General features: G+C 40.4%; 1 protein-coding gene across 4 annotated transcripts; it reads left to right on the top strand.

Annotated features, from left to right (window-relative positions):
* The first annotated feature begins 10,069 nt into the window (after positions 1–10,069).
* TBC1D4 (TBC1 domain family member 4) lies at positions 10,070–112,798 on the top strand. Of its 4 annotated transcripts, XM_031048086.2 has the most exons (21): positions 10,070–10,690; positions 69,193–69,795; positions 71,128–71,217; positions 74,770–74,874; positions 77,234–77,366; positions 79,078–79,169; positions 79,960–80,070; positions 80,741–80,860; positions 84,498–84,572; positions 85,549–85,775; positions 87,572–87,721; positions 95,748–95,908; positions 96,827–97,033; positions 98,908–98,910; positions 100,564–100,722; positions 101,574–101,732; positions 102,181–102,425; positions 105,217–105,376; positions 107,585–107,754; positions 110,134–110,310; positions 110,587–112,798. In XM_031048086.2, exons 1-21 carry the CDS (start codon positions 10,202–10,204, stop codon positions 110,812–110,814), a joined length of 3,864 nt encoding a protein of 1,287 aa, XP_030903946.2. In that variant the 5' UTR covers positions 10,070–10,201; the 3' UTR covers positions 110,815–112,798. The 4 variants fall into 4 exon arrangements, with proteins under 4 accessions (XP_030903946.2, XP_030903948.2, XP_030903947.2 ...); XM_031048088.2 differs by lacking the exon at positions 87,572–87,721; XM_031048087.2 differs by lacking the exon at positions 98,908–98,910 and having other exon boundaries at positions 110,587–110,814.
* Positions 112,799–131,691: the final 18,893 nt, after the last annotated feature.

Here is a 131,691-nt window from a genome sequence, read left to right as displayed (position 1 = left end):
TAAAAAATATTTATTTTCAACAGTTACCTGGAACAGAGCAAGAGGAATGAAGGTGGAGGTGGGGTCTTGCACAGTAAACAAACCCAGGGGAGGGAATAATGAAGGAATCTCCTGGCAGTAGCAATCTGTCGTCTTCATCTCATGACCTTTTTTGTTCTGCCTTTTTTGCATTTGTTTCAACCATATTGGCCCATTTGCAGAAAGCTCATTTGTAGAAAAATTTATAAAAGTCCAGAGGAAGAGTGCAAAAAATGGCTGTAGTCACGTCTGTGTGCTAGTGTTTTACATATTTAGCTTCTGCATGCTTTGGCCTAGTCATGGCCACAGTATAAAAGTACGTCTCTTTTCCTGCTTCCACAAAATTGTACTGCCTTTCTTTAGCAACATTTAAAAGGTATATAACCTGCAAGCCTACTTTTATTTTTTTTACCCTCTTTTCAAACCTTTGCACTCAGTCTTAACTGTGGGTGTAATGAGAGGGTAATCGCAACTCCATTGCAGAGGCATGCAGGGTTCTTCTGCTTAGCCCTTGGGGTACTAAAACAACACACAAAGTGCAGAAGTCATTTAATCCACCTGCAGTAAAAACTGCCCTGGCTCTGAAGAACTTCTGCAACAGCAGGAGAGACTTCAAATTCAGTAGCCTATGGCCTATCCCATACCCTGTGGTCAGTCATCGTAGTGCTTGTTTCTGAGACAGATTTTCAGTAAGGCATTGGCTGGGCTGCTAGCTTACTGGGCATTCACTCAATTAGCAAGTTGAATCTGTGCAGGTCAGTACATGACATAACAAACGCCTGGACGTGGTTTGAGCTTGTATGGTATGCTGCTACATGCTTCCTAAGGCTTGGTCACCTCATAAATGACTGCTTTTGCTTGTCACTGGGCAACTTTAACCAAATGTTTCCTTTACATTTTGCTTCTACCATACAGCACTGTCCATACATACTTGTTCAGCTACACTTGGTGTTTGAGTTGCATGAAGAAGCGTGCATGTTAAAGGAATGGTGCCCAGCACTCCCAATACCTAGTCCTGGATGCTTTGAATGACTTTCTAACTCTTGTTTCCAAGGCTTTTCCGAGGGAAGGTGTTAAAGCACCTGCCATTTGAACTGAGTTACTGGGATATGTCTGTTAATTACTTATAAGATTGTGTCATTGAGAAACTAAAGAAGCTTAGATTCCTGATCTTCTCTGTGAAGGCTAATTTCAGTGTTCCCTCTGGGTTCCCTCTACTGCATTTTCCTCTCATGGCTAATGAACAGTCTAGCTGCCCTAGCTTAAGAACCATTTCTGTTCAGTATGTGTAGGTGCCATACTTTCCAAATACTCTGTTAGTGTTTACATTACAAATACTCTTAGATTTGTGAATTGGGAATTTCAGGGTCAGTTTCAGCATCAGAATGATAGACTCATAAAATGATTTGAATTGGAAGGGGCCTTAAAAATTATCTAGTTACAACTGCCTGCCATGGGCATGACACCTTCCACTCGACCAGATTGCGCAAAGCCCCATCCAGCCTGGCCTTGAACACTGCCAGGCATGGTGCATCCACAACTCTGGGCAACCTGTGTCAATACCTTATCATCCTCATCCAGAAGAACTTCTTAATATCTAATCTAAATTTCCCTCTTTCAGTTTCAAGTTATTCCCCCTTGTCCTATCACTACAGGTCCTTGAAAAAAGTCCATCTCCAGTTCTCTTGCCAGTCCCTTTAGGCACTGGAAGGCTGTTCTATGGTCTCCCCTGAGCCTTCTCTTCTACAGGCTGAACAAGCCCAAGTCTCTCAGCCTTGTCTTCTTAGGGGAGGAGCTCCAGCCCTCTGATCATCTTCACATACTGAGTTCTGGGACAGTAAGTTTTAGTATACATACTAAAAAAGAAGGCATTTTTTTTTATTTAATATATTAAATTCCTGCGCTATATAGCATTTGGAGAGAAATTTCTGATAGTTTCGGTCACCAGGTGGCACTGCTTCATACAGCCTTCATAAAGAGTGATCCTTTGAGAGTATGTCTGACAACAGAATAAGGACTTTCAGTTTTCTACCCTCGGTGGCTTGTATCTGCAACTGTACACATTCGTGCAGCCATAACTTACATCTCCTTACATTGTAGCGAAATACTGTAACTTGAAAAATCATGACAGTCAGGTGAAGTTCCCGATGACTGGAAAAAGAAGAAGAAAATGGATGACCCAGGGAGCTACAGACCAGTCAGTCTCACCTCTGTGCCTGGCAAAATTCTGGAGCAGATTCTCCTGGAAGGCATGCTAGGGCACATGAAAAACAACAGGGTGGCTGGTGACAGCCAGCATGGCTTCACTAAGGAGAAATCCTGCTTGACCAATTTGGTGGCCTTCTATGGTGGAGCTACAGAACTGATAGACAGGGGTAGAGCAGTTGATGTCATCTACCTGGACTTGTGCAAAGCGTTCAACACTGTCCCACAAGACATCCTTGCCTCTAAATTGAAGAAACATCAATTTGATAGGAGGACAACTTGGTGGATAAAGAACTGGCTGGATGGCCACACGCAAAGAGTTGTGGTCAGTGGCTCAATGTCCAGCTGAAGACCCTCAGGGATTGATGTTGGGACCGGTCTTGTTTAACATCTTTGTCAGTGACATGGACAGTGGGATTGAATGTGCCCTCAGCAAGTTTGCCAATGACACCAAGCTGTGTGGTTCTGTTGATACGCTGGAGGGAAGGAATGCCATCCAGAGGGACCTTGACACGCTTGTGAGGTGGGCTGATGCCAACCTCATGAAGTTTAACCATGCCAAGTGCAAGGTCCTACACCTGGGTCGGAGCAATCCCAGGCACAGCTACAGGTTGGGCAAAAAGGAAATTCATGGTAGTCCTGCGGAGAAGGACTTGTGGGTGTTAGTCAATGAGAAAATGAACATGAGCCAGCAGTGTGCACTCACAGCCCGGAAAGCCAACCGTATTCTGGGCTGCATCAGAAGCAGCATGACCAGCAGGTCACAGGAGGAGATCCTACCCCTCTACTCTGCTCTTGTGAGACCTCACTTGGAGTGTTGTGTGCAGTCCTGGTGTCCTCAACATAAAAAGGATATGGAACTGTTAGAACAAGTGCAGAGGAAGGCCACGAGGATGATCAGGGGACTGGAGCACCTCCCATATGAAGACAGGCTGAGAAAGTTGGGGCTGTTCAGCCTGGAGGAGCTGTGTGGAGATCTCATAGCAGCCTTCCAGTATCTGAAGGGGACTATAAAGATGCCAGGGAGGGACTCTTCTTTAATGACTGTAGTGATAGCACAAGGAGTAATGGATTCAGACTTAAACAGGGGAAGTTTAGATTGGATATAAGGAGGAAATTCTTTACTGTTAGAGTGGTGAGGTACTGGAATGGGCTGTCCAGGGAAGCTGTGAATGCTCTATCCCTGGAGGTGTTCAAGGCCAGGCTTGGCAGAGCCCTGGGTGGCATGGTTTAGTGTGAGGTGTCCTTGCTCATGGGGTTGGAACTTGATGATCTTAAGGTCCTTTCCAACCCTAACCATTCTATGATTCTAAGTTCTGGGTTAATTATTAAAAAGAGCATAAAGATTTCTTAGCATTCAGCATTTTAATGATAATATATATCATACACTGTATATTTACTGTATCTTAAAATAGTTACTTATACTAACATTTCTACATTATGACTTGCTGTTTAAATAGTGTCATGTTACAGTTCTGTTGGGGCCTATCCTTGATTTACTTTTTTTTTCCCATTTATATATCTCAAGTAGGTTTTTCTAGAGCTGTATCTTGTTCATAGAACAAGTATTTGAATTTCTCTAGCCAAGGTTTTAATGCAGTTTAACCACTCTAAAATCCTTGTTCCATGTTTTGTTTTGCAGCCTAGTTTTCAGTGGTTTTATGTCACACTTAGAAATACACTTGTCTGCCACTGAAAGTGGCCCAGTTGCTTAATTCCCCTGTGAAGTACTTCTGAATCTGAAAAATAATATTCCAGTGTTCTTGATACTACTAAGGTTGCATAGAATTATTCTGTTTCCCATGAATGTCATCTCTGCTGTGTCTTAGGCCATTTAGAGGTGTTTTAAAATAAGATATTAATCTAAGAGCATGGCCAAATGAAAGCAAGACAAGCTTCTTTCCCAGTGATGCTTCTGAACTGGCAAGTACTGGATGCTGCAAGCAGACATGAAGCTTGAGAAGGATGCTGAATTATATATTTAAAATGAGTAGAGGAATAGGAGTGTGGTGCACAAAACACGGGTGTGCTGTATGATGCTTCTCACAGATGGCAATGTTGGAAAACAAGAGATGCTCAGTAGTCAACAGAGTCAAGACAACAGATGTCGGTTTACCTAGGAAAGAGTCAAGGACAATGAGACAGAGGATTATGGGGTTCCCATCTGTTCTTTTTTTTCCTGGCAGCTACACTGGCACCATTCCTGGTACTGTGCTGGGACAAGCACCCTGTTGTTCATGGTAAGCTATACCTTCTACCAGACATACAATACTGAGTGGTGAAGTTGCAATACCATTTTAATAGTGATACACTGTTGAAGTCTAATAGTATTTTAGTGGGAGGTGTCCCTGCCCATGGCAGGGGGGTTGGAACTAGATGATCTTAAGGTCCTTTCCAACCATAACTATTCTATGATTCTGTTTTCCTATTCCTCTTGAGCAGATACAATTTGTTAACTTTGAAGTACTCTTGCTTTCCAAGTCATCTCTCTTCCATGTTACTTATGCACTCCACTACATTATCTGCTAACCTTTCTGGCCTGTGGTTCATACTTTGTAATAATATATTTGTGGAATAATATAAAGATGTTCCTTATAGCTTTGGCAGTGACCAAAATTTCTGTCATAATTTATAGTGCTGGAGGGTTGGAGGGGACCAGGATCCTTTCCAAATGACAAAATGAGGTAGGGATAGTGGGCACTGTCAGAGAGAGAAGTAGGCTCCAGCAGCTGCAGTACTCTTCTTTTTTTGGTGTGTTACTACAGTAGTCAGGGAATAGTAGGGAAGTAAATGTCTCCTTTATATAAAAGGAGAACTAATTGGAAATGTGGAAATTCTTGAGGAAGTTGTTTTATCTTCTGGAATAACTAGCTTTGCAACTGGCCTGAGCTGCTAACAGCCACCAAACCCTATTATCTCAGCAACGGGGATTTTAGTGAGCTGATCTGATGTCCTTCTTTTGGGGAGAAACCTTAAAAAAACAGGCCTGGAGATTACAACCTAGTTTTAAACAAAAAACATTGTTGTTCTTCACTGGATTCAAAGTCTGCTGTGCCAGAAAGTTTGAAAAGATGACTGTTACATGTCAAAATAGCAAAGAAGAATTTTTCCACAATCAAGTGATGCTTTGAAGAGAAATATAATGCATTTTTTCTCTTAATCAGTGCTACATTAAATTGAATAATGATATATTGAACAAAGATGTGAAATGTGGTAGTTTGCCTTAAGTTCTAGAGATGTTTATGAAATTTCTAGTCGGGGATTATTCTCTTAAAAACTTTGCTCACTCCAGTTCACCTAAATCTGTTTTGGAGTGGTTCTTGTTTGGCAGAACAAATTCTTATGTCATTATGATCAAAAAAGATTAGTGCTATTTGGGAAGAAAAAAAGCCTCAAACCACCCAGCCCCCATCAGATTAATTTTTCCTCATTTTTATTGTGAACAAATTGCAGTGAGTGTCTCCTGCTATTGGTGTGGCTCTACAAGACTGCTTATGTCTTACTCAAACCTTTGTCATCATATTTTAAACTATAATGATCTCTATACATCCTGCAAAAGATACAGTTTTCATTCTTTCTAGCAATGTTTTTACATACTTAATAGAGGAGGCACCAGAGTTTCTCTAGCAGCTAAACTTTAAAGCCTTGGTAATATGCCCAGTCTACTGAACTTCCTTTCTAATACTTCAATTATATTTCCAAAAGTTAATTCATTAGTCTTCAAATAAGACTGGTTTAATAAAATGTTTTCTAAAGTAAAAATGCCTGTATCTCAGACCTTACTAAAAGGCAATCTGAGAGTAAAATAAAAATTTACTAGGTAAATTTAATGCAAATACAGTAGTGGACCTTGAAATCCCAGAGCTGAGTGACAGCATTCTTAGAAAAGCAATAGGAAGAGAAGCAATTCCAGCTACAGGGCATATTACTGAAATAAAGTGCTCTAGTCCAACCTGATTAAAGTTATACCTAAATTATGGGATTGTAAAGTCAAGTCTACAGCTCCTCTAATAACTTAATATTTTTTTCTGCAATTAAAATTGTGGTTAGAAAGCTTAAGGGGATGGATAATTACCAGCCATTAACAGTCTGATCATGTGAGATGCTGAGGTCTCTCTGCTCCTTAAGAAATTACTGAGAAGTGTGGATTGCAGGTTTAAATCCTTTATCACTGAATGTGAACTGATGATCCAGATATGATACATGAAATGGCTGCTATGGTGCAGCATATATTATCAGTATACATCATCAAAGCATTCTCTTCATGAACAAAAAATACTTCCTTTAATAAACAGGAGGAAAAAAAAAATCTTTACATGTAGTACTCCACTGACAAACATATTGAATCCAAAATGTTCAGAGGCATTTACTTATATTTAGTTAATTATCACTTGGTCACTTCAATAATATACCTTATTTGAATTAGATTTTGCATCTAATGGCTGTTCAGTCAACAGAAATCAATGGCAGGTTATCAGCAACTCAAAAAAGCCTGACTGGGAACACGGTCAGTTTCATTTGATCAGCTGAGGATGTATTTGCTGCACATGGTATGGCAATTACTGAGCAGAGTACTTTATGTACTTCAGATCTTCCAATATAGTTTTCACTTTGAATTTTACAATTTGTTTTAAGAAGCTTGGCTAATAATTAAAAAAGGATTTTTAAAATAATTGTGTCCTCTCATCAGAAGCTTTGTCTGTCATACCTCTGCATGGGTGCTGCATTTATACTTCTGTTTGGGATGACCTGGAGAGAAACCACTCCTTCATCAAGAACTGACATGTATTTTCAAAGCTCTCTGGATAAGGACTATGGAAGGTTGCTTCCTTCTCTATCCCAAAGTTTCTGCTTCCCATTAACTGAGCTATTAGGATTATATAGTTCAGGTTAATTCCTAACTATACTGTGCAAAGAATTAGAGGATGATATTTTTGTTACCATTATAGTTTTCAACACCAGGGGAGAAATAGCATGAGGAGCATGTCAGAGGTCACAGGCAAAAGAATACTGTGCTCAATATGAGAGAAATTAGGAAGTTTTAACTTAAAGATGCATGACATCTTACAACTGAAATGAGAAAAGGGGACCAATCAAGCAGAAAAGTTCTCTAAAGGACTGAGTTTCTAATGAAGCAGTATTAATGAGATGGGGGGATAAAAGGTGGTAGGCAGATTAAAGGATAAGAAAGAAATGATGAAGTAAGTGGATAAAGATAATGGACAGCTAAGAAGGATTACTATGCAGAGTTGGTTCAGAGAGGCATAAAAAGCTGAAGCAAGAAGAGTAACTTTGGATTAACATCTGAGAATCTGATTTTGAAGGTGGTTAAAATATTACTGGTAGAGTTCATATGGATTAATTTTGTCTTACAAGAGATTTGTATAAAGAGTAATGAGATCAAAATAACCAGATCTCATACCATATTAAACAAATCACCCAACTGATGGAGAAACCAAACAGCTTTATGTAACTGGCCCAAGAGTGACAATGTAAGGATTTGTTCCTCACAGTTCTACCCACTAAAATAATTTCAAAAGTTGGAGTGCATCCTTAGCAGCTGAAAACAGAGCTCTGTAGCATCTTCAAGTGAAGGCTTCTTGTTCCATTTGAACAATGTGAGAACATCAGTGAGTCTGTGGTTGCTTAAAAGAATTAATGGGGCTTTTAGCAACCTGGCCTAGTGGAAGGTGTTCCTGCCCGTGGCAGGGGGTTTGAAACTGTATGATCTTTAAGGTCCCTTCCAACCCAAACCACTCAATGATTCTATGAGTTTCAGCCTCTTTTTGGTATTTTAAGAAAATATGTTCACATGAATGCCTTCACATTTCATTATTATTATTTATTATTTGTATTGCCACAGCACCTGAAAACGTAGGTAGTTGTCTGCAACCTGGGTTTGGTAGGTGGTATAAAACATAATAGAAAATGATCTAATAGTCTCTGAGAGGGCATTTGTAAGTAGCTGAAGCAATTCAGGATATTGCAGCCTCCCCCTTAGGCTGCTTCGTTAGAGCCATTTCATGATCAGCCTGTATAAAATCATCACGACAGAATGTCTGAGGGGTTTTTGCCGCTGCTTTAGTGCAAGCCCAGTGTTCAGTTCATTTCCCAGGTAGTTTACATCAGTCTTTGCATTCAAGTGACTGAATTTAAGCTTCACGCTCTGGATGAATCATCTAACCAACCGTTCCCAAAAGCAGTGAGCAGTCTCGCTGCCCTCTTCACCTGCTTCCTTCATGCCAGCAGCAGTATCTGTGAGTGCTGTCAGTTCAATGAGAGGCAGCTCACAGAACTGAACTGGCAGAAAACGAGCAGTCCATTGCAGCATTAAACTGGTGCCAGTGCTACAGTGCCTGGGCACAGAATGTCAAGTAATGTTCCCACCTAAAGGGTTAATGCGCACTGTGCAGACTGAGGGATGGGAAACTTTTAGATTTGTTATAAAAAAACCCCAACAAACTGGCCTTTATTATTTTGACTACCCCAGTTGTAAAATCTACTGTACAACTATGCAGTTCAGATGTTAAAAGTGGCTGAAAACAGCTCGGGAAAGCAACTGCATTCTGACTTTCACTTGTATGGTTGTAGCAAATATTAAAGCTGGTGTCCAGCCTACGTGAGACTTCCTGTGTTAGCTGCCCCATTCTAAGAACAGATCATCATAGGATGTTGTGGGAGGAGGTGTGTTTGAGGCTTTCCCAAGTCAGAACATGAAAAGATTACAACTGATAACCAAGATGCATAGATCAGATGATTGAATTGGGAAAAAGAAGAGCAAAACACTTTGCTCAGGAAATGAGGATAGTTTCTTGTTAACACTATTAAAATATTGATGACAGATTTTATGTCAGTTTAGACTACTGCAGGTTGGTACCTGCTGTGCTATATGATCCCTCCCTGCCCAAACCTAGCAAATAGCCTTGTTACACTGCATAGCTCCTCAGCGCAAACTGCAGACCTTTTTCTTCTTTCCCTATGCCAGGATAAATCAGGGTTGACATAATAGCATGTTACTGGGAATTACCACCTTTGTCGCTACAGATGTAAACACAAGGATAGTCACCAAACCAGACAATTGCAAAATGGATATGGATGCTGTATGAGTGGGAAAATCCTTGCCCAGCTACTTTCTCAGGTAGGGGAAACTAGTTACTAGCATCTACAGTAGGTGGCGGATTTTTCGTTGTCAAGAAATGTTATCGCGATAGCGAGGAAAGAAAAAACCCAACACAAACCGCAACTGAAAACTGAAGCAGGAAAAAGAAACCAGAAAAAAAAAATAAGAATCAGGCTTCATTAAACTCTGGTTTGATGGTGACTCGGCAGGAAGGCGCTGCTCTAACTGCATCCTTAGCAGTACCTCCACACGTTTGCTGCACTGCTGGTTCTCCCCCAGAGAAGCAGAAGAGAGGAGAGGTAGCGGCGGGATCAGAACCAGGCGGGGGCACCTCACCAAAATCAAAACCAACTCAGAAAACCCTGGGGAGCTGTTTCAAAGGGGCCGGGGGGCGGCTCTGGTGGCTTCTGCACCTCCTTCCCTCTGCCGCTCGGCGACCTTCCTTCTCCTCCTCCTCCGGTCACGTCGTGGGGTGCAAGGAGAGACCAGTCCCCTCGAGCCCCAGGAGCGGCGGGACCGGCAGCAGCTTGGGGAGCGCAGGCCACGCTGTATTTTTGTGTGGCTCCCGGAGCGGTGCCGTCCCCCTTCGGCTGGCGGTGGCCGGGCCGCGCAGCCCGCTCGGGGCGTAGCCTACCCGCTCCTCCCCGGGGCGTTGAGGAGGAGGAGGAGGAGGGTGACTCGTCCGTCCTTCCCCGCCCCTCGGGGTCGGTCGGTAGGGAGGCGGCGCGGCTCCGGGGACGCGCCAGCCGGGATGCACTTTTAGCGGCGGTCGCGGCCGAGCGCAGGCCGCGCTGGCTGCACCTGGCGCCGGGGGAAAGCGGCCGCAGAGCAGCGCGCTCTTCACCCCGGGAACCCACCATGGAGAAGCGAGGGGAGGGAGAGCCGCTCTCCCACCCGCTGGAGCCCGAACCCGATCCGCAGCCTGTGCTGCCAGGGGAGAAGCGCTTCAGGCTGTGGTACGTGGGCTCGTCGTGCCTGGACAGGCGGACCACGCAGCCCATGCTGCCCTGGCTGATGGCGGAGATCCGCCGCCGCGGGCAGCGGCAGGAGCCCGGCGGTGCGCTAGGCAGCGGGGTGCCGGCCCGCGAGGTGCTGCTGCTGCTGGGCTCCCCTACGCTGCGCTGCGTGCCCGCTGGACCCGCCAGTCCCGGCCGTCCCGCTGGCACCGGCTGCCCCGCCAGCCCCGCTCCCGCCGTCTTCATCTTCGAGCACAAGGCGCAGCACATCGTCCGCTTCATCCACAACAGCCACGACCTCACCTACTTCGCCTACCTGATCAAGGCGCAGCCCGACAATCCCGACTCCCCCATGACCTGCCACGTCTTCCGGGCCACCGACCCCAACCAGGCGAGTGGCGGCGGGGGCACGGGGAGGGGGCGCTGATCGGGGTTCGCCCGCTTTCCTTCTCTTGCCTTTCGCCTGCAGCCGCGAAGGGGTCGGAGTGCTCGGACGCGGCAGCGCAGCGCTTGCGGGCAGCTGCGGGACCGTATCCGCGGAGCAGGGGCAGCTCAGCTGTACCGGGACTGCCCCTACACTGTGCTGGGCTAGGCAGCTCGGACGGCAGCCGGAGGGCTGGAGCAAGGAGGAGGGGACACACCGCCCCAAGTTGCCTTGGGGTGCTGGGCCGACCCCTGCCAGGCCTGGGGAACCAGGCCCTGCGAAACGCGGGTGCATTGGGAGACGGAGTCCCGCTCTTTATCCCTGGTCGTTCCGCGGGGAGGTCTGAAATCTTGCAGCAGCTTCCGTAGCAAGCACTCAGTCTTGCTCAATGAACAGACTGCAGAATTCATAGTAAACCGCCTTTACGGTGGTGTTAAGTGTTGGGAAGAAACAGACTGGTGAGGAGGAGGCTTGTGCTTTCACGCACACCCTGATGGTGTGGAAACCATCAGGTTTGGCCAGTGGTCCGTGTCCTGCACATAGGTCATGCTAAGGACACCTGGTCCTGCTCGGGCTTACTTAGTAGTGCTACAAACAATCCTAGGTTTGGGTGGAGACATTGTTGATAAAGTGCCAACTGGAAAAAAAGACCTAAGACTGTATTTTCCCGACTGTCTAACAGGCTTTGGCTCATGCATCAGATGTGAGGCAGACTCCTTTCTCCTCTCAGTATAGAGTATGTGAGCGATGGCAGTTTGAAGAGTAGGTTTGATCATCGATTTAGCATGGTGACAGCAAGAAAAAGACCTTTTAGTAACAGTCGTTCCTTTGAGTAAGTTAAGACACCTTCCCCCCAGTTTTCACAGATGTATGGAGGAAAAACATGTCCTGTTACAAGTGCTGGAGTTTACTGAAACAACTTAGCTGACTTACTACATCTACTCCAGTTGTTTGTTTTCCTTAAGTGGACAGGGTAGGAAGTATTGGGAAAATGACTGGAAAGTTCTTAGTATGGTAATTTTTACTTGAGCCATCATACTGGCAGAGATTATAACACAGGAAGGGTTTAGATTGTGTACATAGCTGTGACTTGAGCCATCATCAAAGATAGAGCAGGCAGTATCCTGAGTGGAGGTAACTGCACTTAACTGGCTGGCAGCTGCTACCGCTATTGGGCTCTGCCAGGAGAGAGCATGCAGAAGGAGCGTGAAATGGAGGGGATCGTTTCTGGCAAGCTAAGAGCCAGAGTGTCCTTTCAGTTTGGCCATATGGACTGAAGTGAGCCAAGGATCCTGCTGTTGGCAGAAGATGCTGAATCAGATTTATTTCTGGGATAGGTCTGCTCTGTTACCATGAGTTTGTGAGACAAAGTCATGCTGTAAGATAGTGGGTCCCTATTGTGAATATGCAAAATCGTGTATACGTTTACACTGGGGAGGCTTTTTGTGACTGAACCTTTTCATTCCTTCTTTCCTCATGGAGGAAATGTCCTTGTGCGTATGGAATTAAACCATGCCAATACTATAGATAGAACTTTATTATGAAAGTGGTCAGTGTGGACAGGCTCCCTGTTTTAAATGCTGATCTTGTTCTGACAAGATAGTCTAAATTTTGTCTGTCAGGATTCTTTTTAACTTCATTATCGTTAATAAAGAGAGAGTCCCTTGCACAAGGGTTGCTCAGTACTTGATTTCCAGGGAAAAACATTTCAATAAGGGTAGTAGATGAACAGCTAGAGATGTGATTCACAAGTATCTGACTAACAGGTGTTTTAAGGTATCAAAAAGAAAAGAAGGTGGAATATTCTTATTCCCCTCCTGGATTTTGTTACCAGTTGTTGGCTAGGTCTGTGCAGGTCTGTAGTTGTTGATCTGTGCTTAAGTCTAGTTCTGAATGGATGAAATTCGGCTGCAGGTTGCTAGCTCTGGCAGTCTTCTGCAGCTTTTCACTGTTTATTGTAAAATAGCTGCTGTTGTTACACACTTTCAAGTTCTTCAAATATGTGCTTCTGTTCTCTGTTGGTTATGTGAGCTTTGTGCTGCATATTATTTTAGAAAGTATTTTTCACAGCTGTTATTTTAAGACAACCTAATTTTCCATCTTAGGCCATAGCCATTTCCAGCCAATGTCAGTTGGCACCACTACTGAGAGAAGTGATCCTGTTCTCTTCCAGCCTGGACCCCTCGCTCGTTCCTTCCTCTCAGCTTTGTCCTCGTGGCAGCACAACTGTTTGTGCAGCCACACAGAAAACAGGATCAGGGAATTGACTGGCGTTAAACTTGCTTTTCCCTCTCCTTTGCTGGATTAGTTCCAAGCCGCTTCCCTTGTTTGCTTTACTATGCAGCCCTAATACCATTTACACCAAGACAGGTAAGTTGGAGGCACAAGGTAACAATGAGTGGTGAAGAAAGGGAAGGGTCAGATAGCCATTCCAGAATTTATACTGATTTCAGACTAGCCAGAGATGACTGCAAAGCTGTGGTGTTACGGTGTTACTCCTCTTGGCAATATTGAGCTCAGCACCACACTAAGTCACTCTGGAATGAAGGAAGGGTGTGCGAGATGTCCTCTGGTCAAGTTGGAAGACAGCTAGCCATGATTTTAATAGAGGATGTAATTTATGAAAGTGAAAGGGTAATAATTGACTTCCAAGAGATTAATGCTAGTGCAGTAGCTCAAAAAACAATGTAGGTGAGAATGAGAATTTTGGCTTTGGGCCCGTTGCTTTGTTCAACCAGCAGCAATACACGTGCATTCACTGTGACCACAAAAGGGGCTGTTACTAGCAGAAAAAAGCAACACTTTTTGACAGTCCCTGCAAATTTCTTTAGCAGATGACCAATAAAACCCCATGCATTATGTGCTTTGATAACACCAGGTGGGAAGATAACATCTTTAAAAGTTATTTGTTGTGATTGAATGAAAAATGAGAATGTGAGGTGGTACAAAACACCTTTATTTGAAAGCCTGCAAATTGTAGGCAGAGCTGAAAAGTAGGAGCCAGTGGCTTTTCTTGTGTTCTGGAGCAGTACTTTGGCATGTTGTCAAACCCAGAGCTCAGCTGTCTGTATGGGGGTGGATGCTCAGATCCTTTTGTTGGGGGGGGGGTTTCTTTCTTTTGCCATTTAATTACAAGAGGAGAGAAAAACATCTGGAGCCATCTGACTGGTGAGGACAGGAGCAGAAGTTTCTGACTTTCCCCCCTGCTCCCCAGTTATTACTGTGTTTGCAGCTGCTTGTAACTTTTCATAGCAGCAGCCAGCTGAAGTGGATGAGGGTAGTTGACTGTTTAGTTCTGGCTAGTAGCTTCTGAATAAGAGCTAGAGATTTGCTAGTTTTTATTGCTGTCATTAGAGAATTATTTAGGATGCACGGAGTCTGTCTGTAGAAATTAGATGACCGTGTTGTCTTACTTTATATTTGGCAGATTTTCTTCACAACCCCAGGAACAGATTTATTTATTTAAACCAGAAGTTAGAGTTTATAAACATAGCAGGCATACCCTTCTCCCAGCCACCAAGAAATGCCCTTTCTACCATGAAATGCTGATTTTATTCTGTTAAGCAGATTTTAATTGTGTGAAACAAATCAATGCTTTTTGACAATTAACTTGAGTTGCCTGTTCTCTGGGGGTAGAGGCTTCTGGTCTGTTCTCTTTTTGTACTTTTTGTTTTATTTATTTTAATTATTATGCTAGTTCAGATTGTGAGTTTTCTTATTGAAATATGAATAAACCTGTTTTGGGGATTTATTATTTTTGGTTTTTGTTCTGCACTGGCATCCAAAATCTAATCATACTGTAATTGATTTGTATTAGTGAAGATAGTTGTCTTCTCTAGTTAAGCAAGAACTTGCTGCATTTTGTATTTCTTTTAGAAACCTGAGAAGCAATGATCCAAGTATATTGTTAGGGGGTTTCAAAACGAAGCCCAACTGGCTGTGAAAGAAAAGTGGTTTTGTGCTCAGACCTGAGTAGGGTTTAGCTCTTGTGTTTATACTCTCTAGCTGTGGCATTCTGCTACAGCCGTGTGTTGGGAGGACTAGGCTGTTTCAAGGCAAAGTAGAAATCCTATCGTAGAATCATAGAATGGTTTGGGTTGGAAGGGACCTTAAAGATCATCGAGTTCCAGCCCCCTGTCATGGATGGGGACACCTTCCACTAGACCAGGTTGCTTGAAGCCCTGTCCAACCTGACTTTAAATACTGCCAATGATGGGACATCCACAGCTTCTTTTGGCAACCTGTTCCAGTGTCTCACCACCCTCACAGTAAATAGTTTCTTCCTTATATCTAATTGCAAAACTAAATGCCTTATCAACTCTTTCCCCTTACGAAAATTTAGACCACCACAACCAAATAGAGGAGTATTTTGCAGACAACCGTAAAGCTGTGATAAGAGCTAGGGAAGCAGAGAACATCAGAGACAAGAGCCCTGGGGGCAGCCTTTTTGTAACCCAGATCCCTGCTCTGTCATTGCTGCAGGGGCTGAAAGTCAAAAATGTTTATTTATTCCAAGAGCGTGATAGCTGTCTCTTAAATAATGTATTTCAGTAAAGCAAGGCCATAAGTTTATTCTGAGAAACAAGGCATGGGTACAAAATGTTTCATTTTAGCTATTCAGAGGAGGCTTTTATACTGTAATAATAGCTTGTTCTGTAAGGCTTTTTATTGATGAATGTAAGTTAGAAATGTTTGAAGAGGAATATTTATGAACTTTACATTCGTATTTCTTCTGTGCTTTCATTTTTATGTGTCAGGAGCATGAGTTAAATGGCAGCAAAGTTTTGGCATGAGTAAATATATGTACAGCATCGTTTCAATTTGTGCTAAAATACTGCACAGGTTGAGTCATCTGATAGGCTGCATTTTGAATAGATACAACAGATGTGATAAAAAAGATGGGCTCTGGGTTTTGAAGTATTCTTCAGGAAGTGGGAGAATTTCACAGTTTGGTTGCTAGATAAGGCTTGAGTGCACACTGATGGCAGAGGAAGAGGTAACACTGTTTTCCATGAGAAGGGCAGGTTGTCCCAGATTTATCAAGAAAACAAGTCTTGGAGAGACCAGAAGAGAATTTGTTTGTGTGGGTCAAATTCATTCATGGACTGAGAAACAATGACTCAAAGAGTGGATGCTAAAGGCTTGCAATGAATGCAGAATTGTTTGCTGAGCAGCCTCATTATCTCCAGCCTACGTGGGCATGGGCTATACAGCCTCACATGAAGAGTCTTGCACTCTTTTTTTTCTCTTTAACAGTTTTTGACAGGTTTGGGAAATGAAACACAAAACTCATTTTAGTTTTATTTTCGTTTTCCTTAGTGATTGATTCAGCATTTCTTTTCTGAAAATGAGAGTGCATCATGTTTTAGGCTTGCAAAGCTATCCTGAAGTTCCAGTTTTGAACATCTTGTCCATAATAATTTTCTTTTATGTCCCAAACAGAAGAAATAATATAAATATTAAAATTAACTGTTTGTAGATGGTGATATGGATCCTGTTTGTCCCTGGTTAATGTTTAGGAGAGGAAAAGGAATAGTTTTAAATACTCTTATTTGCTGTTTTTGTAGAAAGACTTAATTAATTTCTCCTTTTTCAGTTCCTGAAAACCACCGCATTATTTGGGGTGTAGAAGACGCATTAGAGAGGACTGTATTTCCAGAAAGACAAAATAAAATATAGAATAAGTATATGAAATTATGTAAGCTCAAAGTGAGTGGCTGTAGGTAACACAGTGACCAGATAATAAGGCTATTTTATGGAAAGAAAGGAGCTTGTATGCATCTGTGAACACCAAATCAGGGTTCCTCTTCTGATTATGTGTTTCTATGGTTTTGTCCTATTTGTAAAATATAGAGGCAATTCCTTTTAAAAATAATTAGATAGAAAACTGACTTCCAAAAGGTTTGGCTAGCTTATGTATGTCTTGGTAACGGGGAGAGTCTGATTATTAGAGATGGTAAAAATGTTGGCCCAAAATGCTGGAAGGTAGTGTTTATTAAGATGAATACTAAAAAAGATTAATTTTCTAAGTAGCCACTGCAGAATAGTAGTGTGGCTGACTCCTACCAATCTCTGCTTTTGCTAGAGTTTGGTATAGCATTTGATGTGCACAGCTCGCCTTCCGTGCGTCTCTTCCATCCGTCTTCCCATTTACTTGGAACTCCCTGAGCATCTTTAGTGTCTCCAAGGTGAAGTCTCCAAGGTAAAATCCAGACACCTCAATGAATTTCACAGACCTGTCATGGAGTTTGCTGTCCAGGTCATGCAGAGTTTTCAGCAATGTTGGTATGGTTCCCTCGTGGCACCAGTTGTCCTCTGCCATCTGGTTTAGTTTCCTTTGTGGGTTCAGATACTATTTCAAGTTCAGAGACAAGAAAAAAAGAGAAAAGTTTATGTCTGTGTGGCTTTTATCATTTGTCCCATATGTGAACTGTGTCATCATCTACCTTTGCGTTCTGTATGTCTGAGGCACCTCTGGAGTGCTCAAGGAGATGGCTGGGTAAAAAGACAGACCCACTGTAAGTCTTGTATTAAATAATGTGGTGTTTGAGGGCAGCTGGAAAGCAAACTTAAAGCAAAAAGGCAAGTGACTTAATTCATATACAGGATTTGTGCTATTCTGTTCTCTACAGAATGTAATACAATATCTTACCACCTTAATGTTCTGACACAAATAGGTACACTAAGGCCATGCAAAACCATGGGTTCCAAAATAAAGCAGGACATTACTAATGAAAGATAGGGTATGATCATGTAATGAATAGCTATATCTGCCCCGAAGAGGTCTTCAAAGTGTAAAAAGACAGTACTGGATGTCACAGGGCAGGGTGAAAGCACGAAGTGTGGAAGTGCTTACCTCAGGGATGCATGAACTAAGTGATCTCCCTTTTTGTGATCTGTTTTATGTACCAGAGAACATGCATCCATTTTGGATATGTGTGTTTTCATCCATTAACCTAGTTTGTTGGTTTTGTTCTTTGTTTGGAGAGGTTATTTTTTGCCTCCCTCAGGTGTATTAATTAGGTGACAACTGGTAGATCAGTGAGGTGGGAAAATAAATCTTCTTGGCAATCTTGTAGATCTGAAAGCACTGTGGTAATTCAATCTTCCTCTTGAGCCTGGTCAGTGGTAAGCCTGTTTGTGCTGTAGAGGATTAGTTCTAGTAATATATTTAGGACTGCAGGGAAAAGGACACATTTCCCCCACCCAAGCAAACAGAAACATGTGCATTCACCCCAAAGGGCTCATTGTAGCTCATATTAGAGTCTTAATTTCTACATTTTTATGCAAGTTAGGTATATATCTTGCAAAATTCAGCTAGTCTTCATTCTGAGTGGAGTTGTGCTTCACCAGCACAAAACCTACCATTGTCTGAAGTTGTATTCTGTTGCCTCTTGCCTCTCCACTCTGCCATACCACTTGAAATGAACAGCCTTATGTCCTGCTGTTGGAAGTGAAGCCTGATTAAATCCATCCCTCTCAAGTTAAATTGGCTGCTTAGTCCTCCCAATCCCTGCTGCAGGGAATTAGGTCTTCCAATGAGAAGTTAATTAGTTGGTCTACTTCTAGAGGGGATGATGCTGCTGGGATTTCTGCTGCTCCCTGCGCAGGCAGTCTCTGGGCAAGGAGGATAAACCATGGCAGCAGCAGGGGCTTGGGGTGTCATTTCACCATCCCAAGGTGAAATTTTGAGTGTTGTCTTCAGCCACAGTGCTTAAACACGGCTTTTCTGTCTTTCCACGTGGTTTTAGTTACTTAAGTCAACTGAACAAAAGCCTCCAGCATGTTCTTCAGGGTCTGTCATGCCATGAAGACTGTTCAGATGGAGTAGATGGCATAAAGTAAGTTCACGTGTAGTATAGTAAGTTCATGTGTAGTATAATGCATCTTACATTTTTCAGTTCAGAGCCTCTGAAAGTTGTCATGAACCAATAAGCAGTTACCTAGATGTATTCCAGTTTGGTTTATTTGCAAGAAAGGCAAAATAGTTGAGGCACTGCTCTTGAGAAACTCTGTTCAGTGCTTAGGAGGAATTGTATCTGCTAAACCAGGTTTCCTCACTTTATAACTTGCTTGTAATAGTGAGTTGTCTTCATCTCCAGTCAAATTTGGTTGCTTTCTCATGGAATCCATAGAGTCCTTTATCGTTTTATCTCTTCAGAGTTAGATAGGTTTTTATGATCTTTTCTGGAAATTTGGAATTGCAGAATGGCAAGGTTTTTCTTGTTCTGCATCTCTGGAACCAGTGAAGATGGGTGGGCTTCTACAGTATTGGACACATGGCACTTTCCTGAAGGATTAAATTGATTTAAAATGCAAACACAAGAGAGATCCTTGTTCAAAGCCTGTGTGCAAGACTTGCAGAAGCTGTTAGATAAGATAAAACCAGTATTATAGAAATGTGGCTTTTTCCTAACTCAACCATCTATGGCTCTGTGGTTTTCCTCCTCCCGGTACAACTAACTTTGAGGTGTATTTCAGTCACAAAATTCATTTTTGCATGTGGATAAACCTTAACAAGCAACTTCTTTGTTAAAATGACTGGGGTTATGTTTTATTTCTTTACTCTTGGCAAGAACGTGTAGATCAGCACAGTGCTGTTTAGAGAGCCATGATGCATTGAAAAAACATACTGTGGAAAGTCAGAATATTATCCTCTGGGGCACAGCAGTGACTGCCCTCCACACTGTTCACAGTTTTGTTTTTTCTAGCAACATTAATAAATATTTATTTTTTTTTAGGATGCTGATGCTAAATATATTTCATGTACTGTCTGAGGCTGATATGGGTTTCCTGTTCTGTTCATTAAAAAAGAAAATAATAGAGAGAAAAAGACCAGTGTCCCAGGAACTTTGGGAGTGGTCTGGGCTCTTGAGTATTTCAGAACTAGGGTAAATATTCAGTAACAGAGCAGTGTATGATTAGGACATGCAATGCTAACTCGTTGAAATGTATTTTTATATGCCTTCTCATAGTTTGTATTTGCTTTGGCTTGATTATTCCTAACAACTTGATCTCAAGTTCCACTAGGATTTCTAAATAAAAATAGAAGTAGGGTAGTACATATTTAACAGAGCCCTATTTGCCAGAGGAGATCCAGTTGTTTTCTTTAGGACTGTTTGGCTGGAAGGGCAGAAACAAAGCAGCACATAAACTCCAGCTAAACACTGTGCCAAAAGCTGCTGTATGACCTTCAGGTTGATGTCCGCAGCAGGCTGCAGTACATGCACAGAGCTCTGTGATTCCTGCCTGCCCCAGCTCTGTCACAGTGTGCAAAATTACAGGTCGGTAGTCTAAGGTGAAAAAATGAATTCCTGCTAATGGGCAGATTAAAAAGAGAAGGGATTGCGTGTACAACCTGCAGCCATACTGAACACCAGACTGCCATCAGTGTCATGGTGCTTTTGTGTCAGTCTAAGCAGTTTAGGATACAAATTGCCAAACAAGCTATTGTAACTACATGTTAAAACAGAACCATAATTTAAGATGCTGAAATGTTGCTTTAATGTGCAAATCCCGTAGCATCTGTTAGGAGAGCTTTCTATGGAAAATACTGCTCTTCCCATAACGTTTGCTTTAGGCTTGTGTGCAACACTGTTTTTTATGGAGAAAGATTTTAAACAAGTATCCCTTTTGTAGAAAATTCTGGCCTGACTTTGTGGTTATACTCAATGAGAGTCTCCTAATTTTCTGTGCAGCAGGACTGCAAGCTTGAGTGGTACAGAGCAGTGTGTGTAGAGAGGATCCACTTTTCTTTGTAGACCAGCTACATTATATATAGAGGAAAGATGTTGGCTACTTTTCAGCAGCACTTTTTTGGGCAAACCTTGCCAAAAGAGAATATCAAGGGGCCTTTCAGTAGGAGCAGCACATTATACTGTTATCTGAATTATTCATGAAGAAATGTACCCAGATTATCCATGGCACATGTGTGCATGTATTCAGATTTAGCCTTGAGGAAATTCGCTGACCTAGACATGGGAGCAGAGTGGGAGCAAGGCAACAGGATTAAAGCCAGCTCAGAAGGAGTGGGTTTACATCTGGCACTGAGCCTTGGATTCCCTGTCTGCTTAGTGCTAGGGAGAACTAAAAATAATATCTGCAGTTTAGTGGGGTGGTGTGAAGTTTACAAAATGAATGTTTCTTCCATAGTGACCTTCTGTCTGCAAAATCATCACAGAAGAAGGCAATGTATAAAAATCATATAGAGCACATCAGAATGTTGGGGTTTATTGTGGCCTTCCCTTATGCTCGATATGGGTATGTCCTTAAAATGTACAGCATCACAGTTGGGAGTGTGAGAAATGTGGAGACCAGCCCAGACTCTGCTAGATTAATGGTCTTGATGTTTCTTTATGTAACCCAAGTATGTTGTTTCTGTATGTTCACTCACTGTGCTGCAGTTTTACTTAATATCGTATGCTTGCTAGTTGTTGTATAGGAATTCCAAAGGGAACTTTCTGAGTTTAGTGAAAATTAGAGGTTAAAACTTCAGCAATCCTTTTTAACGATACCAACGATAAGCTGAACAGAAGCTTAGTTGTAGTGCCATTTGATTTCTTATCTCAGTCTGAATCTTTTAGGGTTGACACCCTATTTGATACACTTCTATGAGTTTTCACATGACTACCATGAAAAGGTCAAACCTTGAGAAGACAATTAATAGTTGGATTTTTGCAGGACAACGGAGTGGGTGCTTCAGCTGAATTCTGTTACTTCTGGAGGTGTCAACCTCAGGCAAGCCAGGGATGTGTATGTATACTCTGGTGCATATTACCTATCAAGTAATAAATCATCAAGAATAACATAAATTGGAATGTCAGGAGCTTTTCTGTTAGGCTAAGCCTGAAGAAAAGTATCAGAATGAAACAGGGCAGTGCTAATTGAGTGTTTGCCAACGCAGCCTATAATATTGGAGTGTTTTTAGCTGTCCAACTCCTGCTGTTATGCTTTGCGATTGTACTATTAGATTTTCTATGCATAGTATCCCACCACCTGAAAAACTGCTGCAGAATTCCACTGGCTTGATGGTCACTTTGCAGATTTGAAAATTCTTGCTGTAGCTCTGTGGGAAGCCCAAAATACTCTGTGGAGTCTCACAGATTGTTCCATCCTTGTAGAACACAGCACCCAGCTCGTACAGGCCTACACAGCCATGTACATTGTGGTTAACAGCTAGTAAGATAAAAGCACACTGATAAAAAGCTCTATTCTGCCATGTATGTGGGACTTTTGCATAATTATTTGAAGCATGCTAGCATCTATGCCATGTTTTTGAGTGGGATTATTAATTTCAAGTAATAACAGGTAGAGCATAAGGTTTGACTTTAGGATCGCTTGAGTTTATAGGAACCTCTAGCTTTACTTCTGCGTGATACTCTTCTTTCCATCCGTTTTTAAGTATTTAAGTCTGTTACCTGTGTAACATACAGAAAATACTTTCAACCCTGTACTGGATCAGTTTGTCTTCATGGTGTCCTGTTACAGAGGTCAGTTAATTCACTTGGGCATGCTGCTGCCACGTGGGCTCCCTGCCATCTTACAGGGAGCAGCATACATAAATTGTAATGGATCACTTCTTGTGGAAGGGTGGCTGTTATGTACCCACAAGAGCCCTGTGTGAAACTATGGAGGGTCTGCTCCGTGCTTTTATTCTGGGCTTAATTGCTTTGGATCGGTTTCAGGGGACTCTTCAATCAACAACTTCAGACTCTCTCCAGAGAGCCCTGCTCTGCAGAACAGGAACCAAGTCACACAAGCTGTTCTGCCCAAATTGCACAGTGCTTTCCTGTAGGATCACCAGTTGCTACAAGATTGTACTGCTTTACTGGTCTGTTGGCACGTTTTGGTTTTTATGCTGCTTCAGGTATCATCCTATCAAATACAGCAGTCTTTAGCTATTACTGTGTCATAAAAATAATAGTCTCAAAGCTTCCTGTTTCTACTAGTACTGTTCATATTAAAATGTCAAAATACCTTTCAGCTCTATTGCATAAGCAGGTGGATAAGGATGTGACAGGTTTCTAATTCACACTCAGTACCTGGTGCTGCTGTCATTTGGCGTCCTGCAGACACCAAGGGAACTCTCATGATTCTTTTTGGCACGTAGGTTTTGTGGTTTCATTTGTTGAACGCACTGGGAGAGTTCATCCAGGAGAGCACATTTCTCAAAGGGATGTGTTCTCTAGTTGATGCCTGTGAATGACCACGATGAAGTTAGGGTTGGAGCTGCCACATGAAAGCAGTGGGGAATCTGGTACAGAAATCTTTACACAGAGCAGTAAGGAACAGAGATAACTAAAAGGTCTCTTACTGCTTGTCAACAGATGCATTGGTTTTCAAACATGCAGGAGGCTTTTCCAGTCTTTTTACCATATGTGCATACAAGTCTGCTGCTTATTATTTTCTCATGTCATGTCTCTTGCTCTTCTGTTTTTCTCAGCTCCTTGAAGTTGTCCCAATCCAGGATTATGATCTTTTCTTTTGCAGGAGTAATCTGTACTGCATACAGTACCATTCATCATGATGAATGATGATTCTGACCTAAGGAAAAAAGCCAATAATTCCTTTACTGCTACTCACTGGCCCCAAATTAAAACTTGAAAGAAAAAAAGCCATTCATTCTTCTGATTGCATTTTGTCAGGAGCTGAGCTTTTCAGATATAACTATTTGGATTATAAACATTTTCACTTTATTCCTGTTTATGTTGCTAGTTCCAAGTTTCACATTTAAAAAATGCCACCAAGACTAGCTCCTGTCTCTTCTTTTTGTATATGTATATATATATATGTTATGATAACAGCAGTTTATTGAATAAAAACCCAGAAAATTTAATGTCAGAATGAACATGCATGATGATCATATAACGTTAAGAGTATTCTAATGTTTTTACTTAAAGTTCTTTTGTGTTTAAAGTTTGTTTTGACCTTCAATGCCCTTTTTTGAAACACAACCTGGAACACGCTTATGTTTCAGTCAAGTCTGTGCGTGGCCAGTGAGAAGTGAAGGTTAACTTCCTTGGTGATCAAGGCACTCATATCATGTTTCAGGAAGAAGGCATGAGTAATAAAAAGCCCCAAACAAGCAAAAGTGCCCCTCCAACCCAACCCCTCCTATGGAGGGAATGGATAGTGTGCTGTGTGGTAGAAGGCTGTAAGCTTAGCAAAGTAACTCCTGGAGCATGACATGAACAGGTGAGTCATTTATGGCTGGTGTAGACAAATTGCTGCTAAAGGAAGCTTGTTATTGCATGGCTGCTGCTACAGCTGGTAGATTGCCTGTTAAGAGCAAAGTAAACTTGAGCCTGGTAGAAAAAGTACACTGCAGATAAGCACGCTTTAATCTCTGGAGGATTTAATTGGTTCAGCAGCGTTTTCTAGTGCCTGAAGTTTTCAAATGTGCAAACATATTCATGACATTGATATAATTACCAATTTCTAATTTAGTTTTCCCTATGAATGTACTGGTAATAGTAGCAGAGGACACTTTCTATTTTACTGTTAATACAGTTATGGTTCACGTATCAAATTATAAACTTGGTATCTGTCCTTGAAAGTTTCCTGACTATTACTTCTCTGCATCTTAATATAGTACAATGCTGCTATTGTAGGTCATTATGCTTATTTTTTATCTACATAATGAGGTTTGTATGTGTTTAAGGTGAGCCTCAGAGTATGCTTTCTATGCAACTATGTAAAATTAATCCTTTCAAAAATGTGTATTTAGTTTGGGGTCTTGGAACATCATCTCCATTAGAAGATTATTTTGACAGGTTGGTTTTTGGTAATTATTTTTTAAAGTATGTTTTAACTCCTGATGATAGACATTCTGGTAACTGTCAATCAAATATTTTCATATATATAAGATACTGTTTGAAATTTGATTTTGAAGTCAGAGGGCTTCTATATTCCTTAATAATACCTGTGTTTCCCAGCTCCCACATGCCTTTTTTCCAAGCAAGCAGATTCAAAACTGGGCATCATGAGTAATTCACAAGCCCCTGCCCCTGTGCACGTTGGCAGAGGGTGAGCAGGTATTGTTTTTTAGCAAGCCTTCCATTCTTTCCTGGGCTGAAAGAAGCTGGCAAGTTCACAGGACTTGAAATGGTGTATAACAGAATTTCAGAGTGCCATTTCTGAGATGATATGGCAGTGAAAGTTAAAGCTACGGGAGAAAGAGGAAGCAATTCCCCTTCTCCATGAGGTCTGCTGGAGGAATGATTAGTGACAGCTTGGAGTAAAGGGAAGCTTCTAGTGTCCTACATGATAGTCGGGCTCCTGAGTAATTAACCAGTGACTCTGACAAATATGTTCCTTCCACTTGTTGAATCATGGTATTTCTCACACCAGACATGGTTAGTTGCCAGTTTGCTTACAGATGCAGCACTGCAACTTTACAGAGTAAATAACTGTCTGAATGCCTTCTTGGGTGTCAATACCTCCTATTAGCTATGTAATCTCTTGTCTTTTTTCCTTTTGGTGGTATTTTTCCTCTTGGCTATATGGTTAATCTGAAGAGCACCAGAGTTGGGTCTTGTTTCCACATGAAATCTTTTTGTAAATCCTTGTTTTTACCCAGATGTTTACAAATGTTCATTTATTTGGTAGCTGGTTTGAAATGTGCTTTATTAGGAAGGTATTTAGGATGTCACCTGTCCCCTTCCAGCAGGCATGTTTCACTTTACTATGAAGTATCGACTTAAAATAACTGCAAAAGTGTTCTAAAAAGAAGCTGTTATTTTTTTGCCACAAACTGAGGTACTCAAGAACCTGTTGTTAGATCTTTCTTCCAGTTACTTTTTTGTAGTAGATTTAGCAATTTTATGTGACTCTCTGACTTTGGGATGTGTTGGAAAAAGCAAAGTCATCCTCTTTTTTGGGTTTCTGTTCTTCAGGTGTGTATGACAATCATTCTTATAAATGGAGTAGGTGGACTGTCTTCCACTGCAGTTCTGGTTTGTTCTCAGATTGTGTCCTTCTCTGATGTGAACGAGCTGGGGTCTTGTGAAGAAAAAAGTGTCAGTCTTTAATCTCAAAAATTAAGGACATCACTGTATCCACTGCAAATCTCTTTCCCTTTTGAGCTAATTGGCTAACTGATGACAATAGAAGACTCGTCCTCCAGTGCTAATGAAAAAAAGAAACAAAAGGTGTTATTTTTTCTTACCCATTTATTGAGAAACATTTTGGATGCTGCAGTGAGAATTATAGTGGGTACAAAATTCTGCATTCTGTTCTCAGCAACTCTGCCTAATGCCATTTATTTGCAGCTGCAGCTCTCTCCCTGTTTGCAGGCTGCTGCTGCTGTGCTTGCTCATTTGCACTCAGTGTGACTCTCACTTCTTGTGTCTTTCTCGGATGTGTGTGTTTTAGCAGTCTTTTTATATTGGCCATCCCTGGTTTGATACAGGTCCTCATCAATCTCTCTTGTTTGCTTTTACCTCCTTCTTTATATCATGTGTCTGGCTGCAGTCCCTGTTACTCTTTTAGCTCCCTTTGCAGTTATCTCCCTGTCAATCCCCTCTGGTCCCCATCTTTCCTTCTTTCTCCTCCCTAGCTTGTTATCTGAACTCAGTCTTTCCTTCCCACTCCTGAATTTATGGACTCAAACATATCGTGAATCTACCGTGAGCTGTATTTACAAGCATAAATTACTGAATGTTGGATGAAAGTGCTTTCAGGGCCTGGTTATCATCCAGTGAAACTGACCACTTGTATTTATTACTGAATGTTTGCCAACATTTTGCAGGAATTTATAATTTGGATAGATTTATTGTAGACAAGAATTGCAAATTTATATATATATATATATATATATATATAATTTTACAGGAGCCACAATGCAAGGGGAAGTGTATTTGTTTCTTAGCAGTGACTGAACTATTTTGAAGATGTCAGTCCAGAAAGCTTGGCAGACTTGTGATCTAAAACCTGAGGCTTTGTGACATTAACTATTGGCTCACTTGAGCAACCTTTCATTCCAGGAGACACGTCATTTTTATTCTACAGCTGTTGACTGGGGGAAAACAATCCAAGGGTGATGCTCTTCCATGGGCATGACTGAAGCTGTCAAATGTGTCAGCAAGTTTTTCCATACAGATTTCTGGGCTATGGTGTTGAGAGGTGTCGTTTTCCATAAGACATTTTCAGCTCTGAAGTGATGAGAATTTTACCAGGAATGTGGGGGATGGGAAAGGCATGAAGTTGAATGTGTTATGAATGAATTTAGTCTTAGGCAAGGGTATGTGGAAATGAGCAATTATGTACATTAAAAACACATTCAGAATTAACTTGAGGTTATAGTAGAAGAAAGAATTTTTGAAGGGATTAGGAGAAATGAAAGCCCTCCTAGTTCCTATTATTACTTTGAACTTTAGATAAAGATTTAACCTCTAATGCAAAACTTGTGCTAATAGTCATTAGCATCTGGAATATTGTGTCCAGTTCTGGGCCCCTCAGTTCAAGAAGGACAGGGAATTGCTTGAAAGACTCCAGCGCAGAGCCACAAAGATGATGAAGGGAGTGGAACACCTCCCTTATGAGGAGAGGCTGAGGGAGCTGGGTCTCTTTAGCTTGGAGAAGAGGAGACTGAGGGGTGACCTCATCAGTGTTTACAAATATGTAAAGGGTGGGTGTCAGGATGATGGAGCTAGGCTTTTTTTCAGTGATATCCAGTGATAGGACAAGGGGCAATGGGTGTAAACTGGAGCATAGGAGGTTCCGTGTGAACATCAGGAAGAACTTCTTTACTGTAAGAGTGACAGAGCACTGGAACAGGTTGCCCAGGGGGGTTTGTGGAGTCTCCTACGTTGGAGATATTCAAGGCCTGCCTGGACAAGTTCCTGTGTGATGTACTCTAGGTTACCCTGCTCTTGCAGGGGGTTGGACTGGATGATCTTTCGAGGTCCCTTCTAGCCCTTGAGATTCTGTGATTTTGTGACTGACCTTTCCCTTGCCAGTGCTTACAAATCTATGTTGTAGAATGATAAATCAGTATTTGAAATTTTGCTGATCAGTGAAATCAATCAAAAGCATGAGTCCTCCCCAGGAGAATGTCTGTCCCATGGCCACAGGTTATATAGGGTGAGAATTTCAGCTCATGCTCACATGTTAAGTGTGAGGTGGGTCTTCAGAAAGAGGTGAAGAGAAGATGAGTAGTTTACCTTTCTGGCATCTCACCAGCGCCCAGCTTTCTGATGCTGATTCTCTGAGTGAGAAATACAGTGGCAGCTCACTCTAATCCAGGCCAAGATGAGGTGTATTTTCCTCGATGTGGGAAAGAGCCATATGCTCACACCCTTTTGACTGTTGGTAGGTATGGCATGAGTTATGGAATGGTTGCTCCCTGTGTTTGAAAACAAAGACAGAAAAATCTACCACACTGGCTTTTTTTTTTTTTTATTCACTTAAAAGATGTTTGGTTTTTGTTTGTTTTTTCTTTTTTAATACTGAAATCCACAGATGCCTTTTGTATTCCTGCAACATGAAACAAATTATTCTTAAATGCAGTGGAGCATTTTCCTTTGAACTCACCAGACCATTGGCCCTTCCTCACCTACCAGCTGCAGTTGGTTTTGCTTTGTGAGAGTTAATGCCCAGCTTCTCAAACATTCAGCTTTCTTCCAGCAGCACAGTTCTCCTACAGCTGAAATTTATGGGTTCAGAAGTGCTTTCATTCACGTTTACAGCAAGAACATTTTTTTCCTTGGTGTATTTTAAGCACCAGAGCACTGTAGTTTCCCTCCAGATGGACTTAGAGATCAGTAAGAGGAACTAGATAGGAACCCTGGCCATTGCGGGTAGGACAGAAGATGGTGATGCAGTTTGCTGATCTTTTGCCTGCTGTCTCCTTATTTCTGAACAGATGCCAGGGAACAGAGCTTTTTCTTGACACAGCAGTATTAGGATTATGAAGAAGGGAACCTCAGTAGACACAGTGGGCATCCCTTGTACCTTAAGTGCAAACAATAAACACAGATTGCTTGGGTTATGTATTGTGTGCAGTTGGGAGAGCTGGTGAAACCCGTATATGTGAGGTCCAGTGCTGAGTCTGCGTCTGAAACAAAAGAGCTCTAGAGAGATGCTTTTCAGGTCAGAGTAGACCTAAGAGGCAATTGCATGGCTTAGTAATAAGCACCTCTAGTCATGGAGTGTGACAATGCTCCCTGATGTTATGGAAAAGGTAGATGAAAATCCAATCTATTTACATAATATTTCAGACCAGCAAAACTGTCAGATTAGAGATGCTAGGAAATGCTGGAGTTAATGAATTCCCTATGCAGTTCAGTGAAAGTAATTTCATTTTTAAGAGAAAGGCCTTCCAGTATCATTGCAAGTAATTTTACAACTTAAATGAATTCAGTCATGCCTCTGTAGTAAGGAGTGCATTACCCTTTTTATTACCATCTGTGAAAACTGGTCTTGGCAACATTTGCATTCAAGACATGATAGTTAAACTGGGCTCTGTGTAGTTGAAAGTAACTGATCTGGTTTTTGAGACAGTAGTTCCCAATAAATACATCTGTTTATCAAATAGGGTTTCAGAAGGAAAATTATTACTCATTTACCAAATTTAAATATAAAGGGCAGCTTTTTATAGCCTGACTTTTAGTAATTGCGCTACACATACAGCAGCTACTCTTTAGAATATGTTAACGTATATTAAGGGCAGGTATGACTCTGTGAGAAGTCTGACAGCTCTGAAAAGATCTCCATTTATCTATAATTCTCTGATACCCCTTTGAGACAGATATGGAATCTTTTGAAACAGTTTTTTTATCATGTCTTCAGATTTCCTCAGGTTTACTGTCATTAGCACCTGGATTACCTGTAAAGACAGGGGTAATCTTTCTGCACATAACTTCAAAGGGAAACTGAAGTTTCAGCTGTGCTTATTGGTAATGGCTGCTTGGTCTCTTTTCATTCTCAACATAGAGTAGACAAACTAATGACTTTTAATTGCTATCAGGTATTTCTGAATTTGAAACAATCAGTTTGGAGAGGCTGAATTTGAGGCGGAAGCAAGTTTGGTGCCTTGTATCCATTCAGTATTACAAAGTTGTTTAATAGATTTAAAATACACGGATTTTACTTTTAAGTATGAGCTAAGATGCAAAGATCAAAATTCTTTGTGTACTGTGGGCTGAGGCAAATGCGCCTAACAGATTGAAGTCTGTTGAAGTACATTAACACTTTATGGTCTGCAATACTGTCCATTTATACTTTATTTTAGAATTAGGCTTCACAGAAACAACTGATTTTATTTGATGTCTGTTGTTAACAAACCTTTTCTCTCAAGCAGAGTTTCTCGTGTGCCTTTAGAGGAAACCAGCTGAGTTGCACTTGAAAATGATTTAAAAATATCCAACCTATCTAGATGCAAATGTGTTAGATTCAGAAATAAGCTGACATGTGACTCTGTCACAGAGAAAGCATCATGGAGTCTGACTCCTTTTTTACATAGTGCTGCAAAGAGTGAACACTGCATTAGAAAAAACCCCAACCAACACACCAAAATACAAACTCAATGGAGGACAGGCCCTCTGGATGGAATTGTGCCATGGAGCATGTCCTGTTACGTCAAGACAGCTCAGCAAGTTTTCCTGCATCCAACTAGGATCCAAAGCACCATATCTTCACTCTTTCAGCAAGCATCTTGCCATTGATTTTTGAACAAAAACTGTCATGAGTCTCATTCCTGGATTCCTATATATACATACAAGTCCTTGGTGTGGTATATAAAGAGAGGAGACATTTCATTCATTAAGAGTCTCTCACAGTGATTATTTAAGATTGGTAATGACCTGATGAGGTTTGCAGACCTTTGCAACAGACTGTGTGATAGGAACAGTTGAGTGTTCAACAGTTATTTACCAGCACATCATTTGACTTAGGGTTGCAAGAGGAAGGAAGCTTCCATGGGAGATTGCCTCATGTTCCCAGTAGAATACCAGTCTATTTTAGTTGCTCAGTACAAGTTTTATACAGCTTTAATGTAAATTGAGCAAAATTGCTCTGTTTTGCACAAATAAGCTGCACAAATTGTGGTATTCTAGTTTTCAAATCAAAGGTGAGTGACAGACTTGACTTTACAAGGAAAAAATCCATAGGGATTATTTCTTGATGTCAGAAAAACTAGATTCTTAGTTGGTATTTCCAATGCAGGAGAGACCAGGAAAGTTTTTCAGTTTGTGGTTCTGCTTTACTCTTTACCTATGACACAAGGTCCAGGCTCTCATCACTTCTTACATCCATTTCTTTTTTGGTTGGACATAGATCTGCAGAGCTGTGCTGCACCCCAGAAGTCTCCTCAGTCTGAAGACCAAACCTACCTCATTGCTCAGAGGGTGTCATGGAATTAACCCCTGTTGCAGTGTTAACACTGCCATGTCAGAGCTGTTTGTCAGGGTCAGAATACGTCTTTGGAAACCAGCTATACCAAAATAAATCCCTTTACCTCTGAAATTGGAATTGCTTTCTTATCAGAACATTTTTTTCTTCTGCCTTCTGCCTGTCTTTGAAAGCAGATGTTTGGCAGCCGGCCACTCCCAGATTCCCAGTCTGGAAAGATGCAAACTGCATCCTGGATCCTCTGGTTAGCTGGAGCTGAGGCTGATCCCACAAGCACTGGTCCTGTCCTCTGAGCATTGAGTCACAGCATGAGAATTCCTGACATGCATTTCCTTAGGCCATCACTCCTGTGTTACGATAGACATAAAAAGAAGAAGTTACATATGTTCTCAGTTTACAGTGGTTTGAGGTCAACCATGTACCTACCACCTTCTGTTTTAGGGTTCCTAATTGCATACAGTACTTTAAGCCTTTATTAGAAACACCAGAATACTTTGTGGAACATAACCTCCAGGCACCATGGACAAGTACTGTGTTGTGCAAGAGCTATTTCTAATGTATTAAAGATTAACGTCTACATAGAAGGTTAATCAGGAAAAAACATCCTGTGCTGATAAAGTAAAAATCACTCTGCATGTAATAATCACTCCTATTTTTAAGATTTCCTAAAATAGATCTAAAGCTTCGGTTTTTAGCCAAATATTGGTCCATGGAGCAGTCAGGAATATATATATATATATATATTTTTTTTTTTTAAAGAATTGTATTGTTACAGTCACCTTTTCTTCTTTGAATTTTCATCTTCATTATTAAATAAAAAAGGTAAATGTATTCTTTCACTTTTCTGCTGCTGTACTTTTAGTCATAAGCACAGGTAAATTAATGCTGATGAACGTATTGATTAATCTCAAAAATATTAAGTTAATATTGCAAGTATTTATTTAAGGAAGCATAAATTTGCCTCAGATCTGTTTGTTAAAAACCACTGCTGCTTTTAGTTTTGAAGTAATTGCTTTGAAGTATGAACTGTACATGTTTTGGGTTTTTTTATTTTTCAGTTTATCTAGTGTATTTTACATTTACTTAAATCAAACATTTATTTAAAGCTAAAGCTTGGCTTTAGTAGAATTCAGTATGGCCACGGGTAACTCACTGTAGAACTAAAGGTTTAGAATTAAAAAACCCATAAAATTACATATACAGAATAGTGCATTCTACCAGTAGTATGTCAAAAAAGATGACATTGCTGCTTGGACTGAAAATGTCAAAACCATTTTTCTTAAACAATTAAATGGGCAAAAATTGGACTAAGAAAAAAAAAAACCAGTATTTTTATGGGTAGATTGGGACACCTGGTTATTATGGAGAAAAGAACCCAAAATCTAAGGAAACACTGACTGACGGACATTCTTTAATATCTGCAGCATGTGTATAGGCTAAGAAACAAAGTTGTTATTAATTCTGGAATATTAATTTGCATATTGTGGTTCCCATGAATTTGGCTTCCTGATCCAAGTTTACATTTGTTATAAAATATCATAAAAGCACGTAGAGTAACAGAATGGTTTGGGTTGGAAAGGACCTTAAAGATAATTTAGTTCCAACCCCCCTCCCATGGGCAGGAACACCTTCCACTAGACCAGGTTGCTCATCATAAAAAAGGAGATGATGAGCAGTAAGAACAGCAGTGAAGCAATAATCAAGGGTTTTCTCTAAAGAGGACTGGAAAGCATGATTATAAGATTACCAAATACCTTTCAGTAATTTTCGAAGTGTCAAAGCTCAGAGATTTCGCATGGCTTGTAACTAGAAGAGAAAGATCACATATGATTGAGGAAACCACGGTGCAAGGCAGCTTGAGTCTGCTGAATCTTTCTTTGCCTGTGTCTAGCATCTCACAGGACAGAAGTCATGAGTATGCTTATTTCTGGAGTTTGCTCAAGTGGTCAGCATCTCTGCTTTATCATTAGCTATTACATGTTGTCTCTCAGTCCAAGTAAGCTTCTAACTCTCAAAAGTAGGGTAGGAGATTGTCATTTGCACTCCTGAGGTTTCTTGGAACAGATTAAATGTAACCTTCCTCCTTAGCATACATTAGAGAGGCTTTAGTGTTGGCCCAGAATAAGACTTTTTCCACTCATGTGCAGCCTCTCTTAAATGCCAGAAAGTTTTGGTTGCTTTTGTGACTTTTTTTCATCCACCTGGGCACATAATCCAGGCACTTCCAGGGCCACCTTTTCCTTCACTATTTAGATGTAAAATAACACATCAAAAACTAGTTTGCAGAAGCAAATGGGGGTAGTAGGTACTTAGATGAGGCTCTGAGGACATTTTTCCCTGTCCAGCACCAGCAGTAAAAGAGATAACCATGTAAAGCATGTGTCACATAGTTTACTACCCCTACCTATATTTAAATCTTCTGCTGTCACAAGCTGTGTGCTGCTTCTCCTTTGGAGTAATGTGAACTATGTCAGTTATTGAGGGATTCCTCCAAGGTTTTTCAGGAACTAAATGTGGTTTAACAGTGATGTTTATTGCACAGATAAAACATTTGCATCTCAGCAAAAACCTCTGCTAGGTATTTTGGATTTGTTGCTGGACTATTTCTCTCAGTTGCTTAACTTTCATTTTACTTGTTCAAGGGCTGCCAGAAAGATTCCCAAACTGGCTGAAGATGTCAGATCAGCTAGGTACATTGGAAGGTAGCTTGAAATTTTTAAAACCAAAATCCTATAAAATGGTGAGAAATGGTGAAGATGTTTCTGCTATAGTGATTTGGTTGAAGTTATTTATACCTCATCTGCTTCTATATTTAATTATGTTGCAATTTAAGTTAGAGCTGAAATGCAGTTAAGCAATAGCATTGTGCTCTTCTTTCCTGGAAAAATTAGTATATTGGAGAGATTTTGCCATAGTTGACAGGCAGGATTAATTTTGACAGTAAGCTTTAAAGCAGTGTGGTTGGAAAAAAAATAAGCAAAAATAATGTGCATATTTGCTGAAGAATCTGAAGATTATTACATGTGTTATGAATTGCAAATTAGGACTGTTTGAAAGCTTCTCCACCTTCTGTGCCTTTGACTGTGTCCTTAGTTTCCATGATTTGAAAAGCTTTTCTCCTATTAGATTAGAAAATGCTGAAAGAGTAACTCTCAGCTTTGTTAGCTAGTTGTGTTGTAATGCAGCTTGATAGCAGTAACTGAGCAACAGCAAGCTACAGAAGCATGCATTTTGCTAGTTACCTTGGAAAAGAAAGCTAGAAAAATATTTCTTTGAAAAAAGGAGAAAACAGAGTTTTTATAGTGCTTTTATTAAAAAACAAAACAAAACAAAAAACCAAACAACACCTTGGATGTTTCTTAGGGGGAAACCGAACTGTAGGAGAAGCAGCACGTGCTGCAAAACAGCTGGGCGAACGGCACCAGGAACTGCCAGAAACAGCTTGGGAACAGCTAGAGAAGGGAAAGGCAGTTCAAGGGCTGTTCCCATCTGAGTTGGGGTACCCAGTGACTGATTTGCTGTGGCTCTCCACAAAGAAAGCTACGGACTAAGCATCACAGGAGATGCTAACATTCCCTAGCTTTAACCGTAAGCCTTGAGGGTGGTTTTATAGCTAGTTGTATTTTACCACATTATTTCACGTTTTCTTGTGTTTCTGTAGGATGTGTCCCATACCTATTTTTTTTTTATAAAGCTGTCAAAGGTAATGGACTCAAAAAACCTACTTGGTTTTAGTAGGTAATCATGTAATTGTCCTACTTTAAGTTTTCTAATAGCTTATTAGAATGCCTCCAGAACTGACCTGTATGATGTCTCCCTTCTTTCCCTTGCCCAGCTCCTCACCAAAAAGTTATTTTATAACTGATAATGCGCCAGTGTTGCATGTCTCTCATTCCCCATATCTGTGTAGTGTTCTTTTTTAATACATACTGTTTGTTTTTCCCTCATTTTGGGGTTTTTTGAATGTCAAAAACTCTTGTGTAGAACAAATCCACAAATGTTAGTGCACTTGTGCTTGGGATTTGTCTAAACTGTTGTTGCTCCAGTGAGGGAATGGAGGTACAAAATGTGCCTATCCTAAAGCCACAGAGATGATTTGTGTCTGCTGTGTTGGAGCTCCTGTTTCTCCATGAGAAATCTGTACTCTAGCCATAGGTTTATTATTCCTTGTTTTCCCTTATTTGCCTTTGTTTTTGCACTTAACGCTGTTATGAGACTTCTGTGGTGTTGCCTTGATAGTAAAACTGTTCAGGACAGTGATGGTAGGCTAGGCTCTTCAGAACAGCTTGCCGTGTGGGTTGTACTTGGAATGAATGTCTGCTGGAATGGTCCCTTTGGAGAGCAGTTCTAAAATAGTTTATCCTTCAGTAAGAAACCATCTCAAACAGCAGTGCTGTTGGGACATCCTTTATTTTGGTTGGTTTTGTACTGGATAAATCTTGGATGGAGGTGAGGAGAAAGTGCAGGAGTGCAAAAATTATAGCATAAGTATCTTCATAGATTTACAAGTTGCTTAAATACGGAGGTCAATAGGCGCTTGTGCTGAGTGTTTCTGTATCTGGCAGAGCTGAGACTTCAGTGCTGTGGAATTAGTGCTTCAGAGGTCTATGAAGATGGGAAAGATAAAGGAAAGGATGCTTTGGGCTGAGGTGGAAGCTAAGTTTGTTATGTAAGACAAGAGCTGAAGCTAGGAAAATCCACTGTAGTAGAGAGACATAGGTTTTAGTGCACCAAGTTCTGCATCTGGCTGCTACCTTCTTGTATCCAAATTGCAGCTGCCTGGCACCTTCACTCATCATAGCTGGGGTTTCAAATTCAGGCAGATGTAGGAGATAATGGTAAAAATCCTATGACTGTGCATTGTATTTCACAAAATACTACCTTTTTGGCATGACACTTTTGTCAGTGATACAGGGTGTGTATGTTAACCAAAAGAGCACTTCAGTGTTCAGATAAGAGAGGGGCTTGGTCTGTTACGGACCCACTCCCATTAAACTCAGTGTGTTGTGGTGGAGTCCTGGCATTCTTGGAGAACAAGACTGCTGAAACACTAAGTGTTAACAGACTGATACCAAGGAGCATCTGAAGGCATCACTAGCTCTTGAAGGATAATGACATGTGCCTTGGTGGATGTTGTAGTGTTTTGTGTGAAGTACAGTTTTGAGTGGCGAGTTTAATGTAATTACTGTGAAGCTGATAGCATTAACAGTTGCAATCTCTCTTGCACAGCTGAACAGCTAGAGTTAGTGCTGCATTGCAGTGAGAGCTGTGCAAGCGTAAATGAAGACATGCTCTTGTCCTTGAAGAGCTTCCCATGTGAATTGACATACATCCTGCTAAAGACATCTGCTCTGTTAAAGTGGTTCTTGACTCCAGCACCCAACAGATGGGAGTCTTGTTTTTGAGCTTGCACTGCTAGCTCCCTCAGAGGATACTGGCTGTGTCCACACTGCCTGGCATCTGATGGGGTTTTATCTGGGTCTCTTGTAGAGCAGTCACAGGACCTCTGAGGATAGGTAGGCACTTTACATGATTCAGAATGCTACAGACATGAGATTGAAGTTGCCAGCCATAGAACTGAAATGATGGGATTGTGTTGAAGTGATCATATTGTGTCGGGGGACCTGGCTGAAGGGGAGGGTAAGGAGTGATTGAGTGAGGAAAGCAGCACTTGAGGGTAAGTGTTGGAGGTACAAGGAAAGGAAGGATCTGATTTGATGCAGTTGCACTGTTTTCCCTTATTGTAAAGGTGCTCTGCAGCAGATAATACTTGGCTTCATGCCTTATGTTTGAGCAAACCAACTGGGTAATGACGAGAGCCAACATGGTGCTTGGAAGTGAGTTTGTATGCATAAGAGGAGTGAGCAGGGCTTTAGACAGAAATTGGAAGCAAATTGGCAGGCTGAAAAGCATTTAATGTATTTCTCAAGGGACTTTATTTTGGTGGCCTTAAGAGCACCAGTGAACATACTTGACCAGCGACTTATCCACTGTAAACAAGAGAAAGCTGCTAAACGATATGAAGAAGTAAACTGATGATGAGGTTTGGGTTTTCTTAAAGGAAAGCACGTGTGAGGAGACCTTTTTGACTGACTTCTGCATTACTCTAGAGGAGTTTAAAGGCAGTTGTAGCCACTCAGACTGGTCATATGAGAAGCAAAGGATTGAATTAGTAGCAGAAAAGTTTCTGGATGTGTGGGAAGAGCTTTAGATGAAGCTGGATGTTGTGAACCTGGTCACATCTAACAGTAACTGCGTCAACTTACCTACATAAATGAAAGAGGTGGTTTTCTTCTCAATGAAGAGAGAGTTCCTGCAGAGAACAAATGGGTGATGCTGGACCATCTTTCTTGTTCTGATGAATGTGGGAGTCGCAGCATCAATTTTTTCTGTCTCATTTCCTTTCTGTTTATGCACAAAATAAGACATTAAAAAATGTTCTTTTTATTGACGCAAAATAGAATATTTCTGAATCATTGTTTATATTTAGCAGAACACATCTTCAAGTAACATGAATTGGCTATTCCCAGAGAAAATTTATGTATCCATTTGTGAAGTTATAATCTATTATACAGGTGTATGACAAAAGTTATGTGCTGTAAATTACTTGGATTACTTGTGTCAAATCAGGAGTTTGCCAATGCTTCTCTTAATTCACGATTGAATGCTTATATGACGCTTGGATTTCATGGCCTTTGTGTTTAACTAATGAGAAAAAAACTTAGACTCTGAACAGCAGAGCCAGAAGGATTTCCTTAATAGTATCAGGAAATGTTTCCACAATAGGGTTGTTGAATTGCCCAGTGATTAAAAGCGTCATTATGAAAAATGCATGTTAATCTGTTCTGCTAGGATCTGTGAAATTTTGAACTGCAGTTTAATATTGCTGACAAAAAAGCTTTTATGCCAGACTAAAATGAAATCTCAGACTTTGGAGTCATAACGTATGCTTGGGGTACTATTATGGCATTTGGTTACTGACAGTGCTGATGTTCTTCTATTCTATATGGTTGCTGAGCGAGTATGTAGCAGAGCTTTTTTTGCTATTAAATATTTATTTTCCTCTTTAATATTAATATCTTACTTGAAAAGAAGGTAATTGCCTAACAGTAGCAAAAATAGGCATGTGCTGTGGTTATGTCAGGCACTTGTCTCTTAGTTCTAAGAATCTAGCATACAAATTTTGATATAAACTGCACTTGGTTTTGAGCTACAGCCACAGATTAAGAAAATGGAATAGTAGTGGGAATGGGGGAGTAGAATCAGAATAGACAGGTGAAACATGCATTATTTCCTACATTTATCTTTGTCTCCTTTGCTTTGTTACAGTTCTGAATTACATGTTTTGCCCTGCTGCTTATTCCTCCACTTGGCTGCACTGAACAGCAAAGCTGGTCCATGCTGCTTCTGTGGTTAAGAGGGCACATAATGTCTGCACAAACACAAGCTTCCTGGACGCATGCTTCTGCTATCCATAATCTGGTACACCACAATTACAGCCACCGGTTCCCAAAGGAGTGCGTATTTTAACCTAAGCTGTATTTGTTTCATTGACCACACTGTGTTGATTCCTTCCACTCTTCCAGCAATTTCATTTAAAGAAACGTAAATAGAAGTATTTCATCCACAAGCTTAGGGTTTAAGAGGTCCAGCAGTAAAACTCATTATAAGGTGCTTGCACTAGAGCAAAGCTAGAAGAGATAAGGGGGACAGAAGGATTGTTATTGCAGGAAGAGACTAAATAGTCCTGGGGGGGCAGAATCTGCATAAATGTGCTTGAAGAATGATCTTTGCATTCTCCTTATGTCATTTCTACAGTCTTGATGCTATGTTATAAAACTTTACCAAAACCAATAATCTTATTCTGTACTTTTAATCCTGTGTCAGTTTGTTGTGTTTTTCAGTTGAGTTGCAAGGATTGTATCTCCAGGAAGGCAGGAGATGGCTTTTTATTTTTCTTAATTTTAATTTTATGTCTCTTCCCTTATAATGTTCAGAGTGCCTTAAGCAATGTGCATATGAAATGGGTGCCAAACTTCCACATGTTCCCTTTTAAACTTGAGCACTGGAATTGTGCTTAGTTAATGTACAAATAAATGCTTTAGGATCTAACCTGGCTACTGTAACACACTTTACAGAATGGTAAAAACAGAAGGGTTTCAGCCCCCAGTTGCACTTTCTTTTATCAAAAGTGATAAAACCTTAGATGAAACACATTCTGAACTTGTGCACCTCATGCTCTGCATGCACTTTTGAGTATTTAGTATTCCACCACTCAACTGCTTTCATTTATCGTTAATGCATTAAACAGTTTCATAGTTGAACAGTTTCACTTAGGTTGGAAAATGTTCTTTCCTGACTTCCCCCTTCTACCACCTTGCTTCTGAGCACCCTCCTAAAGCAGAGCTCTGATTCTACATCATCTCCTGCTGCAACATCCTGGTGCCACCACTCCTGTGAGGTGTGTCCTGTCCACCCCAAATATCCATGCGTAGAGCTGGATGTGCAAGGCCTGGGTTCACAAGATGCTTTCCATGCTGTATGAAAGAGGCGTCTGAGGCTGCTGCTCTCAGGAGTGAGCTGTGGCTGGGTATGTGCCTGTGTAGCTGCTTTCAAAAAGGGAAGCTTTGAAGTGCTTCAAAGAACCCAGTGGTATGTGTACCTTTTGATAAGAAGGATGTTCGGTACAAATAGGAGAATATACTGAAATATTAAGATAAGCAAATTTTGTGGTCGTGAACAATGATTCCTAGGGGGCAGCTGATGGTGACCAAAGTGTACCTAAGCAAAACGTACTTTCACTCAGTTCATAATGGCTGAATAAACAAACAACCTTGATGAAAAAGAAAGTGGACTGAAGCGTGGTAGTGACTCTTGGTGTTACTGCCCTGTACTAGAAGAGACAAGGTATGTGTAAAGCTAAGCTCTTCGTGCTACTGAATTTTTCTAAACATCAGATCAAATGTGTCTGGGTTTAGTTCTATGCATTTTACTGCCAATAACAAAAAGTGGGGCTAGCCATGTCTTTTCAAGTGGGTAACCTTCCTAAAAATGTTTTTACTTATGCTGAGGATTTTGTTTCCTCTGGAAAAAGTGAAGTTAGGGTTTTGGCAAAGGGGAGTTTTCTGTAACGTAACAGAACTTAGTTCATCTCATGCCAAACGCCAGCACTTGATATCAATAATCTTTGACTCAAATATTGCTCTTGGGTACATTTATCATTCCTATTGTTCCATAACACAGCGGGAAAAACAGTCTTTAACAATTGCTAGCAAAGAAAATCTGCACGCAGTGGGAGCTGAAACTGTTCTTGCAGTTGTGTAACAAAACCCCAAAATGTTGGCAGAACTTTGAACCTGGAAGGGGATTTTTGTTGGTGAGTGCTAGCAGTGGTTTCGGACTGCTGTGCATCCTTCTTCTCACTCTCTGTGTGGTATTGAGTTACAGTGCACATGCAAAATGTGAGCCTTAAAGGATATGCTTTTTCTCCTCCCTGCCTCAGAGGCAGCAACTTGTAGGGAGCACCTGACTGGTAAATTGTAAAAGTATGAATTTGCATTTCCCTATTTTACAAGCCTGGGTGATACATTTGTACTGTGTAGTCAGATCAGGCCATTCAGTGGCGCTAGCCTCTGCTTTGGAGCATGTGTATGTCTTAAGGGAAAAGAACATTTTTCCTTTAGTTTCTTCCTAGTAAGAGTGACTAAAGCACAGACTATTTCCTTCCCTCCTGTACCCCTCTCCTCATCATTTTAACCACAAATCATGCTGAGAAACAGCAACATCACTTCCTAAGACAAATAGTTTTAATTAGACTCCAGGGGAAGATCCTTCTGATTTTAAAGGCTGCTGCTGATAATCTGTGAAACTAAGATATTTCTGAGGAAAGCACAGCATGGTGTCTCCCCTGTTCCAAATTAAAGTAACCTAGTTCTTTACATTTGGGTAAGCACACTGACGTTCTTTTAGGCTTAAGTACGTTGATGTCTTGATGCTGTATGAAAGTGGAAGGTAATACGACTTTCATATCTCTAGAAAGATATGAAAGTGCACTTACCTTATTTCCACCTCTGTGCACACTTTGTCTTCCAGGTATTCCAGGGAGGAGACCAGCTGGGTGCCATCCATATTATTGGCTGTGAGTGGGTGGGTGCCTAGAATCCTCAGACCTAGTACATTGGTTCAACACCTCATTTGAGTATACATTTCCACTAAACCCAAGCTCTCATCCATTACACTGAAGCACTGCTGTGGAAAGCCTTCAGACCAGCCCTGAGACTTAGAGGTGCAGGTTGGAGCATGAGGTGCATTCCAGCTCTTGTTCAGATCTGTCTGCTTTGCAGGAAAGTCACAGGGAAGTGTGCTCAAGTGCTGGCAGCTGTGCAGTAGCTTTGCTATATCTGTGCTTTACTCAGGGTAGTAATCATAGAATTATAGAATGGTTTGGGTTGGAATGCACCTTAAAGATCATCTGGTTCCAGCCCTACTATCATGAGCAAAGACACCTTCCACTAGACTAGGTTGCTCAAAGCCCCATCCAGCTTCGGAAGCCATTACAGCAGCCTTCCAGTACCTAAACGTGCCTACAGGAAATCTGGAGAGAGACATTTTACAAGGGCATATAGTAATAGGATAAGGGGAAATGGCTTTAAACTGGAAGACAATAGATTCTAGATATTAGGTAGATAGATTTTAGACATTAGGAAGAAATTCTTCCCTGTGAACGTGGTGAGACAGTGACCCAGGTTGCTCAGAAAAGTTGTGGCTGCCTCATCCCCGGCAGTGTTCAAGGCCAGGCTGGATGAGGCTTTGAAACTAGGGGATTTGGAACTAGATTATCTTTGAGGTCCTTTCCCAACCCATTCTGTGATTCAAAGATGCACACTGTGACTTCTGACTGATCGTTGAGACACTTAGATTTTTTTAAGTCTCCCTTCCACTCAGATTTTGAGCCTCTTTAGTAATACAGTTTGGTTCAAAGAGACAGGAGTCAGGATTAGAGAAAGATTTCTTTATTAAGAATTGATCTGTAATAAGATTTATAATGTGATCTCTTGAGTGTTTCATGCATGTATATCAATTTAGTAATTTATTCTAGAAATTATGTCTCTTCCCCTTGAGTGTTCACACGCTTCCCTTTGGTTATTGGGGTCATTTCAAAGTATTTTAAAAGGATCCATTGGATGGTGACATATTGCTCTGACTTTATGGTTCTAAATGCTAGTATTTGGCTAAATTGTTAGCCTGAGTTTTATGCTGGAGAATAAATGGTCCCCCACAAGAATAAACTTGCCTGTTCTCCGTCCATTTGAAAACACTTTGTTCTGGGTGCATTCAGCTAGTTTTTGTTTTGTAACAGAGGCCACTGTGTTAAATACCTTTATTGACATGTCTGCTTGGTGCACAAGACCTCTTCTGTTTACGTTGATGGCTTTGGAGAGACTGTCAGACTGAATCACTGATGTAGCAATAATATTTTATAATACTGCACAACAGTTGTTCCCTTGACACATTAGCATTTTCAAGAACAGTCTAGGTAGGGAATTACATACTCCTGCCAGGTAGCATCTACCTATGTATCAGAAGCAGCAATGCTGGTGGTATTCTAGCAGAGCTACAGTTTGGGAAAAAAATATGGCATGTTTTGAAATATCTCATGGCTTAATAGTTGACATTTGTGACTAAAATGGATTTTCTGTTGTGGGAGGTATGGTTGACTGAGTCTATTTTTAGCTTGTTTTATTGGTCCATTTAAGGAGGAGTTTAGTAATACAGTTGGATTTGGAGAAGGCTGAGGTTTTTAATGACTTCTTTGCCTCGGTCTTCACTGGCAAAGGCTCTGACCACACCACCCAAGTCTTGGAAGGCAGATGCAGGGACTGTGAGAGTGAAGACCTTGGGCCCACTGTAGGAGAGCATCTGGTTCAAGACTATCTTAAGAACCTGAACATGCACAAGTCCATGGTACCTGATGAAATCCATCTGCAGATCCTGAAGGAGCTGCCAAATGAAGTTGCTAAGACACTGACCATCATATTTGAAAAATCATGGCAAAGAGGTGAAGTTCCCAATGACTGAAAAAAGGGAAATATAACCCCCATTTTCAAGAAGTGGAAAATGGGTGACTCAGGGAATTACAGACCAGTCAGTCTCACTTCTCTGCCTTGCAAAATCTTGGAGCAGATTCTCCTGGAAGGCATGCTAGGGCACATGGAGAATAACAAGGTGCTTGGTGATAACCAGCATGGCTTCACTAAGGGGAAATCCTGCCTGATGGACAGGGGTGGAGCAGTTGATGTCATCTACCTGGACTTGTGCAAAGCATTCGACACTGTCCCACATGACATCCTTGTCTCTAAATTGGAGAGACAGCAATTTGATAGGTGGACCACTCGGTGGATAAAGAACTGACTGGATGGCTGCATGCAGAGAGTTGCAGTCAATGGCTCTAAGTCCAGCTGGAGACCAGTAAAAACTGGTGTCCCTGAGGGATTGATGTTAGGACTGCTCTTGTTCAACATCTTTGTCGGTGACATGGACAGTGGGATTGAGTGCGCCCTCAGCAAGTTTGCCGATGACACCAAGCTGTGTGCTTCAGTTGATACACTGGAGGGAAGGAATGCCATCCAGAGGGACCTTGACACACTTGTGAGGTGGGCTGATGCCAACCTCATGAAGTTTAACCATGCCAAGTGCAAGGTCCTACACCTGGGTGGGAGCAATCCCAGGCACAGCTACAGGTTTAACAGAAAAGAGATTCAGAGCAACCCTGCAGAGAAGGACTTGTGGGTGTTGATTGGTGAGAAACTGAACATGAGCCAGCTTCAGTGTGCGCTCGCAGCCCAGAAAGCCAACCGTATCCTTGGCTGCATCAAAAGGAGCGTAACCAGCAGGTTGAAGGTGATCCTGCCCCTCTCCTCTGCTCTCGTGAGACCTCACTTGGAGTATTGTGTGCAGTTCTGGTGTCCTCAACATAAAAATGACATGGAACTGTTGGAACAAGTCCAGAGGAGGGCCACGAGGATGATCAGGGGGCTGATCCTGTATGAAGAGAGGCTGAGAAAGTTGGGGCTGTTCAGCCTGGAGAAGAGAAGGCTGAGTGGAGACCTCATAGCAGCCTTTCAGTATCTGAAGGGGACTGTCGTGGTTTAAACCAAGTCCCCCAACTCCCGGAGAGTTAGGAAGGAGAATCCAAGGAATGTAGCCCTCATGGATTGAGATAAGAACGGTTTAATAGCTAAGGCATAACACAATAATAATGATACAGCCAATAACAAGCGAAAACAATACAACACCCCACCAGCCACTGACCCATAACTCACTCCACCCTGCCTGGCCGAGCACCGCGTGCTCTCTCCTCCATTTTTCTCTAGAGCTCTACCCTTCCAGCTCTCTCCTTCCCAGTATGCATCCTGGGCATCACGTGCTATGGTATGGAATATCTCATTGGCTAGCCTGGGTCAGGTGTCCTGTCTCTCCTTCCTCCCGGCCTCCCCTCCTCCACCTGGCTGGAAAAAACCTTGAACAAAAAACACCCTCAAAACATGCTCAAACCATGGCAGGGACCTATAGGGATGCTGGGGAGGGACTATTCATTAGAGACTGCAGTGATAGGACAAGAGGTAACAGGTTAAAACTTAAACAGGGGAAATTTAGATTGGATATAAGGAAGAAATTCTTTCCTGTTAGGGTGGTGAGGCACTGGAATGGGTTGTCCAGGGAGGTTGTGGATGCTCCATCCCTGGTGGTGTTCAAGACAAGGTTGTACAGAGAGTTGGGTGAAGTGGTTTAGTGTGAGGTGTCATCCCTGCTTATGGCCGGGGGGTTTTAACTGGATGATCTTAAGGTCCTTTCCAACCCTAAGTAACTCTTCCATGAGTTGTAAAGAGCAGCTTCTGCCTCCTTAGCATTGGAATGGGCTCTCGGTAAGGAACAAATAGGACAGATTGTGCAACATTCCCCAAAGGAACTGCAAATATTCTAGCTGCTTCTCTTCTGCTTTCTGTCACTGAGAACAAAATCTCTTGCTGATTTTTGCAGGCTTCCTAAATTGTTTAATGGTACCTGCCATAATATTTAATCCAATGCTGTCATGTGAAAGGTCTGAATCTGTAGAAGAGTTAACCCCCTAGGCATTTCTCATATTTAAAGCTAAAGTTAGTTCTTCACTGTTACCCTACTCTTTCGCTTTTGCAGCTGAGTTCTCCCCATAGCTATAGTAATTTCTTGGATAATATCTTTCAGTTCATAGATAGGGGCAGGACAAAAAAAGTGGTGGTGGGGAATTGAAGTCGATACAGGCAGTGTTACTCTTGATTAAATACTGATAATGGCACTTACAGGCAAAGAATCAGCTGATGCAGTGTGGCTTGGTTTCATGTACCTTGTTTCCGAGGTGATGGCATTCATCAGGTTTTCGTCATGAGAGGTGTTCAGATTGCCTTCACAATGCCATTCCACTTCCAGCAAACCAGTTCTTGCCACAGGTTACTTCATTGTCATCATTTGCAGGTGACCCTCTCTGACCTCATCTACATCATTTCTCCCACACACTATTTTTCTGTTGTCAGAAGTCAAATTGCCAAAGATGGTTTCTCCGACAAGCTAACTAAATCTGAGTCTTTTGTACAATTGCAACCTAGATATAGGTTTGTTGTTGGGTTTTATTATTTTTTTAATTTTTTTCTCTAAGTTTAGATAAGAAATCAACTTCCTTTACTCCAGTAATTCAGACAGAATCAGTTGAAAGAGGTGTTAACGTGCATTTGGCAAGGGCTTATCTTTCACAGAACCTGTGAGTCTCAGTGTTTGGTTTCTTTTTTCAAATCTGATACACTTTGCCTAAAATAAGGAGAAAAACCTCACAAACCACCCAACCCAGAAGTGCTGATACAATAGAATTAAGACTCTTTGTATGTCTTCCTCAAATGGAGGCTACTAAATTGGAGAAACTGGCTTTGGAGTGCAAAAATGGCTTCTTTGTAGGCATAGCAGCCTCATCATTATTAACTGAATTGAAGAGTTGACCCTTCCTGCAAAATCGTAGGATAGTAGAAGGGTAAGGGAGGATTTACTTGTACAGCTGGCAGCTTTGTAGACAGATTTCTATTTTTCTTCTCCAACTTACAAGCTAATTACTAGTATAGTAGGCTGTGCTGTTTCCTGAAAGTTAATATGCTTTCATAGGAAACTGGCAATTCAAGGCATAGTTTTGGTGAAGCTGGCCTGCTAATTAGGATCTGTCATAAAGAACCTTTGGTAGACTCCTTACTGATCAAGAAAAGAGAAATATATTATTGCCCAAAGTTAACCATTTGGACATAGCAGGACCATCTTCCACACAAAAGGAAGTCTGTATCTCTGTTTTTAAAATACATTTACTTGGTTTCTGTGAGCAAGGGTCATCAAGAAAACACTGATTAATGTCTAAAACTTGAGCAAGGACTTTTGGAAGCTAGAGACTCCCTGTTCTAAGGGAAGGGCTGGAAGGGCTTTCTGCAGCTCCCAGAACTGTCAAAGCAAGATAAATTGTTCAGTAAATGCACGAGCTGATCCTGTTCTGACTTGCTGGAGCTTTGTGGTGGGACTCCCTGAGGGATCCCAGGCTTGCTAGGCATGAATCAGCTCAATCCTCCTCACAGTTTATCCTGCTATCCATAAACTCTAATTGGAAAGGATCCGGAGCTGGTAGCAGGGAGACTGCTCCCTCTGAAATTAATGCCTCTGTTCAGGCTTATTCATTAAGAAGGAAATTAGCACTTAATAACCACATGACAGCGTGGTGGAGGTGGTAGGGCAGAAAGCTGTTACACTTACTGTGATGTAGATACATGATCTTCATTCTGCTAGAGTGTACTTACTACCAGAGACTGAAGTGGAAGCCTTTGATATGCATCTCTTGGGTAATGCTGAATGTGACAGGAAACGTTCTGCCTTCCCAGATGTTTATGTTTGGATGATAGCAAGTAATGCCATCAGTCAATAAGCGGCTCACATAGCAGTTGTTGTTTAATCATACAAGGTTAATAGTTAATAATAGTTAATAATTGGATGATAGTGCAATATATTGAAGGAAGATGTGAGGGCTTTTCTGGTTTTTGTTGTTTTTTTTACTTAATGCTAATTACTATCTTTCTTGGAGAAAGTGGTTAAATTCTGCATAGAGGTCAAAATTTAATTGAAGTACATAATAAATTCTCATAATTAAGTAGTTGGATATTAGGAAATATGCCTGTTGCTTAATCTGTTTTTTAATGGTATAACTGAAGAGTATAGGAAGAATTTGTATCAGGAGGAATAAGTTTCTTAAAAATAGGAATTTTTTGACTTAGACAAGGCAGCCAAGAGAAAGCTGATGGGAAATAGGAAGAGAATGGTAAGTAAATACTGCAATGAAGTCAAACCAACGTTTAATCTGCATAACTTGAAATAACAGATTGGGTTCAGTAAACTTAGTACTGATGTGATGCTCATTAAGAATTCATCTTTTGAATGACTTACGTGGAAGCCAGACTGAGGTTCTTGTTCTTGTTCAGTATTTAAATAATCTAGAAAATAGAAGGCAACTGAACTGAACTGAAGAAGATAAGCTGTATTTACTCATCTTTAAAGGGACTACTACCTAGTTTGGGATACTTAGAGAATAACTCTTGGGTTGGTGTATGGAGAGATAATAAAAAATTGAGCTGTGTGATTCTCACTCTGTTGCTGTTGCGTGGTCTTGAGTTTACCCATAGACGCTACATGTGGGCTTAACAAAGATGTTCAAACTGCCATTATAGTTGGTGAAGTGTAGTGAATAAAGTCTGGAGTCTAGAGTGCTAGTGCCTGACCATATGTCGGTGAGATGGGCACTCTGCAATCCTAATTATTTCAGCTGTCTGCTGTGGGAATTCGAATTCTTCCATCAGGCTGATATCAGGGAGGGAAACTGAAAGCTCTCTGGAATGGGACAGGATAGGATGGGATTCGACTACAGGTTGAAGTTCCATCTCTTGCATCAAATGGTAACTGTACCTTATTTATGTGTAGTAATAAAATTCCTTTCCATCTTTTATTTACCACCCACTAAATTATTAATCCAGTTTGTTTACTCATAATAAAGTCTTGTCTAAAGCATGGGTGAGTTGTGTTTTGATTGACAGTTACAGAAATAGTGTATGCAGTATGCATGAATTGCTTTAGCTCATTTTGTCAAAAATGATCAGAATAGGACCCAAAGTATTTAACTATTACATAGCTATCTAGGATGTGAAGATCCCTAACTAGCCAAACACAGTAATTCTGCATCAGATTCTTATGTGCTATTTGGAGTTCATCTTTGTTGTTGAAAACTAGTATGCCAGAAAGTCAGCTTTACTAATTTTTTTAATGTTGAACTTGGTTGTAGCTTAAGTGGCTGTTGCATTGTCTTGCAGGATAGCAAAATCCTTGCTGTCTCTGCCAAGGTTTAAGAATTGTTTCTGTGCATGAGGGTGGGTTGTGTAACACTCACTGAATTAAACCAGTTAATCATTTCAGTCCTTGAAGACACAGAACAGATACTCCAGCTTGGTAGTATAACACCCTTGAAAATACTGTGGAAGGAGGTGAGGGGTAGCTCTGACATACTTGGTGAATGTAAAGTCTTTACATTGAAGCTGTGAACATGCACTACGAGACAAGCTAACCGAGATGTTTGAGGCTTGCTGCTGTCCTGCTGGGGATATAGCTCCATCTTGTTGCTTTTGTGAAGTCCAGTGATTTTGGTATTCTTAAATAGCAGATGGTGTTGAATGACATGCAGCAAAGTGCAGATATCAACAGGTCAAGCTTAAACACACTGATTTGGTATAGCATTGGTGATAATGGATAATGAAGTCTTTGTGTGAATCATTTGGCTTAATGCCCTAGAGAGCTATGACTAACCAATTAAATACTGCAATGTGTGTGTGGCTGTGAAGGGGCAGGAAGGAGGTATTGTACTTGTGAAGCAAAGTGATCTTTGCTGTGCCTGAAATGACAAACACTGTGTTAATATTCATGTAAAACGGTAATACAGCTTCTCATTCAGTAATGGGAAGAGTCCAGATTGCTGCAGAACAAACAATTCTGCCATTTCATGAGCTACAGACTTTTGCGTTTTGATCCACTTCCTTCTGTTTAAAACAGATAAGAATGTTGTATTGTAATCTGCTGGATAACTCAAAAGATTCTGCTAGACCTTCAGCATTTCCTGGGAAATTTATTTGAAATCGTCTGGTGAGATGAAGCAGAAATAAGAGGGAAGGGAAAACACACAAATAAGATGTGCAGTAAGAATTTCTTTCAGAGAAAGTGACTTACCAAGTTTTCTTTTCTAAACAGTCTTCTAATTTTCCAGCTTATCCTATGTTCTCAGCTAGTTGCTGGGCAAGGTACAGTGTGTTATGCCAGCTGCAGCTGATGTTTGCTGCGCACACACTTATGTGTGTATTGGCCAACTAAGCAGAACAGATGCCTTTAGCACATGCTTGACAGTTCTCTGTGCGGGTGCGCTGCACAGCCACTTGCTTACTTTCATTTCTCCTCTCCTCCCTCACCCTTCCCCAATATAGGTCACTCTTAAGGTGGCAAGACAGTGATCAGATTCGGTGGAAGGCTTGGACCCTAGATACTTACATGAATGGGGTAGTCAAGAAGGAACTGATGATGCAGTTTCAGAAAAGGTTTTTTTTTTTAGCCAGGAAATGAGGCTTACAGGGTGCCTGGTCCTTGGGGTTTCACACAGGAGCTTGTGATTATTCCTTCCAGTCCCGTGGCCTGGTTTGCAACTCTGCCATTGTGAGAAGCCTGCCAGCACACTATGATCCCTTACAAAGGCAAATGGGACACCTACAAATAAGCCATGGAGATCCCAATAAGATTTTTCTATCTCTTTTCAAAATAAGTAGGAGTTTCCTTCCAAACATTCTCTTCTTTTGCTGTCTAGGAACTGGGGAGCTCTATTTTCCCCTGAGAGTATCAAATACCTGAAGAGAGGAATGACATTTAAGTGCTGCTTATTGAGTAGCTTCTAGCAAAAGAAGGCCACTGAATATATGTTCTCCCTGTTTGTGCTTGTGAATGTAATTTCTTGGTATTATCCATCTGTTTCTTGTGACTCTAAGGATGGGACATAACCCCTTGTATATTCCTGGTTGTCTCAGAAAAATACCTCAGATACTACTGTTAGTAAGACAAACACCTTTGTGACAGTCTTATCTAAGATCAAAAGTAAGTCAGGCAATATGGAATTTCAGTCCAAGTTCTGTTTCCCAGCACTAATTTTATGCAAAAGGGAAAAAAAATTGACATTATTAGGTCCTATTACATTGCATTGTTATCTTAATAGTTTCATTCTATGAAATGATAAATGAGAATGCTTTGTAAACAGAAATCAGCCTTGCTCCCTGGCTAGAGTTTAATTGGAACCTAAGGGTGTATGAAAAATAAAGGTATCAAGTCGAGGTTGTTGTACAAGTACTTGTTTACCAGAATGCAAGCAGTAGAAACACTACTGTGAATCATAAAGTTGTCTATGCTTTCTGCAAAAGTTAAGCTGGGCAGATGCAGCCTACTGTGTTGCCTGGTTTCTGAATCCTCAGAACAAGCTTTTGAGAAGAGCTGCATCTCTTCCAAGCCCTCTTGAGTTGGACTGAAGAACCATATTTAGGCAAATAACCTCCTTCCTGACAGCTTTTTTTTTCATTTAAGTTCCTCAAGAACCTGTTACTAGGCAGGAGCTGTGGAGAATTTATTTTGGCTTTGCAAAAGCATTGGAGAAAGGATTTGTCTTGGCTTTTTGCAAGATGAGATGAGCAGGCTTTCATGCCATTCTGTTCTCTATTTATGAGGCTGTTCCATAAAGTGGTAGCATATATAAATGGGCTGATGTTCTGTCTGTTGTTTGTCAGCCACCATAGATCAGGTTGAGTTCTTCATGCTACTTATGTGCTATGTAATAAAAATCAACTTTACTGGGGATTGAAGTATCTGAAATCTCATTTTTTGAAGTACAAAGAAACAGAACTTGATGCCTAAAAGTAAACATGGACATAAGTTGAGTCTAATTTAAGAAAATTGGAGCTTTAAATTACTTGTATGTGATTTTTCACCAAATATTTAATTCTGCTTGCCAGTGCTTGTGTTTCCAGGCAGAATTCACTGTAAAGCACCTGTGTATCTTACCTGATCTTATCTCTCCAAGTTCACCTTCAAGTTGAATAGTTGCAGTGTTTTCAATTGCTTGATGCATAAAGACTCAGTACTGTATTTAAAAAAACTAAAGTGTCTGATGGTGGCTTTTCCCTGTTGCTGAAATTTGGTGGTGTCTTACAATTCATATTGTGTTCCTTTAATGTGTAGGAAAATGATGCTACTATGAGCAACTTAAGGAAGACTGACAGAGATACTGAGTGGACGCTGCTGGTTCACCTTGTGTGAACTACTGTAGGTTCGCTAGAACCTGGCTGCTTTAGGAAGCGTCAGCATGAAGCTGAATGTATGAGTGACACAAGTGAGCTTTCTGTCATCTTTCTCTTGGGATGGACTTTGTTATTTGCTTCAAGTTTTGGGAAAAAAGTTTCCCCTTCTCTCTGGAGGAAAAGGGGGGGGGACGAACGTGCAGTTTTAACTTACTCATTATAGGCTATAAGACATAATAAAGGTTTAATGAAAACTTGGCTTTCTGTTTTTTAAGTCAGGTGGAAGTAGAGAAGCTTTTAAATTTAAGAGTATAAAATCCCTCCAAAAATACTTGCACTGTCACATTATAGCAATCTTTTGTTTGTTTTTTTTTTAAATCATAACCTAATAGGAGAGTCCAGCTTTTCAGCAAACCTGGTTTTGTTCGCTCCTTCCCTCTGCTGCTAGTAAGTAAAACGAAGAATGTTTACTCTCTAGCTTCCTAGTCAAATGTGTAAGACACAAGGACCAAGAAGGAGAAGATGTAATCCTTTAAAGGAACAAATAGGCTACCTCAGCTGCTATGGGTTATGTGAGAAAAAGTAACCAAAGAAAAGTAGAAAACAAACCCACCACCTTTTCTCTCAGGAAAAAAACAAACAAACAAACAAACAAAAAGATCTTTTTTACCTGGTAGCTGAACTTCTGTTGTTCAAACATTCTGATACAGACAAAGCTTTAACACAGGTGGGTTTTTTCTACTGCATAGTCTTTGCAATTACTTTACAGAAATCTTACTGCATATATCAGATCAAACCTAAGTAGGCTTTGATTGTGCAGGTGGATTTGAGAGAAAGACCCTCTGTCACTTAATAGGGACGTAATGACTAGAAAGGGTTGATCACTCTATCTGGACTCTTCTGCATGTCACCTTGAAAGGAGAGATTAAAGCCTGTATCTTTACAATAAGGAGGAAACACTGCTGGGGCAGGGGAGAATTTATTGCTGGAAAGAGCAGAGATCTCAGTTTTTCATCCCTTTCTTGAGTGTCTCAGAAAAGGAAGTTCTTTTTCTCCCAAGCAGTTACAATTCAATATTGTAACCTTAACCTTCTACTGGCAAACTTACTTGAGAGATCTGCCAAAGAAATTAAATTGCACTTGTAAATATAACAAACACTGTAGCAAACAAATTCTTTTTTTTTCTGCAGAATAAAATGAGGAATACTTTACTAGCTTCTGCTTTTAAAACCAAAAGGTCTTGAAAAAGGCTGTCACTAAACCCTGCAAATACAGCAAAATAGGAATGAGGATCAGCACTGTGGCCTCCTAGCCGCACTTCCGTACTGTTGTCAAGCACTCTAAAGCCCACTGTGCATGTTGCAAGGTTTATTTACTGCAGCTCTGCATGTGGGTGTTTCTTGGCCCTTTCCTCTATGACTTCAGGACCTCATTTGGAACAAAAGTCCATGGTTGCTTCATGGTTTCTGGCTGTCTAAAGAGCTAGGAAGCTCTTAGCCAAGATGCTCAGCTACTGAATGTGGCTGTTGATGTAAAAATGTAAAGGCTAGAATGAAACAATCTGAAGCTAGAACAAAAATAAAGCGGTGGTATGCAACTTCAGGCCTGGAACTGAGACTCTATGCAGCAGAAGTGGAGCTAGCATTAGTGCTTGGCAAGTGTTGATTTTCTGCATTAATATTTGAAGTCTGCACCTCCATGTGTCTGTTGCTTGGCCACCAGTAGCAAAGGCACATGGGAGGGCCTGTACTGGCTTTTAAGCTCAGTGACTCTTACTGCATTGGTCATCCATGCTATGCTGTGTAACAGTCTAAGAAATCCAGGTTAAAAACAGGCTATGTTTGAAGGCAAAATGTTTATTTAGCAGCATGTGGATAGTAATGAAAATCATAAGTATCTGTGGTTTTTAACTGTGTAACTAGGTTAACTTTGGCCAGCAGCGAGATGGCCATGAGCCACTCACCTCACACTCCCGCCCCCCTATCTCAACTGGAGGTGAAAGTAGGATGGAAAGGGACAAAAAAATAAAGCTTTCCCCATAACCACCCCATTTTTCCAAAACTCAGCTTTACTCCATTCACAGCATTTCATCCTCCTGTATGAATGGTGTGCACTCATTCTGCAGTTTTCATTGAGAAAAGGGAAAAACCCTCCACACACGCTAACAAACCAACCTGAGACAATTGGATCCCTTTTTTTTAATTGGGCTGTCTCTTCCATCGTCATGTTGTTTTTAACTCCATTGTCATCTAGGCTATTAGAGTAAATGCTGGACTCAAACACAGTACCTAATTTGTATTGATATGTTATGCAAGGATATTAATACAAATTAATATGCAATGATTAATTTTGTATTAATATGCTATGCAAGCAGCAGCAGTCTAAAACCACTTGGCTCCTCAGCTGGCACCCTTTCAGACTTGTGGGTGCGCAGATGCTTTACCAAGCAGCTGCCAGTTAAATCCAAGCTGAGTACAAAAACCTGGAATTGCCTGTTCCTGTGGCCCTTATAATAGGGCTCAGGACACGTGTTCATATCCTGGTGGAAAGGTAAGGTTGTCTTAGCATGGGGTGTTTGATCATGAAAGCACAGTGTGTGTTTTGTTAGATAGCACAGGGTGGTGTTCAGATAAGCGTTGAAATTACATAAATATACCTTTGTTCTTAATGTGATCAAGGGACCTGTTGTATTATAAAGAGCAGCTCCCTCCCCTGTTCAGTTGATTTTATATTTTAAATTATCTAGTGACCTAATAACTCTGAAAGTCCATTTTAGCTGGTTTTTGAGCAGCAGCTGCTCGGTAGTCTCATAGCCACAGTTCTAAGTCTGTATTTGAGGAAATATGCTCATGAAGACTGGGAAAGCACTGGAAAAACTAAACAATTTTTGTAAATGAGTGTGTGGAAGTATGTTCTTACCTTCTGCAGATGTGAGCATCCAACCAAGCGTTGTGGAAACATAACCATGTCCACAATCATATTTGTATGCAGCTATAATGATATATAATTTGGAGTAACCATTTTTGGTGTGATATCTTGAGGAAAGTACTGGGGAGAGGTAGTGGGGAAGCTCTTCAGCATCTCATTTCCCAGGTGCATCTTTTCCTTCCCAAGCTAGGAACCCTTAATAGGCACCCTTTTAAGGACCAACTGTGTTAGGGAGATCTGCTTCTGGCAGGAGTTTAATCTGTCCTCTTGTCATCACTTGGGTGACTGTTCTTGTAAATCTGGGGCTTTGTAATCCTCAATATTATTATGCGGTAAGAAACACAGTTTTGTCCACTGTAGTTTTGATAGATACTTGGGAGTCTTAGGGTTGACAGCAAATGTGAGTGTGCTTTTAGTAGCCAGCGTTGTTTGCTCATTCATCTCTTCCCTTGGTAGCATATTTTACTGTCCATATAAATAGTGCTATTAAGCCTTACAATTTCCTTGCAGCAACTCTACTTTGTGTCCTTTAGAATCCCTGTCCACTGTGATCAGCCTCAGAGCAGGCATCATCTAAATAAAACAGGCTAACTATCATCATGAAGCTACTAGTAATGGAAAGCAGTATAGCTTCTCAAATGTTACATGCTGCTGAACAGTTCTAAATTGCTGAAGTTCAAGACTAGTATTTAGATGTGTTGCATCTTTGAAGCAATCAAACAGGCTGAACAAGGATTGTGATAAGCATAAGCACCTTAGCATACTCTTGTACTTCTTGGGAAAGGGAAACATATTAGAAAAACTAAGATCATAGATCAAATTCAAAAAAATGAAAATCTTCACTCTGCACAGCATGAAACACAGGTTAGCTGTCTTATTGCAGTAGAGTCAGTAGAAGCTTCTTTTACATCACCTCATAGACTTTTCAGCAGTACAGTACTTTTAGTGTGATATTAAGATGAATATCCAGTTTTGGCCTATTCAATCCCAGTGTTCCCATGGAGGCAAACAGGATGTAAAAGACTCTTGAAGGGATGTAGATTTAAGTGTCTGTGCAGAGCAGCCTCAGCTAGGCAGGATGAAACCCTGCACAAAGCTGCTCTCATGTGCCACTTTGAAATTTACATACCAAGTATTGGATCTGGGAGCAAACATGTCTGGTCTTATGTTTTTCTGCTACCTTTTGTCATTGTTTGCTCCAGTGCATTGTATCCTTCTTTTAGTGTCCGCTCCTCCCTCTAAAAAACAATAAACAGAACTCCAAGCAGAAAAAGAGATTATTTTGGTCCACTTGGCTTCTGTTTAACTAAAAATATGGAGATATTAATATATTCAGTTCTACTAATTTCCGTTCATGTAAATCCCTGTGAACTAAACTCCCTCTTGGTCTATGAATTTAATTGGGCTTCTCAAATGAGTTACGTGTTTTTCAGGTTTTGCTTCTAGCTAACTGTCCATATTATTGAAATTCTGTGGTTCTAATAAAATTCTCTTGATAAACTAAGAATGTTACACCTGCTTCATTGTATCATAATTCTGTTTTGAAGTTACTAATTTATAGAAGGTATTCATTTTTTTTCTGAGAGCAAAATCACTTGTATCTTATGCTAGCTTCAGATCCCTGAGATGTCATCAGCAAACAAACTACAGAAAGTGGGACTATGACAAGTGTTTAAAAACTCCCAAGAGAATAATAAATCTAACTAGTGTTGTATATTTCTGTCATGTTTGGGATAACCCTTGAAGCTGAGATTTCTGTTGTTCCTCCCTGAAGCGGACCAGTGTCTACTATATAGAAATGTATGGAACTGTTCCAAAAGCCTTGCTGGCTTTGCAAAATGAGTTTCAGCCTTGATTTCAGTGAAAACAGGACATCCAGACATGAAGAAGAATGAATTTCTAATGTAGATAATTCCCAGATAGGCTAAGTTCCCGTAGGGGAGGGAGAGTTGATGGATGAGAGGAATTAAGTTCAGTCCTCAGGGGAGCTTGTTTTCCGATTTCCGTTAATAGTTACATGTTCACTGCTAACTCTCGTCAGCAGACTGGCTTTCAGTTGCAGAGAGAAGTATGTCATAAGCTGAGCTATTTTAAGTAAAATCTAGCTTCAGCTGTAGAAGGATGAAATGATGGATAAAACGAGTTGTACGTTCATCTGTCCAGAGAAAACTGCTGTCTTCTATGAAAGAAGAACTTGCATACTTATTTCTGAAATTTTAATTGAAGCTGTACCTTGCTTTGACTGCAGCCAACCATAACAAGTAAGATCCTAGCTGAAATGATTTAAGAAATTCCTGTGGTAATCTGAAGTGAATCGGATTTATATAGTCCTTCAAGATATCTTATTTAAATGTGTCAGTTAAATAATGTTGGGTTGGTGGCAAAACCATTCTTCCCTTCCCATCCTTCCTCCCATCAATCCAGAAATGGGAGTTTGGTTTCCAGGCCACATGACAGAGATTGCCTTGTTATAGCTGAGTATACTTTTGGCAAACCCTAGACATTGGGGCTCTGCTTCCACAGTCCTCTATGTGCAGGGAATGTACATTAACATATAGGTACCCAATTAAAATGTGCTAACAGTACTAGTGTGCTGGTTGACCCTGGCTGGGCTCCAGATGCCCACCAGAGTAGCTCTGTCACTCTCGTCCTCAGCTGGACAGGGGAGAGAAAGTATAATGGAAGGCTTATGGATTGAGATATGGGAGATCACTCACCAGTTACCATCATATGCAAAACACACTTAATTTGGGGAAAATAATAATGCAATTTATTACCAACCAAACCAGAGTAGGATAATGAGAAATAAGCCCAAAACTTAAAAACACCTTCTCCCTGCTCCTGGGCTTAACTTCACTCCCGGTGTCTCCCTCCTCCCTTCCAGCAGCACAGGGAGATGGGGAAGAGGGGTTGCAGTCAGTTTATCACACACTGTCTCTGCCACTGGTTCTTCCTCAGGGGGAGGACTCTTCAATTCTCTTGCCCTGCTCCAGTGTGGGGTCCCTCCTATGGGGGACAGTTCTGCGCAGACTTCCCCAATGTGAGTCCTTCCCAGGGCCATAGTTATTCGGGAAGAGGTCTGTTCCACTGGGTGCAGTCCTTCAGGATCAGGCTGCCTGGGTCCACTGTGGGGTTTTGCCAGCAAACCTGCTCCAGTGTGAGCTCCTCCCTCCACAGGGCCACAGGTCCTGCCAGGAGCCTGCTAGTGTGGGCTTCCCATGGAGTCACAGCTTCCTTTGGACATCCCTCTGCTCTGGCATGAGGTCCTCCCAGCCTGCAGGTGGATACCTGCTCCACTAGGGACCTCCATGGCCTGCAGGGGCACAGCCTGCCTCACCATGGGCTGCACCATGAGCTACAGGGGAATCTGCTCCAGCTCCTGGAGCACCTCCTCCCCTCCTTCACTGACCTTGGTGTGTGCAGAGCTGTTTCTCTCCCATATTCTCACTCCTCTCTCCCAGCTGTGGTTGAGCAGTAGTTTTTCCCCCTCTTCCCAAATATGTTGTCAGGGAGGTGCTACCACTGTCACTGATGGGCTCAGGCCCACGGTGCATCCAGCTTGGAGCAGGCTGGCATTAGCTCTGTTGGACACAGGGGAAACTTCCAGTTGTTTCTCACAGAAGCCACCACTGTTGTTTTTTTTTTAATATTATTAACAGTAACTCTAGCTCTTTGGACTTCCTCTGTGTGAAAAAGTAAACCAGCTATGCACTTAATTACTTCCAGCTATTAAACCTGAAATCTTACCCATTCAGCTGTGTCTGTATGGCTTTACTTTTGAACACCATAACAATCTAACTGTATTTTATTCTTTTCACAGCTACCATAGGCAGCTGATGAAATCTTAGTAGTTTTAACAGTTACTGATTGCCAAGATTACACTGTTGTGACTTCCAGCAAAAATAGCTCTTGGTGTTCTGTGGTGGAAGCTCTGCCTTCAGGCACGTTATTCATTACTCCTCTGTCTCCCAGGCAAAGTGGTGGTTCAGGACTGGAGAAAGTCTAATTAGGTGGAATCTCCCTGCTCTGCCTGGCACCTGTTTTCAAAGCCGTTGGAATTCAACATCCGGATCAGTTCAGCATCTGGCTTTGAAATCCTTTACCGCTGTGTTTATGCTAGGGTTGTTTGCTGGTTGTTATCTGGGAGAAGTTAATTGTACTACTGGTTGCTTAGGCGTTTGATACTGTCACAAGATAATGCAGTTGCTTTTGTGAACTGCAAGATTACCAGACAAGCTGGAACTTGTACAGGTGTGCATTGCCATAGTACAAGAAACCTAATGAGCATTACTTGGCAGGGGTGGAAAAGCTGATTGAAGGCTATTAGGTTGCAATCCATTTATATTTTCGCTACTCCACACACACTGTCTGAAAAATTATGTGCATTTATCTGTCACAGTATTTAGTGAATGCCCCTTTGAGAAAAGAAGTCTTGAACTCAATAGTAAGTTTTTGTGTGTCTCTGTTGGATTGTCAGCTGCTGCTTTTCTTTCTGGGGTCCACTTTTCTGTAAGCAGAGCCTTGTTTAAGGAAAGTTCGTAGTCAGAAATTTCCCAATACTGCAGTCTAGTGTTTCTGGGAAAACATCAAATAGGAGAAGACCTAACTCCTTAGTTTCACGTCACTGAGGAACTTCTAGCCTTCTTCAGTGGTCTAGAAGTTATTGCAGTGCCTGACTTTTTCTGGACCAAATATATAGATACCTGCTAGGTCTCTTAGACTCAACAGCTGGTAATTTTCCCCTTGTCCCAGACTGAGCACTGAATTAGTAACCACTTACATTTTGTCTTTCAGCAACAGAAGAAGGTTGGTATTGTAATGAATAATTATAAAAGTGGTGGCATCCATTGGAAAAGGATGCATACGATCTTCAATCAAATTTGGGCTGATAATCACTCTAGGAGTTACAGTGGTCTGCCATGCAGGAGTCAAACTCAGTATCTTGACTAGGGAAAAAAAAACAGACTTTTCAAGGTGTGTTCATTTCATTGTGAATCAACATGGTAGTTCATCTTTTTAAATGAAAATATCGAGAGCTTCTGTCTAAAACTACTGACTGAAAGACTGTCACTTTCTTAAACATGGTGCACGGAGCACTCATTTCAGTCTTAGCACTTGCACTTTAAATCTGCTAAAATGAACTATCTTCTGATCTGAGTTTGAGAAGTGGATAGTGCCCATAAATGGGCAAAATACTTCAATGAGTTCTCCAACTGATGCTTTTTTTACCCAAAAGGAAATGAATGCAGAGAATGTATTAATTGTTTGCGACTGTCTGCGTGACAGCCTTATCTTCTCAGGCAAGCACTTTTAAAAATAGGGTATGTGTTAAATAATGATGGAGTTCTTAAAAATGTCATCTTTAATAAACCTCTTACTAGAAAATGAAGTGTCAAATATAGATAAAAATGCATTTTTTTTTCAGGATAAAATTCCTACCTAATATCTGAATTTCTGCTCTCATAGTTTGGAGAAACTTTGGTTAAAGCAGTTGGAAGGTTTAAGATGAGCTGATGTTACAAGAAAGCTGTACTCTGCTGAATCTTTCACTGGGAACTATGTCCCAAACTTGGAAACAAACTTGAGAGTACTTGCATATGCTCAAAGTATATAACTAGTAAGTGAACTGAGACTTAATATTCTATGTATTCAGAGAACATGCAGATCATCATGAGAGCTTTGTACTGAGAATTCTGTGGGTTGCAGAGTATTCAAGCAGAGTGAGTGTGAGCTGTGTCTGAAAGGTGTAAAAGCATCAGCCTGACTAGCCTAAACTGAGGAGTGAAATAATGAATGTAAGATCTTTCCTTACAGGAAAGTGATGATCCTGTTGGGCTGTGCTGTCACTACCATTACTAAGGTTCTTTGATATACCATTGTAGAGTGCTTGTATGCAAGTATAAAAAAGGCATCTGTTGTCACTCAGGCATCTGAGCAATCTTGTAACTTACACATTCTTTCCTGCTAAGTAACTTGATCCACCTTCTATCATTATACTGCTTATTTAAATTTGGATATTTGGCAGAGCAGTATCTTATATACGTGTGTATCACACAGGATGTGTCAGGTGACCTGCAAGTTTGCAGCAGAAATTGGGTCATGTGATAGCTTTTCTAAGCGTACACTGTGTGGCTGTGGTAGACTTTTTGTGCTTATTGACTGTGTCAAAACTAAACAGCTCAAGTAATTCCTGGGTTGGTCTTAAGTAAGAATTATTTTGAGAATTAATTTTATTTTAGCTTACTTATCTAAAAATCTCTCTCTCTTTAGGCTGGTTTAGTGGTAGTCTTCAGCTTTACCTTCAGCAGGAGTATGTGATCTCCCTGATACACAGCATGAGGCTGAATGTCAGAGTAAAGTTCATTGCTCTGTAGTAGTTCTTTAGAACCAAACCTAGTTGGATCCTGACCAATCACCTGGTAAAAAATACAGGCCAGGCAAATAAGAGGAAGACTCTCTCCTGAAAGCAAAACTTCACTATATGCAGTTCTTTAATGTTTTTTTTTTGCTTGTTTCTCATGTGTTTTCTATTGCTGTAAGCTTTGGCTGCACTTAGGAACCTGTAGAGAACAGCAGAAAAGTGAAAGTGCTAGCTGCCAGGGGTGACAGTCAGCTTGAAGATCTAAAAGCTGCTTTCACTGGGTCTGTCTTTGCCAGTTCCTTTGTTCCAGCTTTCCTGCTACTGAGCTTGTGTTGTGTTAGCCCAGACTAGCAGCATAATGAAGTTGATGGCAGGTGCTTATTACTGCCTGCTGTGAACCGGACTTTGCGTTTTCTAACCTGTATTTTTAGAAGTACACTAAGTGCAGGTGGGTTGTAAAAATGCTTAGCAGTTCGGTTGCTATTCTTTTCCCTTTGTGACAGCATTTCTCTTGGCTACAAATCCTCCTGATTTCTGTAAAACTGAAGGTGGTCAGTATTCCTGCAGCACTAAGTCACCTGATGGAGACAAATTCTTATGTTCCAGTTTGTAAATATCTCCAACATAAACAGTTAACAAATTGCTTGTGTGACTGCATAAATTGTATAACTGTGGGCTGGTCTTTCATCTCTTTATTGGAAAGATGCATTTTTAATGATGAAAACTGTTGAGTGGAGCACTGTCACCAGTGTGCAAAGCAGCAGACTGCTGTAGATTTAGAAATATGAAAGGTTTGGATGATCAGTACTGCACTAGCTGGATGGCAGTAAAAATGTTTATAGCAGTTAAAAGAAAACAATTTTTTCCCTCTCCCACCCTTCTTTTCTGGTTGAGAGCAGTTACTGGTATCTTGCTTTGGCTGGCATTTGAGTGTGTTTTTGTGTAAGATAAGAAATTTGCCTTGGTGTCGAGTGCCTGATATGTAACAGGATGTGATATGTGACTTATTTTGTCTCTGTTGTGTGTCACTGCTGTGGCTGTTAATATCTAAGCTGTCTCATGGATATACAGCTGAATACCAAATGAAAGGAGTTATGTCCAATTGTTCCTAATTTTGTCTCACATTGGGCTGGTTTCTAACTGATAGATGTCAGATTCTTCCGGCATTCAGCAAGGAGCAGGGAGTTGATTTCTGGACAGCATCCTGTTCCTCCGTTGTTTGTTTTTAAGTATCCATAGCTGGATCATGCGTGGGTCTCGTTATTCAAACCCAAGGCAGCACGGGAGCTTCCAGCCTGAAGTCAGGAAATACTTGGCTCCTGAAGTATAACGGTTGCTGTGATATCACGAGCCAAGCCTGAGGAAATGCTACTCCACCACCAGCCCTTTGTGCAAAGGGGATCTTTCTGCACTCACTTATCCCAGGAATCTGTTTCTGAGTCCTCATGTTCATGACACTGAAGTTCGGTGACTGTTTTGCTTGGACATGCCTATGCTTCTGAACTGGAGCTCACATGAGAAGGTACTGACTGCTGCTAATGTGCATGTGGAGTTCATTCATCTCACGTCTCTCTGTGGTGGAAGGAGTCTGACACTGCACCTTGCGTGGTGAATGAGTAAGAGGGGCTGAGCTTCTTACTTGCTTTGAAAATAATGGCCTTGCTAGAGCTGCTGCCATTAAATAGCCAGATTTGTCAGGCATGTTTGTTAGGTTAGTTCTTCCCAATCGTGCTAATGTTTATAAGCCTTATAGTATGAAGAGGGACTTTGCTTTGTTAATAAATTCCAGACTGAAATTTTCCATGTGGAAGCTAGAAACCAACTAACAAGAGCTGCAGCTTCCCTGCATAGTAAAATTCTGTCCAGCTGTGGAAATAATGATATACTACAAGTGAATTTTGTTCTTTGCCGCAAGTCCTAAGTCTGGGTTAAATTTGAAAGCAGTGCTTGGTAATTACCACAGGAGAATTTGAATGTTATCCTTCCAGCAAAAAGGGGAGCTCCACCTTTGTTCACTGGAGGCTGTTGTAAATTCAAAGGAAAGTTTTGGGTTTTTTTTTAATACTTCAGCTTCTGTCACTTCTATTAAAGAAATCATGGAGTATCACCATGGAGATACTCTGCCTGCTCTAGAGCTGTGACAAACTGTTCTGGTGTTATGCTACAGCACACAAGATTTAGTAGACTTGATATCCTCTCTGTTTTGGAACTTCAGGATATGGCAATAAAAACCTCACAGCTGAAGTTCTTTTGGTGTTTTTTTTTGGGTTTAAAGTGGGGTTGATAAAGGTGGAATGAATTATAATGAAAAATTTGTTGCATGATATGAGAAAACCTGAGAAGAAAGTTTTCATTTGGTGTTACTTATTTTTCTCTAGTCCTTTCCTTGGTTTCAGTCCTTGCTTTGGTTTTAGTCAAGTCAGATGAAAGAGCTTGGATTAGCTGCATCAGTTAAACTGATGATTCCAGTGTCAGAATACATTTCTGTGTTTGAACACAGTGAAGTTTCTTGGTGTGTAGTAGAATAGTTCTTGGCAGTACTATTCACATGCACTTTGGATAGTGTACTATTTATGGACGAGGAAGGTGTTTGCTCTCCATTACGTATTGACCCTGTTCTAGGTCCAGTCATAAAAGGACAGTACTGGATGGAGCCTGTGAACTGCAGAGCTGGAATTAGCAGATCTAGGTTATTAATATATCTGTCTTTTAGCCAGGGCTGAGTGCTGCAGCCTTATTTTATACAAGCTGGCCAAGTGGATGATACAGAGCAGTAGGTTTGTATCTAGGTCTGTAGCCAAGATCTTGGAGGAGGAGGGCAAAGGGAGTGTGAAAATGGAATAGATGGGGGGGGACTAATTTGCTAATATTGATGCTGTCATTAGTTTCAGCTTATCAAATGTCTGCTGTTTGTGAAAATGGAGATTGTGACAGAATAACGCCTGTCATAATTTACATCTGACATTGTATATTCAGAGCTGTGTCTTACTGTAGGTAGTGCAGAACCTGATCAGTGCTGTCTTTTCTGGTTTGAGTACAGCTCACTTTACTTATTGAATCACCACTTATTGAATGAGATTTAATTGGGTGAAGAATGATTCATACAATCTTAGGCTGCTCAAATATGAGCATAAACTTAATTTGGATTCCCAAGGGTTGGTTTGGGTTTATTGTTTCTTTTGTTTTTTTTTTTTCCTTTAATTAGACTTATTAGATTGATCATGTTTCCCTTGAATGAAGTAGTGCCTCATTAATATGGTGGAGCTCTTCTTACTTGCCACTTAATTCACAGTATTGGTTGGTTGGTTTTGTTAGTGTGGTTTCGGGGGGGGGGGTATGTGGAGTTAAAAGGGAGTTGGGGTTTTGGGGTTTGTTTTGGGTGATTTGTTCCTCCCCCAGTTTTGTTTCCCCCAAGTTTTGGAGTGTTCCTCACACTGAGGAGAAACAGCAGTATCACACATATGGTCTTGTCCTTACAGTGCCCACTGTCTACCCTTGTCTTTTGCATTTGTGGGAGGTTTGGTACAGGCCATAGAATCATAGAATCATAGAATAGTTAGGGTTGGAAAGGACCTTAAGATCATGTAGTTCCAACCCCCCTGCCAAGGGCCTGGACACCTCACACTAAAACCATATCACCCAAGGCTTCATCCAACCTGGTCTTGAACACTGCCAGGGATGGAGCATTCACAACCTCCCTGGGCAACCCATTCCAGTACCTCACCACCCTAACAGTAAAGAATTTCTTCCTTATATCCAATCTAAACCTCTGCTGTTTAAGTTTCAACCTGTTACCCCTTGTCCTGTCAGTACAGTCCCTAATGAATAGTCCCTCACCAGCATCCTTGTAGGCCCCCTTCAGATACTGGAAGGCTGCTATGAGGTCTCCACGCAGCCTTCTCTTCTCCAGGCTGAACAGCCCCAACTTTCTCAGCCTGTCTTCATATGGGAGGTGCTCCAGTCCCCTGATCATCCTCGTGGCCCTCCTCTGCACTTGTTCTAACAGTACCATGTCCTTTTTATGTTGAGGACACCAGAACTGAACACAATACTCCAGGTGAGGTCTCAGGAGAGCAGAGTAGAGGGGCAGGATCACCTCCTTTGACCTGCTGGTTACGCTCCTTTAGATGCAGCCCAGGATATAATTAGCTTTCTGGGCTGTGAGTGCACACTGAAGCTGGCTCGTGTTCATTTTCTCATTGACCAACACCCCCAAGTCCTTCTCCACAGGATTACCATGAATTACCTTTTTGCCCAACCTGTAGCTGTGCCTGGGATTGCTCCGACCCAGGTGTAGGACCTTGCACTTGTCATGGTTAAACTTCATCAGGTTGACATCAGCCCACCTCACAAGTGTGTCAAGGTCCCCCTGGATGGCATTCCTTCCCTCTAGCATATCAACAGAACCACGCAGCTTGGTGTCATCGGCAGACTTGCTGAGGGCGCACTCAATCCCATTGTCCATGTCAGCGACAAAGATATTAAACAAGACCGGTCCCAACACTGATCCCTGAGGGACACCACTCGTTACTGGTCTCCAGCTGGACATTGAGCCGTTGACCACAACTCTTTGAGTGCGACCATCCAGCCAGTTCTTTACCCACTGACTGGTCCACCTATCAAATTGATGACACTCCAATTTAGAGACAAGGATGTCATGTGGGACAGTGTTGAACGCTTTGCACAAGTTCAGGTAGATGACGTCAACTGCTCCACCCCTTTCCATCACTTTTGTAGCCCCGTCATAGAAGGCCACCAAATTGGTCAGGCAGGATTTTCCCCTAGTAAAGCCATGCTGGCTGTCACCAAGCACATTAAAAGCAGGGCTTGTCTGGGAGTTGAACCCAAGCTGCTCTTCTGTGTTGTCTTGGCTTTATTCAGAGATTTAGGAATTCCTATAAGTTCTGTTTAAGGATCTAAAAGTTCATGTGTCACTGTTGCCTCCTGACAGGCATGTACAGTTCTTGACATCCTGAAGAGGAAGAAAGCTCACCTGAAGCTCTCACATTATGTTTGGTATCAATTTATTAATACCTGACAGAGTTCAGCATGCATAAGGTCACTGCTGTATTAGAGAAAGCATTGTGTGCTGTGTTAATGTGAAAACACTTTAATAAATTTTGAATGTTTCAGGAGTCTGTCTTCTTAATATTACTAAATGTTTTCTAAAACTGATTAGGCAACTTCATCCTGTCCATTCAGTATTTTAAATTTCCATTCTGCTTACTGTCTGGTCTTACTTTGCCCCACACTTTCAACATTAACAGGTAATAAACTAATATCCAAATCCAAAAAAAGTTACACAACTTTGATGATGAAACTTTTGTGACTGGGGCTTCTTGAAAACGAGGATATATGCCAAAGAAATGTGGAAAACCACATTGGGGTGGTTGCTGTGCTTGAGAATTGCATAACTTTGCCTGTATCTTGCATGTCAGGAAAATATAGTTCAGACTCTTGTTGAGACTCCAGTTGATCCCAGTTATGGATAAAGATGGTGAGGTCTAACAGTACAAGCTGACACATTGTCAATCATTGGGCACACCATCGTTGATATACAGATATTCCTGTACACCAGAGACCAATAGATCCTTGTGTATGACTAATTGCCAAGCAATGTTAGTATCGGTCTTGCATCTTATACTTGAAGCTATTTTTACACACCATATTATCTAGAGGATCCATGAAACAACTAACAAGCATCTGGAACTGGTTCTGAACTGACTGATGTTACTTATCCATTTTGATATCCCTGTATTACATTGTTTTCTTCTCCATGTGTATATAAGAAAAGTATTCATAACTACAGAGATTAAATGGTTCTCAATTTTTCACCTTGATTTATCATTTTGTTTCTGTGGATAGATAGAACAATAGGAAAAAATGAATACTGGTGAGGGTGTAAAAAAAAAATATAGCCTGTAAAAGAGGCAACCTAAACAAAACATGGAATATAAGGATTGGTTGGGCAGTATGAGCTGAAACCTCTGCTCTTATGTTAGGATCCTTCTGTGCTGAAGTGAAAATACTGTAGTGGTTTATGTGGGAGGTAGAAGCAAAAGCTGCATAGGGATTGTGAAATAGTAATTGTGGCTCAAATAGTAGTGTCTGAAAAGCATGCACAATCTGGAAAAGATGGAAATAAAATCAAGTGATAAACAGCAGGATGGTGGGCTGTGAAGTTTTTTTATGGAGTTGCAGTTACTTAAAACTGTGTGTATGTTTGTGGGGGAGATCTGTGACAGAGGAGGGGATGGGTGGGGAATCCTGTTGTGGTATACTTGATAGTGTCTTTTCTCTAGTCTGTTTGGAGATCTGCTGGCAGGGGAATAGGATGTGTTAGGAGGCTATTGGGTATTATTGAAAAGATTTAAGATTTCCTTCTCTAGTATTTTATCTTAGATGTGAGTGGCAGAACCCAGTTATTGGCAGGGAAGTGATAGTACACTTTTTAAAAAATCCAAATTTAACAGCTGACATTGTTTATTCTAATTGATTACACGTAGAATTCATGCATTATAAATAGAATTTTTGTATGTCACTGTACTTCAAATAGAAATGTAAGTGGATTGTTCTGTAGCAGGATCTAACAAGGGAAATCTCAGTTAAAACACAGCTAGCTTGTGAATTTTGCAAAGATAGAGAGCTAAGGAGTTTAAAGTCTAGAGCTTCGTTAGCACAGACCATAGAAAGACTAAGAGGACTGATCACTGGGAAAAGAGCTGCATCTTGGGATATGAACCAACATTATAAAGTGAGAATTATCCATGTCCAGCTGAGCTGGAATGGCTGGGAGGAAGCACACCACAGGTGTTCGTAGGGCAACCTGGTAGCGAGAATGAGTGAAGATTAAATACACTCTGCTATCTGTGTCCTATCAAGACTAACTTTTAGCCTTGCTGAAAACTGAGCTGATGATGACATCTATAGGGATGAAAGCCGAACGATCAGTAGATCTTAGGGTAATTGAGCTTCATTTTGCAATAAATGTACTATAAGCAGATTTGAGCTGAATGCCCAGTGGATGAGGAGGGTGTAACGAGAGATGGGGATTAAGATGAGGTAATTTTCCACTATGACTTGCAGAAGTATTGGTATATGAGATTACTGCCTCATTAGCAAGTTTCAGCTGGTATCATGTGACTGAAAGAAAGAGATACTGTAGGGATCATGGATTATTTACTGAAGTGTGGAGTTTATCTTTTCTTAATAGAAAAATACTTTGAAACAAATTATCAAATACAGATATGGTGGGAAGCTGTATGGAATACTAAAGTTGTTGATTGATTGAATTGGATTCAGTGAGTGTTGAGTTTCTCTTGCGAAAAACATCAGATAATTATTCTCTCTGGATCTTATTGTCACTAATAACTTCACCAATGCATGTAATGTGATGTCATTCATGATCCTTCCAGAGAAGATGAAACCTGGTGAGAAAGGGGTTTGGTTAAACAGAGGTAGGTACTGTCAAAAGAGCAGCTGGAATTACTCTGATCTGCAGCCAATAAAGTTGGTAAAGGAAGGCAATATATGTTGTTTAGTGCAGGCAAAATGAAAAAGGAGCTCACATATTAAGTATGCTAATACTGAAGGTAGACCTTCCCAAGGTGATGGGGATAAAATGGGGGAAGAACCACATAGCCTTAAATGACAGGGCTGAAATCATGAGTTTCTACTGGAGGTGTGCAGTTTGACCTTACAGGGTATAATAGGAATCTGTAGGTAAGAATTATGGAGTAGAACAGAGATTTGGGTGTGCTGCTGCGCTGCATGATGACCAAGACAGTAAGGAAGTGTGACCTTAAAGTGAGCTAGGTCATAGGGTAGATGGGGTGAGGTTTTAGTAGTAGATAATAAATGAAACTAATGCAATTGTACATGGTCCTTTGGTATATATTCCATATGCTTGCTGCCTGTATTCCAGAATTGTGAATTGAAACTGGTGGGATTGCTGATCTCTTTCACAGAACTGTTCCCACAGCTAAGAATGGAGTATCTGGCTCTGCAAAAGAAAACCAAAGAAATAGTGATGGCTCTGTGCAAAATATGTCAGGAAGAGATGCTAATGTGGCAAGAGGGCTACAGAAAAGAGAAGGCAGTCTCAGTTAAACAAAGAAACAAACAAAAAGTTGCGAACATTTATCAGTAGACCTTCTGGTAATTTAAAACTCTATATTCTGAAACAGGTTCTAGTAAAGAATTAAAAAATCATTTGCTTTGTTTCCATTGCATAAATTTTCTATACAGAATTTAGAATTTACTATTTTTATATTTTCAGCCAAGAAACTAATGGTAGCTGACTGAAGAAATAACTTGTGTGAATATTTACACTAAGAAACTTTTGATGTATCACTGCCTGTGCTATCTGATTTGTGGCTGCTAACCAGACTTTTCGTACTGTCCTTCAGGTTCCTGATGTCATCAGCAGCATAAGACAAGTCTCCAAAGCAGCACTGAAAGAAGATGCCAAACCAAGTAAGGATAGTGAAGATGCCTTCTATGACTCTCAAAAATTTGAGGTCTTATACTGTGGAAAGGTGACAGTGGCTCACAAGAAAGCTCCCTCCTCACTAATTGATGATTGCATTGAGAAATTCAGCCTTCATGAGCGCCAGCGCCTGAAACTATTAAACGAGCAGCGAAATAATGAGTCAAGTTTGGACTTACCCCTGTGTGAAGGAAATGCTCCAGCTTCTCCATTGGGTAGCCCATTTGAGGAGCTGGACAGCCCAAATAACACTGGAGGGCATGCTGCGATGTTTACAGTCGGCAGCCAGACCAGCTTGGCCAACCTGGCCAGCACTCGTGGCTCCTTTCCAGAGCGAATCTTAGAGGACTCTGGCTTTGATGAGCAGCAAGAATTTCGCTCCCGGTGCAGCAGTGTCACTGCAGTTATGCAAAGAAGGGTTCATGACACAAACTTGAAAACACAGCCACGCAGGAGGCATGCAAGTGCACCCAGTCATGTTCAGCCTTCCGATTCTGAGAAGAACAGGACAATGCTGTTCCAGGTGTGTACTAGGATGCGCAATTTCATGTTGGTTTTGCACTTTATCCTTCCCCATGCAGTTTGAAACTGAGACAAGTTTTGTGAGATAAGTAATAGGGCTTCAATATGGTTTCATGATTAGTCATAAATATTTATGGATCTACATAAATGCTTGGAACACAAGTAGCTCCACTTTCTTAAGAAAGTCACCTCAACTCATGATCTCAGGTAAACTTTAAGAAAAAAATAATTACGTATGGAGTAATTATTTACAGGAGCAGAGTTTCTAGTGAAATAATTATTTTATATGCAGTTCTGGTTTGTCTGTACTGGTGAGATCTAAGACATATGTGAAAAAAGTGAGTATACTTTCAGAAAGAGAATTGATAAAGACTTCCATGCAGACAAACCCTTTTTCTTTTGTCACATTAGAAAGAAGCTCACAACTTCACATAAGGCTTTCACAGCCTTATGTTTGAGGCAGCCCCTTTATGGTAATGTTCAGCTTGTCTTTTTCACATGAGTACTGAATGTCTATGCACAGAAGGTTTCTTCCTTCAGACCTCATGGTTATTTCTTCTCTTGCCTGAAGTACATTTGACATCATCAGAGCTTCTATTGAGAAAACAAAAGGACACTTGAAGGAGGTGACCCATAAAAGAAAAGAGCTTTGGACCTTAAAATAATGGGGCTAAATGCCTGGGTTTTGTCTTCTCATTTGCTTTAATGATCATTCTTGCCTTTTATTCTTTTGGAAAGATGCTAACTGAAGTGAGAATGCATTGCCCTTTCGAAAGCCACAGATATCACTAGTAATGAAAAGGATTTAGCTGAGAAACTCCCTGAAATCTGTGGAACAAGTTCCATACGCTTGAGAAACAGTTTGGGAAAGCTGAAAGATAGCTTACTGCAGAAACTACTCTTTCTCATCCAGAATTGCTACAAAACCAAAAGATCAAGATAGTTTCTCAGCTGATCTATGGTATAGTTAAAAAAAATCTTCAAATTCTGTTTTTTATTACAGCTTTTACTTTAGCTGCATTGTTTAGTAAAGGTTTTAGTATTGTCTGTCAAACATGTGATCTTTGGACCAAACTAACTCCAAAAGAAAAGAGAGGGACAGGGAAGCTGTCTTCTTTCCAAGTCTTTTTCCTATTCAGCTGGTCTTGCTGAAATATTCTTACTCAACATAGGATGAATTATAGCACCCTCATTCCTGCTAAGTAAGCTGTTGTGCCAAAGGTACTCTTATGTAAACAAGAAATGGTTAGATTTGTGACATTTTTGCTGCTGTTAGTGTTGTGCCTCCAAGGCAGTGATAAACTAGACTTTATTTTTGTCCCCTCCTCCCTAGGTTGGAAGGTTTGAAGTTAACCTCATCAGTCCAGACACCAAATCTGTTGTGCTTGAAAAGAATTTTAAAGATATCTCCTCATGTTCTCAGGTAAGCGTTAATAGGAAGCAATGTGTAGATCATCAGGAGAAAAGCAGTTTGTCAGCTGGATTGTCTTGTTGGTCTATACATAGCTGAAAAACAAGAAATTCAGAATACTTTTTCAGCATTCTTTCCTCTTTTCCTTTATTCAGTCTCAAAGGCCATTTTTAAACAGTTTATCCTACCTAAATTATTCTGAATGAAAATAAATTGCTGCAAAAGGGATAAAGAGGGGGTAAGGATTTTGAGCAATTGTGACTAATATATCTAGAAATCCTACATGAAGTTTGATGCATCAGCTTATCTGGGGAGTACAGCTGAAAGAAATTGTGAAACTGTGATTGCTTCATGAACACTTGCAGCAGACTTGAAGTACTGATTTACATTTGCAAGCGTAAGAGTTATTATTCAAATCAGGGCTTTCACTCATCTGGTAGCAGTTTCAAGTAAGATACTGCACAAAAATAACTCAATGTTATTCCCCAGAAGCTTAAGTACAAAAAAGATGTATGCGAAATAACCAGTCTGAGCTGTGGTAGTGGCAGCTTTGATCATTGGTCAGAAAACAAAGTATAAACTATTCTGCTTTGGATAGGATTTTGGAAGTAGTTTAATCTCCATTTAGGATGCTCTGAATATGCTGTTTCTGAGCAGCTAAGCTCCTGAAAGTCTCTGGAATGAAAGGAGGGAAGCATTGGATCAGCCCTCTGGAAAAACAGCAGTTCAGTTGCATCCTTTCTTCTGGAGAATATGGCAATAGGGGAACCTAGCTATGTATGTTAATAAATAGATGTGTCTTGCAAAGTTAAAAGCCAGGGCTGAGGGATTCATCTTTCTATTGTCTTGTTGTTCAGCAGCTTTTACTTTGGGTACTTTATCTTTTGAGGTCTTGTCTTACTACCTTTTTTTATTCACCATGCACATGCATCACTTCAGGCCTCCTTAAACATTGTTATTCTAGTTTAAAATACTCCTTCTGGCGTGCTATAAAGCTGTATTTCACCCCTCAGTGCTTTCATTTTAATGCTAATAGCAAATCTGCTCTTGCATGACTATGCTATCGGTGCTAATACAAAGAACTGGTCAGTTCTTGTAACTCAGGTGGAGTGTTGAGCTACCAACTAAAGGTCTAGGCCCTTAATCTGACTCTGCTGTTGAACTACAATTTGTATTATTCCTGGTATTCCTGGTAGAGAAAAAAGGCAAGTGCAAGTATAGAACGGGACAATGTAATCAAACAATAATGTATTAACAGCTTTATAAAAGATAAGAGATTCTTAAAATAGTGGTATGGAAAGCAAAATCTGCCGGCAGCATGACTCCCATTTGATGTCCTGAGCTGAATAAAATTGACACTTCAGCTTTACATACTGAGCTCCTGGGTTGTGTATACATACTGATAATAGTCAATAAAACAGTCCTAAGCAGGTACAACCTTTGTTCTGCTGAGTCTAAAGTGAGGTGGAGACCAGCAAGATCATGGTAGACCTTCAAGCCCTGACTTTTCTTCAGTACAATAACTGTGTACAGTACACAGTGTTAGATAATGCTGTGTGTTGGGCTTTGAGGGTGGAGATTTTTACTCCACCTCTTCACTTTCATTTGGAGCAAAGCTTTTGTTATTCTGCACACTTGAATAACTCAAACAGGCACTATCAGTACTGCAGGGGGGTTGGTTTATTGTTTTCTTAATGCAAAACTGCTACTTTAGAAAAGTTGGGGTTTTTTGAATATATTCAATAGAAATGAAGCATTAATTTGTTCCAGAGTAAGGATTTGATTGCATAAGCCTCATCAGTACTTCTTTTAAGAACTTGGTGCTAGCCACAGGGCTTCTCTGTTACGGATTATAGGGCAGTAATTTACTGCATATTGTGAGACTGCAGTTAAGGAATGTTTGTTCTTGTAAGCTTTACAAACAATGAAAAGGAGATGTTCTGTTCAGCTAGCATTCTGGATTCTTTTAGTTTGGTCTAATAAAAGTATTTTTATTCTATAGCTTAAATATGGTTGATTGTTGCATTCAATTCATTATCTGCATTCCATATAATTGTCAAAGCAGCAAATGTAATTGATGATAAACCCCACATGTGCTGTCTAAACTCAGGTGTCAAGTGGCTGTACAGGTTTTCTTGCTGCTGCTTTGCTGACCTTGAGGGAACCCTGAACAAAAAAGCACTTTGCTTTTTTGGCATGCCAAGTCCAGCCACCCTCTGAAAGAAATGTGATGGAGTTAATTGAGAAACATACTGTGTTACTCACGCTTCAGTAGTACAAGCGGCACTTCCATCTCCCCCTCAGATGTTTCACAGAGACTGAGAATCAAACAGGAGTAGACTTGTTCAGGCACTGTCAGCCGCGAGGGAACTGCCATCTCACTGAACCACCTTTATTAAATATGGTTTCCTTGCAAAACAGAGGGAACAGTTCACTGTTCTATAGATCAACATTTGTGTATACATCTGTACTTTTTTGAAGACTTCATGTGTCACAGGAAAACTATTCAGTTAAGTCAGGATTAGAGTGGACTATGTAAACTAATGCCATTTATGCCATCTTGGATGCCATCTGCATCTTTGTTAAGTTTTGTTTAAGTAGCATAAATGTAACTTTTGGAATTTTGTTTTTAAAAACTGCAGCATGCCGTGACAATATGTTCAGTCTGTCACGTACTGCATTACCAATTTTGTCTACAGTATTTTCTGTAGTGACAAACAAGTTGTTTTGCCTCCTCCCTGATAACAGGTGTTTTCTTTGGAGATGGATCCAAGCAACCAAGTTTCTGTTGTATTTGAACTTGAGGGATTAGGCTTTCTTTTGGAGAAAATCTACTATTCCCATACTCAGATGATAAAAACATTGGCAAAAGCTTTAACAATAGTGAGTCATGTTCCATGAATTGGGACTGGGATTATAATGCTTCTTAGGAAGCAGCTCTCTTTGATCTTCTCAGTGCTGTTTTTAGCAAGGCAATGTTCCCTGTCAAGCAGTTATACTAGGATCTTGAAAGAAAACATTGGTAGTAATGTGTAGTAAGTCTTGAAACTTCTGGTATGTTAGTCTCAAAGAATTTATCTAAGAATTTGGTTGGAATTCTGCATGTCACCACTCCTTCCCTGCTCTTTTTGGTGTAGTCCTAACTTGTATTACAGGAAGGTAAAGATCTGTTGCTACTTTGATGCTGCTGCAGTCCTATGTTTTAGTGTGGGCTCATTACATCAAGTTTTTACTGTAGAAGCCATTCCACTTACACTCTAGGATTCTTTAGTTCACTTCCTTGAAAATCCAGTTGTCTTAATGGAGGAAATGCAGGCCTAGGTCTATTGGCGTACAACTTTTATTTTGACTGTGGAAAGAATTTAATGTAACTTTTAAATATGAAAAGCCATTTTAAGGATAACTGTTGTAGTTGTAAAGGACATAATTAGGAGTATGTATTTTTTGATTTCTCAAGTTTTTCTATTAGTAAGTGTTGGAGTCTGATAACTTGTTTTAGGATCGCTTTGGAAACTAAAACTATTTATAAAATAGTCCACTAATGCTGTTTTTAAACTCTTTCAGGGTATAAAACACGTCGATCACTTTGGTTTCATTTGTCGGGAATCTGTTGAAGCTGGGTTAAACCAGTACGTTTGCTATGTGTTCCAGTGTGCAAGTGAGTCTCTGGTAAGTATTTATTAACGATCCTAACCTTTCTGTCAGAGAACATCTGAGGCATTTCCTAAACCATGGGAGTCTGTTATTCTACTGTGTAAGATGAGACTCAGTGATTACGTCTTCTCAGGTGTGAGACCTCAGTTGTAAATGTGGAAATACGCAATAGGAAATGCATACATTCTGCTGATACATAGCCATATCCTGCTACTCTGCTGATGCATCTATCAATAACAAATAGGAAAATATCCAGATGGATGAGTTCACACATGCAGACTGCCAGCATATTTAGTCTCTGTATTTGATTGTAACTCTTGCATTTCCAATTGTTGAGACACTTGGTTCTCCATTAAACATGTAATGGATTGAATCAGGGACAAAGCTGATGAAAAAACCCAAACATCCTTTTCAGAGTAGGGTTTAAACTACTGGCTGATCTTGCATGTGGCTTTAGCCTGCATGTGGCTTTAACATATTATAATAACGTGAGACACATACAGGAGATTTTGGCTACTACATTTTTATTTTAAAGCACTGACACTTTAAAAGAAGTTGGTTTCTGTTCTGAAAAATGTTTGTCCCTGATGGCAGTGATAACCGCTGCTCACTCTTTTCAGCTAAACTTAAAAATCACTCTTATAGCTAGCTGAAAATGTGGTTGGTTGATCCATTGACTAGCTTGAGAGTGAATAGTATTAGATCAATAAAAGTTAAAGCATCTGACAGCCCTGGGTATGCAATGGTAGCTGCGGCTGCACTTTTATCAAGATGGGAGCGTATTATGAAATCAGCCCAGTCTTTGTACTACCAGAAAATGTTACATCTGACCTATTGATAAATCTGACCATGCATAATTTGAAGACTTATAATGTGATGTATAAAGAAACCATGTTTTTATGAACCTCTTTCCATATTTTAGTATTGATATGTGTAGGTATGCTCAGATTGCAATATAAAATAAGCATTTCTGAGCTATTTTAAGGTGCAGTCTCTTGGATTCCAGCAGCAGTTTGGCTGTGGCAGGGCAGAGCTGTAAAACCTAATGCTTTCCGGATTCTGTGCTTCTAAGCAGGCTATATTGGTAGGCTTGTGTATATTTGCTCTGAACCTAGCTACAGTTTGTCCTACAGTTCTTATGATTTTAGGGTAGTCATAATCCACATACTTAACATTGTTCTATGGATCTTCCATTTGAGAGGCATTGTTGCCAACTTCAAAAAGATCTCAGGCCTGTATTGCAGGATGGGTATTCACTGTTCAGTGCCCTGCTTTGTTGCTAAGAAGAGAGAGCACCCAGAAATTATAGGTAGTGCTTAAAACTGCAGATTTTTAAGAAAAACAATTGAACAAAATAAAACCCAAACCAAGCAACTAAACTTATTGACACAAACTGATTCAAATTTACATATTCAGGTCCCTGTTCCTTGGTGACAGACCCTCAAAAAAGTCTGTGGGTTTTCAGTGTTAGACTGCATAATTCTGTTGTTAAATATTTCAGCTTTCTTCTTCCTCTTATAAAGCAAAACAACAGGAAAGAGCAAGGAGCAAATACTCTGAAGTAGAATATTGATTTCTTTCCTAAGATTGTCATCAAGCTGTTGTCTCCTCCTTTCTATACTAATGCAAAGACTAAACAGCTTTTAAGAGGCATTGTATTCCCCTAAAATACAGAAGACAGAAGAACTTCAAGTGCTTTGTATATGAAGTCTGGGAGCATATTTGAATGAGTTTGGAAAAACACTGTCACCTCAACCTTTCTTACACAGAAGTTGAGCTTTTCCAGTGCTGGTGTATGGGAACACAGTACTGTGTATTTGTGGTAGTGGCAGAGGAAAGATTAGGACAGACTGCAAGGCAGGTTTAAACTTAAGTGATTAAACATAAGTTTGTGATTCTAATGAAGCTGGTAGCCTGTACAGTAGTCTGGAGAAAAGTGAACTGCTGTGGGAAGCTCCTGTCTGCCAATAGGATGGGTCTGTGGGGTTTTGTGCTAAAATGGTACAGTGGTGGGAGAAAAATCATTGAGAGGGAGCATGTATAGTTCACAGGAGAATCTTGATGCTAAAGAAACCAATACTTTTTATTTAGCCAGAATATATTCAAGTAAAAAATTGCCACCTTCAGCTTCTTAAAACTGCATCTGCTTGCCCAGTAAGCTTGAGTAGCTGTAGTTATGTACTCAAAATGGCACTGTCCGGCTGAACTTGAAGATGGTGAGCATCCACAGAAAAGACAACCTTGATCTCTAGAAGACAGCAAGCGAGGTTTTTGTTTTATTGTAAAAAAATCTGTCTGTGATGTGATTTATAAATCTGATGTGTATGTCATGCATATTTGTTTATATACTGACTTTTCCATCCTTCCCATATAGGTTGATGAGGTAATGCTAACCCTGAAACAAGCCTTTAGCACTGCTGCAGCTCTGCAAAATGCCAAGACGCAGATTAAACTGTGTGAGGCCTGCCCTATGCATTCATTGCACAAACTCTGTGAGAGAATTGAAGGTAGCAGCTGAGTTTATTTTCTATTTGTGTTTTTCTGATCATTCTAGAAGAATTTTAATTATGTCAAGCATGTGCTTTCAACTTAAACAATGTAAGAACAGAGGGAAAAGTATCCCAGTAAGCAGCTCTTACCATCAGTTTGCACTCTCTGTAATCAAGTAGATGTGATAGCAGTAACAATATTACAACTGAATATATAATATAGCTTCTGTTTATAAATACATACCATTTCATCATCATACCTCTCTTTAATGTTAAGCAGAGCAGAAAACCCCCCCAGTTTACCTTCCTGTGTGGAGGTGTTCCTTCTTTCTGTTTATTCACTTATACACTTCAGAACCTAGTTCTGTTATGGGGAAATAAATGATTAAATTAGGAGATTAATATCTAATAAAGAAAGTTAAGGCTTCAAATATAAATAAACCTTTGTAGTTACTCTGGAAGTGAGGTATGACAGAACACATCCAAAAGAATCTTGCAAGATTGAATTAAAAATGAAGTCAGTAGGAGGATCCTATTTATGCAGTTACTCTGCTGTGTCTCCTTGCAAAGTCTTGTATGCAAAAAGAACAAGTATGTTACAGTAGTCTTGTATCTTCTGGTCTGGTGATGATGGTGCTGGTAATTGCCAGTTCTGTTCATTAAAAACCACTATTGCTATTTATCTCCCTCTGGTGGATAAAACGCAGAGTATAAAATCTTGGTGGAGTGAAATTCTGTTAGGTTGTGACTGGTATTTTCTGGGCTTAAGAACAGACCTTCAGAAGTGGAAAGCTTGGCTGGGAAAGCCTTCTGTAAAGTAAAAACTACAGAGGCTGCTATATAAGACAGTTTAAGCATCCTGAATGCAGATACTTGCAAGCCTGGGATAAGTAGCCAGTATCAAAATAAAGTCTTTTCTAGGGCAACAAGTTGACTACTGTAATAGTAGTTTCAGTTTCATGATGTTTGTACTTAATGACTGAAAGACTTCTTTTAGTATCCTTTTGTTTTTATCCATCCGCTTTGTTTAGAGTCTAGAAGTTTATCATAATCAAAACCTACAGTTTCATGACTTTGGAAAAGTATTGATCTGTTCTGTTTCCAGTTTTCTATGAATAATATCTGCCTTGGATGGAAAAAAATACAGATTTTCATCTGATTTGGGGGTTTTGATTTTTCCCCACAGTCTTTGTAGCTTCCTAGATCTAGCAAGCATGTGCTTTATTGAACACCAGAAATTCTTTCATCTATTCTTACAGCTTTTATTCTGTTCTTGTGTTTAAAAGTGTCTTCAGTTCTCAGATATGACCTGTACCCTATCCTTACCTTGTGTAGAAATGCATCTAAATCTTTCAGTTAAAAGCATCTGAAAACTTCTGAGTATCCTGTGCATTGAGTGTCTCTGCAGTTACATTCCTCATCTGTTCCTCTCTTCCTCCTCTCCCATATATTTGTTAGGCTTCCAGCTGTCAGTGATGCCTTTGTACTAGGGCATAAGACATCAGTGGGTCCACAACCTTTTACACAGGAGCCAGCCACTGCTTAAAGAAAGCAGACAAAACGATGTGGTTTAGCAAAACCTGTAATATTTTGTATCATTGATACTGCAGATACACAACTGTCATATGTTAAACATGTATAAACTCAAATGCAGGCTTCTGTCTCCTATAATATTTTCCAATTTTTTTTTTGAGACTCTAAAAGTTTTAATGTTCCTTTCTTTTCTCAGGACTCTATCCACCAAGAGCCAAACTTGTAATTCAGAGACATCTGTCATCACTAACTGATAATGAGCAAGCAGACATTTTTGAACGTGTTCAGGTAATACATGAAAAGCTGTTCTTTCAAATTTGAAAAAGAACATGATAAAATGGACTAGATGTTTTTGATAGGTTTGTTATGGAGTTGGTCTAGAATCTACTATTTTTCCACCAAACATCACACTGAAATAGCATGCTCCAACCTAACCTCATATGTGATACACTGCTATGGGAAAAGTTTTCATTTCCAAGTCTGCTGAGATGCTCTGTGTTCATACACAGAGCATTTTTTTCCTTCCCTGTAGTTTTTCATCCGTAAACACATTTCCCTACTTGAAAGTGATGTGGGACTGAGTTAAAAGCATGCGAGACATTCAGGTATCAAGAATATGTCTGGTATTTTCAGAAGCTGGTTTTTTTTACTTATTCTGAGGCAAGATTCTGAGCTAAGTAGATGTATTCAAATGGATGAAATATAGAATAATTTAGGCTTCCAAAGGCTACACTCCTTTCTAGCTACCAGAGGAAGGGAGTGGCTGCTTGATTTTCCTGGGTTTCCTATTCCATTTATAAAGCTATCCAGTGGCAGACAACCTTAGAACACAAAATGTGTGGGCCTAAGGCTCCCAACTCTCCCTAGCCTGTAATATCTTGCATGTGGAAACTTTTGGTCTATTTTGCTCAGGAGTATGAAGTCACACAAACAGTAGTGCAGTTTGACACAACAATAGTGGAAGCTAGCATCTGGCATATCAATATATTAATTTGAAATAATGCATACATATGGAAGAGAAAATAAGGAAATCCTGACCTGAAAGACAACATTTTCTGTTCTTTGCTGTTACTGGCAGAAAATGAAGCCTGAAAATGATCAGGAAGAAAATGAACTTGTGATCTTACATCTACGCCAGCTCTGTGAAACTAAGCAGAAAACACATGTTCACATTGGTGAAACACCATCGGTAAAGCTTATTTTTGTATTATTATTCTCCTTCCTTCCCCTCTGCTAAAATGCAACCTTGAATACTATCAGGCCACTGCTAGAGTTTGTCAGGGATAGCTGAAGCTGCATTTTGGAATTAAGACAGGACTGTGAAAGAGAAATTGATTAATAGTGGAATGCTTGGGTTTTTTAAGCTTGGGGCACAAGAAGAGAGGGAAGAAGGACAACCAATTATTTTTAAATCTAGATTTCTGTATAGTGTGAGGATATTTCTTCTGTCCTTTCCACTTCTCCCTGATCTTTACTCCCAAACAGTTATTTCTGGGCAGAATGAGGATGAAGAGGACATTGGTTTCATTTTAGACTTCAAACTTATCTAGCAAAGGAGGGTAGCAGTACTGTTAAATTGATATGCTTTTGCAAGATAGTCTTTAGGGGTGGAATGTGCTTTTAACTGTGTTTTTGGGGTGGAGCATGTAGGGGTGGAATGTGCTTTTAACTGTGTTTTTGGGGTGGAGCATGTGGGGGCTTTTGTTTCGCTGGGATTTTTTGTTTGTTTGTGGTGGGGTTTTCAATAAAGGCCAAGGGTATGTTGTTGATATGTAATCTGGTTCACTTCTAGTCTTTGGAGGTCTGTAATTGCAAAAAGAATTGCCAAAGCTGAATTGTGTCCTTGCTCATTTCAACAGACTGTTTCTAACAGTGCAGTTCCAGAAAGCACCAACAGCGGTGGCAGGTTTAAACTTGACATTCTGAAAAACAAGGCCAAGAAATCCTTGACTAGCTCTCTGGAAAATATCTTCTCAAGGGTAAGATTAACAACTCATTGTCAGCAATTCTCCCAGATATCCTTGATAGTAAAAATCTATCAGATTTTTCTGTGTTTTGGCTTCAGTCTGATAAACACTTAATGAAGTGATATCCCTATTGTGAAATCTGAGGGTTACAGCTGGGTTGCTTTTGGCTTAACTGTGCTAGAAAGTTCATGTTAAGGCTGCATGTATAGAGGGGAAAAAAGGTAACTTTTTGAATAATGAGTGTTCATTTTAGGTGCAAGTGAGTTAGCTGAGCATTATCAGATGTGTTGCTTCAGAATCGTGGGGTAAAGGTTGGGCTTGATGATCTTAAAGGTCTTTTCCAACTTAGTTGATTCTGTGACCACTTGCTGCCATATGAGCCCATTAAAGATAAAAAATTAGTCAGGATGGTTGCATGATCCCCTAAAGACATGTTATGTTTTTTGAAAGTGTGAATGAATGTCTCTGCATAAACTAGAAATCTTTCTGTTCACAGAAGCAATGCCTTACCTCTAATAGCTGAAATTGCTCATATTGGTCACTAAAAATCTTTAGGAACTAGTAACAAATTTGTCCTTTTGCAGAAAAAAAATAAAGGCAATAAAAAGCAATACACTTAAAAAGTGAGCATTTCTTCATTTCAGTGTTGTTGCTAGCTAGGCATGATACTGAATTGCAAATAGTTACTGGAACTCTCTTGTGTTAAGTAGCTTTTTAAAGAAGTCTGAATTGCAAGTTCTGCTTAATGTTCCCTGCTCAGTAGGGAGTGTCCTGGAAGCAGAGAAGAGGCACATAGAGGGATAACTGAAGAAGGCTGGGTGCCTGGGGTCCAGCATGTTGTTACAGAAAAAGTGTGATGAGCTATGAATACTGGATGGAGAGGTTAAACTGTAATTTTGAGCAGTGAAATTAATTTCCTTCTGCTAGTGATTTTAAAGTACCATGCTAAATCAAGGTCTAAGTTGCACTTGTCCTGAAGCTTATATGAGCATGTCATAAAGTAATCTACAAACATAGCATGCCACTGATGTCCCTCTAAAGGAGGCAAAATATTATTTGCTGGGGAGAATCCTTAGAACTTACAGTTAGGTGTGAATTTGATCTAGGACTGAAGCTAGTATTAAAATTCTTCTGGTCAAATCTGTCCTCTGTTGTGTAAGAAGCTTTACACACTAGGGGCTCAGTTTGAATATGAAAAGGCAGAGTGCATGGAAAAGAGGGCAATGACGGTCAGATGATCTGGATAGTTTCAGCAGTCTGGAATATCATCAAATGGTGACAGCTATAGTCATGCCTGTTCTGAGTCTGATTGCTTTTCCACGTCTGAAGGACATGTGACTGGAAAGTGCCCTAGCTCTGACAGTGGGTCACTAACCCTGCGGTGGTTTTGGAACAGGCATACATCATTCAGAATAATCCAGTAAAGCAGCCCTGTGATATACAGACATAATGTCAAGTAATTTAGATGAAAGACACTGCTTAAGTTGAAGGGTCTTTGAAAGGAAACTGCTTATATATTGGTTGGTTTTGATACAGTATGCTCTTTCTCACCAGAGTCACTGTGACATGCTGCATGTTATAGTGTAAGGGTCTACATAGCCCATGATTGAGTTCATGAGAAGTGGACATCCTAGTCTAGTTTAGGGCAATTTTAAGTCTGCTGTTTATGAAGTGGACTTGCTGTTGTCTCGTCTTTAATGTGAAACTGCTATAGATCAGGAAGAGCAGTGCATTATGGTGAATGACAGTACCCATAGGGGTTCATTCTTGCAGGTCCATTTAAAGGTTACACAGTGCAAGACTGACAAAAAAAATTTACAGTGCAGTTTGATCATTAATCACTTGGTTAGAGCAAATATGTACAAGTATCTCTGTGTGTGTATACTGTGTGTCATGTTCATACATGTGTTATACAGTGACTGTTTTGACAGTTCTCATTCTTTATCAAGCTATTGAAAGCCTAACAGACTGTAGCTAATTCCTAAAGGTATTTAGGTACTAAATATCTATTGGTGTGGTGGGTTTTCCCCTCCTTCAGCCAGCTGCAAATCACATGGTATTGCTGTAATATGATGCTAATTATGTATAACAACACTTTATTTTAAAGTACCTTCAGTAACAAAGAGACCAAGAAAGAACTTCAGATTTTGGTTTTTAAAGTGTGCATTCATCATCTTTTTGTAAATAGAAAGATTGAAGTACAAAACAAAAGTCAGTATATGTGGGAGAGAGATGCAGCCTCAATCTTAGCAAAATTAGAATAAGTATGTAGTAACCAGGTATCTGGAAACACATTAAGTGGATGGCTTCTTAGCTAGATAAATAGCATCAAGTGACATTTTAAGCTACTTAAATACAATTCACTGTAAGGAAACATGCTGAGTTCTGTGTTTTGCCTTCACTCAGTCCCAGAGGAATGTCACTTTTTCACTTATTTGTTTTGCTGGACTCATTTTATTTTTCTCAGGTTTGAACTGAAAACAGGCTGTGGCTTCCTAGTGAGGTACCTCAGAAAAATAAATATAACCTCTGTTTGACCTCATGAACAGATTTCTTCCAATCTGTGCTGCACTAATCTCTCTGTTGATCTGTTGGGTGTTTTTTTCTGAACCAAAAAGCCCTTCTTACAGGGCCAAAAGTGTGTTTTTAAGGTGAGTGAGAAACTTCCAAGTTATCCTTTGGTCTTGTCTTATTGTGAGGATCAGTGAAGAGATGCTTTAGGCAGATTATTCATTGGTAATGAACTTAAATGTGACAGTGTACTTAAAGAGCACTCTTAAGTCTTGAAAATAAACCTTACCAGGAAAAAGTCAGCTAAATAAATACTGCTGATGCTGACAAAACTTCCCCTGGACTTGCAGGCATACCGAGAGGAGCTCTATCTATAGTTTTCTTAAAACCTAGACTATTTTTTCCTATATAAAGTACTGAAAGTAACTTCAGCTGTCAGAAGTGTCTAACAGCATACATCACGAGTGTTTTGTGGGAAGTAGCAATAGAAGGTGGTCAAAAACACTGCATCTCTATCTCCTCTTCCTGTGAAACCAGATGACTGTTAACAAGTTTGGCAAAGATCTGCTAACACGAGCTGCTGGCTAATTGCCTCAGGGTTATCTGCATTATAATTAAAAAGTCTTCTTTGTATCTGGTGCTGTTTGGCTGGATTTGCTGCTAGAGAGCGTTTTTTCCTCTCTGAAGTGTTTTAGTACTTTCCTTACTTTTGTCCAGGTGGACTTAATTTGTCTGAAATGTTTAGATAGAGACTAAACCCTGTTGAGATTGTAGTATGTCAAATGCATCCGTTAGCTGCAGTGCAAGTGCAGTACTGAAGTCTGGAGCTTTGAACTCAACTTTTCAAGCCAACTCAGCTATTTAGCTTCAGATGAATCAGGAAATACTCCGTTGCTTCAGACAATAGAGCTGCAGGTTTAAAACTCCTGGGAGCAAGCAGGGAGAAGATGCAGTTTTGCCACCTGAAGATGTCAGTGCTTGTACAATCCAGTTCTAGCCCCATGATCTGCGGTCTTACATCACATGTGTCACGTGCATGAACTGTCCTGTGTTCACCTGCAGAGCTGTTGCCATCTTTGTTTAACCTTCAGAAAAAGAGGAAAAGACCTGATGAAGTTGCTCACCTTTTCTCTTGCAGGGAGCCAACCGAATGCGAGGCCGCCTGGGAAGTGTGGACAGCTTTGAGCGCTGCAACAGCCTTGCTTCTGACAAAGTATGTAAGGAGCTTAGTTAAAATTGGCACGTTTTCAGGCGCGGGTGTTAATGAAGCGTAAATTTGGCACTCTGCTTCTCTCTGAAGGAAGTAGCACAAAGCACATCAATTTACAAAACTCAAGAGTTTCCACAGGGAGGTGTGTAAGAATGCTGGCATATATGTTGACTTAAAGATTCAGCTTTAATCTATTGTTTGTTTGCCAGCCCTTTTTTTCTACACTTCCCTTGCTTTTACGAAAAGCAGGGAATTTCTGGTCAGCTTTTGGCTTGTTTCACTAAGGGAGTTAAAAAGGTCATATCTTAACAAAAGGAAATGCTCTGAAGGTTAAGAATCCTTTCTGTAAGTTGCTTTAGGGAAGTAAGAATTTTTGACCTAAAACCAGATGTTGGGGATGCAGTTTGGGGGTGAGCGGGCGGAACTGTTCACTTTCTTTTTATTTCCTGTTTTTAATGTTGTACCTCACGTGAGGATTGATTGCTGGTTTTCCCAGGAGGTGAAGATTCTGTTACAGTTTTCCTGCTACATTTACTCATAAGCTGGCTGTTTAATAACAGTCTCTCTTCCAGGATACCGCTATGACGGTACAGGAAGTATGCTCATGATATGTCGAGGAAACTAGCTAAAAGCAGTTTCCCTACTCTTTCAAATTCCTGTGTTTTCCTGATAGAGCCAGAAGTCTGGTAGCTGGAATGCTGATCCATGTGAGAGGATGCCCAGAGTAATTAGTATGTTGTTTGTGTTGCATATACACATTTATTCCTCCGTCCTCTTTTTTTTTAAGAAGGGCACTGCTGGTTTGGAGTAAATTACCAAAGGATGTCTGGTTTTGGTGATAATTAGCATACAATAGGCCACGACCAAGAAGGGGGAGAGGCTCTGGGTGCCCTGATGCTGCGTGCAGCCTGTGGGGTTAGGCAGGAGCTGTTGTAGGGCGCAGAGCGGCAGGCCTCACTCCGGCAGCACTTCCTTGCAGGACATTTCACCAGGCGATTCCCCACCAGCTACTCCTCCATCGTCCCCTGTATCCTCGGCCTGGCAGCCGTTTCCCGAGGAAGGCTCGGACTCCCCCCAGTTCAGGAGACGTGCACACACCTTCAGCCACCCCCCGTCCAGTGCCAGGCGCAGGATAACCTTCCAGAACGGGAGGTCCCAGAGCGTCCGGTCCCCACTGCTGCGGCAGACCTGCGTCGAGACGACAAGGTGAGTCAGGGCATGCCGTGCCACGCGACTGCTGCCTCCTGCCACTCACCCCTGTCCCTTTTTACGGAAGCTGCTTCTGCACTGCTGTGGTTTCTAGTTATTTATTTTCAGCCTGTCTTATCTACCTCTGGGTAGTTCGGGGCTTTGCAGTAGCTTGCTAATCCCTGAATTAGCAATTCAGGAGAGGCATCGATCCAGTGAATTGATTGTCCTGCTAGATGCTGGAGCCCATCTATTTACTTATTTATTTGCCACTTGTGAGCTGAACCTTTTTGGCAGTCAGGCCCTTTGGAGAAGAGGTCCTCATCGCTTTTAGCTGCAGAGACGGTGGCCCAACAATCTTATGCCAGGATGAAAAAGGCACTGACAGCTTCAAGTGTCTGTCTGTTAGCCAAAGCTCCCAGAGAGTATGCTGAGAATTAAAACTGGTGAGGAGTTTCATGGAAGGACTGAAGAATTAAACACTTCCACTGAACGGTGAGGCATGCCATTTCCCTGTTTGCCTTTCTGCAGAGCTTCTCTCTGTAACTTCTTTCCCCTTCCTTTTTGGAGATGCTCCAGCTATTAAGATATGGAAGACTGTTCTTCAGGAGTTCCTTCACTCACTCAGAAGAGGTCCCCACAGTTCATTGTGGGCCTCTTTGGTTGCACTTTTTTTCTCAGCCTCTATCCTGGCTGTCTGCAGTAGGTGACTGTCCAATTCAAAACAGATTAAGGCCCAGAGGAGCTGATCTTTTTCTTTTGGAGGAGCACTTTCTCCAAACTACTCATATGTTTCAGTGCTTGACTGCAATTTCTCTTTTTAGTCATTCTAAAAATGACTTTAAATAATAACTTCTCAGCCATCTGATGTCTAGATTAAAACATAAGCATGAATGCCACACCAGCCTGTAGAGAAAAGCAAAAAAGTTTATTCTGTGAAAAGAGAATGAAAGGGAGTGAAGGGTAAGAAGTCAGCCTTGAAATAGCTTTGTTACATTGTGTTTCTAAAGAGATAAATAATGTGTTTTTTACTGAGATAAACTTTGGTATTTTTTTTCCACTGACTATGTTGTATGCAAACAGGAAACTCTGACAGTTCAGACTGAAGGACTTGCTGACTTCACTTCTTTGAAGTAACTTTTAAGAAGTTGCTGATTAAAGTGGCATCATCAGCACATTCTCAGTCAAAACAGTTTGTAACAACTTGGTTCTAGGCTGAGACTTTTTCTTCCTTCCTAGTGAGGATTAATAAGAAATGTTAAGTAAAAGAAACTGAATTTTTATGTCCTCCCCCAACACTTGTTGCTATTATTAAGTAATGTTTAACTGTGTCATAGAAATATCTTGATTTAAACACTTCACAGAAATTTATCCAAAAATATTGCATTTAAATAATGTATACTTTCTAATGTGCTCTAGCAATACATGTTATTAAAAAAGGCAAGAGAAAACTGTAGGGAAGAAACAAAGTGGTTCATGTTATTGGAAGCATATTTCTAAGGATATTTTCTGAATGTTTCAGATTCTTTATTCTGAATATACCTTGAGAATAAATAGGGCTAAAGAAATAAGGTGGTCTCTGCGTTTTCTGCAGTCTCACTGAAATATTTCTTTAAACAAATCATCTGTAATAGCAAAATCAGTATCAGCAGGAAAACTGCCCAGTAGTGCACTTGGTGTATTTTATCTTCTGGGAAACAAAGTTATTGTAAGCTAAGACAATGTACTTGGACAGTATCTTTCATCTGGATGTTTTGTTGTTGTATCCAAATCCGTGCTGACCCATCTGCTATGTTCTCTTGTTGCCCGCACAGTCCTGTTATTGGGGTTCGGCGCGCTGTCACTGAGAGTGAATCTGCGTCGCCTGGTCTCCCCTCGTCTGTCTCTGCCCCTTCTTTCCTGAAAAGCTTTTACCAGGGCTCAGGAAGGTTGCTCCAGCACTCAGAAAGTGACTTCTTTAAGAGGTGAGGGCATTGTCTCCTGCCTAGTGCTTCAGTGCACCAGCTTAACAGGATTCTGGGTGCAGTGCAGCTCATGGGATGTCTCCCACTTTGCCTTGTGCTCCTGCATTTCTAACAGACTTCCTAAGTACTTGATGCAAATGGACAAACAGGCTTTTGGCAAACAAAAAAGCCTGTTAAAAATAGAGGCTTGTCTGCTGACATCTAGTAGCTGTGACCTCTTTCTGTTCCAGTGTTGCACATCTGCTGCATTTGTTTCACTTGAAATGCAACGGCTTTTAGGAGTGTCACGCCAATTTAATGCTTCTCTACTGAATGCAAACCAGCATGTGTTGCTGAGATCACTGGCATGTGAAAATAAGAAAATAGCAATGTGAAGAGTGTACAGTACTAATGTGGGATGCCTGTGCATGAGGAAGGGGAAGCACCATGTTAGCCGGGTGGTACTAGCTATGAGATATTTAGAGAATCACAACATAACTTCAAATTGGAGAAGGGAAGAAGCAAAGATACAGGAAGGTCTTTCTGACATCAGTGTCAGACACAAGTATCTAAATGAAGTCACACTTCTTACAGTAAGAATAGGCTGTCTTTCAGGAGAGCACTTAAGGAAACTGCATATGGATTATTTTTCTGTAGTAGGCCTGTAGTGAATAAGGTGGAAAGTTTTGAACTTCATGATTTTTTTTTTGCATTTATATTTTTTTGTCAATGAGAGCTCCCTTTGTCAGTCTGTCCTTGTTCACTGAACTATGTGTTTCTGTTACTCTTCATCTCTGAATGTAGCTCTGCTCTAATCATTCCCAACAGAAAACTGTGGAGCTGTAGAAGGTGGTTTTGTCACTGTTTCTCCCTGGAAATTGACAGTAGAGATTTAATTTTTACCAAAACCAAAAGTTGATGAGATCTGGATTCTGGGTGTAATTGGGACTCTAGGGAGATCTTCAAATTAGGAATAATTCCCAGAAGATCATTGTGTTTCTACTTAGGTTTTATACTGTACAGGTTTCTGATACAAGGTAGTCTTCAATTTGTGCAAAAACTTTTGTGAAAATTGTATCTTGCTGCCTATAGATCTTGCTGGGAGCAACTGGGCCTGAACTGTCAAGGTACAGAAATTACAGTGTTAAGGGTGAAGTGTTGGTGTCTAGTTGGGTTCGTGAAGTGAATACATCAAACACAGAAAGAAGTGTCAAATGAATAATGCTGATGTGAAAAGAGTGACTGAGGTAATAAAGCTGTCGCTTAAAATGGCTAATGGAGAATGAAATTTATTGTCCAACTGTTGGTGGCTGAAACTCTTTAAACTTTCCCTGATTTAGCTTGCAAATATGTGTTGTGCTATTAGGTTTATAAATGTTTAAAAACTGACATTTTTATGGTGTTTGGGTTTTGTTTTTTTTTTCCTTTGGATATTTTTCACAGAGAGAACCTTCTTCTATTCCAGTAGACTCAATATGAGGTGTTAGAATTCCCATGTGAATGTATGTTATGTTGGAATTGAGTGTGGTATTGCAGTCCTTAACAATCTGAAGACTACAAACTGTTCAACTGTTAGAAACCCTAATTAAAACTTCAGTGCATTTTCCTCTCTAATCATGGTTCTATATATTCATAAAGTGTATCCTAGCCTCTTTGCACTGCAGAAAAAATCTTTATAGTCTGACTTTCCATATTGTGCAGCTTTGAGATTACACATGATACAGCACACAGCTTTTCTTGGTGTTCTGGGGAACTGCAGGATCAGAGCCAATTTCAGCTGGGATTAGTTTTAGAAAGATATTTGATTTGTAGCAGTCAGATAGGCTTATGCAAAGAGCACCAAGCCAGGGTCAGCTAGGGAGCTGGGTGTTAAAAAGTAACTCTGCTTGTTTTAAATGTGTCATTTATGTATCAGCTGCTGTAGAGAAGATGATTCTGATCCATGTTTATATCACATTTGGCATATGGTCACAAACTCAGAAACTGAGACTAAGGTGTTGGTGATGCAGGGTACAGTGGCTCTCAGCTGATTGTAGACATCTTCATCTCGTCAATGGGGAAAAGTTGGTGTGTCTGCAGTAGAGTTGCTCTTATCCTAGATTGTCTTTAATATCGTGACATTTACAAAACTGATCCTGCCTGTTTATCTACCTGAACATTAATGCAGCCAGATGTGCCTGTCACTGGGAACACCTTCATTTAGAAAGCATGAATCATACCCTAAAAGTGTCGTGACCTCCATTAAAAAGGAAACCTCAGCTGACTTGCTAGGGTTTAAATGGCTATGTTTGAGTTATATAGAGCCAGGAGGAAAAAAAATATTCTCTAGATAAGTTCACTGTGGTAAAACAAAAATAATTTTTTCTTAATGTTTGTAGGAAAGCTGAGGGTTTTATGTTAAATTCTAATGTTCATTACTGTGATGCTTTGTGTGGAAGAGAGAAAACAGCAATGTTTTCTGCTTTAGGGAAGGAACTATATAGTGAAGTTGGGCATAAACACAATATTAATAGGTGCCTTCAGCATGTTTTTACTGCATTGTGAACTCATTTATCTAGAGAGAAGTCTAAGGTAGAATTGGTATGCATAATCTTGGCTTTTGACAAATGTGTTGTACTGCGTTTAATATTGAACACAAGCACCAGTAAGGATTATTAAAAATATCCTGCCAACATGGAGGTAAGCAAATGGGAATTTGAGAGCATAATCTGTTTTTAAACTTCCATTTCTGTAACTTCTGGAAATTCTGCAATTGATTCAACAGCTACTTCTGAAAGCCAGGCTTGTGGAAGAATTTGTTTGGGGCTTATATAAAAATAAAAGCAGCACTTTAAAATATTTGATAACTTTAAGCATAATTTTGACTAGCCCACACTGTCTCTGTTCATTACATTGTTATGCAAGGATAGTTTTTAGCTGCTTTATCACCACTTGAATTTAAACAGATTGCTTTTTTAAAACAGCTTCTTTTCTTATGAAGAAAGTAAAATACTTGGGAATGTTCTTCATTTAAAATAGCAGAAAATAATTATTCAGAATAAAAATAGGGCAAGAGTGAGAACTAAGAGAAAGGTGTAAATTGATCGACTAGTCCTTCTTCCTCCCAGACAGGAGGAAAAGTTCATCTGTTTGGCTTATATAAGGTGTCTACCACCAAAAGGCCTAAGAGCTGAAATACTAGCTTTCTGTACGTGGACTGGGGGTCTTGTACCATCACAGCCTCCAAACTGCAAAGCTGATTCAGTTGCTCCTTAGAGCAATTAAGAGAAGAAATTAGAATGAAAGAAAACTGGGCAAAAATGCAAACCTTGGCATGAGCAGTAACAGTATTCTGGAATCAGTTGGCTTGCATGTACTCAAGTGCAGAATAATTGGGATAAGTATTGTATAAAGGCTTCACAAGAAAAGGGTAGCTTTATGGGGTTTTGAGTATCAGTCTTTGGAAGGATTTTAAAGAACGGTTTTGGGAAGAGATATAGGTAATTGAAACTAAGCAATAAGCATCTTTATAATCTGAACAAGTTTTTTTTAGTTTCTTCTTCCTTTTTTTCTCCTTTTTTATTCCTTCCTCTTTTTTCTACCCCAAGCTAGCAGTCTCATCTTCGTACTATGCATTATCTGATAGTATAGTGAATGGGACGATGCTTTGTTGAAACTGAGTTGCAATTACATGGGATAAAACGCTTAGATGATCAGTACTCTGTACTCATGAGTACTTGGGTAATTGCTCGAAACAGCTTAAAGGATGAATGTACAGCCTGAAATATTTGAGGCACTATATTGAATTTATAGGTTTTCAATTTCCGTTGCATACAAGCTGATGGGTAAATTTTAGTTTCTGTGTTGGATCAGGAGCATAGCTCAGTAGCCTTATGGGGAACCATTATTCTTCAAAGTGAACTGTGGTGTGGTGCATTTGTCTTTTTCCAGAGGTATGATAAGTGATTAGAATAGGAACAGTAAGTAAAATTAATTGAAAACACTCAGTTTTGTGGTATTTCTCTGTTGAACTATTTGGCTTTGCCCTTTCATATGTTGGTTTTACCAATCTGAATATAACTTCTATAACTGAATATAACTTCTGAATATAGAAGTTGTACCATAATTTAGATGTCATTTTCTTAAAATAAATAAATAAAAATCAATTCTTGCAATCATGTCCTAGTTTGCAGTTCAGTTCTTAAGTATCTCTTCTGTAGTTCATTAGGATTTTATGTACTGCCATCTCTTAATTTGCAGTGCATTGACTCCAGTGCATTTCATTTGCTCAGTTGTTGGTAGGTTGCAGCAGGACAGGAACTTATAAAAAGTGGTTGTTTTTGTCTTCTTGGAGGCTGTGTCACTGTATAATCCAAGAAATACTCATTCTCTGCCTTGACCCAGTGTCTCAGCTCCGTAATCCACAGTTTATAGAGTAGTTAGAGATTCCTTCAATTTGAGTTAGCAACTTTTTCTTAAAGTGAAAGATGTTATTTAAAAACTGGAATTATTGGACTATTTCTGCTAGTTGTTCTTGCAGTGTGTTTCCCATGTAGATGTTTAGGCCTGTGTGTTGTCAGAACAGGGTCTTTTCTTAAGAATTCTTCCTGTAAGTGTTGAGGTTCAGTATCAGTGCCCTGACAGGAAATCTGTGAAAGTCTTTGTTTCCCCAGGTTGAGAGGTAGTGAAAACTCTGCTCTGCTTTTCAGTAGCAATGACTGAACTCCATTTAAGAAGTTGCTGTTGTTTTGGAGTTGCTTTTGCTCACAGTCTCTCCTCTCGCATTAATAACATCCTCATATTGCAGGGAGTGATAGCTAATGGTCAGATATACTTTTTTTCTTTCTCCACACCCTGTTCAGAGGAACTGAATGAGGTGTTGCTGGCCCATCTGAGCAGAGCACCTACCTCCCTGGCTGCTTAAATCCACAGCTACCTTAGAACCTGAAGTAATCTTGAAAGTATCACAGAAAGTGAAGCCAGACAGTTAAGTTGATTTAAGAAAGATGGTAAAGTCTAGGGAATAAGTACTGTGCAATTCCTCTTTCAAGGTGAGGAGTATGTAATTGAATTAACTCATCTGTTTTCTTGCACCAACCTTCTGAGCTATTTCACCACAGGGTAGTAGACACTGCTGTTCTACTCCCAACTTCTTCCTGCTTTTACTCTGTAGGATATTGTTTCACATCTTCAGATCTAATATTAAGCTAGGACTTGGTCTGTCTTAAAATTATGAAAATTCTTAACTCCCTTTCCTAAATCTTGATGTGTTCACAGGTACTGTTGCCTTCCATTGAATATGGGAAGATGTGTGCATGAGACTTTCAAAAGCTTTTCTCTAATCGCTCATCAGACAGCTCTTTGAAAGAGAAGTTAACTAATGTTAGCTGCTTAAAATAGCAGGGGAATTTTAGAAGGGGGGGTTTAATAACAGAAATACCAATCCTCAGAAGTGTATGATCTGCACACTTCACAAGGTAGCACATGTGACTAACTCATCCCACTGTAAACTCTATGACTCAAATGACGTAAATAGCTTTGTTTCATTCCCCAAAATAGCTACCCTTGTATTCTGCCTTTTTTGTAAATTCTACTACTGTAAACTGAACACTATTCATAGAATCATAGAATAGTTAGGGTTGGAAGGGACCTTAAGATCATCTAGTTCCAACCCCCCTGCCATTGGCAGGGACACCTCACATTAAACCATGTCACCTAAGGATCTGTCCAACCTGGCCTTGAACACTGCCAGGGATGGAGCATTTCTAGGACTGTCTCCATGTTTAGGAGCACAGTAGCTGAATGTAGGTTTTTGTACTTACCACTATAAAGAAAGCATTCCCTTGCTATGTAGCTTCCATTTAGTAAGCCTTGGGATGACTCGGTTTTTTTTGTTCTAACACATGATATGTAAGACTTGAAACAGTGAGAAGCACTTCCGTTACAGTTATTTATAGAAATGTGAGCTACAATGATTAATATATCCAAACTCAATACCTTATTTCCAAGAGTTGTTAGACTGAAATACCTTTGGAAAACAGCACCTCTAGATTCAATATTGGTTTTGTAGTCTTTGTTTAGCTAGCACAAGCAGTGGTTACCCCATTACCAAAACCTGTGTAGAAGTTAACCAAAGATGATCATCACAAAGTTTTCTGTTACTGATTTGGTTAGTGCAATATGGGGCTCTACTAATAGACCACCTACTTATAGTATGATGAATAGGGAACTGAGGCATGGTAGAAAATAAGTCAGGAGTAGAATTCAGACTATCTCTTATCCAGGGCTTCTAGTACATAGCACTGCTTTTATAGGGGAATAGAGGTGGTACCTAATGCTGGCTAGGTGAACTTAAAGATGATTATTTCTCTGCCAGGATATGGAAGCATGGTCTGATACCTGTGTATGATATTGAGTGCAGTTTGCTCACTGAGGCTTACAGATGTCAGGGAGCTGTTGTAGATCATTAGCATAGGAAGAGCTTTGATCACCAAAAAGGCCAATTTTAGCTTGGTGGATTGTCATTCAACACAGAGTATGTGATATGAAAAGTGCTGATCAAGATGGTGTTTCTGGTAGACTGATGTAGCTGATACTTCATAATCCGTGTCTCCTTTAGTCCAAGCCTGATGTAGGGAGATGGGCTACAGCTGGCAAACTGTGATCATCTGCAACTGACTGACCACTAAAAACATAGTGAACCCTTAATGTGTTGGGCTTCCCTTTCGCCTCTTTTTAGGGACTTTGCACTGTAACATGGAAATTCTTCACAGCCTGAAGGTTTGAGAGTAGCTACTGCTGTGTTGATTTAGCAGTTTTCCCTGAGAAGAAATTGCAGACACAGCTTTCCATATTTGATGCTGTCTTCCCAAGAAGCCTGTAGTTGTATGTGACACTGTTGACATTGCATGGAAGGATTTGTGGCAAATAATCAATGTACCCATTGCTATGAGAGATCTGTGCATCTGCTTTACTAACACAAATGCAAAATGCTGAAATATTTCTGAAAGTGGTTCAAATACCTATGAAAATTAAATATCCTATCCCTCTTCTGTGGCAATAGTCAGTAGAGAGGTGTGCTTGGTGTGCTCTTAAAATGACCTCCCAGCAAAGCTTCCCTGTATCCTCTCTTTGCCTCTTCCAGCAGAATAAGCTGCTCTTAAAATTCTTGTGTAAATATATTTGTACATGACAACTGGGGAGGAGATCTGCTTTCAGGTCATTGTAGGGGGAGTTGTATAATCCAAAAAATACTCATCCTCTGCCTTGACCCAGTGTCTGGGCTCTGTAATCCACAGTTTATAGAGTAGTTAGAGATTCCTTGAATTTGAGTTAGCAACTTTTTCTTAAAGTGGAAAATGTTATTTGAAAACTGGAATTAATTATTGGACGATTTCTGCTAGTTGTTCTTGCACTGTGTTTCCCATGTAGATGTTTAGGCCTGTGTGTTGTCAGAACAGGGTCTTTTCTTAAGAATTCTTCCTGTTTGCAGAGGCTCTGTTCCCTCAGCTGGAGATGCTGATGAAACATGGGGGACGCTGGGCTTTAACTGTTCACGTGAATGTCCACTTCTTGAAGCGTATGGAAGAGGCTGCATGAGAAGGCCAGAATATTGCCTCCAGTGAAATATTCACCTGTGAGCTCACCATGTCATTTAGAGTGGCACCAAATGCAGCGTTGTGCTCTGCTAAAGCCACATCTTGTGCTTTTAGGGGTATTACATCAGATCACCCCTGTAAGACGAATGTATGGCAAAACAAAACCTTTTCTCTTAGCTTTCCATAAAGTTTAGCTTTCATTCTGAGCTTCCAGCCAAGCACTGTATGAATGCTATGCATTCTTCCTGGTGCTATGCAATGCAAACTTCACAGCACTGTGTTTCAGGGAAACAACTGGACACTTCTACATTCAAGGTGAAGCTCACACACAGCACACTTTGCCTTCTAGATCTTTTCAGCAAATGCTCCTGCAGGGTTGTTGACCATTAGATGGGCTTAATATAAGGAGTTTTTTTCCCTTCCAAAAATGACTGACTTTGATCATCTGATCTGCTTTTTCTTTCCTTCAGTGATGGGGAGGGAAAGAAAAGAACATCAACTGTCTGCAGCAATGAATCTCTAAATGCTGCGGGGGCTGCGCTTACACCTCGCCGCATCTCCTGGCGGCGGAGAATATTCCTGCAGGTAGCTTCACCTATGAATAAATCTCCTTCCAAGATGCAGCATCCAGGTCTGTGTGTGCTTTTAAAGAAAATAAACAAGCAGTTGTTACTGAATAGTTATTACTGTAGTGAGCTGCAATGTGAAAATACGAAAGGGAGAAGGGAAGTAGCTTAATACAGTATTCTTGCTAGAACCTTGCTAGAGATCTGTTGTGCTTAGTGGTTTGTAGGTCTCTGCTGGTTTGAATAGAGGATTCTGGCATCAAAATCAAATAAATTGCCATCTGCCATGGCTGCACTGGTAGCAAGGAAATGAAGAACTGCCTCTTGCTGACAAAGACACCCTCTTTAACAGTTAGTAAATTTTTACCCCAGCCTGCTTATATAGTAGCGATGTTTGCACTGGTAAATGCAAACAAATGGTAAATTTTCTGCCCTGTCCTTGTGCTGCACACAGCACCTGTGGAGTGTCATTTAAGGTAGAAGCCCCTGAAATACCTGAAATCCTGCTGGGTTGATAAAGACCTGTGGGCAGGATTCCCAGCCATAGGTAAATTACAAACTCTGTATTTAGTGACCATAAGGTGCTGTAGCACTGCCTACAGTGCAACTTAGCACTGTAGGTGGAAAAAATTGCTTTTAGTATAGAAGCTGTAGTAAATCATAGGAGTAAACAAGCTCAGCTGTAAAGGAGACTTTATGGATAAATACCTTCTTGTAACTACAGAAGGAGTTCATAGGGGGAAGGTTCGAAATACTGTGTGACCCTTTATTTAGCTTGTTTTCATTTAAATGCAGCTTTGATTTATATAAAACACTTGGTTTAAAAATAATTCTCTACAGTTGAACTGCATTTTCTCTGTCTTTGGAATCAGCACCTCACTGTTGAATGTGGAAGACATCTATTTTTGTTCTGTTGTGACACAGATTTTTGTGATATGTCAAACAATCTGGGTTTCCTGTAGTAACTTTCTGATCCTTTGCAGATGGTCATGATGGAAGTGAACTGTTACCATTATCGCCACTTGCTCCACCCCTGGAAGAGGACCCTCTTGTAGTATTGCAAAATGAGGATGGTCCAGATAAAACTGGAGAGAAGAAAAACTCAGAAGAACTACAAAGTCTGTGGAAAAAAGCCATCCATCAACAAATCCTGTTACTTCGAATGGAAAAAGAAAATCAGAAGCTGGAAGGTTAGCTATTTAGAAAATACCCCTAAAGCTATTATAAATTCTGCTACCTGGACATGAAAACCATGCTGGTATTGGGCCCCTGAAACAGAGATGTGGTTCTTAAACTTTTTGGTTAACAGTACTAGAAGAAAATGTCATTGCCCATTCCTGTCTCACAGACTACCAGGTTCTCTGTCTGCTTGCCAACTCTTGCTGAGTGACCTTAATCAAAGAAGAAAGTGATAACCTTTCATTTTTTAATGCATGTTAGGCAAAGGTTGCTACAGTCTGTTCTAGCTGACTAATTCTGGGAATTCTGATATGGAGTCAGGGAAACAGATGCCATGTGAACACTTAGGTATGGTAAACCTTACCCTCTGTGTCTTGTTTCAGTTGTTTGCAGCACATGGCATTTCTGTCCAGGCTTTCTGTCCTTCATTAGCCACATCATAGTGGTAATTTATAAATATTTGAATCTAAATATGACTTCTGAGCAACTAGCTCTTGAGGTATGTCAGGAAGATCTAGTTTTGGAAGCTGAGCACTGTACACTGATAATTGATTGCTGTTCCTGAGGGATCTGAAGTTGGCCATGCTGACTTGTAACTGCTTGATCTTTTGACTGATATTTCATTATTACAACTGGTCACGATTCAAATGAAAAATAGAATGCAGTGTCTATCCTAGATCATAGAAGTTCTTCAGTATAACAGACTAATTGCTTTCAGTGCAAATTGAAAATTTCAGATACCCTCTCTGCAATTGCTGCTCTCATCTTCTCCTGTCTGATCTGTAACCTCATTATATGGTAGTCTGATTCTTCAAACAAAATATAGTGATCTTGTTAAGGTCAGTTAACTCTTTATCATTCTTTAGTGATGCTTATTGAGAAGGCAGGGAGAGGGAAGAAAAACAGCAGGACAGAAGTGTTTCCATGTCCCTAACAAGTCTTCATCCTTTAATGTGTTTCCTACACATGTAGTGGATTTCTCTCTGCACTGTCTCTACAGTTTGTCTCCCTGTTGACACATGCTTCTGTGGAAACCCCTAGATTCATAGGGAATGCTTTCATAGAAGTCTCTTCTAATTTCAGCCAAAATTTTTCATTTATTATTTTAGTAAATGGTGAATCTATTGTTGTGGGGTGGGGAACCTGAAAATCTGCTGTAGTGACTAGTTTCATGTTATTCCCTCTGGTAGTATGAGCTGCTAAGGGACAAATGAGAGGTACTGAAAACTGTTAAATCAGCCTAGTTCCTTAAGGCTCAGTAAGTTATTTCCATTCTGTGAAAGAGATGTAGAAAATCAGTTCTTCCTCCCTGATCATTCGTAGTGAAAACAGGAGTGTCAGCAGTGGAGACTTCAAAGTGGCACTGACACGCAAGCCCACATCATAGTTTGTGCTTCAGAGAGCATTCTTGTATGCAGGTCTGTAGGTACTGCTAGTAAAACTGCTGCTCTGGCTAGCTAGAATTCACCATCTTTTTTTCAGAGGGTGAAAAGTAAACTTAGTGCTTCTCCATAGGCTTCCTTCCTGTGGGCTATTGTAATGTAGGTCTTTTTATGGACAGGACATATGCAGAACTGATACATTCCAAACAACTGGTGGTTCAGGCAATGTATTGGCATCCTGGCTTATAATTCAGTGTACATCTTGGAAATGGGAAATGTAAAACCAGAAATGCAGCCGTTTCTTTACATGAAGCCAGGTTCCTAGCTGTGAATTTATTCAGCTGTATATGACTGGTTTAAGATTTGAATTACTGTGGAATTGGTTGTAGTGGTTTTCTGTTAATGTTTTGTTGGTTTTTATTTACAAAATATTAATAGAACCTCTTTTCCTATTTCTTTTGCTGTCGAGGAGACTTGAATACTATTAGCTCTTTGTTTTACAGAAGGTAAGTTCTGTGAATTGCACCAGCCTGCTTATATATATATATATTTTTTTTTTTTCTGAGAAGCTATAAACCACTTTCTCCAGTAGATTACCTAGAAATATAAGAACTACAAAAAAGCAGGCCACTTAGCAATGATTAGGAAGAGCATTAACAAGGATGGTTGCAAATAACCAAGGGTGGCATAAGTAGGTAGGGCAAGTATGATCCACAGGCAAGTTTGGTGACTTTCACTAGGGTTGACTGCAGAGCCACAGTACCTTTCATTGAATTATAATGTGCACTTAATCTTGGAGTCCATTGTCACACTGAAATATGCTACTGTTGTCTTCAGTCTGTTATGTACTGCTTATGAGAAAATGAAATCATACAGCAGTAGGGTAGCATTTAAAATTGCCCCATTTGGACTGCAGATTCTTGGCTGAGAGATCACATTCCCAGTTTTACAGAAGCATGCTGCTGCTTCTACAAGGCCCTCTGTAATCTTGAATAGCTGCGGTCTCAAATGTGTAACATATAGTGTTGGAAATAATTTCCCACCTGCCTTTTGGAGTGGGGGTAGGCAGTGATCCAATGGATTGATCCAGTATTGGCTCTATCCAAAGTGAGGTTGTATAAAAAACATGAATGAGAGTTTGCTTTAACCTAGAGGTAGTGGTGGGGAAGAGGACACATCTGTAAAAGGAGAGTCTCCTGCAAGGAGCAAGTACTGCACGTGGATCATGGCAAATTTGGGATAAACTCAGTTGCAGCTTTTGGAGGTAATGTTGTGAAATGTGTAATTCAGTCCAATGATAATTAATCCTGTCTCTGTAAATTCACACACATTCAGGTCTTCATTCCTGTTTTTTATACCAGCATGAGGAATTGGGGTATTTTTTCTGCTTGTATATCGTGTATAAAGGATAACCACAGTTAATTTCTCAGTAATGGAAATGAAAGGCTGCTCCCCCATGAAATTCAGAGTAACAATGCAGCTTTATTTCAGAAATAGTGAGTCCTCTGGAATAAATATTTTGTGCCAGGTAGTCCTATGCAGCAAACTTTATAGCAACATGAATTTTGTGCTTCTGGATATGGTTCATGTCGGTTCATTGTCTTTGCTTCCAGTCAGTCTGATGATGCCAGGTGGCAGTACCATGAGCTCTTACCACTCTCTTAAGGGACATGTGAAAACTGGAACCAGTGTGACAGACTTCAGTTTAGAAGACTTGTCTAGCTTGCTTGCCTAAGTTTCCAATATAAACATTTGTATGTTTGGTACTTTCCATACCAAAACAATCATAATGTTCAATACGAAGAAGAGAAAAAGGATCAAGGGTGGTGTTACAGTTTGAAGAAAAGCAGCAGATGTAGTAAAGTTGTGTTGAGTGGATTTTTCTTCTTGCTCCAAGCCTTAAAAAATGTTTTCACATACTTCATGAATTCCTAATGTTCATGGCACAGGAATAGAAGCTGTTACCTGCACCATCTTATGACAAAAGACTGGCCCTATCCCAGCTATTAACTGATAAATGTGAAAGGTGTATTTATCCCTAGTCAGATTATCTAAATTAGAGGTATCTAACTTGAATGGGGTTTGTGTATTTGATGTCTCTTGTAATTTCCTGATGTTCTTTCTTTTCATGTGCTCTTCCTTTGTGTTCTGTGCTCTAGCAAGCAGAGATGAGCTCCAATCAAGAAAAGTAAAACTGGACTATGATGAAGTTGGTACATGTCAGAAAGATGTCATAAATGTCTGGGATAAGAAGTTACTAAACTGCAGAGCCAAAATCCGATGTGACATGGAAGATATTCATTCCACTTTGAAAGAAGGTATTTGCAAAGGGTGGCTTTTAACTAGTGAAGCCTGAAGATTTTTTTTTGTTCCCTTTTGATACCGAGGGGAGTTTGCCAGCAATACACTTTTTCCAGTACCACAAAACAATGGAAAGATTGCCTTCTTTTTACAAATGCACCCACCTCCTGCTGCCAAATAGAAAATAGTTCTGCTGTGTCTGCAGCTTATAATGCTAGTAGTGCAGAAACATGTATAGTCATACTCCTGTAAGTAGCATCTTGTGCTCATGTATTATTACAACATACACTGAGCTTCTGCAACTAAGACAGTAACCTTCTGTTTTCTAGTCAGCTGGCTCCTTTGCAGTTGACTCTGAGTTTCAGATGCTCTGATTTTACTTACTAAGAAGGCAGTAAGTAAGTGTTTAATGTGGATCGTGCCCAAAATGCAGGGGAATCACAACCAAGCTCCAGAGAGTCAGAATGACCACATGTTGTAGAGTCTGGAATATGGTATTTTAGTTGTTCTTTTTATCCTTGAATGAAAGGCTGGAGATTTTGGCTTGAAGTAGATCTTCTGTGGCCTAGCCGTAGGCCAGGAGGGGAACCAGAGGACTTTGTTAATGTAATGTGAATGTAGAGCCTGCTTGCACCACTGTGCCTTCCTCCATGGAATCTCATATCTGTGTTACAGATGCTTAAAAATAATATTTCATTGTAACCTGTCTGTCGTTAACTGAACTGAATCAGCTGACTAACTGCATGGGATCCTCCAGAGTGCTTCAGCCAAGATTATGACAGGCCCAGATTATGACAAAGCAAATTCTCATGTTACAGCACTAAAAATATGCTGCTGCTTAGCCCTGTTGTTCTTGACTGACCTGCAGGTGTACCAAAAAGTCGTCGGGGAGAAATTTGGCAGTTTCTGGCTGTGCAACATCGAGTCAGACACAGGCTGCCCAACAAGCAGCAGCCTCCTGACATCTCTTACAAAGAACTTCTCAAGCAACTGACTGCTCAACAGCATGCCATCCTTGTAGATCTAGGTACGTCTGTTTGTAGCTGGGAGACTTTTCCGACTTGTTTGTGGGTCTTTGAGTGAAAAGACACCAGTCTTAACAGAAGCTGTTGCTGGAGATAGATGCTGCCTTATCAGCACCACTTTCTGTGTCATCAGGATATGTTCTGTGTATGCCACTTAGTGTCCTCCAAGCAGATGATTGCTTAGGTTATGCTGTTTGTATTTATGCTCTTCTACATTTATCGGAAAAGAGAAATCAAGCAGTCGCTTCTGCAAGTTCTGTGCAGATGAGAATATTAAATGAACTCAATGGATATAGTATAAAATCAGTGGCAAAATACAGATCGATCTGACTAAAGTCAACTTGCATAGGAAAGCAAAGAGAAATGGTCTGTGGGAAGAAAGCAGTGGTAGTTGTCAGATGGATCTAGGCAGCTTTTTGAGAATTAAATCTACTACTCCTCTTTCTTCAGGACGGACGTTTCCTACGCACCCTTACTTTTCTGCCCACCTGGGAGCAGGACAGCTCTCACTCTTTAATCTCCTGAAAGCATATTCTTTGCTGGACAAAGAAGTAGGTTACTGTCAAGGTATCAGCTTTGTAGCTGGAGTGCTGCTTCTACATATGAGTGAAGAACAGGCCTTTGAAATGCTGAAATTCCTCATGTATGACCTTGGCTTCCGCAAACAGTACAGGCCAGACATGATGTCACTACAGGTAAGTCAGTCCTTCTCCTAAAGCAAACCAGAGTTTGAAATGAGCTTTGACCTCTCAGATGTTGCTCAAGTTCTCCAGGGCCTTATGAAGCTTCTTACGCTGTTTTGGAGGTGCATGCAGATATTATTGTTGAGCCCCTCTCTGCCCCTCAATTTGCAAACAGAGAAGTTAGGAACTTGCAGACTTTTCCTGTCACATGTCCCAGTTATCTTCTGTTTAGAAACTCTGCTTTCTCTGCTACTTTGCTCTTCCCTTTCCTCACTTCTCTCTCTTCCTTATGCCAAAAACCCGCTTGCTTGCATCTGTGTAGATGGAGTTTAAAAATCAATATGGTTATAATTTTCTTCAGTCCCTGAGCATTTTAATCTTGTAACTCCAAGTCAAATCAATAGTGACACCCAGTGGCCAGTCAGTGTAGTCTACAGGTATTTGAACTGAGCTGCTCTGTCTTGTTTTATCCTTTGCACCTCTTTTTTCTCATTGTCCTTTGCCCCACCGCCCTCAACACAGAGAGAAAAAGATGAATTTTCTATCGTTTAGTTTGCTTATGAAACAATGAATGCCCTGAAATGTTAGTCTTTTAACAGCTAGATACTCAAGGCTGCTTAAGAAGGAGACAGAAAATCTTTCAGATCTGTATAAATTTCAGGGTTTAGAATTTAAGAAGTCTTTCACCTTAAGATGCAACTGTCTGCTGAGTTAGATAACTGTATGCTTTAAGCCCCTAATATTATAAAGGGATATACGACTGCTGAGTTAAAGTTTGCAATTCACAGTGGAGAAAGAAAAAACATAAGAGGCAGATACAAAAATCTGGGTTTTTTTTCATGCTCCCGGCATGGTAAACACAAGTGAAAACTTAAGGTGGACTTCAGTCCACTTAAATGATCAGTCCCTTCAGGTATTTATTTGGCAAATGTCCAGAACAATAGAATAGATTGTAGTTAAAGAAATTGTATGTGCTTATTCTAAAACTGAGAAAGAGGAGTGTTTTACTGTGGATGTAAGTATGTTGTAATAAGTTTGTTGTGATGAATCAAGGGTGAACAGCCACAGAGAACATCATTGTACCTCTTCCCTGTCCCATTTCCCCCCCCATATGTGTTGAAGCAGTAGGTGTCAAAGTGTGATAAATGCATGGTTGTGGGTTTGGGTTCCCCCCCACCCTCCCAAGATGCTCTTTTAGTGTTTGTATGTTATCCTGCAGTTGCAGACTTTCAGTAGCATCTCATGCTTTGGGGGCATTCAGATGTCCAGGATTTCACCTTTTGATTTAAATAAGGCTGAAACTTTCATTGTCAGAAGCTCTTACAAAGGACACTTTTTTAAGTTTTAGAAGGCATACTGCTTGTAGTACTGTTTGCCCTTTAAGTGATATGACCTTTCTTTCTCCACAATTTGCTTCTAGGCAGTAATTCCATTCTAGACAAAAGTGCAAGTTTTGTCTGCTCAAGACAAACTAGACTACTGATGATAACCCTTTCTTTTGTTTTTTAACAGGAGTATAGCACTCAAATTCTTTTGTGTTTACAGTACTGAAACACAAGTTTATATGCAGAATTAGCTTCTGTCCTGTAGGAGAAGAAAGTTGGGTGTTTCTTTAGGGTTATGAGAATATACTTGGCTTAGATTTATAATTGTTGTCTGGAAAAAGTAGTAATCTAGATCCTTAGTTCATAACGTACTCATCCAGTTGGTTTACTGCCTCTGTGATACTATCCTAATTTCACACATAAATGTGTTTTGTGGTGACTCTGTCCAAACTGTACTTACTTAGTATCTTTGGCAGTTAAAGCAAGGACTCACGTGCATGTGCAAATTTAGCTAATTTGCCTGATGAGACTTGATCTGTCTGCTTGCAGACACTGCTGACTGACAGATAGCTTCAAGTGCAGTCAGATTTTGGTAGGGAAGAATCATGACCACCAAAAGTAGGAAAGTAGCTGGATCCAGTATGTCATTTCTTCATTGAGGAATGGATTCACCTGAAGCATAAGATACTATTGACAGCAAAATTGTACCAGACAGCTAATCAATGTATGTCTCTTTCTCATATTCTGCTGAGAGAAGCATTGCCCTGTGCTGTGAGTGACTTACTGTGGAATATAAAATATCGAAATGGCAAGGAAATGATTTGCCACAAAGTGATATTTTTAGCAATGAATAGAAACTTCTAACCACTTTGCTTTGCGACCTTTTTCAGGTTGTGTAGCAGCACATTTTGGATCAGTATTTTAAATTGCTCTGGACCACTGACATATGGGAGGTGTGTTGGAAAATATGTATGTGGTACATCTCTATTGACCCACCATATCTAATGTATTCTGTGGGTACAGAAGCTGTCTAAAGTGATGATTTTAACATAGGAGCTTTAAAAGCAGCAAATATAAGGCCAGGATTCAAGGGATGAAAGCTGAAATGTGTAAATTTAGCCAGAAATAGTTCAACCTACTTTCATTGTTGCAAGACTGAAAGTTCTGGTTTGTTGATAAAGTTAGATCAATATATTCTTTTCTTCCTTAAGCCTGTGTATCTGAAATGATACTTCCTAATAAGCAGGTTCAAACTGTTCTTTGTTATTAGCTACGGTGTTGGTTTTCATTATTTAGGGGTGGGTTGTTTATACATGATCAGGTATCGCTCGAGGCCCTAGGGAACAATGAATCATCATTTTACAGTCCCATCTGTACTTTGTTTCCCTCAAGTGAAATGTGAATGGTTTGGAAAACTGAGTAAAGCTAAACTTTTCTTTCTCTACTTTCTTCTCCCCTAACCCCCTCATGCACTGTAGATTCAGATGTATCAGCTGTCAAGGCTTCTTCATGATTATCACAGAGACTTGTATAATCATCTTGAAGAAAATGAAATCAGTCCCAGTCTTTATGCTGCACCGTGGTTTCTTACACTGTTCGCATCTCAGTTTCCATTAGGATTTGTAGCCAGAGTATTTGGTAAGAAAGTTTTTCCTATTGCTGTAGTAAACAGAACAATGTCATCCATTGTGTTTTTAAACTCTCAGGGAGTAGTTTTCTACGTACTAGGGACATTTGGGGTGACTGTTGCGGGTGGAAAGTAGCAACACTCTTCGTGGTAAACTGTCAGCTCCTTTTCAGAGAGCATAACCAACATGTATTCTTTGAAACAGACTTGAACAGTTAAATATGTCTGCTGTTACTAGCCAACATACTAGTGTGAAGTGTGAGCATCAGGAAGTTTATTGTTGCAAATGCATTTTATGCATCAAGCATTCAGTTTATGTCTGTAGAAAAGTTCATCTTGTTGAACTTGCAAATTGAAAAAAGAATGCATTGATTTTTAAGAATGAGTTTCTGAATAACTGATTTTAAAGGGCTTTCTAATAAAAATTCAAGTGACCTTGAATTTCGAGGCTGTTTCAGGTATTCAGGTATATACTGAATGGTTTCCTAGCCCTCTTACTCCATTTTGATAATTTTTTCATTATATATTGCTCTTCAGATAACTTCTAGTACAGAAGCTTAAATATTGATTGTGCCTTACAGCGTTTACCTTGTCAGCATGTCAAGTACTTGGTTTTGTGTGCTTTTATTGTCAATAAGAGCTGCAAACTTAATCAAATGTCTAATACAGCTTTTTTTTTTTTTTTTAAGTTTTACATTAGTAAGCTGCATCAAGAATGCAGGAGCATATGTACTACCTCTTAAATCAGACCTTTATGCATTTGTTTCTTTTCATGTGACACCTTTTATCTTAAGAAATTCAGCCCGTCTTTTGTCTCATGTTTTATTACTGGAGTGTGTTACGTTTTTTGTTTGTTTGTGTGCAGTTCTGGGGGTAAGAGAGGTTTGGCTGGTTGGTTTGGGGTTTCTTTTTTCTTTGGGTTTTTTTTAACCTAGTGATTTCTCCATTACAGAGGTTTTTTTTCCTTTTACAGCAGACTTTTCCTCACTGCTCTTTGGGTACAAACAAATGATTGGTGTATCTGTTTTTCAGATTGGTACATCTCTTACCCAGTGGGATCATTGGATTTCAGACATTTGAGCATTTTGGGGTCTTTTTTCTTTATTGATTTGTTTTTCAAGCCTAAAGTGTAATTTGTTTGTTTTCAGTAGGCTTTGAATTTGGAGCATGAGTTTTTTAAGGGTGGGGAGGGTCAATGTTCATTTCTCTCTGCAAATGAGCTGAGCAAGGCGTGTTTCCATTTTAAAACTGAACTATGTTGTACTTCCTAATGCTTTAGATTCCTGTATCATCAGTGTCTTACAGGCTATTCTCACATACCAGGAACAGATGGTTAATGTCTACCCATCACAAATTATATACTTGTATTTATACTGTTTAAATGTGTACTACAGACTGGAGAAAGGGGACTTAGGAACTGTGTACAAGTGAGATGGCTGTCTCACCAGTGTCCTGATGCTACCCAGTGATACTGGATTCACATGGGGATGACCTCTCATGGTCAGGATCAGAAGCTGAGTTTGTTCATTTGCATAGCCCGGCTCTTGGTGGTGTGACATATCCAACAGCACAGGAGACTTATTTGAACTGCTCATGTGCTGTGTTCATCTCGGTAACTCAAGTCCACCACTGCTACCAGGACTGCATTTCTAGTTAACTGTGATCAAGATTCTAGTTTCTGTGCACTTTCTCTCTACTGATTTCTGCACTTTTCCCTCACATTTATGTAATTTAGCTCAAAGTAAGGGTTTAGGGCTTACAGCCCATGTTATCTCTGCCATGGATTTCAAAAATAGTATGATTGATTATGGAATGTACATGACCATTTCTTAAGGACTAGCCTTTGCCTGTAGGAAACAGTCGGTATATTGTCTTGTGATCCACTTCCCAATTGCTTTTCAGTCACAAGTGCACTTAAAATTTTAAAAGACTAGTTAATAGTCTGAAGTCTACAGTAGACAATAATGAATGCTTATTGCAGATAACCATTACAGACATAACAAGTATGCAGTATTTTCTTTAATGCTTTCTCATACCTGTAAGATGACAGGAAGTGCTTTTATATATTTTAACCTCCTATTGAAATAAGATATGAAATTGTCTGAACTGGATAAATCTGCAGTATGATTGATTAGAAAGAAAAACATCCAAGCAAATATGTGTATTTATCCAATGACTAGCTCTCGTTTTCAAGATATTTTAATGATTTTCTTTTTTAGACATTATTTTTCTTCAAGGAACAGAAGTCATATTTAAAGTAGCATTGAGCCTACTTAGCAGTCAGGAAACATCTATAATGGGATGCGAGAGTTTTGAGAACATTGTTGATTTTCTTAAAACCACTGTTCCGGATATGACTCAGCCTCAAATGGAAAAAATTATTACTCAGGTAAGGTTGCTTTTCTTTTTACTTCTCCCAAGCCTCCACCCCCTTTAGAATCACACCTAAGGTATATGTAAAAGTCTTCTCAGTATGTTCCTTTTGGTTTGAAATGCAAAGGTGTCATTTTGCCACTAATTTGTAGAGAAATAGGATATGAGCTAATTTCAGTGGGTTTTGAACTGCAATTTTAGCAAGACTTTAGTTGCAACCTTTTGCATCCCAGCTATTGGGAAAACATAACTTTGCTTATAAATTTCATGTCACCATCAGAAGGATAAAAGTAGCTTGTTTTCCAAACCTAAACCCAGATGTTGCTCCATGCTACCGTTTATGACTGGAAGCAAAACTTGCCATAATGTAAAGAAGCAGCATCACAGCAACTTCTCCTGATCCTTTAAACTTCTGGCTGCACAGGGCTAGTGTCCTTCCATAGGAACTTTTCTGACACCTCCAACTTAAAATCCTACAAGTTAGGAATTCCCCTTCTCACCTCAGCCTTGACCTTGGAAGGATCACACTTGGCAGGTGCTTTGTGACAGAGGTAAAAACCCCTTAGGACTGTTCCCTGCCTTTCTTGGGTAAGGGAAAGGAGTACTGGAGTAGTGTTATTTCATCAGTATCATTGAAACTTTGTGACAAAGAGCAAGAATGGAAGATAAAGAATTACAGATCCTGATTTAGAAAAAGCTTATTGTAAAATACTGTCAGAGGCTGGGATCTTCATCACTCTACATCATCCGTTTCTGCACTGGAACTGAAAATTGAAAATAAGCCTCTGTTTAGTACCTTAAGTAAGAACCTGTGAGCAGTTTTTCCCCTTCAGGTGACAGTTTGGGTATAATAGAAGAGCTCTAGAAAATCATCTCCATATACAGGAGTGCAGTTGACACTGATGCATTCCTATGGCTTGGTTAACACTTGAACGTTTCCTGTACTGTCTATTAAGAATTTATTTTTATTTGGCATCAAAATCTTCCTCATTGCACCAATTGTGATTGCCACACTAACCCTACATCAGGCATTTTAGTGTTTGTCTTCACAACTCACTGATTCTGGCAATGATAGAGGTGTTAGTTCAGTGGTTTTGATACTATTAGAAATTAAATCTCTGTACTATGGTCTACACGGGTTGCAGAGCAATTGTGCTGTGGTTAGCATGATAGAAGTGGCTTTGTGCAAAGCCAGGTCTGATTGAGAAAAGAATAGGTTATGTTGCCTGAGCAGAGTGGAAGTGGATACATGCAGGTCAGATCAGCTCTGAGAAGAAGGTTGCCTGCTTGCCTGTGGTGTGGTCTCATGCTGAGCAGCCTTCTGGTTCTGCATTCACGTGTAGACTATTATATTGTACTGCTTCTCCCTAGGCTGGCTGCAGGTGGAGTTGTTCGGCTGTTTCAGTGTTGTAATTCTCAGGACTGTCCTCTTATGGTGGATAATGAAAAAAAAAATAGATATTATGCAGGACTGTAATACACAGATGAAGAATTTACCAGTTAGTTACATAGAGGAAAATGACACTTGCCCAGCTTGAACACCATATGTAAATTGAAATTTTACCCCATTTGAATTACCTGAAGAAGACTGAACACAATGCAGAACTTGTTTTGTGGGATCTGTGTTTGTCTTCTGTTGGTGTAACATTTGCAATCTCTAGAACAAGGATCAGAATTAATGTCAGTGTAGACATCTTTCACTTCCTAGCCTAAACTATTTGGTAACTTTTCAGAAGCTGAGAGACTGTAACTAAATGTCTAAACAGATAAGAGTCGTGTGGTCCCATCACTGTTCGGTGCACAGTTCCGTAGTCTTCACAATGGTGTGTCACCAAAGCAACACAATAAAAAATAGTGTATCTTTATGCAGAGACAGAGCACAGGGAAACTGTAACCATGAAGGGTGTTTATATAAAAGACTATAAATTGGCACTTGGAGTCAGGAGATCCAATTTTGAGGGTGAAGATCTGACAATTCCTGTATTATTATTCTTCATTGTGTGATCCTGCTCCCATCACAAGCTTGTGAGACTTGAATTTAATTTTTTTTCTTTAACTTAATATTTCTGAACAAGAGATTGTAAATTAGACTTGGTCATGTTATAAAATTCTTGGATTAAATAAGACTTTTCTACTGATACATCTCATAGTAAGAGATGCTATTTGGTAATTGTAAAAGTGATGGCCCAGTTCTAAAGTCTGTGATTTATTCTGGCTGCAGTAAGAACTCTAGATGCTAAACTGCTCTTTTTGTAGATTTACTCTTATAATACTTTTTTTGAGAGGAACAGGAAAAAACATTGAAGTTAATCCAGCAGAGTTGCCTCTTAGCCAGACATTCACGTGGAATAAGTGCTCTCTGCTTATTTAAAAATTGCTTTTTCTCTTATGATAGGTGTTTGAAATGGATATTTCAAAACAGCTCCATGCCTATGAAGTAGAATACCATGTGCTTCAGGATGAACTGCAGGAAAATGTGAATCCCTGCGATGAAGGTGAACCTCTGGAGAAGCTGGAGAGGGTGAACAGTCACCTGAAGAGACAAAACATGGATTTGTTGGAGAAGCTACAGGTAAATGACTTAAGACTACAAACTCATGGAGTGGACATTTCTATGATTCAGCTAACAGAGTGGATTTTTTAAATGCACATGAGATGTCTCCTAACTGCAAGACTTTATGCAATTGAGCAGTTCTCTCAGTTATAGTGATTTACTTGTTAGACATTTTTTAACTCCTTTTTCATTCCTTGGACTTTTCCTTCTGGATTTGGATTTCTTTTTCTCAAAATATGTCTACCCTTCAGTTATTCATCACATCTCAATTTATTATAATGTTGTTATTTACAGGTAGCTCATGCTAAAATTCAGAGTTTGGAATCCAGCCTGGAGACTATTTTGACTCGAGAGAACAAAATGAAGACTGCAATTCAGTCCCTGGAACAGGAGAAGATAACTTACCAAAAGACTCTAGAGCAGATAGTGAAGTATTTGCCAGCAGAAGCATTGTCTGACTGTGAACTGCTCCTGAAGGAAGTAAACTACAACCCTAATAATAAAATAAGGAGTAAGCCATAAACCAAGGTTTTCTAGGCAGCATTTCTTCAAAATAAGGGGAAAGAACAGTTGAATATGCTGCTTTCAAAGGACTTAATGATAGGCAATGGTATTATCCAAAACTAGTGCTGGGACACTCATAGCTACAGATGGGCCTTCAAATGTCAGTATGCAAATTCAGGCTATTAATTTTTTTATGATTATGTAAATAAATCACAAGGGGAAAATAAAGGATTCTCATGTGTAATTATGGTGAGTAAATGTATATTTGGAGTTGCCTAAAGGAAATGAGAAATTCAAGTAGTCAAAGCCAAGATAATGGTGATCTACAAATTCACTCTGGATATGCTTGTCTTGTAGTGAAACGAGGATAGAGTGTCTTTATATATATGTATGTTGAATAATACTTGAAATAAAAAAAAAGAAGAATGTAATTTTCCCTCCAAAGAGCAGCATGTTTCACATCTCCTGTGGAAAATCTGTGAACTCATGTGTGCCTCTTAATTCTGCTGACATTGTGTGCACAGACCATTTAGCAGAACAAGTATCATGACTTGGTTTATACAGAAAGAGCTCTAGTGCCATCTGCTGCCTGGGCTGTACCAGTCAGCATTGTAATTCCACATGCATGTTTGAACTGGAAACAAAAAGGATCACGTCATAGCTCCACCTCCATAACTCAGAGCTAAGAAATATGTATCTATACACACTCGCAGAACTTGCAAAGGCAAGAGCTAATGGTGACTGCTACTTCCATCCCAGCCTGTTTGCTTCCACCTGTCCTGGGGTTGGTCATGATGACAGGAGGAAGGAAGCAAGGCTGTGTATTTATTCTGATGCTAAATTTCTGCAGAAGACTTGCTGTCAGACGAGTTAGGTGTTAAGGGTTTCTCATTTAACCAAAGAAATACTGCAAGAAGCCTTGTCTTATTGTAGTGGGAGCCAGAAAGCTGTTCTTGAATTTTATTTGAAGAGAAAATTGAGGCAGGTTGCAGAAAGTTAAGCTTAAGTGCATGAGAGGGGACCAAGCAAGTTTCAAATATGTACCTTTCAGTTTTCACACATGCAGTCAATATACATTTCAAAGGGGATTCTGAGGTACAGGTGAAGTTTTAATAATGCTTTCCAGGCTATTCCTGTTTTAATACTGCTTTGTGGTCTTCTTTTTGAAACAGAAGTCATGAATTTGTATGTTCTGAGCAGAAGGTGAGGTAAGCTCTGATTATTTCAAGGGAGAAAGTATGTTTATAAAGGTATAAAAAGATGCATATAGATTTGACAATGTTTTTAAGTGGAATTTTTGAGAAGGCTTAGACAAATGTGTAATAGACACGTGTTTTGGAGTGCATGTCTGAACTGTTAATTGAGTGATACAGTGACTCATGTTATCTCTTACCAATTATACTGTATTTCAGGAAGCACTTAATCTTTTTAGTAAGAAAAACAATGAAGCCAAGTGCCAAATCCAGCAGTGTCTTTATGCATAAGGTTGTCCAATTTAGGAAGTAAGGACTGAGTATCACTGCTTTCTAAGTTATGCTTTATGTTAACATAAAAGTGAGGAACAGCAATGCTGAATTGCTGCACGCTGCTCTGGGACTTGGGGGCTTGGGGTCTCCTGGGGTTTTTTGTTGTTGTTTTTTACTTCCGCCGTGTTTTATTTGATTACAGATGCTGATTTACTTAACAGTCTTTGTTTTTACAGTTGGGGTGAAAGGTCTTAACACTGTGTATAAAATTATGTGGAATCTGTTTAGGTATTTCAAGTATATTGTATTGTACTAGGTGGGAAAATGCCAAATGGAAAGGCAGTTGTTTGCAGTTTTGTTCAGAGTGAATTTTAGCTGATGTGTACATACCAAACCAATCCCAGGAACTGCAGTAGCGTGTATTACAAAGAATCAAGGTTATTCAAATACAACTTTTTTTTAAGATACATTGAATGTGCTTTATCCTCTGTTTCACTTACAAAATTTTTCATGTAATGCCTGGAGAAATTCCAATAAATGTCATTGCTGCATTTCCTATGGCCTCTGGCTAGTTTTGTTATTCTATATTTCAGATACCAATCTTATTCTTAGTAGTACTGTTTACATGAATGATGTAAAAGATCTGGTTCTAGTTTCTAGTTGTGGATAAAAAAACCCTACAGGATTTGTAGAACGACATGGGGAGGATAGAAATTCTTATCATGGAAAATAGACTTACATTGGTCGTAACTAAAGATTAAATTATTAAAAGGGTTTTTTTCTTCTGTAGCAGCTCATTTAGTATGTATGCATATTGAGAATAGTAATTTGATGAATTCTAAATTGTGCATCTAGCATGGGAGGAGCACACCATATCAACAAGTAGGAATCAATACAGAACTAAACGCACAAAGAGCTAGTTGTCTCATGACATGAGGACATTTGTGATGGCATATGTGTTTTGAATACAAGTGTGCCTTGTACCTGTGGATCTCTAGGATGTCTAGCTTGAAGTCTACACTCAAGCTGGTATCCTCCAGATCATCTTTAAAAGAATAACCAGCAAGATTTACCTAGAAGACTATGAGTGATATATGTGTTTGTGTCCATCTGTTGGTTTCTCCCTGTCTATTGTATGGATAGCTTTACAGCTGTTCTGTTCTTCTTGCAGTTGAGCAACACTAAGGTGCAGTGTGCTAGAGACATTGCTGCAAGAGTATTTTCTCTGGAGAAGGGATGGCTCCTGGGTTTGGAGTTTTACTCCTATAATTTGTTTTTCTGTTTGGAAAAAAAAAAGAGTTTTCTGAATAAGGCTATTGTTTTACCTGAGGTAAGCACAACAGTGCTTTCAGTTTTTGCAGTCAGCTTGCAACGAACTAACTCGGGAGGAAAAAGTATCTGCTTTTTTTCAGGAATAGCTAACTTAGACTGGTGCCTGCTGGCAGAGGGCTTTTTTAAAAGTCTGGGAACACATCCATCCTTTTAGCTAGCAAACTAGCCTGTAAATGAAGAGTACTACTTGCCAGGAATACAGTTGAAATAGGTCAGTTTGGTAAGAAGAGTAAGGAACTCTCTGGTGTTCACATCTTTTGTGGACAGAAAACTTGGCCAGACAGTTTTTTTTTTTCTTTGTTTTGTCTTGAATTTTTTCTCTCCTAGAAAGTATTTCTCTCCTAAAAAGAAGAATATTTATTTAGGATACCTTCAAGTTGCATTTTGTTCACTTTTCACTAAAAAAGCATTAGGTTACACAGGGAAAAAAATAAGTTTCCTGGTAAATGACTTGTGTGTGTTGAAGACCTGACTTGAAATTACAAATCTAAGTAAATCTGAAGTAGATTGATTATGCTGTTTTCAACATGACACTGCTTTGCTTAATATCACTACAAGAAAGCCAAATGATTTATAACATACAAAAGAATTTCAGCAGTTTGGTCCATGAATTCAATACTACTTATAGGATCCAGAGGGTCTGCATTTGGAAGCTTAATCTAAACCTAAAACCAGATAGGTATTAGTATGAATAGCTTTTTGTGTGTTGAGGTGAACAGCTCCAGGGCACCGTTAACATTGATTATCCACTTGGTCTCTGTAGTCATAGACGGGTGTTGAGAAGCACATGCAGGCTGTAACGTGTCAAGCCTTATGCACACCATCCATTTGAAGAAGTGTAATTGATTCTGTACTTCTGTAGTTCAGCTTTTACCATCAGTGTTTACCACTGAATGCATTTAACGTATGCTTTGCCTTCCTCAGTCTTTCTAGTGACTAGAAAGAACAGAATTTAACGTTTGTTTCCAAAAAGACATACTGAATGCTTGGCTGTATCCTTCCTCCAGACATCTGGTGTGCAAGGGATAGAGTTTATATGCTTAAAGTTTAACATGTTAGCTCACTCTGTCTGAAAGCATATTAAACGCAGCAGTGACAGTAAAAAGCTGGAGAGTAAAGCAGAAATTACTGTGTGCCTTGAGCAGCTAATAGCTGTGTGCTGACTGGCTTGCAATGAAGTGGAATCTGGAAGGATTAGTAGTTGATGTGTTGTTTGGTTTTATTTTAATGTCGACCTTAGTTCTGGGCCAAAGGAAGAAGCTGGTGTGTTCCTTTATCAAAATGTTGTCTTGGAGCTTCCTTTGAGTTGAGCTTTTCCACTCCTTTTGTTGTTCTCTTCAGAACTCTTGTTCAGCAGCCATTCTTTAACAAGGAAATCGGGAATTACTCATAGTCTTACCACCTCAAAAACTTACCTTGGAGCTTATCCAAACACTTCCTGTATTCCAATTACAACTTTTTCAAGTCTTCGCTCTGGTAAAAGAGATTTAGAAGGTTTTAATATATTGGTTTTATTTTCAGTTAGTGCGTGGTGAGAGATGACATAAATGCCATACATAGTGTCCTGCCAGAACATACATGAGGAGAAGTATTGAGTAAAATGCTGTACTAAGAGATGTTGCTTTTTAGTGTGGGAAGTAAGTCTATATCTGACTTAAAAACAGAGACCTAGTTACACTGGCTGGCTGTAGTCTATGTGGCTATCTGTCCACATGATTGCCTGTGGATGCTTAGTATTTGGTGTAGCAGATATTTAGATGTATATGGCCATTTTTGTCTAAAAAGTTTAAGTGACTTGTACCATCCAGTTCTGAGTGTATGTAGCAGGAATGAATGGTGTATAGTGTAAGTTCTCTTCAAGTCCAGAGTAGCCATCCAGCTGAAAACCTTGTTTCAGAACATAAGAAACATAGTGAGGAAAGAACTGGTTTGAGCCTGTAATTGCTTTTCCCTTGGCTGGACAAGCTGGTTACCCAAAGTAGAATCATAAAATATATCAAGTTGGAAGGGACCCATAAGGATCATGGAGTCTAGCCGCCTGACCCTTGCAGAGTTCAGGACTACCTGAAACTAAACCATATGGCTAACAGCATTGTGCAGATACTGTTTGAATTCTGACAGGCGTGATGCTGTGACCACTACCCTGGAGAGTCTGTTCCAGTGGCTGGCCAACCTCTCAGTGAAGAACCATTTCCTGGTGTTTAGTCTGAACTTCCCCTGATGCCACTTCATTCCATTTCCTCCTGCCCTGTCACTGGTCATCAGAGAGACCAGCATCTCCCCATCTGCTGCCCACCTTGAGGAAGCTGTAGGCTGCAGTGAGGTCACCCCTCAGCCTTTCCATCTCCAAGCTGAACAAGCCAAATGACCTCAGCCTCTCCTCGGAAGCCTAGCCCTTGAGCCCTTTCATGGTCTTCTTCACCCTCCTCTGGACACACTCCAATAGTTCGACATCCTTCTAATATTGTGGCACTCAAAACTGTACATGGCACTGGAGGTGGGGCCACAGCAGCGGGACAGTCAGCTCCCTTAACCAGCTTGCTATGCTCAGCTTGATGCACCCCAGGACACAGTTGGCCCTTTGGCTGCCAGGGCACCTTGTTGACTCATACTCTCAAGTTGCCATCAACCCAAGCCCCAAATCTCTCTGCAGGGCTGCTCTTCAGTCACAATATGGATGTATAACTTGTCCCAGATGGAGCATCCAGCACTTGCTCTTGTTAAGTTTCATACTGTTGGTGATTGTCTAGCTCTCTAGGCTATCTGGATTTTTCTGTGATGCCTCTACCTTCGAGGGAGTCCACAGCTCCTCCTAGTTTACTATCCTCGGCAGTCCTAGCAAATAGAGATACGCAGGGCCACGTTGTGAAGGGTAGATCAGGCTGGAGCCTAGAAACAGCCACAATAATGCAACAATACTATGGAAAGCCTGGCTTGTTCAGTGGGAGATTTCCTTCAAAGTGTAGACCTGCTGCTGACTAAACCACTGCTAACTAAAACCTGATGCTAACAAAGACTAAAACCCCCAGTGCCAGTCAGCACCCCATCGGTACTTTTCCAAGACAATGCAGGACTAATTTTGTGTGAAGCTGCTGGACCATCTGCACTATCATCTGCAGCACTCAGTAAAGGCTAATTTTTTAATGTCTTTGCTAGTGCTACAAAAAAATTTGCCTTAATTTTTTAGTGATCAGTCTAGTAAAGTTGATGCTGCATAAAAAAGCTGTTATTAAATTTGAAACTGAATATTGCCCACGAGATGTCACTGTTGCTTTTGTAGGTGCAGCCTGTGTGTGTGACTGTGTTGTGGTTGCAGGGCAATGCACACTGTGAGTAGCACACTGTGCATCTTTATTTTAGAGACCAGAATTAACTCATTCTCCTGTCCAGTGAAGCATGATGCTCTCTTTGCACACTGGTTGTAATAAAATGTGATGTTTGTGGTCAAAGACTTAATTGTAATGAGGAGACTTACTAGATGACAAACATGGCCTCTCAGAAACAGATGCCTCAGTTGCAGTGCTCTTGTGCGGGAGAACTATGGAAGCACTTTTAAACCCTACAACAGGCATACCATCCCCAGCAATCTCTTTCTGGGTGTCTCCTTTTGTACTGTTCTGGTTATACAGGATTTCTTTTTATGTCCCTTGAAACCAGCCTTGAGCTAATATTGTCTAACTGCAGCCCAATTCTGAACTTACTAATTCTCTTTTTTTTTATAAGGCTTCCTTGCAATAAGCTTCCCCGTGCCCAATCTCAGAGAACCAGCTCTTCCTCCTGGGCTTTTCTTTTGTTAATCTTATTAGGTTTTCAGTGATCAGAACAAAAATAAATGATTTTCTCCTGTTTTTCCCAGAGCTACAGAGAAAACATGATTTGCTTCTTCAATTTTCCAGTTAACACTTTTTCCTTCCAACAGCAGTGCTTTCATATGTTGCATTTGCTCTGATACACAGAGAACACATTCAAGATAACATACTGTTCCGACCAGCAAGACACAGCTGTTCTCAAATAGGTCTGGACAACAAGCACAAGGCATGTTTACCTCCCGACCAGAGCCTAATGTTCAAACCATACTCAGGTAATTATGGCACCACCATTTGCCTGGGGACTTCTGGGCATAAACAAAGAGACCACATCTCTTCTACAGTGTGTTTGAATTTCTAAAAGCACCGAATTATAGATGGGCCTAATGGGTTAAGGGTGCTTAAAGCAGGGCCAGTGCACTTCATGTGCAATATACCATCATTTGAAAAGCTATCACATTGTGAAAACATCATTCAAGTGCTAATTTAAATAATACTAACATCTAAAATGAAGGCATGCTCTGACATTTATAGGTTTAATGTCTATTTCTGCACTCTACAAAAATAGATGGGCTGTGGGTGGATCTATGATTATTGCTGTGCATTAGCAAGACAAAAATTGTGTAGGCAGCTGCTATTATGCCTGGGTAAATATAGATGAGGGAGAATCTACAGAGTAATTCTTTGAGTCACATTTTTGTTTAAGAAATAATTAGAAATGATGTTATCATCGGCTGTGTTTAAGGCTTTTGGAGAGGGAGAGAAGATCTTAAAAACTTGATGACCAGGTATGTCTCCATCCTGCATAGTCTGTGGTTCCAGTAGCTGGGATTCCTTTCTGAGCAATGATGGCTGTTGAGGCTGGATGTGTTGCCAAACGATCATCACAACCAGAATTTGTGATGTTTGTGTTCTCTGCCCTTGTAGTAATCCTGAAAACTTCAGAGAGCTTTGATGGGTTGGAATGTTGGGGTTTTTTTGAATGTTGGGGTTTTTTTCCTCTGACTCCTGGTATTGCAGGTTGTAGAGGAGAAAAGGTAGCAGTCTTTTGGGAAGAACATAATTTTATCACTTTCTGGCTAAAATAAGTGAATGCTACATGGTCTTTCTTATTCTGAATGGACCAGTGAAGTGAAAAGAGGTATGCTGAACTACTGAATTGCTCACAGTGGCGTAACTGCTATTAGTAAGGGGCTTGTGCATGACTATAATAATATGTCGATTGGAGGGTAACTTCCAACAGTTTTCTAATGGACACCAATAAGTAAAGTTCTCCACAAGGATTTTGGTTCCTCTTTTCTGTGTAAGAATAAGCTTGACATAGTGCTGCAGTAAACCTCTTTGTAGGAAAGGGTTGGGTGATTTAGTTATATCAGTAAGTGGGGGGAAACATGAGAGTGCAGTGGAGAGTAGCCCAGCTCTGACACTTGATACCAACTCTTTTTACAGCCTAACCTAGGCAGGTCCCCATTGACACTCTGCTTTGAGCAAAATGTTCAGACAAGTAGTAAACTGTGTGTTTGTATTTTCCTCATATTTTTCCAATTCTGTATCCTCTGCAGAAGTGCAGGATCCTGCTGTGCATCTTTTCCCTTTGGGTCAGCTAGTCCCCGTGTGTGGAGTCATTCCCCTCCTGTTTGCATTCTTCACAAAGGCTGAGACCACTGACTGTTTCCTTGGCTTGTGAGCAATGTTCTTGCCAACCTCAGCCTGCTGGGGAAACATAGCATCAGAGGTCTGTGTTTTTCTAAGAAGTGTATTTCTGTCAGCCCAATGGGCTGTAATCTCTTGTGAAAAGCAAAGAGCCTGGTCCCGCAGTTCCTTGGTGTTACTTCATATGTTCCTTCAGAAGCTATGCGCAAGCAACGCAAGAAGATGCTTCTTACGCCTGCTACAGCTGTCTGCTTGTTAGAAGTTCGGGGTTTGAATGACTGTAACACCCCTCATATGTGAAGGTGTTGGAGGTTTTTTAACTGTCTCTCAGTGGAAGTAAGCCTGATGCAGTCAAGCAACCCCAGAGGAAACTTTAATTGGGGAGGCTGGGGATGTGTGAAGTACTTGCACATGGGAGGACAGGAAGAAATGGAATTATGGCAGGAAATTATACATCAGAGGTGACAAATACTTCTGCTCTAACAGCAGTTTATTTATACCAAAGCACATGATAACATGCCAATTTTTTAGGATTTCTGGCTTCTTGATGTTTGTCCTACTTACTTCTTACAAAAAGCACCACCTGAAATGATCATAGCACCCTAGAGAGCCAAAGCACTAAAATAATGCAAAGTTGCTAAGTGGAGAACTGTGCATTTTGGAAACTGTATTTATTTGTAATATAACAGGGCCTAGGGAGATGGTACAATGTAAGTCTCGTAAGGCAGCAAAGATGTACAGTGTCCCAAGAAATTCACTGTTAAATGAAAGAGGTGAGAAGAATGGTGAGTGTGAGTTTGTGAGAAGAGCAGCGTGGCCCTAGGGCAACAGTGTTTTGGTGGACCTACAACTATATTGTGGATGCTTGATTTTAGAAGTGGGAATGTTTGATTCAGCCTTCATCAAGCTTTCTGGCTCAGCACAGACTTCATAGAGACAACTCCAAAGAATAAATCTCATTAATCTAATTTTGATATCCACTTTTCTCTGGCTGTGGTGGGTCCTAAAGCATTTTCCCATTGCATTTGCCCATTAATTTCTTCTCTCCCATCCACCCCAAGTACCAGCAAGAAGTGAGGAGGTGTGATACATCTTTTATTTCCCTCTATATAATAATCTAATAGTTAGCACAGTTGTTAAGGAAGTGAAAAGCCTCATTTCTGGTCTGAAATGCATCTGGAAAAATTCCAAGTGGAAATATGTAACATGGACAACCTCCACAGCCTATTTGTTTATTCTTATACTTAGAGATTCATATAATGAGCATGAGTAAACTCTCAAAGCATCTCAATTATTGACTCTCTCTCCCATTTATGGCATGCTTTGAGGGAAATTATAATGAACATGCCATTAAACAAAACATGAACCCTCAGGCTATCTGGGCTATGACAGATCCTCTGCTCCTTGGAGCATGCATGAGTCTCTCTCCCTACTCCCCTGTGTGAATCAGGATCCTGATAGGACTTTCTGTCCCTTTCTTGCTCCTAGACCCCCAAGTTGGGGTCCCTAGCTGCCATGCCAGGGACGGCAGGAAAGGGAGAACAGGGGAGTGTGATGCCAAGAGCTGGGGTGCTGCTGTTCTTTAACTGCAGTGTCATCCAAGTTAGCAGGCTTTTTTCTTTCCCCTCATCCCAGGGGAGCTGGAGTCTGAAGAGAGCCTCAGTGTAAGCCTCTGAACACAGCAATAAACTGTAGTCTATCCTGTGTGTGATAGGAAAATTAATAGCAAAGAAACTTTGCCTGGAGCTCCAGGGAAAGGTAGAGGAAAAGGATTTGCTGCTGCAGATGCCTTAAGTAGGAGTGTGCTGAAGTTTAGGGCCTGGTTCAATATATCTATCATAAAATAAATGTGCATTCAACTACCATCTGTAGTGCGTGCACAGCAGCAAACCATTCCAAACAGCTAAAAGTGTAATGGTAGGGAAGGAGGAAGAGAAATGAAAGGGAAAGAGGAAAGATGTATTGAAGGAGAGAACAAGGACTGGGGTTGCACTGAACATGCGCAGAAAAATCTGTGCCACTTTTATTTGCATGCTGAAGGTGCCTGTGCCTATGAGGTCTAGGAGTCACAGATCAGGTTGGTGATGCCTCTCTTGGGTTCTGCCAGCAATCCTCTAATCTGTAAGTGTGTCAAGATATTAATGGTTACCTCCTTTTCACTGTAACAAAGAAGAGGGAAGAAAGCACCTATAACCAAATCCTTAGTAGACCCCAAAACAGCCTGAAGGCTCCCACATTCATGGCTCCTCACAAGCAGGGTTCCTTTTCCGATGTGAAACAAGCCATGGGCTAGGTTTTGCCACAAAACCAAAGGCACTTCAGCACTGAAGTGAGTGAAACTTCTTCCCCTTCCCAAAGAGCAGGTTCAGCACCGTTTAAACTTCTGAAATCCAGGAAAGGAAGAGTTGAGTTTTTGAGTGAAGATCCAGTGCACAAAACCCCTGAGGCTTGGCCTCTGAACTGCAGGTGAAGAGAAACTCCTGTTTGCAGGAAAATCCAAACACCAAGCCAGGCAGTTCAAGCACAGGACCTCCTTGGGGTTAGCCCTTTGTAACCCTCCAAATGCAACAGCATCTATCTGGTCTGTTTGTTGTTTGGTTTTTTTTGTTTGGATTGGGTTTTCTTCTTTAATGTTAACATATACATTGCTCTGTGCATGTGAACAATGCATACAGTCTCAGTACAGAGGGCTCAAGGGTGTGTAGCATATTTCTTTGATTTTGCAAAATATATTCTTTAGGGGTCTCGGAGCAGTCCCCAACTGTCACCAGCTCTGTCACAAGGCTTTCCAGCTCCCTGATGAAGGCTAAGATAGGGCTGCTGGGAAGCAGGAGCAGGTGGCCTTAAGCAAAAAAGGAATAGGGACTGTGAGGGCTCAGGAAGGAGAAGACTTGTCATCAGTGTGGGAAATGAGCAGGAGGCAGTTGGGGGCATCAAGGTGGGAGAAAGGAGAGCAACTTTTCTTCAAGGAAATGGGTGGAGGAGTCAAAAATCCCCAGAACTGGGGAAGTGTGCATGTGGGATGTGGAGGAGGTACCAAGCAGGGCACCGATGTTTCCCAGCTGAAGGCTGTGCAATGCCCTGGCTGCAGTGTGAGGTTCAGCAGGCTGTACTACTACTAAAGATTAAAAAATGAAAGAAAAAGATGGTCATATGTGACAGCCACCAGAAGTGTCACACAATGACTAGGAGTGCTTGAAGATGGTGATTAAAATGTCTCCTGCTCTTTCTGCAAAACCCTCAAATGTGAGGGAACTCGGTAGAAAACAGTCAAAACTGTTACTCATTCTCTATTTTGTTTCCATCACTAATATAGAAATATAGCACCAAAAAAATTGTATCTCCAAGATTTTATTCATTCCTCTGACAAAGGGAGTTATGGGTGCTTGCTGCTGGGTTTTGGGAGACTGTAAACTAATGAATCTGAAACTCAGGCTTTGTGTAAACTTACAAAATACACACAATGATAAACTTTTATAGAACTTTGTTCTTAATCTAAGAAGATCAGTTTAACCACAGTGCTGTTTGCTGTAGTGTCTAGCTGTTATCATCTTGATTTCCATATATATTCTTTCAAGAGACCCCAGTTGAACAGCATGCCCACGCAAACCTGAGTTTGCCTGGCACAGACATGAGCTGTCACCTCAATAGTGCCACTAAGATTATTCCTTAGAAACTGATGACTGGGAGCCAACATTAATGAGGATTATTTTAGTGTATTGAGACATGACTCAACGTTCTTAAATCCAAAAGAGATAGGTTGTAAGTGAATAATGACTGGTGCTAGAAGCAGGATTGAAAGGGAAGTACTGTATTAAGTATGCAATTAAATGCTTCACAAAATACTTAATAGAATATATACTTACTAAGGTATATACTGGAAGAGGATAGTCTCTCCTAACTGGAATAGTTAGGTAGGGATAGAAATTTTGTCTGTGACTTGGATGTCCTTCAAACCACAAAAGGGAAGTGTCATCTCAAAGCTAAGGAAAGGTGATGGGTTAGAGGACAGTTATTGTCCAGAATACCCATGTGCAATGTGATGCGCTTATGTGTTTCTATGCACTCTCTGCAGGAGGGGAGGAGTGGGAGGCCTCCAGAGGATAATCCAGACCTTATGCTGAGTTTCAAGTAATTTAGTCTAAGACTGGAATGATCCTCTGGAGAGATCTCTCTTGTTCCACTGACTTTTGAGGAAGTGTTAAATTAATTGGGTGTGCCTAACTAAGCTGGGTAAACCTAGGCCTAAGCAAGGGGATTTTCCTCTTGTCAGAATGGTGCTGCGTTGCAAGCTGTGTTGTGGCTGGTGAATACCTCTGTGTCACACTGTACCCAATAGCATAAAGTGTCTACCTGTAACTCACCTTACTTGCACCTGCTAGCAGAGCGCAAGAATGTGGTTAAGGTGTCTCTTCAGAGCAGACCCTGAACATGGAAGAACTTGGATGTTCAAGGAACAATCACTAAAATGGCTAGATGCTTAGGACCAGGTGGCAGACAGCCCAGCACTAGCACTGCAGGTTGTTTCAGTGTGGAGTCCTGCTGGAGACATGAAGGTTCGATCCCAGCCAAGGCTGATGCTGGTAATGTGGTTGCACTGGGAAATAGTGAAGAAATACCTACGTGCTCTGCCATGTGATGATGCGGTTTGGTTCCGAGTGTTTTTACCACAGGGGAAATTAACAATTCTCACAAAAATTCCTCTTAGGTTTCTAAATTAAAAGATTCGAGTGTGTGAAGAAGTATTAGTAAAATACTCACTGGAGTTAAATCTCTGCTTCTGTCATAAGATTTCTGTTGGCTCTGAATAGCAGCACTTACCTGTGGTGTTCAACACAGCGGGAGAAAACCGAGTAAATATTGCATAAGGATGAATGCCAGTATGTTATGCATGCATTTTTAAAGGTATCTGCTGTATTACTGCAGGTTATTTAAACAAGATTTTCTTGCTCTGGAGCATGAAAGCAGCATAGCAAAATGTTAATTATTTCTTTTATACTTTTTTTTTTCTTTTTTAGCTTTAATCATCTCTCTGTATTTCAGGGTTGGAATGTAATCATAAAAGTTAACATGGCTCTTCAGATTGTTCTTCTTTCTGTAAGCATGGCTTCATAATGGAGATTTAGTGGGCCGTAAACAGGATGTCGTATGGTGCTCTCTGTCAAAAATTAATGATGGCAATGAAGATTAAATTATTCTTCCGTGAAAATACAGCACATACGCAGGGAGATGTTTGCAAGCAGGCTTAAAATAGGCCATTCCCTGAGGACAGCCTGGGGAGTTTATTGGCTGCTCCCTATTCCTGGTGAGAGTCTGGGTCTGCCACAAAGGGGAGCTGTGTTTAATTCCTGCAAAACCTGGGACACAAAGGGAGGCTTTTGTTTTAGTTCCTTGCAGGTGGAAGCTGTAGGCTGTGGTGCCTGGATAATCTGATATTCAGCTACCTGCAGTGTACTCCCATTGCTCCAATTTGCACTGCTGGCCTCCTTTCGCTGCCCTTCGTTGTCAGAGCTCACAGCGTTTCAGTCTGTGGGGATTCATTGTGAATTCAACTGTGCATGTTGAGGGGGGTGGGGGGAGAGGGAGAAGGGATTTTCCACAAATGGAAACTGAAAACCTGCAGCATATCTGTATGGAAAGGCTTCCTCTCCATCATCTGCTTCCCTATTTTTTCTCTTTTCCCCCTAGATGCAGCACGAACATGTCAGTGGGAGAAAAAAATATTATGTTTCCCTGAGACAGGTTTGTCCTGATGCTGGCTAGTATGGATTGCTTGGTGTGCCAAGCAAAGCTGTCTCATGTGAGGCATGGCTTTCTGTAATGCAGCCCTCAGGAAGCCTGTGTGGCTGCTTTCTATCACATTTTTTGGCAGTAGGTGGCTGTCTGCCTCTGCAGAGGCTCAGCCCAAGCTGGAGTATTCCCCAAGCTGCCTGGTTCTACATTCCCCAAACCTGTTTTCCACAGTACTGCTCAGTAAAGATGTAAATATTAAGCAGAAGATTTCACGCCTTCCACAAGGGCAAGGCTTTCTCTGTGAATTCATTCCTGGTACCGGGAACAAAATCGGGAAACTGCATCTTGGAGGGAAGACGTCATTGTGACCTATTCCCATGTGGAAGAGCTACTACTGATATCTCAGCTCAGTGACCTTTGTCTTCTCACAGCTTGAGCAGGTACTGGTTAGGATCCTGAAAAGCATCATTTTGGGGGATTCTTACATTTTTGAATGCCTTCTCTTTTTTTTTCTTTCTTTATTTTTGTTTTATTCCCCCAACACACCCTGTGTGTCTCCTCATGTGAACCCCCTTGTGGGTAGATCTTTGTAACTATATAATTCTTTGAGCTCTCTAGACCTGGGAAAACACATCTTTTCACCTTGTTTTTGAAGCCTGTTGTATAAGAAGACAATGTATTTGTGTATGCTTAGAATACGTGAGCCAACAGAAGCAAAAGGGGAAAAAGAGGTGATTATGATACCAAATACATCCCCTCTCATGGGAATGCAGTCCTTTTTTTTTGGCAGGAAGCGGCTCATTTCAAACAGGTACTGCTCCAGACCTTTGGCACATGTGGGTGAATAAACTGAATTGCAAGCTGACGCTTCAACCCTCCTTTGAAACCACATCACAATAGTGAAGCTAAAATGTATCCAATATGTAAACCCCAACTATTTCTGTCTCTTTGCAAAGATCTCTGCTCCTTCAATTACTTGAGTATTTCATGGGGAAAATTACTTCCCTGATAGAGTAATCTTCCAGTAAGCAGTGCATAGTCCTGTTGTTCAGGAATTAGCTGAATAACATAAATCAATTGGTAAAGCTAACCCAACCAGCAGGCAAGCATGTGTTTCTGTTTTGACCCATCAGTTGGAGATTACCAGCACTGGCTCCTTCTTTGAGGCAGAGATGACCTTTTCTGTCATAGGCAAGGGAAGCTGGCAGGGCTTCTCAGGTTTGCCTTTCAAACATGCACTCTGTACCAGAGTAGATGTGCGGCACTTTTGCTGTTGTTCTTTGACAGGGTGTCTTTAACAAGATTTTTCTTTTTTTCCTTCAGAAAACTAGATTTTGCTTCATATGGTAAGACATGATCCTTGGCTCTTCCACTTTTACTACGAAGAGCTGATAACTGGGAAGTAGCCACATAGCATGGATTATCCAGAAGACTAAGTTAGGACAAAATAGCCCCCCTTGCTTGTGTGAGCATTGCCCATCACACTGCATATTCCTGTGCTATATGATGGGCAGCTGCCTACCCTGATTTTCATCCTCCACCACACACACATTCTCACTCTTTCCTGTTCTGGTCGCTGTACTGAGATCTCTGTTATGTCTCCACAGTATGCATTTTGCTTCTCTGGATTCAGTGGGTCTTACTAAGTCATAGAATCATAGAATAGTTAGGGTTGGAAAGGACCTTAAGATCATCTAGTTCCAACCCCCCTGCCATGGGCAGGAACACCTCACACTAAACCATATCACCCAAGGCTTCATCCAACATGGCCTTGAACACTGCCAGGGATGAAGCATTCACAACCTCCCTGGGCAACCCATTCCAGCACCTCACCACTTTAACAGGAAAGAATTTCCTTCTTATATCCAGTCTAAACCTCTGCTGTTTAAGTTTCAACCCATTACCCCTTGTCCTATCCCTGCACTCCTTAATGAAGAGTCCCTCCCCAGCATCCCTGTATGCCCCCTTCAGATACTGGAAGGCTGCTATGAGGTCTCCATACAGCCTTCTCTTCTCCAGGCTGAACAGCCCCAACTTTCTCAGCCTGTCTTCATATGGGAGGTGCTCCAGTCCCCTGATCATCCTCGTGGCCCTCCTCTGGACTTGTTCCAACAGTTCCATGTCCTTTTTATGTTGAGGACACCAGAACTGCATACAATACTCCAAGTGAGTTCTCACGAGAGCAGAGTAGAAGGGCAGGATCACCTCCTTTGATCTGCTGGTCATGCTCCTTTTGATGCAGCCCAGGATACGGTTGGCTTTCTGGGCTGTAAGCGCCCACTGAAGCTGGTTCATGTTTATTTTCTCATCAACCAACACTCCCAAGTCGTTCTCTGCAGGGCTGCTCTGAATTTCCTTTTTGCCCAACCTGAGAGTTTTGTAGCCTTTTTTTGTCTCTAGGAGTGCAGGTAAGGTCTAAACCACCTCACAATGAAGTTCCCTCAGCCCTAGCACAGATAAGGGGATTTGCCATTTGCTCTGTATATCCAAGCAATTAGCAGCTGCTTCTACATCCCAGGGATGAAGATCTGTGGGCCTGGGACAGAGACTTGTGGACAGCCGGTGGAGAGAAGATGGTAAAGTGCTCCAAATGGTAGAATGAAATGGAGAAGTTTGCCTCAAGTTTCTGCACCGCTGCCTCCAAATGTTGTTTCAGTCTGGTGTGGGAAAGGAAAAAAGACTATCAAAATTGCCATTTGTGCATCACACCTACTCTTCAGGCCCCATTTCTATTTGTGTTTTATCTTACTTGAAACTAAACCTAACAATTTCTGGAGAGAGATGCCTGGGGGGATGTGTGAGTACCTTTGGGTTTAAATCCCATCCAATGGTAAGTGCCTGTCCAAGTGTCCCTTTACCATACCTGCCTACTTCTGAATAGCATGGACTGTTTGAGTAATGTATTGGCATTTCTTGTTATGTCTGTCATTCGTATTACGTCACATGGCGACAGCAATAGATGGGGAACAATTCTGCATTTTCAGATCACTCATCTGTATTTCTTCACCCATCTGCTGAATTGACTTGAGTTGGGGATTCTTGCCACCAAATCCCCAAGAATGGTCTATAAGCAAGTAAAAGACCAGCTGAAGTTTTATAAATGCCTCCTAGTTTTTCTCTACCTGCAAATCTGTTCAAGAAGCACAATATAAGGGGTAGCATAGCTACTGCTCACACTGGCATCAGGATGTGGGCTTTTACATTGCCTCCTGGATTTTCCGGATCACCAGTGGAGAAGTCAGTTTTGAAACACGATTAAATCAAATAATATTTTATTTAATAAGTCATCTTCCTTCTGGCATAAGTTAATCAAGTGGTCTTGTCTAGACTTGTAATGCAATCCCTCTGAATTTGGCCAGGGAAAGGTATTAGCCATATTAAAGGCAAAGATTTTGGACTTCAGCGATGTGTAGCTCAGCTGAATCTATGAACCCAGACTTGCGGACTCCTTAACTGAGCAAGTAAAAATATTGTTTTCAAATAAACCATGTTGTTCTTTCCATTTCTTGGACATGGCTATCAGTGAAATTGAATTCTAGCCACTACTTCAAACCTGACCTACCCTGAACTGACAGTAGCAGAAAGTATGAAATTAGTTGCTAGTAACATAACAGCTGTAACTGCAACAGAAGCAGCTCTGGAAAGGCTGCTGTCCTTTACCTACTATGTGTTAAAACAGAGATTAATCCTGTCAAGAATGAATGACCTTCATTAAATATCTGTTAAAAAAAATAAAGTACTCTGCAATGGCAACAATGAGCATAAATAAGGAATAAGGTTTCTCACTGTAGGGAGTCTGCCCAGACATGACAGTGAGTCTTGAAATTATTGGGGAGGTTATGTATATTTCAGGATTTTTTCTGATATTATCTGTGTATTTCAAATAAGGCAGAAAAAATACTAATAGTTATCTGAACAATGTGTTCGACATTTGTCTTCTACTCATAATATTCAGTAATACTTGATTTTTCTAGCCATATGAGGAAGCTAGTCAACATGAGAGGCTATCTCAAGCCTAGTAGAAAATAGTTAAGAGGATATATTCTCCTTCTGCTCTGGCTTATTTCAGAGGAAAAGACCATGAATATTTTCACAAGCTCCTGATACATTTGACTGCAAAGACATGTAAGTTAGAAAACATCTTTTTGCCACTGTATTTTCAAAGATTATTTTCAAGTTCTTAATTGAATAAAACCCAAAATATCTTTTGCCTGAATCCAACCTCTTTCTCCAGTTCAGTGAAGGAATTTTTTCTCAGTTTCTGTGTTCAGTAGTATAAAGCTACTCAATAAATTCAACTCCATGTATTCAGCTGCGGTATAGAAAGGCTAATACAGCTGGGACATCACTCTTAATAACCTCTACTTTGTATCTGTGGTGGTCTTAGAGAAGTACAAAGGGAGATAAATATATCTCTTCTCATCAGTACAGGCTATATTTGGAAGATCTCATGTGATGTAAATTTCCATTGTTAAATCATTGCAGGAAAAAAATCCACAACACAAACCGCAAAAAAATCTTACAAGTTCTCAATCACTGAAGCACTGATGGAAAATCATGGTGTCCCACAGTGGTCTGTGGGTCAACATGTCCTTCAGGAAATTGCAGATATCTTTGTGCAGCATTTGCAACACTACAGTGAAACTAAGCGAGGGGCTCTCTTTTACATTTGAGTTGCAGGTCTATGTATAGGGCAGCACAGGTTGTCAAATGAACTAGCAAGTACATGCTGTTGTAACAGAAAAAGTTTAACAGAAGACGTCAAAGGGAAAACCAATCATAAGAATGATGCCTCAAACATAACTGGCCAGTCTTGCTTGGTCCATTTCTCAGGTTTTACTGCAGAAATGAAAGCTGTGAGCCTTCGTTAAATAAAGTTTGCTCATAAAGGGGCATCTCCTTATGTGGGGACTCTAAAATCTGTCTCTTTATTCTGCAGTTGACAGGCACTATGGCTGGTATATCGGTGTCTTTGTTCTTTTAAATGCTGCGGTTTCATTCGCCCTCTCTTCCCCTGGAAAGGCATAGATAAAGCATGATTGATTACCTGCTTGGATCTACAGCAAATGATCTCATTAAAAATGTTGGTTTGAACTCATTCATGCTCAGGTGAGTGAGTACAATTTAGAAGGCTTGTTAAAAATCCTCTTTCAGCTTATAAGATCATAATGAGCATTGAGGGACTTTACTGAACTTAAGGTTTTTCCACAAGCATCATATTGTCTCACCCTGTCAGGTCCATAAGACACATCATGGGTACTGTGACAAGGATAGTCATCTGGAACATATATTCATACCTGCATAAGGCCCAGTGTGGACTATAGTTCAACACAGACCTTATCCAAAGTCCACAGAACTCTATGTTGTTATTAGTTCCGAATTTGAATTTGAATCGGAAAAGCAGAGCAAAGGGACAAAAAGCATCTCACTGGAAAAACAGTCATCACCTTAACAGCTATATGGACAGCTTTGTTTTGTTTAGGAATTCTATTCCTAATTAAGAATAGTGACTAGTAAGACTTCTATTTATTACTAAGTCATTGGAATACAAAAAATAAGGCTGGTCAACCTTGTTCCATGATGTGTTTCTCTGAGGGACCAGATTGTTTCAAATTGTAGCTACAGATTTCAGTTCCTGAGCATTCAATAGTTCCTTCAAAATGTAGTTCATATTCAAGACTGCATTTGTGTTTGGTGATTGGGTTGAGTCCCATAAATATTGTGCACAAACACAAAAGAGAACGGTAACCTCTAAACTTACTATAAGAATAATCTTATGGTTGTTATGAAAGAGTTAAAAATATTTTAAACATTTGAATTTGAACAAATTAATCCCACCCTTATGATGTGATTGCAAATCATTATAATAACATCCAGATTTTTTTTGACTGGGAAGCTCTCTGTAGGAGGGATCAGCATTGTTAGCCCTGTTTGGGCTGAGGAGAGCAGGGTGCAGCAAAGGAACTGGCACAGCATCGCTCAGCAAATGATGGAAAGTGACAGGAACATAGTCCAGATCCCCTTCATCCCAACCCAGTGAACTTTACATAGGTCACTAAACATCACTATCCTCATTTTGTGAAGAGCAAGAACTGACCCTAAGCAAAATTGAAAGGCATAGGACCTGTGTCCTAGCTGGCATCCCAAAGCCGTGTCTCTCACCTGGGGCATTGTCGCTCCAGCTTGGAGGCTCTAGGGACTCTTGTATTCCTCTTATTATTCCTCCTGATTTTCACATTGTCTGTTCTGGTATTTGTGAAAAAAAAAAACAAAAACAAACAAACAAAAAAACGAAGAAGAAGAAAAAAAAAGAGAAAAAAGAAAAAAAGAAACAACCCACTTGGTTTTCTGAATTCCAACCAGACCATTATGCTGAGCTGAGCATTTCTGAATTGAAGCAAATCCAACTGCAGTGGCCTTGCCATAGGCACACCCTAATTAACAGCAGTAAATTCCATATGTTCTAGTCTTCACACAGGAATGACTGTTCTGTGACCTAAATGCTCTGATTTGTCTCATGCAGGCGAGTTTTCACACTGGGGGCAACTTCGACTTGTGTCATTGCCTACATCTGTTTACCTTTTAGGTGGTTTATTTTCTTTTCCCCTTCAATCCTCTGTGGCTACCTTCAGAAGCATTTGTTTGCTTCACCAGGTATTTTTAACCCCACAGCCTGTTTTCTCTTTCTTCATCTCACAGTAAAGTTATAATGCTGAATTTACGACGTGGCAATTATTTTCATGGGAACAGACTGTGGCATCATAAAACAGGATTATGATGACCTCACTGAAGAATCAAGCAGAAGCAGCCAGGCTCTGGTTAGTGAAAACTCTTTTTTAAACAAGACATGACTATCTGCAAAACCAGTAGGAGTTAAAGTCAAATTGCTGGTTGCATAAAGAAGT

The sequence above is a fragment of the Melopsittacus undulatus genome, chromosome 2 (assembly GCF_012275295.1).
Source record: "Melopsittacus undulatus isolate bMelUnd1 chromosome 2, bMelUnd1.mat.Z, whole genome shotgun sequence".
Lineage (NCBI taxonomy): Eukaryota > Metazoa > Chordata > Aves > Psittaciformes > Psittaculidae > Melopsittacus > Melopsittacus undulatus.
Note: the sequence above shows the minus strand (reverse complement) of the source record. Positions and strands in the feature narration are given on the sequence as shown.

What these genes read in the sequence shown, in the direction of transcription:
- TBC1D4 (XM_031048086.2), top strand. Translation starts at nt 10,202, where the DNA reads ATGGAGAAGCGAGGGGAGGGAGAGCCGCTCTCCCACCCGCTGGAGCCC. An exon ending in TGGAAAAAATTATTACTCAG is followed by an intron (nt 107,755 to 110,133) that starts GTAAGGTTGCTT and finishes CTCTTATGATAG; the next exon opens with GTGTTTGAAATGGATATTTC. An exon ending in ATTTGTTGGAGAAGCTACAG is followed by an intron (nt 110,311 to 110,586) that starts GTAAATGACTTA and finishes TGTTATTTACAG; the next exon opens with GTAGCTCATGCTAAAATTCA.